Genomic DNA, 144,179 nt, shown 5'->3' with positions numbered 1-144,179 from the left:
CACATTCATTTTTTACATCGCGAATGGCACTGCAAAGCCGGACTTCTTATAAAAGTCATAATAAAAACAAAAGTAATGCAATCGTTATATTGAAAACAGTTGAATAAAATACGAAAAGGCCAAGGTATAGTACGGCAGAATTGGTGTTGAAAACAGTTGAATAAAATACGAAAAGGCCAAGGTATAGTACGGCAGAATTGGTGTTGAAAACAGTTGAATAAAATACGAAAAGGCCAAGGTATAGTACGGCAGAATTGGTGTTGAAAACAGTTGAATAAAATACGAAAAGGCCAAGGTATAGTACGGCAGAATATATGTATGAAATGTATGAAATAGATGGTACTTGATAAACTGACGAATGATAGAAGTATACTATATGTATCGAATTCGGAATAATTATAACGCTGTACGGGCAGTCCACACGCGCACTGATAACCAGAAAAATTCAATTGCAACATGTACATACTTCAGATTTATTCAGTACTACGGTAACATTTAATGAAAAAAAAAGGAACTTGAAAAGGTCATTGATAGTTCTCCAGAAAAAAGGAAATTAGCAAAAACAAGGCTCTAAATACAAGGTGTATTTTCATAAGTTAAATTCTCAAGAACTGAATATATTGTATTTAATACTGTTTGCAAAGCTGTTTTTGTTTTAGATATTGCGACTAACCTTTACACTTTTAAACGAAATGAACAGTGGATAGCTCAATATCAGAAAATGCAAGTTTTATGGTTTAACCATAAAAAGAACAAACGAGAAGTTGACAAGGCTCATTAAAGGGACTATACACCAGACTGACACAAAAAAGTTTTTAAAGTAACGAATCTCAGGACAATTATTTAATAAAATGTTTTACTCTTTGATATCAATATTGTAAAATAATACCAAAATTTAACAAAAATCGAGTCGGAGACCGGGTTCGTACCGGGGTCCCCATAATTGCAGTTGCTATATCCACTGTGCTACGGGTTTAAACCTATATGATTGTATAATCTTAGATAGGTACCTAACTTGGTAATATCACGTGATAACATCAACTAGCCAATTATCCATATGAAGGAATTCTACTAGATATACATGCCTAGTTATCTTATATAATGGAAAAATACGAAAACGCTCCGAAAAATAAACAAGCGAAAAATAAACAAAAAGTTAGTTAGTTTCAATGCATTGTTCATATCGATACCAAAGATGTCAATTTTTGACATTATTTCTTTTTTTCACCTATATTTAATCATACGGTGTATAGCCCTTTTAACATTTATGTACATCGATCATACAAAACCAAAACTTTGCATGATGTGACATACATGCAAAAAAAATCAGTTAGACACATTTACTTTGTTGGTTGATGCGTCAACGACTGACAATATAATTTGATACAGCCACTTCCTGCAAAGTTCTGGTCTTGGGTGAATTCCGTCAGTATACAGTGACGAGGACACAGATGTAGACCTTCGTGCCTTCTTTTTACGAAATATCAGCAAGTCGCAATTGAACTTTGGCGATCTGTAACTCAATGTCGTGTTTATGCTGTCTCTGATGAAATCATTTGCTTCAGTTATTTGATTTTGGATGCGAATGTCTTCATCAGACTTTGCAGTGCCACCGTGATTTTCATTTCAAACACTCATGAAGGTGTGTGGCGTTTCTAGTACCCCAATATCAAAAGGCTGGCCCTGGTGTATAGAAACCAGACTTTGCAGTTGGGGTACTAGATACGCCATATACTCCGCATTTGAACTGTATTTTGGTGTTAATGTTTTTTCCGGCCTTGCCATTTGCGTAACATCACACGTGCCATGCCAAAAGAGGACAATACTTCGGCCATGTGTTGGAAAAATTAATGGATCACGTTTTGAAATTTTATTCTGTAAAAAATCGACACCTGAAGATGTATTCCTACCACTTGAAAACCAAAAAAAAAACATTATGTGTGTCAATCAAATGTGAAATGTTATGAAGTTCATTTTTTAAATAGCGGCCTTTGCTGTCTGATAAAATAATTAAATTTGTGTATCTGTGGATTACTTCAATGGGTTGTTTTGTGAATAAATAACTTGTGATTTTTTCCATTAAAGGTGTTGTGTGTGATACTGAGGAAGATTCGGCCATGGTTAGACTGAAAATAAACAAAACCTTATGTGGTGGATACTTACATATGATAATTTTTCAGAGTTTAAATTTTAATTTGTATAATGATTTGACACACTTTGTTATGGAATATAAAACAAACATTATTTAAAAAGCACCCAACAGATATACAGTAATATATCACTGAATAAATAATCTGCATGTTTGATTAAGTTACAGAACAGATTAAGTGTCACTCTTGAATTAGATATTAAACGATGGTCAGTCAGGGTTAAAATTTTGACATGTAGGCGCACTATCAAAGGGCATAACACTTGTTTTCATTAATTATGTAGACAATTATGCTGTACGGCCAGTCCACACGCGCAATGAATGTCTGCATAATTATGTTATAACTAATATAAAAATGAATAACACATATTCAAAATTCACTGAATTCATAAGCATCGGTCTTGTTTCTGGTTTCTGCATTTTGAAGTGCTAAGCTAGCCTTCAAAAGGCTAGACTGCTTAAGATAATGTCCTTAAGTTACTGCCATTTGTGCTGAACCTGTTTCTCGAAAGAGCTCCTGTACAGCTTTCACAACAGTTCCAAATTTACTAGCACGAATATAATAGGTTAAGGGTTGACCAAATACTTCCTTTCCATTCATTTGTAAAAGCAGTCTTGCTAGACATCCCATCTTTGCTCTTACGTTGTCTTCATCCTTCCTCCTTTGCTCTACTTTGGATCTATTCTATGAAGCTGATGAACTCCAAATTCCCTTATCAGTACATCTTGCTCACATGTTGTTGTTTTTAAATCCTGGATTGTCTTTAGTTTCTTTCATTTTTCCGATTTCTTCAGTAATACTGTTAAACAGAAAGTGATTTTTGTTTGAAAAACATAACATGTTAAGGTTAAAGATCATTGTTTTGTGCTCATTTTGTGGTTTAATCTGTTTTTGAACTTGAAAACTGAATTTGACAAACAAACTTGACTGTTTTATGCATTTTCTTTATTTATTTGGATCACAGTTTTATCCATTTCATTTATAGATATGTTACTTTTACCAGATAACCACACTTGAATGTTTGTTCTCCATATTTTACATCTCTGACAGTTCAGAAGATACCCCATTTAAGTCGGACCTGGAAGAGGTTGATCCAGCTGTATTGCACAACAGCTCGGAGGCAGATCCATCAGCAATTCTTTCGTTTGCCTGTAAGGAACAGCCAAGGTCCTTTTTTCTGATACATGATAAAAGTTGTGATGCATACTAAGTAGTTGTTGTTTATCAAATTACGGCGTTGTCGTCGCCTATGGTCTTGATGTACTTTATCAAATAATTTTCCTGATGTTGTCTATGTGCATTATTCTATGTACTTATATGCTTGTTACTTCCATTTCGCCCGCTAGCAACCCCAATGTAATAACTGTATGAGGTATGCAATGTCTGTTAAGTATCTGAAGTGTTCTTTCTTCCAGTCCGCTTCTAGTTTTGTCATACTCTTTACAGTAGAATATGAAGTGGTCTACAGTTTCCCCCATAAAATGTAGCTATATGAGGTATGCAATGTCTGTTAAGTATCTGAAGTGTTCTTTCTTCCAGTCCGCTTCTAGTTTTGCCATACTCTTTACAGTAGAATATGAAGTGGTCTACAGTTTCCCCCATAAAATGTAGCTATATGAGGTATGCATGTCTGTTAAGTATCTGAAGTGTTCTTTCTTCCAGTCCGCTTCTAGTTTTGTCATACTTTTTACAGTAGAATATGAAGTGGTCTACAGTTTCCCCAGTCCTCACCAAACTTTTGTTGTCTATATTACAAAATAATTGTATAATTGCAAAAGAAAGTAATTGCAAAGCAGGTGTTATTTTAATATATTTTAATAATAATTTATCTAAGTCGAAAATGGAGCATAACAATTGTATACATGTGCATATTGTCTCTGGCAACATGTGTACCAAGTTTCATTTGAATATCTTGAACAGTTTGGGAATTATGACGCAAGGTTCAAGTTTATGAACAAAGCGACAACGCAGACGCAAGATATTACTATCTGGGGCTATAATAAAGCATGACTTGTTTTATAGTAGAGAACTGAAGAATTTTATATAACAGGATCAAAAAGGACTTTGTACTGTAAATATAAAGTTTGGCCAAAAATAATCTATTTAAACCCTTACCATTAACACTAACTGAAGCTTTGTCTCGACCTTTAAAGTTTTGAAGGTGACCTTCTTCCAAGGCATTCAGAAGTCTTGCCACCTTTGTTCGCTCAAGAACTGATGACTGTAATCTGTAGATTTTGGTATGGATTGTCACAGAATGATCCATGTGGTCGGCAACCATTTTCAGTTCATCCCCAGTCATATCCATTACATGTAAATCAATTGTAACAGTATTAAATATCAGTAAAGGTGAGATATACTTGAAAAACCTTACGGAAAATCCGGTTCCTTTATTGTTTAATAATAATCTCAATTGATTTCAGGTCATGTTATTACGCTTATTTGTAAATGTGTTTTTTTGCGAGCCAACCTATACTGAAACTACATTTAAACGTCCCCAACAGTCGGTCTACCGCAAGTGTCGAGCCCTGCTTTATTTAACAAAAACATTTTGTGCTTAAATTAATGGTAACCTTGCCCTCTGATCAAATGACCTTTACATCCTAAGGGGAAACTGATACGCATGACCAATGTTCCTTCAAAGTTTAAAAACCTCTGCCTATAGGTTTAGGTTTTTGGTTATAGAACAGTAACTGGTTTTGAAACTAAATCATGCAAAGGTGAATATTTAGAACCCAACCAAACAATCAATTTAAGCAATAAAATAGCATTTTGAGTTTTATGATTTCATGTCTTTAATGAAATACAAGCAGGGCTATCTCTCAGGTCAAGGGCAATGTGGCCGGGGCCCTTCAAAAGGGGAATTTTGCCATAACGAGGTAATTTCGCATAAATACTAATACTTCTTAGGTCTTAAATAGAATAAATTGTAACTGAAATGCTGCATCATATAGACACTAACAACCACATTACATATGATATAGCAGATGAAAAATGCATATATGTTGGCTATCATTTGTCGATTTTGATCATTATTTGTGTTCATTAACAGGACAACCTAAGTTGACACAATTTGGGGAAAACATTTAGTTTTTAAGGTGATTGGGCCGAAATTACTAGAAAGACAGCCCTGTTAAGTAAAGATTTATTCATCTGAGTAGTTGTTGCGAGGTATTTTCTGAGTTTTCCGGACCTTATGCGTTCTGGAAACTTAAGACCTGAGCAGGCTTCAGTGATAACCCTCAATGATTCACAACCATCTTGAGGTGTTGGTCCTGTTCTTGCAAACAGATATTTGTTTGTAGGCAATATCCCAGCTTGTGCACGTACTGCTAGCAAATGTTGAAGGTTTATCAAATTCCATTATGTAGTTTTCAAGTCGTGCTCCGGAAGAAAAAGTAACCAAGGGCAATAAATATGTAATGAGCTAAAATAGAATTATGGTTCTTGCCCACTGTACTTCCTCTCATTGTGCTTTACCATACATGAAATGGTCTTAAATTGCATGTCACACAAAAGAAATAAATGAGATTTGTGTTGAACTAAATCCTAGTTCACAGGTTTTTACAGAGCATTTTCCCATATACAGCGGTCACCAGTTGTAAGGAGAATGAATCAAATTACACCCATTTGTCTAGTTGGTTTTGCCATGGCGTCACGCTGTGCTGCCCTGTCCATTGCCGGAAATATTTGACAGCTTACTGTACAAAACTTAACCACTTTTCAACATTCATCATAAATAGTTAATAGACTCTGAGATACATGTCAGTCTGTCAAACAGAATAACTACTTTCAGTATCCAAGTCAACAAGTTCGTTTATGTCTTTGTTTGTTTAAACTTTAAAAAACAAACTAAAAGTGTCTAAATCATTACCTCCTTATCATGGCTTTTCATTGGCGGGCAGAGAATCTTATATTTCCGTGTTAGTGTCCAACTCATCCCCTTTGATTCTGTTGTTGAAATCATCAACTCTTGAGTTCGTGGACTTCAGCAATTCGTCGTTTGTTAAATAATACAAGTCAGACTATTAAACAGTGTGTCAAGTAGGTATAATCTCCACAGGAGGGACTCATGTCTAACATCTTTGATTCTATTTCACTAGACAGGAAGTCCTTAAGGGAAACAAATCCTCCGTCATTGGCAATTTACTTCTTTTATTCAATGCCTTTAGCCTTTTACTTCTATTGGCAACACATGCTACCTTGCATTCATTGTGCTAAATACATTTCACTGAATTCATAAGCATCGGTCTTGTTTCTGTATTCTGCATTTTGAAGTGCTAAGCTAGCCTTCAAAAGGCTAGACTGCTTTAGATAATGTCCTAAAGTTACTGCCATTTGTGCTGAACCTGTTTCACGAAAGGGCTCCTGTACAGCTTTCACAACAGTTCCAAATTTACTAGCACGAATATAATAGGTTAAGGGTTGATCATGTTCTTCCTTTTCATTCATTTTTAAAAAGAGTCTTGCTAGACATCGCATCTTTGTTCTTACGTTGTCTTCATCCTTCCTCCTTCGCTCTACTTTTGGTCCTATTCTATGAAGCTGATGAACCCAAATTCCCTTATCAGTACATTTTGCTCACATGTTTTTTTTTAAATCCTGGAGTGTCTTTAGTTTCTTTCATTTTTCCAATTTCTTCAGTAATACTGTTGAACAGAAAGTGATTTTTGTTTGAAAAACATAACATGTTAAGGTTAAAGATCATTGTTTTGTGCTCATTTTGTGTTTTAATTTGTTTTTGAACTTGAAAACTGAATTTGACAAAAAAACTTGACTGTTTTATGCATTATCTTTATTTATTTGGATCACAGTTTTATCCATTTCATTTATAGATATGTTACTTTTACCAAATAACCACACTTGAATGTTTGTTCTCCACATTTTACATCTCTGACAGTTCAGCAGATACCCCATTTAAGTCGGACCTGGAAGAGGTTGATCCAGCTGTATTGCACAACAGCTCGGAGGCAGATCCATCAGCAATTCTTTCGTTTGCCTGTAAGGAACAGCCAAGGTCCTTTTTTCTGATACATGTTACCAAGCTAGAAATGTTACTTTTACCAGATAACCACACTTGAATGTTGTTCTCCACATAATACAGTTTAGCAGATTCACCAGTGAAGCCCGACCTGGAAGAGGTTGATCAATCTGGAATAAACAAGAGCTCTGAGATAGATCCATCAGCAAGTATTTCATGTGCCTGTGAGAACCAGCCAAGGTATAGAGTTATGAAGGTTTTGAAAATTAATGTTAATTTTATATGTTAAAATATATTTTGGAAATAATGCATTTTTGTTTTGTTTTATTATAATAATATTCAATTAGTCTTATTTAGCTATAATTGTACCGGAGATTATGTATTGGTTGGTCATGAAACCATTTGCTGTCGGTGGTTGTATGTAAATGAAATTTAATGTTGATGAATAGACTTTTGCACATCATTTGCTACTTGCTTTTTTTGTTTTGTTTTTTTGCTCTGTGTAATATTGTGTTTATACACACATCGGACATCAGTTTTTGAGCATTAGTTATTTTCGTGTTATTTTTTATTGGTACAATAACTGTTTTGTTCATACATGTATAACAATATTCGAAATCCTAAAAAAAAGCAACCGCTTGCAACGTGTTCGGTGCTTTCACCAAATAATATTTATAAATGATTATTCCTTTCCAAGCTCAGATTGTAAGAAAGTTTGTGAATAAATTGAGGTCAGCACTGGTAAACCCGCTGATAGACAAAGAAATAAAGAATGCATTCAAATAACCGGTTTTTAAAGTGTTTTAGGTTTTCCACCAAATTAACAACTATGGTATCTTATAGTTTATCCTTTAAATATTATGTAGGTTCTGTCTCCTTACCAGTGCGAACTTACCGGGCCTGACTCTCAGTTAATGACTGCTCAAATTGATTCTGAAACCAGTTCCTCTTTTGTTTCAGGTCGATGAATAGCCATGGGTTAAATTCTTTAATCGAAAATTTGGTCGATAAGTGATATTTGTCACACTATTATAACCAGTGATAATTGTGGGGCAAGTTGACAGACCAAATGAAGTCCCTTGTAGGAGCCTGTTCTACAGATTTACAGGTAAAAACTTGACTGTGTATGCTTGAAATATTTCAAAACAAATCAGTTTTTGGAATGATTATATAGCAAAACATTATTTGTGTTATTCGAAGTGTTCTCTAAATAATCTGTTGCTTAAAATGTATTATGTGGATATTATTAAGATGGGTTTTGGCTTCTATATGTCACCCTCGAGTCCGCTCCCGAAAAAAACAAACATTAATACTAGTTACCTTTATGAGCCGCCATGAGATAGTACCCCTGTTGGGATCAAACAAACAACCTCTTTAGTTAGAGGAGTACACTTATAAACTAGACCACTCACATATAAATCTTCTTTTTCAGTATCTCTGATGTATAATGCACTTTTGATATATTCTTCAGATACACGCTTTTGAAGACCACGGTGATGATTTGTTTTTGTGAATTATTTGATTGTTGATATGATCTCTCATTCCTTAAAGTGTCTTTCACTATGTCAGTATAAATAACAAGGAAATAAATCATAAAGCAACTAAATGTTTTAGAATGGTTGTTTTCTATGCAAGTTTTAACACTAGATAGAGAAGTTCTTGTTCCAATAATCAAGATGTTGGTAACATTTAAGACCAGACTTAATTAGCCAGCTTGTTAACGGTAGCGGGCTTATTAACTTTGTCCGTACATACTGCGTTTGCATGAAGCTAGGGTGAAGATTTCTCACAAATCCCGAAAGCATCTTTGTTGCCACTTGAATCATAACACAAAAACTCCCAAGCCATACACGATCGTCAGATATATGGCTCTATTGTGGGTATTGTTTTGCATTAAAGCTATTCTATCTTGGTTCATATATATATATTTTTTTGAAGGTTTATTTATTTGTTTATCTTCGATGATCGATTATGACTTTGGTCCGATTTTCAATCCCTAGACAATAGACTAGACAATATTGCTGTTTTAAACACTGTCCACATGCTTGAAGCTTAAGTCGTTGGGGTAAACTTGTAGCACATATGCTTACCAGATCCAAAGTTTTGCTTTTTATTTGTGTATGTGCAAATCGACCGAATACACTCGTGGAAAGGATAACTGCAAACGGACATATGCACTGCCACTATTGTTGTTTCCATTCGAGTACAACTGAGACCAACGGTATTGATGCAAACGTTAATTGAGTCACGACGAACAATCTAATATAATAATATAAAAAACTAAATCGGAAATTCCTATCAAAAATACTTTTTGAACGATGAATGTCAAATCTTACTTGCCACTTGCAAATTTTGTATTTAAATATTGGTAGATGTTGTGATCCTCAATTTTGGAAGCACCACTCATTATCTCACAAAGCAACAACACATTTTTCTCCGGCCAGTTCTTCGCTCTAGATTTCCTTGTTAGAGAAGTACACATATTTTTTCGGTTTCTAGTCGTCTGCAGACGATGAGTTTGACGGGAAGATTGCCATATAATATCACATTACTTCATATCTTAATTTGAGATTCACCGACCACTTCGTTTCATGAGAAAGATATATTACTGGCATTACACGACCACTAAACACATTATGACTCAAGATTGCGTTTAAAGTGACACTCTTATTCAAAATCGATACATACACATGTATAACAAACCTCAATTTTGACTGATAAATCTTTAACTGCTTACTAATAAATGCATTTATGGAAAATATTAATTACTGATAACAAGATTGTAACCGTGTATTTAATAGCAGAAAGCGCAAAAATATTAAAAGATGGGTGAATTTTTGAAACAAAAAATATTTTTAATATATTATTATTATTATTATTATTATTATTATTATTATTATTTATTTCGGTCAATATAGTGAAAACATGTCGTTTAAAAAAATATCATTTTTAATATATTTTTTTATTATTATTTTTTCTTGTAAATGGGAATCTTACCTTATCAGAACAGTAAACATTATTGGATTATCTCAATTATTTTAGGAACTATGCTGTATTGATTAGGTCCGTTTGGAATTGATTAATTTTTGCACATGTTCACCTTATATTTATTTATATATAATACTATTTTTCTTTCATGAAAATTGTGGAATATTTTTTTAAATGACATATATTCAATATTTTGACCAAAATAAATAATAATTAAAATAAAAAATAAAAAAATAAATATTAAAAAAAAAAAATGTATTACTGTATCCAGGCAATGTGACGATCACCTGTGAGAGCGCATCTTTAAAACTCGACTCGGCAACAAGTTACCAGTTGTCGAGCGTTGGGAGTTCGGTTGAGGGACTATCGGCTGGATTTGTAGTTATCTTTAAGACCGTCAATTGACGCCAAATAGCTGCATTTTTTATGACACTTAGTCTGAAACCTTTTTTAGCATCATGAGTCAAAAAAGACAAAGCACCTACGTGTTTAGAGTTCGTACTTGTGCGAAAACGAATCGAACGGTTTGAGATTTATTTATTTATTTATCCCCTTTCCAGCTCGTACATTTTTTAACAAACGCAATAGCACTTAATGGTTTTAACCTGAAGTACGCTACGCATATTACTTACAGTTATTTTTGTCTTTTTTATCAGTCTGTCCGCGTTATCCAAGCTTACAAATTAATTTGAATATTTCATAACATTTTTTTTGAAACCAATTGGCCGACTAAATAAAACTGAAAAACAATTATGTATATGATCGGAATGAAAATGCAAAAATGAACAGATAGCAAATCAATATAACTACACTAGCAGGCCAAGCGCCTAAAGCCATTTTTTCAAATGAATAAATATCTTTATGAGTTCACTTGTCTTTTATTAAAGCATAGACTTGATTTATTCGACAAACTTATTGCTCCAAATTAAATTTATGCAGGAGAAATTTGGGGTTTTGTTCAAGGTAATGCAGTTGAGTTTATCTATAATTCTGCAAACGTCTAGTTGGTGTCAAAAAGACAACACAAAATGACTTAATTTACGGAGAATTAGGAAGGTTAAGTTTTAAAACAATTATATATATGAATATAATTCAATACTGGGTAAAGCTATTATATTCAGATAATAACAAGTACATAAAAAGGTTTATGTTATCCTTAAAAATGACATTGAACGACGTGCAAACAAGCCGAATTTGTGTTCAATTACTAAAGACCTTCTTTGTAGTTTAGGTTTATTTGATGCATGGTTTTATCAAGAAATAGGTAATGTTGAATTATTTTTGTCATTAGTGAAACAGCGACTGAAAGAAAATTTCATCCAGGATTGGCATGGTAGACTTAATGCATCGAGTAGAGCTATAATTTATATTAATGTATCAAGTTTTAGACTTCAGTCATACCTCAAAATAAAAAGTTACAAAGTTTTGTAAGCCTATGTCTAAATTGCGGCTATCCTCACACAGATTAAGCATTGAAACATGTAAATGGAATAGACCGCAATCAAAACCATCAAACGAACGAATATGTACCTTTTGTAATTTATTAGAAGACTAGTATCATTTTGTTTTAGAGTGCACGTTGTATATTTAACTCAAGAGTTAGATACTTACCTAGGTATTATAAACAACGTCCCAGTATGCATAAATTAATGGAACTTTTTAATATCGATAATGAAGCTATTTTGAAAATTGTCTGTATATTTTAAAGCATTTGAATTAAGAGACACTACGTTTTATACTCCATGTAATGTGTATAGGTTTGTTGTAATTGTCATCTATTTGTTAAGAAGTACACAGTAACTGAATCAAATGCTCTTATGAAGACAAAGATAAATATTAACTATTAGTGCACATCTCTATATCTGCATGATAATGTATTTATTATCATAATTTATTTATATCATTCTTTTTAATAAATTGTGATTATTGTGTTATGACAGCTTTTGTCGCCATTGTATATGTACATGTTTTGCCAGATGGGTCTATGACCTTCTTGGAAATAAATGTTCTGTTATGTTCTATCAAAATCACAGCGTGCTATATCCACTGGAGAAAAAGAGTGAGTAATTATAATCTTAGCTGCACTGAAAACCACGGAAGCCGAAAAAGGTTCATGTATCTGAATTATATTAAGGAAAAAGGTGTATGCTTCTGATTCAACTTTCAGGTACGAATCAAGCTGCTCACGGAAACTTTATACTAGTAAGTTGTTCACTTTGCCTTACCCAAATTACAGACCGGTCTACCTGCTAGAAACAATACAAATAACAATAAGACAAGACTAACTCGCACTAGATAAAAAAGACACTGCAAGAGTGACTTCCCTGATGTTGTTACACGAGCATCTCCCTTTAACTATGTTTGAGATGATCATGATTAAACAGGTCGTGTAGGTTCGTTTCCTTTACTAAAGTGATACATACAATAACAACCCGGAGGAAGTAACTTCATCTAAATATAAATACATTTCGCGCGTAACGTCAATACATCGCGTTACGTAATGTCCCGCCAAAATACCAACAAACTATATATAGATAGATTTATTCGTGCATATATATATGTCATAGTAACAAACCAAATATTTCATAAAGTTATATCGCAGACTGATTAACAAAGTATAAGGGATGATATCTTTACTAAATCACAACATCATTAGAATGCGTTGGATACATGTACGTGCGTTAATAAAGATTTAATTCAATGTGACAAATATATAACACCGGATAACCCATTAAAGTTATTCAACTTATTTCCAATGAGGTCCTTATGACAAATATAATTATTTGCCAAGATCTCAGTTGTAAGCTGTTTAAATTAGGTTTTTTATACAAAATATAACATACATGTACTCTGACTAGTTAAAGAATGATTATTTTTTTTAGATCGTAATTCTTTTACATTTATAAAATGTAATGCAGCCGACTGTAAAAACTATATGACACTTTAGCATAATATGACAAAAATCTTAGAACTGATGTGCAAGCTTAAATGAATAACAATTTAAAAAAATCTTCTAATTCTGCACACTTCATAACAGCAATGAGATGTGATTTCATTTCTTTTTTAAAAGTATTCTTATTGTTCAATTCTTTTAACTTTAGTGGAAGACTGTTCCAGTCCTGGATTGCTTGATAAAAGAAAGTATTTAATATATAACTGTCAGCCTGCGGCACTTTAAAATTTCCAGCACTATGTCAACTGTTGTAAGAATGTGTGGATGAGACTAAAGTAAAATGTTCATGTAAGTATGATGGGCATTTTCTATTAAAGATTTTATGTACATGGTTAAGTCTGAGTTGCTTTATCCTATTTTCTATATCAAGCCACCCAAGATCACTGAAAGCTGAGGCTTTCAGGGAAGTTCTATAATCATAGCCATAAATGAATCTGACAACTTTGTTCTGAGTGACCTGTAATCTATCTTGAATTGTTTAGATACCAAGATGTCGATGCATAGTCAAAATGACATTGTATTAAGGAGTTACATAACATTATTCTTAGATTCATATCTAAAAGTCGACTTCGTCTACATAAAAAAATAACCTAGAATTAACTTAACTGACAATATTGTTAACAATAGATGCAGCACTGATATCATTGTCCACTATACTTCCAAGATATTTAACAGATGTTTTAGGTTTTACTATATGACCATTGCAGTTTACATTGAAAGTATCAAATTTTGTTAGTTTCCTTTTAGACCCAAATAAAATACATTCTGTTTTTCCAAGATGCAAAGACAGTTTGTTGTCAACTAACCACTTACTACAGTTTTCAAGATTCTTGCCGACTACATTACTAATAACAGAAGGATCTTTGTGTGAGAAAAGGATAGCACTATCATCTGCATATAATAGTAATTTACATTTTAAACTTATGCTTATACTCATATTATTGACATAGCATAAAACAGCAACAGTCCAAGTATGCTTCCTTGGGGAACGCCACAAGAGATGTTCATGAATTCAGACGTAGTATTATTTACATTGACAACTTGTTTACGTCCAGATAAATATGATTGAAACCACTCAATTGAATCCACACCAATTTCTTTTAAATTCTGACATAGAACTGTATGATCTACAGTATCAAACGCCTTTTGGAGATCCAACATAATCATCCCTGTATATACCCCTTTGGAATTTTGTGGTTTTATATGGTCAGTCAAATGAATTAGGAGTCAGTTGAATAGTTACATCTAAAACCACTCTGAAGTTCGTATAATAATCCCTGTTTAACAAGAAAAGATTCTAGTTGGTTGTATACAACTCTTTCTAAGATTTTTGAAACTATACATAGTATACTTACAGGTCGATAGTTTGAAACATCAGATCTGTTTTTCTTGGTTTAACTTGAGCATTTTTGAGGTCAGATGGTACAATGTTACTTGTGATAGAGCTGTTTATCAGAAATGTTACTGGTATCTTTAAAAATGGTGCAACATCTTTTAAAAATATTGCAGGAATGTTATCTAACCCTGTGCTGTTTGAACAATTTAGTTTACATAGTTTCTTGTAAATGTATTCTTCACTAACAGTGTGAAGTTTAAATTTAACAGAGTCAGGATTTCTATCTTTATAAATTCGTTTAAAACAGTCAGACTCATAGTTAAACAAATTGGAGGGCAAAGATAGTTTTTTTTTACTAAAGTTGAGGCTACGGTAGTAAAAAAGTATTAAAATGATTTGCAATCTTACATGGTTCAAAACAATTTTCATCATCAATGTTCAAAACAGTATGTGGAGAAGATTTACTTTTACCACTATATCCAAGATTTTTTTAAATCTGACCACGGCTTTTTTGGATCATTTTTATTTTCTTCCAGCTTGTTTGTCACATACTCTGATTTGGTCTTAATGACTTCTTTCTGAACAAGGTTTCTGTATAAACGATATTTATCTAACATCTCCTTCTGTTTGTATTTTTTTGAATTTGAAATAAAAAGCATCTCTTTGACTGATGAGTTCCAGAATGTTAGAATCAAGCCATGGTTCACTTCTTTTTTCAGTCTGACTTCCTTAACAGGAGCAACAATGTTCAAAACTGGCAGAAATGTTTCTTTAAAAGATAGCCATGAATCTTCTATATTTTTTGCGATAAACATGTTTGACCAATCGCAAAGTTTAAGGTTATGAATAAAATTATCTACACTGTAATGTTTCAAAGATCTTATAACAACATTCTTATGCATATTAAACGTCCCTTTCTTTGTTTTACGCGTACAAAATACAGGCAAATGATCACTGAGACCTATCGGAAGAATACCAGACTGAACAATCTTGTCTTGATGGCCACATAAAATGTGATCTAACACAGAAGATGAGGACTCCGAGATTCTGGTAGGGTCATTTATGATATGTTTTAGCTTTAAAATATTTGGAACATGTTCAAACCTTTTAAAAAGAGCTGATTTCTTTGCAAAAAAATACAAATATTAAAATCACCTAGGATGTACCATTCTGTGTCAGATCTAACCATACATTTTCAAAAATATCAACAAAATCTGTTTGTTTATGTGGTCTGTTAAAATAGGTTTGGTTTTTGGTAATAAAATATCAAACTGCTTCAAGATTGTCCGTTTCTAGGTCCCGTCTTTCGGTGAATGCCAGATCTTCATTAACGTATAAGCATGCTCCACCACATTGTCTGTTCCGGTCCTTTCTGATCACATTGTATCCTTGAATTCTAATTTCCGAGTCCATAACTGAATTGTTCAGCCAGGTCTCTGAAAAAGCTATGGCTGCAAATCTGTACTTTGATATTATATGTCTCACTTCTGGCAACTTTGATAATAGTAATCGTATGTTGAAATGAATAAAATGAAGTCCTTTAAGTTCAAAGCAGTTAAAATTACTACACGATTCAGTAAAACTCTCTATTGTCATGTAAATCTGGCAGAATTCTATCATGAATATCGTGTAAGTCATCACAAAGATGAAAAGGTAATATTTAAGTACATATCCGACAAGTGAAATAGTAAGATCCATTGGATTTGCATACGTTTGAGTAGTAAGAATCACCAATATAACCAGAGCATCTTATATGTGTACGGGTTTCACAAAAAATCACAGTTCACAGCTTGACTACGGGCAGTTACACCTTTTCCACAAACTGAACAAGGAACTCTAGGTTGTCTCCCTTTCTTCATATATGGTGAGGATTTTGAGCTATCAGCATACTTGTCCTGTTCAATAGGTCCAGGGTGCGGGTGCACGTCACCACTTAGTAGAAGGAACACGAGAAAAATATATCTTGGAGTAACCTTGGCATAATACTTCTGAAGGTTTTTGATAAGTATTTCAATACTTGCATAGACTGTGCAGATAGATAAATGTACATCATATAATTATATTGAACAAATAAAATAATACCTCTAGATGCCTCGATTGAGAAACAATTTCTAAATGACCGACTTTCTGTTTTGATTTAAAAATACTTCTCTGAATATTTTTCAGTCAAATTTATTGAAACTCTGCATGAAGCTTCTTTGAATGACCATTAAGAGAACACTAATAGTATAACAATAATAGTATAAATGGCCGTTTAAATACATTAAACGCATTGCCTATCGCATATGTTTTTGGCAAATATTGATAGCATTCGTCAGAGATTTGTTAATGCACCAGTCAATTGTAACCACGCCCCCCCCCCCAGGTCTGGGGAAATGGGCCGTGTTTTGGCCTTACCTGGGGTGCGTGGGCATTTGGCGGGATTTTACCAGCAGTTCGTCCCCGCAAGGCGGGGATTTTATCCGGGCTTGGCTGGACCGAAAGTCGAAGTCTCCGCTATTCCCCTGACCTGGGAGGGGGAGTCGTGGTTACAATTTACTGGTGCATAACTGGTCCCTAAGTTATGCAAAATCTTTGACAATATCAAATATAGTAAGCGCCGCTTTTGACTTTCTTATGTCAGGTGGGCGAACTTCAAAACAAATGTTAGTAAGCAGTGTTTTTCTTCACGTATGTCAGGGCCATCTTAGCCCTATTGTTTTAAAAATAACAAATTAAACTGACCACAAGTAATCTTAACTCGGAGGTGCTTTTAAGTCCTCTTTTATAAAAGGAATCATTCTTTCTCGCTCACTAATTCAAAAAGTAGTTTGGCGGAAAGTATTGTTCACGGTAAAGAATTCATTTATTAGTTCTTTTAAAGAACAATCATTTTTTAAACATTCTGAATCCTGTTAAACTAACACATTGGACCACATTCTTGTAGCTGACTTGGGGCACACTCCTGTTTTCGATTTTTTGATAGCAGGCTCATGATCAAAGTCCTTGAATGTTGTCGTCACAATTTTGACCAATATCAGCCTGATGAGAGTTTCCTCAGACATTCTACCCCTTCGTTTTGTCTTGATGAGCTTCATGGCACTGAAGGTTACCTCCTACTTCACACATGTTGGAGGGAGTGCAAGAAGATCAACAAACCCCAGTCCATGGTCAACATCATGCCCCTCCTGGGCAGCCAGTTCTTTTGGAGTATCTCATTTTTATGCCCCCGAAGGTGGGCATATTAAAATCGCACCGTCCGTCCGTGTGTCCGGCTCAATAACTCATGTTCGGGCTGTAACTTTCCCTTGTATGGACAGATTTTAAAATAACTTGCCACATGTGTTCGGCATACCAAGACGACGTGTCGGGTGCAAGACCCGTGTCCCTACCTCTTAGGTCAAGGTCACACTTAGGAGTTTATTCACAATGGAATGCTGCATATAAGGACATAGCATATAGGTTGTCGTGTCCGGGCTGTAACTTTCCCTTGTATATACAGATTTTAAAATAACTTGCCATATGTGTTCGGCATACCGAGACGACGTGTCGCGTGCAAGAACCGTGTCCCTACCTCTAAGGTCAAGGTCACACTTAGGTGTTTATTCACAATGGAATGCTGCATTTAATGATATAGAGAATAGGTTGTCGTGTCCGGGCTGTAACTTTCCCTTGTATGGACAGATTTTTAAATAACTTGCCACATGTGTTCGACATACCAAGACGACGTGTCACGTGCAAGACCCATGTCCCAACCTCTAAGGTCAAGGTCACACTTAGGTGTTTATTCACAATGAATGCTGCATATAAGGACATAGAATATAGGTTGTCGTGTCCGGGCTGTAACTTTCCCTTTATGGACAGATTTTAAAATATCTTGCCACATGTGTACGACATACCAAGACGACTTGTCGCGTGCAAGAACCGTGTCCCTACCTCTTAGGTCAAGGTCACACTTAGGTGTTTATTCACAATGGAATGCTGCATATAATGACATAGAGTATAGATTGTGGTGTCCGGGCTGTAACTTTCCCTTGTATGGACAGATTTTTAAATAACTTGCCACATGTGTTCGGAATATCAAGACGACGTGTCGGGTGCAAGAACGGTGTCCCTACCTCTAAGGTCAAGGTCACACTTAGGTGTTCATTCACAATGGAATGCTGCATGTAAGGACATAGAGTATAGGTTGTGGTGTCCGGGCTGTAACTTTCCCTTGTATGGACAGAATTTAAAATAACATTATCCATTAAATAAGGGCTTTAAAAATAACATTCATTTATTCAACTTGAAAGATATTCACACCCCATGAGTGATTAATTTCTGCTGATTTGTGGTTTTCCTCGGCATCGTCATCTTTTGACCTAAACCTTTTAGGGGCAATTGGACCGAGATATGCAGCTCGTTAAATCAGTGACTGTCAGAGTGACTGTTGCTGCAGGTGATGTCGCTGTTGATGTGACGTTGTTGCATTTGACATAGTGTCAATCATAGACTGCCCAATATCAACTTGTCATCAAAATCTAAAAGACCCAATTATAGTGTGTCGTCCAGTGTAAACAATTTTAAAGTTTGCCATCCTGCAGCAGACCACACTTATAAAAAAGTTCTTTTAGATAATTTCATGAATATACATTGCATTATTCACCCATTCTCAATATTTTAATGTTTCTCTTCTAAAACTGTTTGAATGAAGTAATGCTATGTCTTTGTTACACACTATTTTGTTATAAGAGCGAGGGCTCTTCCGGAGGAATAACCGTGCCAACGAGGGCGTCAACCGGAGGGCAAATGACTACTATGACGACAAGTCAGGAACCTCAGCAGCAACGACAGGAGTCAAGCCAGAATATAAATGATAAGTACTCATTTCACTGTTTATTAGATAAAGACTTCTTTGAGTACGCGGAGCACAGTTTTACACCAGATTGTTCTAGAGACACTAAAGATGTTAAGGGTACACTAAGATCTCACATAGACTTTTTGGCGCAAATAGACGCAAATGGTGATATTGTCGATGTCCTTAATAACGGTTACAAACTACCATTTGTTGATGTTCCAGAACCTTCATTTTCGAAAAATAATAGGTCCGTTTTGGAAAATATAGATTTTGTTGATACGGCCGTAAATGAGTTGCTACAAAAACATTGTATTGTTGAGACCCCTTTTGTTCCCAATACATTAAATCCATTGAGCGTCGCTATTAATAAGCAATGCAAAAAACGATTGATTTTGGATCTAAGAAAGATAAACAAGTGTTTGTGGAAAGAACGTTTTACCTTTGGAGATTGGATAAACCGGGTTGGAATATTTTGCGAAATATTCATACTGTATTAAATTTGATCTTAGTCAAGGTTATCACCACATTGAAGTTTTGCTGCGCATCAAACTTTCTCAAGATTCTTTGTAAAGGGGAAATACTATTGTTTTACTGTGTTAGCTTTCTGCTGCAATACAGCCCCCTTCATATTTAGTAAAGTTCTAAGAAAAATGCTATATACTGGAGAATAAATGGAATTAAGATTGTTATGTTCCTAGACGACGGGTGGGGCACAAACACATCCTTAGCAAGTACGTTGACAGATTTCTTTTTGTTCAATTAAGGCTGGGTTTGTCATTAATATTGAAAAGTCAGTTATGATTCCAGTGCAACACATTGAATGGATAGGCATTCTTTGGAATAGTACACTATTTTGTATTAGCATTCCGGATAGAAGAGTGTTATATTGCTTAGGCAACATTGATCATGTCTTGTAAAATTATGGAACAGTAAGAGCGAGGTGTTTAGCAAATTGTGTGGGTAAATACATTTTATGAAACCTATTTTGGGAAACATTGTAAGGTTAATGACTAGATTTTCGTACATTTTGATAGAGTCGCAGTTCTTGGGACGTTTGCTTTAAGACTACCGAAGGACATCCGTCTATTTAAGAATTGGAATTTTGGCTCGTGAATTTATAAAAATCTAATGTTAGATTGGTATCACCCTATTCCCCAGTCGAAGTTTGAGTCTATTCCGACGCATCCAATATGGGAGCCGGGGCCTTTGTAGCTAATTGCAAAAACAGCGTTTTTTCGTTCTATGTGTCCGAAGAGGAAGCAGTTAAAAGTTCTACTTATAGAGAATTAAGGGCGGTGAAACTTGCTTTACAAGTTTATGGAGATTTGTTAAATGGTAAAACTGTAAAATGGTTTACATATTGTTCAGAGTGGTAGTACAAAGTAGAGTAACAGCAAAAATCGTTGATTATATTTGACCTTTGCCTGAGGTTTAGGATTGATTTGCGTATTCAGTGGATTCTAGGGAATTAAATGAAGTTGCAGACGACATAAGTTTTCAAATACTGACGAGTGGGAAGTAACAGATGTTTTTTTTTATTACGTAGCATTGAGGTCAGCATTATGTAGATCGCTTTGCAACGTATAAAAATAGAAAAACTAAGCTATACAATTCATTGTTTATGTACTACGATTCGGAAGCAGCTGACTGTTTTACTCAGAATTGGGGAAATAGTAACAATTGGCGTGTCCCGCCAATATGTCTGGTTTCTAAGACAATTTTGCACGTTCTGCATTGCAATGCAACTGCAACACTTATTGTTTCTCGGTGGCCCTGCTTGGCGTTTTGGCCAATGTTGTTCAATGCCAATTACGCTGAGAAAGATTACGTTTATGACATTTTTGAATTTAGAAAAGGGCAGAACATATTTACTAATAATGGTAACAAGAAGTGTATTTTCAGTCCAGACGGTTTTCTAATAAAGTTATAGCGGTGAGATTTGTAGCTAATGGTTGAGTTCTGAACTTTTTTATTTTATTTTTTGTGATATGCTTTTCCTTTTATTAGAGAGATGTGTAATTAGAGTTAAGTTTTGTATCATTTCGGGTTGTTAATTAGAGGTGTCTCGGATTTAAACGGTTTTGCTTAGAAAGAGCGGTGTCTCGGATTGTAAGGGTTTTCGCTCTGAATGAGGGGTGTCTCGGATTAAGATGGTTTTGCTCAGTATGAGCGGTGTCTCGGATTGAGACGGTTTTGCTCAAAATGAGCGGTGTCTCGGATTGAGACGGTTTTGCTAAGAATGAGCGGTGTCTCGGATTGAGACGGTTTTGCTCTGAATGAGCGGTGTCTCGGATTGAGACGGTTTTGCGCTTAATGAGAGGTGTCTCTGTTTCAGACTGTTTTGTTCGAATTGAGCGGCGTTTCTGTTCGAGACGGTCTTGCCTGGAATGATTGTTGGTGTCTCGGATTGAGACGGTTTTGAACGGTGGCAAAAATCGAGATGGTTTTATTTTGGAAGAGTGGTAACTTAAATGTTTTAATTATACTTGTGTTTGTTATTTAATATTTAAAATGCATTGTGATGTAGGAATATATTGGATATATATTACGAAAATTATTTAAAAATTGTCTGTTTTGGCGGAATTAAATTATATATTTCGTGAAATGATTTATTTCAAAAAGTATGTTTTTATGTTTCCTTATTTTATTCATTTTATCAGACGTTTTCATAATTGGCATTTGGAAGAACATTGAGTCGTTCACAGTTCGTCCGGATTTAAAATCTTCACACGAAAATATTAGGAAGTTGGGTAAAAAATCTAAATCTGCAAATACTATCAAAATTTATGAAACTTATTTTAAGCTGTTTTGTAAATGGTGTAAAAAATATGACGTTAAAGCTGTTCAAAGCACAGTTTACACCGTTGCTTTGTATTCTTCATATATGGAAAACAATATTTGTTCGGAATCAAAATTAAATGCTGTTGTGTGTAGCATTTCTTACGCTCATAAAATGAGCTGATTTGCAGACCCATGTTTTTCTTCTTTAGTAAAGAATGTAAAAGAAGGGATTTTGGGATCGGTTGGTAAAAAACACATTTCAAAAGAACCAATCAGAAAAAAACGGCATTGTTAATATTGTTAAAGTTTTCGGAAACGACTTATGTTTGTTAATCAAACGTTTTCTAACCACATCTGTTTTTAATTTTTCAGGGTTTCGTAGATTTAGCGAGGTAGTTTCTTTAAGATGTTCTGATGTAGTGTTTAAAGAGGACTGTATAGAAGTTTTGTTAAGACAATCGAAAACCGATCAATATAAAAAGGGAGATGTTGTTGTAATTGCAAAAACAAATAATGATGTTTGTCCAGTAAAATGTTTACGAATGTATATGAATTTGTCTGAACATTCTGAAAATTCAGACGATGTTTGTTTAGAAATGTATATCATTCTAAGAAAGCGGGAGCACATTAAGAAAAAGAAAAGGAAAGCACATGTCATACACCAGAGCAAGAGAAATTTTTGTTAAAAATCTTAAAAGTTAAGAATTAAATAGTTCTAAATATGGTCCCCATTCGTTCAGGTCGGTAGGTGCGACCACAGCATCAGAAATGGGTGTACCAGATAGAATAATTAAAAAACATGGTCGGTGTAGATCTGCTGTTTCAAAAGACATTTATATTCGTGAAAGTGATCGATGCATGAAGTCAGTATCTTTGAATGTGTGTAATTAAAATAAATCCACAGGGAATTCCCGTTCTTTTTCACTCGATAAATATACTTGCCCGGTATAGACTACAGTCGTTGTTTTATGTTATATAAGGTTAACACATACATAATTTATGTTTGGCTGAATATAATGAAAGAAAACATTTTTTTATCGTCATGCAGCTAACTACTTTTTTTTTGTTTTTGTTTTATAAACTCACCATTTATCAGGATGAATTGTTCTTTGTCATTGATTGTTCTACAAAATGTGTATGAAAGCTAAGTAAAAACTAAATCACCTCCGACGTTCGGCACACGTTTCCATCGTTGCTCCATTACAAAGTTTACAAATTAAAAAAAAATAAACTTACTCTTACAATATATTGGTGAACAAAGAACTAAAATAAATAAGTAGCAATTTAAATGCTTCCTTATATACATTTGATAAAATTCGCAGGTATGAACATTTGCCCTTTTGACCCTGTTCAAATATATTATTTTGCTCTCATTACAAAAATCAACTTACCATGCAAACTCCCATTTACGCTGACTGAAAATTGTTTATGTGACAATATTTGGAACATAGTGTTCTTCACCTTTTCATTTCTTTGCGGTCCGCTTCTTAGGCTAGTGGGAGGGAAAATGAACTTATTACAACGGACCTTTCATGATACTTATGAAATATATAAACTACTGAAAAATAAACATGTATTTTAATGACACTGGCGAAGGCACAGTATCCTTTTTGTTTAAGTTAGCCAGAAAAACCTCTGCGGACAAAGGAAAAAATCAGGTAAAAAACACAGGACGGGACTAATTTGGTCTAACTGGTCTAGCCCTTGAGTCTTTTGAATTGATTTAGCAAACTATACAGCGTTCTGTCACTTTAAATGATATCAACTGTTGAGGGAGCACCGAAATCGAATTCAAACGCTCGTTCGTCTACGTTCAAGGTAAATTGCTTAAAAAATTAAGTTTCATGCTAGCACCATCAACGGCATTTTAGTTTTAGCAAAATTTATAAGCTTTTAATTGACAGCGACTTAAAAGTCAACACGTCTTTTTTATCCCCAAAAAAACGGAGAAATAAAATAGAGCAACGACTGCGGATCATCGTATTTCAAGTGCATGACAAGAACTTAAGGCATGTAATGCTTCATCATCGATATTTGTTGAGAAAAACACCTTCAAGTGCCCACTGATTTAAACAAAAAATCCAGTTGCGCGACATAATATTGCCTCCGGCACACTTCTCAGACACAAATGTCTAAAACTAGACGCATGAGGAATCAGATAGAGTGACACCGACGCCTGATCCATTTATTAAAGGAGGATGTGTCATGGGAACTATAATTGTCAATTGACACAATTTGCAACAGACTTGTTATCAAGCTATTTACAGACGTTTCAGAAACCTATAATAAGTCCAACGCTTCTCCTTTCAAACGGAAGAGTGAATTTTTTCTTCTGCTAATGTTTGCATTTGCTGTGGATTTTAATAAATTACTTTACTTTGAACGTGGATAACGTTTGGTTCAACTGATTTTGCAATGCATTTCAAATGTCGTGAAATAGTTTATTTTACTTTATTCGGGATTGTATGGATAAAAGTGAGGTTGTGCATACAAATATGTTAAAAACCCAGTAAATTAACATTTTACTGACCTCTCCAGACCGGTACCAAACAATCCTTGACAAACACCCCTAGTTTTTTTATATAGGATATATGTACTGTGTTGTTTGTTGAGTGTTTTGCTGTTGTTTTATGTGTCTCGTTTTTGATTGTTTTTTGTGTGTGTTCTATATCTTTTGCGTTGACCCTGTGTCATTAAACGAGGTTTGTGTTTAAACTTCGACTACTTCACTTGTTTCTGTAGGTTTTCATATAAATACTATTAGGCCACAACAAATCAAACATAAATCTGTTCGACAGATACTAGCTTAGAAAAATTGGGGCGAGCGGAAAAAAATGAAAAATTAAAAGTTTCCCAAATCTTGAGCGGGTGAAGGCGAAACACAATTTTCTTTAGAGCTATTTACGATCATAATCATGAACACTTTATTCCTCCATATAAGGGTAAGTTTAAGAAATACCAAACGAGGTAGTCATTTTTTTCCGAAAGTAGTTAGAGACATATCAAAGCCAGTTTTTGCTTAATTTGATGTAATGTTTTTTTGGGAATATTTGTTTCGTCACTTTCCACAGTATATATGAGTCAAATCCGGTGAACAAATAATAAAATTGGTGTGGCTAAAATAGATGTTATATTTAGTAAATCAATTTAGTTATCAGTACAGACCTTTACTGTTCCATAAGTTTTCACATATATTTTATATAGACAGTAAGTTCTTTAAGCGACACATTTATGAAATTACCATATAATCATAGCACAATTATGTTTCATTACCTCCCTGTAATATGTCATATGATAATGGTAGCGTCCTTATGATGTTTTTCCAAAAAAAAATAAAAAAAATAATAATGGTAAATTAATACAAAATAAACATAGAAACATTTTCGATATTAATAACTAAAATGCACAAACACATCTTTGTATCAAAATGATGGATGGTGTAAAGTGTAAAAGTGTAAAAAGCCAAGTCTACACCGTAGTTAATTATTGACTGGTCCTTCTGGGTCATTAAATCTGTCTATCTGGTCTTGAATAAATAGATAGCGGCTTTAATAAGACGATGCTGTGTGGCTGTTGACAGAACTTGCACAAATGGTTACTGTCAATTAACAGTTTCAATCAAAACTAGATTCCTGTTTCGTGGTGTTAAGAGATTTGATGTCTAGTAGTGCAACCTTCAAATGACTTAAGGTTGGTTAGTGGTTACCAGGCCGGACAAGTTGGTTTTCTCCGGGTACTCCGGTTTGCCCCAAACAATAAGACCATACTCTCGCGCAATATCGTGCCAACGAGAGTGACTTTGTATATGTTATCATAACTCTTCACAATCGTTGTAAAATGTATAGTGTTTAAACTAAATGACTAAACGCCTTCGGATGCTGTTCGTGGTGCCTTAGACGTCAATTCCGCTCGTGTTAAATGCTTTATACCTGTACATTGCTATCTTGCGGTTAATAAACGTACCACAATTAAATTCAATATTCATTGCAATACGCTGTTTCAACGAAGAACTTAATGCGTAGTTTCATTGTGTTCATTTATGTGTGTTTCAGTTCTGTATAATTGACTCACCATTTCTATTAAGCGTTCGGTTCCTATGGTTTCACAATGTCTATTTAATGTCGTGAGACTATTTCAGCCTAAAAAGTTGAGCTTCTTTGCTTGTTCTTGTAATTTCCAATATTGTACCATATATACGACGATTCTTCTTTGTGTGTATGTATGTATATGTAATGAACATATATTAATATCTCTGGTATTGTTGCAAAAAGAAACAAAAAAAACATCTTAGACTTGTAACGTAATTATTTCATTTTTGTACAAAACGTACAATCTAACACAACGCGGACAGTTCCATGAACAGGTAAATCGAAGCAATGACCACGAATATTGAATTACACCCCTAATACGCTGAGGATGGTCACCCGACCCCCAATGTTTTATTCCGGATTATATTGCTCAGGCAGCCAGATTTGCACTCTAAAGCAACGCAGACAGTGCCGTGAAAAGATTACGCACAGCAATGACCCCGACTACTGAATTACACCCCTAATACGCCGAGGATGGTCACCCGACCCCATTTTTTTTATTACGGATCACTTTGCTCATGCATCAAGACTTGCAAGACTAAAGCAACTAACATGTTTGTCTTACATGGTATTATCAATGATATGTTAAACCAAGGTAAACGTTTATATTGTGCTTTTATAACTTGCACAAAAGCTTTTTATTTTATTGTTAGAGAGAATGTTTGCGACGTGTTTGACTGTATGGTAGGTGTACGACAGGGTGAATTTGTCGCCCTTCCTTTTTTCCATGTTTTTAAATGATTAAGAAGATGTTTTATAAACAAAGGCTTTGATGGCATAGAAGTTGATATGTTTAAAATATTTCTTATTTTATATGCTAATGATTTAGTAATATTGGCAAATTCTGAAAATGAACTACAATTAAGCTTAGATGATTTGTTTGAATATTGTAATAGGTCGTAGTAAATACTAACAAAACTAAACATTGTTATTTAATAAATGTTGACGATTTTGGAGGGATATGAAGTTTTATTACAACAATGTTGAAATATAAATTACAAACAAGTTTCCGTACACTGGCATCGTTTTCTGATGCTCAAACAACATTAGCTAGTCAAACACTTAAAGCTATATTTCAAATGAATAAATATCTTGATAAATTTACTAGCGTATCAGTTAAACATAGACTTGATTTACTTGACAAACTTGTTGCGCCTATTTTAAATTATGCTGGGGAAGTCTGTGGATTTCCGTTCATTGTACTCTTGAAATTTGGTTATTGTAAGTGTTGGTATATTATATGTTGTTTGTAGTGCACGGAAGTGCATATATATGTATGAATATTTACACATGTTTTGTACTATTCGCCATTTTTTGTATGATATTCGGCCATATGGGTCTATGATCTTCTAGTAAATAAATATATTCTATTCTGTTCTATTACTAAAAAAAGATTAAGGGGAAGGAAGGAATAAATAACAAAAAATGTCAACGCACTCTCTGGTCTTGAATTATTTTCAATATTTAAACAATAATGCAACCCAAACATTGACACGAAGGTAGCCAGTTTATATATGCCTTTCTGTGACAAGAATTCTATGAGCAAGTCTGTATGGAATGTCCATTCATTAAGCCATGCCAGGAATTTGGTTGTAACGGAACGGGAAGAGAGCCACTAGAACTCCAAGGTAGTATTTTACAGTCATTATTTGCAAAGCTGTGTCGTAAATGATATAAATGTATGGCATAACATAAATGCTGCTTGTCTATATAATCAGTCTGGTTTGGTTTGGTTTTATATTCTGGTGTTAATTAGTTTTCAATGGATTTTTCAAAACAATGACGACACGTCCATTACTATGAGTATATTCCTTCTAATCTTAACAGCAAATACAAAAACATAAATACATTCTACTCAGAAACAATTTGAATGTTAAAATTAAAAATGTATCATAAGACATTAATGGAATTTTCTTATGCTTGCAATTACTGTATAATGATATATATTTTTTGTTAGCAAATATCTAAGCACCAAACATGGAGTGTCCAGATTTTTTCAGTATGATTTTCGACAAAAAAGACACACTTATTAATATAGATAAGTACTATTAGGCTATAATAATTATAAAACAATTAATCATAATGTTCAAGCTATAAAAAGGTTGCTTAAAATGATTTCTGATAAAAACTTATACAGAACTGCATGGAGATACAAAAACTTACACTTGGAGAAGATTAAACCCTTTTCAGCAGGGAAGACTTGACCTGTTTTTTATTTCAAATAATTTGATAAATCTTTTAAGGAAATGTGAAACAGATATTTGTTATAAATCGGACCATTCCATTATTACCTTAGAATTAGGTTTTAAATGACTATAAAATATACCCAATTAGGTTTCCTTATTACTCAGAAAGTAGAACTACAATAAATAGCAAATGTTTACGTATAAATGCTACTTTGCTTGATATGTATATACTTTGTACTTACTGTTTGAATAAATGAAATGTCCATGGAAAAAAGACATAATTACATGTACACGCACTCTTTGTCAATATCTCCTTCCTTCCTTTGAGTTTGTAATGGTCTGCCCGCACCTTATTATTGTTACATTATTGATTGACCCCGTCACATCCTCGGTGTGTCTAAAAGACATTTTGAAGCCGAAAGAGGAAATTTATCTATCATTTATCAGACTATAAATGAAAGTTGTCATCCTAGGGTGTCCCGTGCCCTTTTCGCGACGTGCACGCGCCAGCGGATCAAAGAGGATTTCAATATCTGTTAAGAATAGAGCTCTTATATGAACGTGTAATGACGTTTTATCATTTCCGTTATGAGCAATTTATGACATTTCTCAAAAAAGATGTGTTTGGTGAATAATATCCTACAAAACATGAATGAATCCCTGTAAACGGGTAATTTATCCAGTAATAATAATAATAATAATATAAGTAGGTAACAATTTAACAAATGGTATAGGGAATTGATTAATTTTGTTTATGTTAAAATCAACACATATTGAGTATATTGAAATCATCTTGACTCAACATCATAATGGACTATAAAAACAAAAAGCTGACTAGAATTAAAATAATGAATTGGCTTACCTAAAATAGAGCTGATTTTTCAGAAATCGATTCTTAAAAATATATAATAATACTTACTTAATATTTTGTAACGAATAGAAGAAAGCCAGAATGAATATTTTATATTTTATCCGGCGATAAAAAATGTTTGACTTATTTAAACTTCATGTATTTTACAGGCACTTTATACAAAATGATATACAAACTTCCTCTTTTAGGACAACTATTAAATTCAAACTGTCAATGTGTATGTAAAACATCCCACGTCAATTAGTGCTATATAATGACCCCTAGATGCTCAATGGTTGAATGTTATTTAATTGATATTCAACTGACCCATGCAAGCCACGACCTCTTATAAGTCAGCTAGAATAAACTTAAACAATGGTAATATGTCATTATTCTATAGAGTTTACTCGAAATGCTATTGCTATTTATTTCCGAAAACAAAAACATATATATATATTTACTGTTCCTGACAACACGCTATATAACAGTTCAAACTCGGATATAAAGACTAATCTCATTGTATTTTTATATTTTTCTTTTCAAGCACGCCTTCAACCGCTCTGAGACATTCACCAATATGCCTTTTGTCACTGGAGAGCTACACTCCTAATCCCTGTGTACACCATTGTTAAAATTATTCTTATTATCTTTAGAAAGGCCGGAACGAACTGAACACTGTGTCTACAGGCTGAAACTTTGCAATTTTTGATAATATTGTGGCAGTAAGCGTCACTCTGAATGTCCTTATAGGTCGGCCCTGACCTCCACACCATTGCGTCTGTACTGGCGAGATTAAACGAGTTCTTCAGGCAAGCGTTATCTGTAGATAATACAAAACTTATTACCTGTTTGATCAAGAAAACCTCTTGAGTATCTATGACCAGGAATGTGTTCATATTTCTGCCTCTGTGAACAATTAAATTGTGCCTTGGGATTGTTAATATCAAACGATAGGACCAGGATTTTACTACAGCCGAGGGACGCACGCTAGACTCCTGCTGTATTCTAGTCTCGGAGTCTTTTCTAGCACCTATAGAGGCCACAACTCCCTTAAATTTAGGCAATTGGAGCCCGTTGGTCTGAGACACAGAGAAGGATGCGATGCTGGTCGTGCCCTTGTCCCTAGTCGTGGTTTTCACTATATGTAAAAATATTAAAGGGCCAACTATTTGAGGGGAAATTTAAGGTTATTACCATCTTTCTTACAAATTAGAGAATAATAGGTTTAGTTATTCCCCAGTTCTAAATGTTGATGAGGTTTTTTTTTCTGTAAAAGGTGTATGCATCCTATAAGGTTAGGATGCACATATCTGCTTAAAGGCCAATTGAAGCGGCAACCAATATGTTTAGTGTAGTATGACAATGTCAATTTCTTGTATCTGTCAAGCAAAACGTTTAGTCAATTAAATACCTGTTAATAAAGATTACACTGACTTTGGTCATTCTGGTGACCTTGACCTTTGATCTACTACTCTGAAATTCGATAAGACTCTACATGTCATGACCAACATTCAACAGCTGGAGGTCCATATACCCAAGCATACTCTTGGTATAAAACGGACACGGTTTTTGTGTTCAAGGTTACTGCAACCATGACTTTGGCCCTACTTACCTTAAAATCAATAGCAACTATCAATGAATAAAAAGAATGAAAGGAGGTTATTTTAGAGATTTTTCAGTTATGCATTAAAACACTTCCAACTAGAGCTATGACAGAATGAGATTAATACCTCGCACGCCTAAGTGTCGGTAATACTACCCGGGTAGTACAACTAAAGAAATCAAGTGGAACATGTTTCACTAAATGTAAAATATTGGTACTGTAATGTGACACAAACTTTCATAAATAAGGTTTATATGGCAAAACATACTATGTTCATAAGATTGCTGTGACCTTGAACCTCGAAGTTAGAGACACGAGTCTTGTGCGAAACATGTTCTCATGCTATGGTTGTAACTTTTGCCAAATAAAGTAAAATCCGACCATGAATGAGAAAGATACGGATCGGACACGAACTATTATCTGTTATTCAATAAAACTTGTGTATCAAACATACCTAGTTCATAAGCATGCTGTGACCTTGACCTTGAAGGTATGGACATGGGTCTTGTGCTCGACACATCCTCATGCTATGGTGGTCAGTTGGGCCAAATAATTTTAAAATCCAAACATTATATGACGAAGATATGGATCAGACATAACCTATTGTCAGTTAGAATTATATAGCAAAACATACTAGTTCAGAAGGTTGTTGAGACCTTGAGTTTTAAGGTAGGGACTGCGGCTTTGTGCATGACACATCCTCATGCTATGGCAGGCCTTTCTGCCGAATAGTTTTATAATCCGACCATAACTGAGAAAGATATGGACTGGACAAAAACGGGACAAACGGACCAACCAACCGACGGTGGACGTGACGATGTGCGTAATTCCTGTGTAACCCCACTCTACTTTTTGTGTCGCCTGACTAGGCGACATATAGGGGTTACTTTTGTCAGCGGCGGTCGGGTCCCGTTTTCACTTGTCCGGGGCATATCTCGTAAACTATTAGTGGTATCAACTTGAAATTTCATATGTAGATAGATCTCATTGAGGGCATGTGCAATGCACAAATATAGTAACTTTTCCTTTCTTAGTTTGAGAGTAATTGCACTTTTTAACTTTCATGCTTAAAGTTTTGTCCGTGGCAAATCTTGAAGAATATAAGAAGTATCAACTTGAAACTTTATAGCTGCATAGATCTCATGTAGGGCAAGTGCAGTACACAAGAACCGTAACTCTTGCATCTATATGTTTAGAGTTATTGCCCTTTGTTACTTTTCAAGCTTAAATTTTGTCAGGGGCATATATCGTAAACTATAAGAGGTATCAACCTGAAACTTAATAGGTAGATATATCTCATTAAGGGCAAGTGTAGTGCATAAAAACCGTAACTCTTGCTTCCATATTTTTAGAGTGATTGCCCTTTACTAATGTTCGTTGTTATTTTTTGTTAGGCTTAACATTGTTACCTTTAGTTCAAATGCCACCTACACTTAAAAGTTAAATGGCAACATCATTGTCTATAAATGAATAATATGCCAATCTAACAGCTATAATGTCGACAGTAAATAATAAGTCAGGCGACACATCCGACTCGCGGAGTTTTAGTTAAAGCAAGAGTATAATTCTATTTAAGCCATTCTTACATTTCCAGGTGGATGATTATGTTGACCTTTTTTTACAATACGGAATACTCCATATACAGGTACTGATTTTTCTCTTTGCCTGTGCGTAGTTCGATCGGTTCGGATTATCTTGTATTTTAATAAAAAAAGCAGTTGTATGACATCAGCGTCCATTGAAAAAAAATGCCGGTCCAGACCTGATCTCAAATAATTAGTATTAAATGTGTGTTTGTTTTTTAACGAAAGAGCTCAATTTAATTAGTATTAATACATGCACACGTTTGATATCCGCTACAATATAAAAGAATGCCTTGGTTGCTAAACGTGCGATGAATATCGCACTAAACGTGTAAAACTCATTTGATTTATAATTATTTATCTTAATATTTCATTAGAAGGAAGCTATTTTGATGCATCGTTAGCCTGTTTGTGTTGTTTATAGGGTTTGCCAGTGCCATTAAAGCGGGTTTATGTTTAAACTTGCTACTGAGCTTGTTTCTGTAGTTTTTCGCATAAATATTGTGTCTCCCGTTCAATGTCTTTTGTCTTTTTATCTTGTGCCTCTTGTTGCTTAAATGTTTTAACATTTGCTGAGGTTTCATCAAAACAAATTTAACTCTGTCCGTGTCGTCTTCAAAAGACGTGCGTTCGAAGGTCACACTATGGATATTCATGCCATGGTCATGCGGAATAATTGAATACGTCAATTAATGATCTTTTATATAGAATATCTGTCAAATCGGTTGGAGGGGACGTTGACAATGTTGCTTTTAATAAAAGTATAGTTAATGCCAATGAACAATCAAATTGAGACTATCACAAAGAAGTCAGTACACATGCGCATATCTCTTCCCGCAGTATTACGCAAAAGAAGTAATTCGTCTCTCTCTCAAATTTAAGTGTGTGTATGTGTGTGTGTGTGCGTCCGTGCGTGCGTGCCTGCGTGTGTGTGTGTGTTTTAATCTGACGTTAAATTTAATCACAAATATTTTACTGGTATGGGCTATGATAAATACTATAATAGTCGATTGATACGTACGAGTGCATCCATTCTCATTGCATGCGTTAAGGTACTTAGAACGAGAACGAAGCCCGCGTTGTAAATCCTCTAACTGAGACAAAGGTTTCTCATTATACTTTTTAATCAAATGGTATTTAATAGTTCGATATCCTTCCTAAGATTAACGCGAACGATCACAAATATGATAAGTGGAGGACTTGCTTTGGAATCTTAAATGTATGCATTGTATAGGACAGGCAATAGTTTCAGTTGTTGGGTAGTTATTTCTTCACTCGCGAGCTATTTGTATATATCTTAGGAATTGCCACATGGGTGGTTGTCTAGTCGAGTTTTTGAAACAAGGCCTAATACGGTGTTTTAAAGTTTTACCACAGCTGTGTAGAGCCCTCTTTCATTATTTATTATTACACAAATGAGTCCGTCAATCGAATTTACTGAGAGAGGTTTGTACCGAATATTCATGTTTTAAATTGTGCTTTCGTCGGCCCCAGCCCTACGTTATACAAATGGATTGAGTCCTCATGAACGCGCCCCGCCACGATAAAAGTTTCACAAGTATATTGTATCATAACTTACTGAACGTTAGGTCTATATTGAATTACAATGAAATGGCAATACGTATAGAAATGTACTTAACATAACAAACATGAACACAGAGCCATGCTGAAAACAGAATATCTTAGTAGTAAACCTTATTTAGACGCTTTTTAAGAGTTTTCTGGGGCACACGTAAAGCTTTGGGCATACTATATACGATAAATAATCGGACAAAAATTTCATTGAAATGAAATTTACGCCCAAAACGCGATTACGCATGGAGATTTAGGATCTTCAGCCTTATTGTCTTTCTTGAAACGAGGCCCAGGTGAGTTCCGATTGCAACTGTTTCTCAAGGACAAGATGACAGTTCAATGTTTATGAGATCTCAACATGAGAACGACAAAAACAACGAAGCACAGGAACTCTTGTTTGATGCGATGAGACTGTCACAAGCTAGTTTGAGAGTTTTAATAGCAAAATCCGTAATGTATTCCGTAAACTTTGCAAAAACCTTTTAGCTTCGAGTAATAGTTATTTATCTACCTGGAAATATTTTACAACATTCGATTCAACGATACTAGCGTAAATAGACTGTATCAACTAATCGCTTTGGAAAAACATGTGAATATTATCACGTGTGCGCCATAACGATAATATGGATACGAAACGGCTATATATACACACTGAACCTAAATATGCATTATAAAACATGTCAACAAGTTGATTATTCATAAGCCTGTTCCTTAATCGTTCGTTTGGCTAAAATTAACAGTTTCAACCCTAGAAAATAATTTATTTTCAAAATCACTTTCCTTTCCGTATTCCTCCGACTTCTTTTCCTTGTTTTTTTTATTTTATAACTGACACTGGTAACACGTATCTTATAGTTACACAAAACATTTCGTATTTCTCCGACATCCTTGCCCTGTGTGTATTTTAACTGATACTGTTAAAAATTATCTTGTGGTAATATTTATTTTTATTTAAATTGCTCGCGAATTCCCATTCTAAATTTATCTAAATAGCATTAAACAAAAAGTTTGAATTTAGCTTTTGGGCTTCCCATTGTAAACCAAAACACATACAATCAGTTTTCAAAGCCACTCACAAACACCAAAACTTTACATCAGTATTTGATAATAAGGATTGTATGGCATATTACTAAGGCACTTTTGACTAAATTACTCCCTTTACTTGGTTGCTTTATGAATATGGCCCCTGATGTATATGATAGCATGAACAGAGAAAAGCTAAGAAGATAAACATTCTTGTTAAGGCACGAGGTTCACGGCTCAAGATTCTTTAAACCGTTTAAGCTTAAATCTCTTAGTATAGTTCGATAACAGTATTGAACATCATGGGGTCATGGCTGTACTACATGTACAAAAAGGTCATATAATTTAAAAATCATGAAGGAAGTCTACGAACTTCTTGAACAACCCCCATATATATATGTATATGTATAGTAACTAATATATAAGCAATAAAGCAACACTTTTTGTGTGAATTTATTCATCAACAAATGAATCATTAGCAAATGAAAGACATTTAAAGAATAAAAAAAGATTGATAAACTAAAAAAACGACACAATAGCCTTTTTCACTTTCAAAGTATCCCAGCCACGAATATATCAATTTTTAGACGCCCATTTACCCAATATTATATTGGTTTTAATAAAAAGGTTGCGTGCAGAACACGAATTGTAACTAATTTGATAAAAATAATATAACAAATAAATTCTTGTTGGTTTTTGGCATTCAAAGAATTCTCAATGTTTCATTTACGTTCGAACTGAGTTGATGTATAGAGGAAATACACAAACTGTAGTATTATAACTTTATGTATGATGCTCTTTCTTTTGTTTATTTACTTACCAGTTAAAAGTAGGTAAATACGTTTCAAACGTCAACAAAACTGTATTTGGTCATATTCAATTTATAAGGTTCATGGAGCTATCAAAAAACTATCTATTTATGGGTGGTCAGTTTCCTTAACAAAATATAATTGTTTATACATGTTCATCAAAAATAAATTGTCACTGGTCACATTGAACAATCGCACACAGTAAACACAGTAAGCTGTTTAAATTCCAGATGTCTATATAATGTAAACTTTATAATGCCCTATTTATTTGACTAAAACAAATGTTATACAAACACTCGCCCCGTGCATACAAAACATAACACAACCAAGAATAAACGTATACAATATAAAGGTGTTCCGTCATGTTGACGGGATATATATTTTGAATCGAGTTAATTGATAATTAAAACACAACATATACATTTCATCAATACAGCACATTCTTAATTTGTAGCAAAATTGCTTTTTTCTTGATATCATGGGTTGTATTCAATAAGCAACTTAAGCCAATCTTATGTACATACACTATTAACGTCATTTACTGCATACGTCCGCAATATATGTCATCCAATCCGATTAGCTTCATCGTTCTCAGATATAGACAACAATTAAATACCACCCAACGAATCGGCCTTTTATAATAATTTAGAACAAACGTAATGAAGGGTAAGGTGTGAATATGACATGCTAGTAGTACGACGTGGATGTTCATCTGGATATGAGCAACCAAGAGTGTATTGATAGTCCTCATAGAATATTAATTGCAGCCACAGCAAAACACCACTATAATCTTTACGTTATATAATTTATTTCGATAATAATGAACAGATGACCGTGGGCTCTGAGTTAGTATTGTGCCGTAACTGAATTAATTGCGCAAAGGTAATTATCCCTTACCGGTACCCTTAGTCACCTATATATATTGTTCAGTTAACTACATATGTGTCTGAAGTTTGAACAAATATAAACACTTAATTTAAATTTATGTATAACATGTAAATGATAAATTAAGTTTTCATCATGTAAATAGAATACTACATTCGCGGGCACTCAATAAGAACTTATCTAATAAATTAAAGCAGTCGCCAAGGCTAGTTTTGATCAATTTCAGTATGGAATGACCGACCGCTCATGTGATATCTTCCATGTTCCATGGAAACTTAATCCACTACTCCAATAAATGCCCTATGTTCCTTCACAACTATTTATTCACTTCAATCAACCCAATATGATCCATAAGATACGATTCTCATGTCTCACGTCTGTGCTTACACATATCCCATAACTGTATTTGTCTTCCGAATTGTGCCTTTTAAAAAATCCAATTTTCGGCCAATACGGAGCAGAATTGTCGGTCTAGCCATTTAAAACACCTTTAAAACGTTTCAAATCTAAATTGAATCTGTTTACCAATGTTCATCAAGAAGCAAAATGCAATTTTACATTGCTTGTACATTGCATTTTGAGACAAGTTTCAAATACACATACATATCTACTATTTTAAAGATTTCTTGGCTTTCTAGTAAAAACTATTATGCTTTAACACGATACCATCTCCTAAAATGTTGAACATTTAGATCCATAACATAGTGGCATTGAATACTCGTATGAAGACAATCCACATATGTTTTGAAAGCGCCTTCTCAATTTTGTTCCATTTGACAACAACTAACATGAAAGTAATCATATCAATTTTGGCCTTTCCATTTCTTCGAAACGAAATGTTCTATTTGTCTGACAGCGTTATACTATTGTCTTTCACCATTGAGGTTACACTCCGGATTCTTGCCTCGCCATGATGTCTCTTAACAATGGTACACCATGACCATTTAACGAAGAAGCATTAGACGTTGTGCTTTGTGCACGATTCTGAAATATAACATTATTTGATATGAATGCACTATTTCTTACATCACGAGAGTATTTAGAATATTTATTAGTAATATCAATGCTAATGATATGGTAAAATGTGCTATCAAAATAGCATACCAAATCATTGTGGGTCAAAATGTTAACTTTTGCTTTAATATTAATTTAAATTTTAACAATGCCACTGATATGATTTACCAACGAAAGCCTAGGTCTACAAATATGAAAGACACTTATTTTACAACATCAAAAATGCACCACACATGCAAATATAAGCTGTATTCAGAGGTACCTCAGTGAAAATCAAAACATAAAACAATGCACAACTTAAGTTAATATAAAAAAGCAACACCGACAAGTTTAATACTAATCAAAACTGTGGTTAATTGAATTAAAAACAAATTAACAAAACCCAAGTGTTTAAAAGGTTAACAAAACAATATTTGATTGGCTATTCTGCTAACAAAACAGTACCTGATTGGCTGAATGAGGTACCTCGGTAAGGGAGGTAAATACAGAAAATGATCTGCTCAGGCGCCTAAAGCTAGAATTATGCACCATTCGACGCTGCCTAAATCGATCCCAGCGCTTTTTCAGCGTGATTTGAACCTACGAAACACAGACAAATGGAAACAAGTTAAACATGGCATGCCATAGTAGCACACAAACGGATAATCACTGAAGCGAATGAACATACGTTATGTAATTCTGACAGGTTTGTGATCAGTGTACTTCGCAGGGATGATATTGTAATGACGATTCGTGTTCTTATGTGTCCTTTATAACTTTAGATTTTTATTTTTGTGACATAGTTACGAAATAGATCGTATTCGGGAAATGGTCATGTCCAAGTAATTTCGTATTTGAACTAAAAATATATGAATTGAATAGTTTATGTCTTCTGATTGGATAACCAAACGTGAAAGTATACAACCGCGGACGTTTAGGACGTCAGACAATAGAATCCCTCAATGTAAGCAACATAAAGCACACGCAACCACATACCTCACAGAATACCACATACGAACACAAATCTACAGCGGCACATATGACTCAACACTGATCCCTTACAGAGTCTGTCGCCTGTGCTAACAATGCAGTGTTAATTCTCGGCGGGGGATACAAACGGACGGACGTTCGTGAGTTTTCCAAATTTGAGCTGGGTGCCGTCATGCAAAAGTGACGTCTGAATGTTTCTTGAACCTTGTAGTAAGACATAATAAATAAATTGTAGGAGTACAGGCATGAACATCAGTTAAGTTAACTGGCTGCGGCATGCATATTTTACATCAGACCAAGCTTCCAAACAGTTGTTCATGTCCAGAGTAGGTGACTTCAGAAGGCCTATTTAGCAATTAAAAGGATTGCAACTATTTTTATGAAGTACAAGCTTTACACTGTTACAAAAAGGGGATGCTCAAATAAGAGTATTGAGGTAAAGTGGTATAGGTGTGCTTCTCATATAATAGCATGTGTTCGAGTCCCACTAGGGATATAGTGTCTTGACACCAAGACCAATATTTACACATGAACAGATTCGAGCTTGATTCATATCAGCTCTCACCGGTCTTCACTTTCGAGCGTAATGAAGCTCAAACACAATCCAAAACTGAGAATAGCAGTTACATGATTAAAAATGTTCATGTTCCGAGGTCAAGGGTATGTAATCCGAACATTTCAGAATGTCAACCCAAACACAAAGGGACAAGAGTTTTGCCCATTACCAAAATATCATGAAACCACTGTTTTATAATACTTGATTAAGAGTTAATCTCAACAAAAAGGAATAACCTGTTTTATACGTTGTTCAATTTATTTGAACAAAATATGAAAAACAATATAAAATGTTTTTATGCTGTTTACAAAAGAAAATATTCCCATAACGCTATAGAGCGAGAGAGGTGAACTGTTGACCGGAGAATGGTTCAATCGAAGACAAATTGATATCCATGTAAAGGAGCAAAACATATCAGATCTGTATTTATATATCGAATCATGTAATAATTTAAATTGTACCATAGCACAAGATTTCGCCGTATGCTATTTTAATAGTCAATAAAACATATTCAATAATCCCGAAGGACCAAACAATCAATCAAAAAATACACTGCGAAATTTCAAGTGAAAATTTAAGTTAAGGTAGACCTTCTATCTCACCTCGCCGTTCAAGAAGCAGTAAAGAAGTGAGATGATGAACCCTTGGAAAGTAGTGAGGAAATGTGATGTGAATGACCAGATAGCGAACTTCACCGGTTCCTTGTCAGGCTCGATCATTACGAGGAAATTTGTAATACCCAGTAATGGTAGAAGGAACAAGGCGGCTTTGATCGCTTTCCTGAAGAAAAAATGATCCCATGTATTGGTAGATGGAACAATTTGGCTTATATCACTTTCCTGACGAAAAGAGACAATTTGAATGCATTTAAACAGACAGGATTGCAGTGCCTTATTCACAACGCATCATTTTTCAAACTACAACTTAGTATTAATATCCACACTTTCGACAAAGATAATATTCCATTTACTTTTTAATAAAATTTAAATCGATATATCAAATATACAACTATCTTGCTGATTTTCATGTTATAGGTGTATACCTATTGATAATGTTCTTTCAGATCAACGCAAAAAATAGTAATACTCCACTTAAAATACGTTTCTTTATGAATACTAACTGATTCACACCGAAGTAGCCTTGATGAAATTGCATATTTGGTATTTTTGAACTATAACAGTGCATACTTGCATATAAAAAGGTATTAGTTTATAAATGGGCAAGTCAGTAGAATCATCATCGTTGAGAATAAAGAAAGCAGATGCATTACCTGACTTTTATATATTGAGCCTCGTTTGTGTGGCTGTTTTGCAGTTTTAAAACCAGGACTCGTATGATGTTCAATAGAAACAGTAGGTTGATCTGCAAATAGGAAATTACATAATTATTCATACACTGATAGACAAGGCAATTTAATTAAAACTTTAAATGCCAAAGATGATATGATTAGTGTTGCCAAGATTGATTAATCGTGTGTCCATCGATCATCAATTCATAATCTAAAGCTCACATTGATACTGAACATTGGGGTTCCTCGTGATAAAGATAGGTTTCTGATGATATCATCATATCATCGTTGCTCAACACAAATATGATATTTGGTAAATACTGAATATACATAACAGCAATGCATGTTTGATAACTAGAATAAATGTTATAAAATTACACGCTACAAAAATAGATGATGGCATTCTTAATGTATACGCCGACAGGAGGGTGTCAACCTTCCTCTAGGAGAAGAGTTTTTAAGAAATATATTAAGACAGGATAAGGAAGTAAAATTGCTTGGCGCCTTTTACACCCACCGCTATAATTAGTATCCTCGGAACTTCTATAATCCAAATTGTAGGGAGAAAATAATACGCATACCAGCATCTGTAAACAAGAAAGAGAAAAAACATTTATTATATATCTGGCAAAAATATATGTAACGAAAGATTTCTGTCGATTGTAACCGACTACGTAATTCGGACTGTCATGCAAATATATTGTTATCCTCTTACTATAAGTGTTATGACTGACTGAAATTATGTGGTCCAACAGATTGATGTTATTTTGTCTAAATACTAGTAATGACCATGCGTGTTCTGTTTCAACCCACTTAATAATGGCTGGATCAGTTAAATGAAAATACCCTATATTAAGACCACACTGCTTAACACTTTCCTCGTATTAAGCTTAAAGGGTCATTAGTTTTATATGACGTATAAAACATCATTTTATTATTCAATAATCTGATACTTATATTATTTTTTGCATATAAACATGTATATGTACATTTTAGCAACCAAGCATGCCAATAACTGATTCCAAACAGCGTTCCACCTGATACTGCTAATGCAGAAAGTACTACAATCAAAGCTGTCAAAAACCTAAATATTATAATATGAGAACTTCGAATACCTGGTGGCCGCATGATTTGGTAAAAGTCTTACTTGCTGGGAAATATAATGTAAAAATGAAACAAAATAATATAAAAAAGTTTTTCTGACTTTGAATAACTTTAAAACAGGTAAAGACATGTCTTATTTCAGTTGACATCAAGACCAAAAATGCTCTTGACGTATCGAAGGGTTAGGGTTATCTATTTTACATATAAATGATCAGCAGGCATTACTCTTTCCAATGATACCAACATCATGTGGGGTCACCAGGTTTTAGAATTTAACATAGAGTCAGATCATGATCAGAGAAATTGCTTATTTGTGAAAAGGATTCCTAAATGGCTAAAGACAGAAAACACAACATCAAAACAGCAAAAATAGTCGAAAATGAAACAAGTCGTACACTTACTTTCTTTTATAAGTGAACGCCAGCGTTATACACCATGCCACCGTTACTGGGATTGGAAGGCCTGAAAAATATAATCAAAATGTCGTCTAAAATAATTAACATACTTTTGTTTTATTTTTCCTAACAAATTGTTGTTGAGGAATGTGTATATATTTAATTTTACAATAAACAGTGGGTGTTAAAAAAAACGTGTGTTGATATGATGCATGAAGAATGTAAGTTCAGTGTTCTTCGTTTTTTGGAAAAAAATAACCAAAATACGATGCAAATATCCAAATACTTACATGAAATATAATTATCTAATATATTAACAAGTAACATATTATCTCGTGGCATGAAAAATCATTACTAATACGTATATTAGGACCTGCCATCTACGATACTTACAAACCCCTTTACCAGAGCACGCAATGTTGCGTGCGCAATTAGAGGCGTATGGAGTTTGCTGTCTAATTGCATCATTAGATGCTTACATCATTAGATGCAAGTAAATTACATATACTCTCGGGGATCTACGGCGTATATGTCGATTTGTAAAACAAACTGAGCATCTTAGCGAGATATGATATGGAAAAAAATGTCTATTAACTATTAACGTCTGGCTAATAAGCTTCTTATTTTGGATTGGCGGGCAAAATATACGTCGACAGTCCACATATTGTAAAGACGTAATTTGTGGTTTCATAACTATTACAATCAGTCTTTAGGTACTGACAACTGATAATAACAATCAGTTTACATAGCAAGGCAGATATATTGCAATACCACAACAAATTTCTTTCATCAAATATCATTTTTGTAATGAGTTGAACTTTTATAGATCATTTGTAACAACCAGAGCAATGAATATCCCAAAAAGAAACCACTTCTTGAATGGTATATGCATATATAAAAAACTGATTGTTTATAACAACAATGTATTAACATTATTCCTAAATGAAGTTTTGCTTTGAATGTTGAATACTTTTATATATAATGCAATGTAACCTGGCTTTAATACTCTTTTAATACACGTTTTATATGTTTAGTAGTTTATATGTATGATTGTAATAGTTATGAAACCACAAATTACGTCTTTACATTTGCATGAATACTTTTATATATAATGCAATGTAACCTGGCTTTAATACTCTTTTAATACACGTTTTATATGTTTAGTAGTTTATGGAAATGAACAATGTATACCTGCGTACTGAATGTACGAACTTAAGGTACGACAAACGAAGTTAAAGAAACTGCATCACTAAACACAGCAAATTGCATTAAATTCCACTGTATCTTCGAATAACTATATTTATGCTAAAAGCTACAGAAACATGCTCAGTAGCAAAAAGTTTAAACATAAACCCGGTTTAATGGCAATGGGCAAACGCAAAATTTATAGCTATCAACTTAAATTTAAACATATGTTGCTGTATAGCTAATATAGGTCAACAATGAATACATGACAGAAAGAAGTGAAACGAAACGTGACACATACCCCAACCCATTGCATAAAAGACGACGTAGTTTGGTTTCTTGGAGAAGACTGAGACAGCTATCTGGTTGTGGAGATACATGCCTTCAATCAACATCCACATGAAAGAGACAGTCTTCGTGTATTCTACTAGTGAGTATAGGATCTCACAGAGCACCGGCTGAAATAGTGATAAAACTTTACATGCTCTCCATCGACATACACGTAGTGGAGTCGGTATTGTATTCACTCGGGGAGTAGAGTATCAGCTTCAGTATTGCAGTTTCAAAATGGTAACAATGAAGACAGGCACGATGTGGTCTACAAAATATAACAGAATCTTGCCTTATTACCGACTTGATTTGGAACAATACATTTTTCTAACAGCTTCATTAAAGCTTTATATATGTATTTTATAGTCGTACAAAACAGTCGAACACAACCAATGCCCGCCATTTTATATAAAGGTACGAAAAGGCGTCTGCCTTAGTCTTTACCTATCGACAAAGCTACTAGTTACACGTAGAAAAGAGTTTGTGGCGAGTAATAACATCCTGGGTGCGAGATGTTTCGGAATGACCAAATTCTTCCATATAACTGCAGTTCATCGATAGGACTTGTAAAGTCAATGATGTAATGAAAACTACAGAGAAAAGGTCTGAAATCCCATTCAAATAGTAACCCTGATTACCAAACGATACTAAACGAGTGAACATTCCAACAGTCATCAATAAATGCAGTATCAAAATTAAAACCCTTTCAACACCCGACTAAACAATAGAATGTATAATGTATATATTATTTTCCTGAAGGTTTGCACAATAATTAGTTAACGACCATACCGTGTCATAAATCGCTCCACTCGAGCCACTAGATGTGCCGCCAATCTCGCCTCCCTGCATGCGAGCTACGAACTGGTCCACGTACACGATGAGACGTATGAAGACCTGAACAATGATGGACAGAAATAGATTTCGATGTATCCGAGTTCGATGACATCTTAGGCTCCTGAAATAGAGATGTAGGTGTCTCAATAATGTGCGATGATTCTAACGGCAAATGCCTTTTAACTAAAGTTCTGGATCAAAAGTAATAATTTGGAATGGTAACATTCAAATTTTAATATTGAAGAACAGGTGAGCATCGAAAATATTCAAGAACGTGTCTGCTGGTTACTTTTATTAATTGGGTACATGTTTGTACTCAAAACCTTAAGAACTTAATGGTTTATGTGATGTACTTAAATTTAACAATATCTAATAAATCATCAATCATTAACACATACAGTGTATCATTATGATAATCATTCATCAAAAAACCTCATTTTGTAATAGACAATTCTAATAGAAATGATATTCATCATTCGCGATAGAAATCTGAATTATTTCATGTATCGCTATTATATAAATATCAGATCCCATGGAGGTTGATGGAATGTAAGTTTAACCCGAGAAAGATAATGTCAACCGAGGCGTTAACATTATGTACAATGACCCATCATGGCATCTTATATATATTTGTACATCGCACAAATATTGTTATCACTCGTTAAGACTGCGAAACGCTTAGCGTCTACTAACACTTTAAAAAAGTCAATTGCCCTCACGCGCTGAGGAAAGCAAGAAATCTTTTTTTGGACTTCACGCGAGGGTAGACATAACGGGACAACTAATTATCACTATAGGTATTTTATAGAGGTATGGTCACGTGAGGTTAAATGAAATAAATTACTAGTCTGTTATGATGTATGTTTAATACATAGTTGAATGTAGTAGCATCATGAATATAGGTGAAAGTAAAAACTGTCATAACGATCTGCATGTTTGCACACTTACCTAAAGTAGCAAAATATGAATAATGAAATAAGGGATGAAACAAGAGACAGCCATAATCCGACGACTTCCATCGTCCTTGTAGCATTTAAAACGTCTTTCATCATCTGAAAATGAAGAAGAGTCTTTTGTTAAAAAAAACATTCGTTATGGTAATGTTTTATATGTGTGGATTATACCACAGCATAAAAGTCCTTATAGCATGTAGAACATCCTTAATCATCTGAAAAAAGATAAAAGGTCCTATTAAATTTATAGATAACACCACATAGTCCTTGTAGCATCGAGAACGCCCTTCAGCATCTGTATAAGACGGATTGCTAAATATTTGAAATAATAAAATGAAAACCATAGGGACAAGCCGAGAAGTCGAACGTTCAAAAGAAAACCCTGTTTTAAGGCAAAGACAAGGGTTCAATCGACAACGAACCAGATGCATAAACACCACATACACAAATACAAACACCACAGACAGACCAGAATCATTAAGATAAATAAACCGATGAATGATGGGATTAGAATCAAAAGAATGAGCCCATACATTAATGAATTTGTTTTAGACTTATGGATTGCATCACAGGATTAAACTCTACGGCATATTTAAGAGTTGTGTTGCTTTGGCCGCTGATAAAAAACAACGGACCGCAAACGTCAATAATATATGGTGTGTAAGGGACTTATTCAAATCCATATTACACACATTTCCAGGAATTTAATACGAATCTCGGTTAATAAGTCTGCTTTATGATTTACCTTTCAGACACGGTGATAAGAAGAGTCTTAAGTAACGAGAAATTCTAACAAAAAGATGAGTTTATTAAAAGATTTCCTTTCACAGGAAGAGTAATTAAGGCCCTAAATTGTCTTAAATTTCTAATGGAAACAGTTCTCAAGATCCATGTAACATAATTCCTACAGTATCTACTATAGAGGAAGCTTTCGATTGAGTTGAATGAGTATTCAGAATATAATTTAAAATTAAATAATAATCCTCATATACCGTCTCCCTGAAATTTATATAATACTTAGAATAAATGTCTTTAGGTAATGTCTAACCCAGCAAATTACTGGGCATTACTTTAGTCACACAGTTTTTGACGAATGTTCCAATTTGTGGTGCGCATTCAAAGATTACAAAGAGCTTTTGACACAGTGAATAGAGATGCATTCTGGGTTAAATTCATTAAATCAAGTATCAGCTGTAAAATGATCATTATGATTCAGTGTATATATTGCAACATCTTATCCTGTATAAAGAAAGCTAGATATAATATATTTTTTCAAATGTTTGCTGTTAGAGTCGGTCTGAAACAGGAGTTGCCATAATCTTACCTTTTTAATATTATTTTTTAAATATTGATTTCAGCTCACTCTGTAATAAAGACCATGAACTTCTATATATGTGATTGAATTTGCTGATGGTATTGCGCTTTTAAACACTGATGCAGTCTGCAAGCACAGATTAACTCCATGTATCATTATTCTATCCAATGGGGTGTGAAAATATATGTTAACAAGTTTGTATATTTGAAAAGAAAAAGAAACAGACTAGAAACGATGTGTTCCATATCCATATAAATAATGCGATTATCGGAACCTGTAGATATTGTTTCGTACTACGGTATTCATGTACTCAGGCATTATGTGTGGTGCTGTAAAGATGTTCCATGATCAAGCGCCTAGGGTTTATAATAGTCTCCTGTCTTTGTTCAATCGAGTAAAATTATTAAGACCAAATTATCGTTGTTCAATATTATGATTGTGCCTATTCATGTCTACGGGTCAGACGTTTGAGGAGTTTATAATTTTAAAGCAGGTGATAAACTGCAAAATCGATTTTTAAAGCATTTACTTAGTGTCAAAAACAAACCCTAACAATGCTGTAATGGTGAATTCGGAGAAATTCCATTATCCATCATTTGCAAGGAAAAGGCAATCACATGCAGGTTAAAGATTATGAAAAAATGTTTCTTTCCAATGAATAATCTCGATCATTGTAATAATATAAATGGCCCTTGCCGCGCGACTAAGATAAAATCTACAATTAATAATTTAGGATTAAATTTTCTTATTGATAACTTTGATGTTAATGCCGAATACTTTTCGATGTTAAAAGTTTTACTCCAAGACCAGTCTATCTAAGATTGTCGCGGATCAATATGACTAAATTAGATACTTATTGTTCATTAAAAACACATTTTGGTTACGGAGAATACTTTCATCAATTTGAAAATGATAATATGTCGTTTTTTTATACAGCTGGTGCGAAATGCTGTATGCAATATATATGCAAAAAGCTACAGAAACATGCTCAGTAGCAAAAAGTTTAAACATAAACCCGGAATTTTAAAAAAGCTGAAACAATTATTGTTCGTAACCTTTAAAAATTTAACAAACACCAAACTCAACAGATGTTTGTAGTGCACACTAATGTCTCAAATATAGACTCCAAACTTTAGTTAATATCATGAGCCCTCATATTTAGCAGGTAAGATTCAACGGGCACACATACCTGTTTTTGAGCGGGTGATTTGTTGAGAAAAAACTTTTTGTAGAGGTCGAGTGTTTCAGGCGTGTAACAGTTTGTGTAGTTCGTGTATCCCCGGGGCAAGCTGTAGTCACCCGGGAACTTGCCCTCCCATCGTCCCTCCGACCCGCATGTCCGATAACCAAACTCTGGAAAAGTGGTACTATCATTATCATTTCAAAGGATCCTTTCGAATCAGTTACATCTACGTTCACCTGTATTAGTGTTCAAAATTAGTTTTTGCCAATGGAATGGCATTTTTTTTCCAAAATCGCCGTTTATTTAATTCGTTAAATCAGAATGAAATGTTTATTATGATTTAAATTAGTATAACTGTTTCATCATTTGGAAGTATTGCGCATGCCAAGAGACGTGGATAGATGTAGTTGCCATAATTCTGTGGGGCTACATAAGCTGTTGCAACTTTGTGTGAAATTTGGTTTGTAGCAAGACACATGTATAACGATTTATATTCAATCATTGAACGAAAATAATACCTCCAATACACTTTGGGCACCGCCACACTGTTTTGTTTTCAGCTGAAAAGGCTGGTGTTACCATATATGTTCTTTTAATATTTTACAGCAGTACGTTGAAGATTTTTTTTAAGATGATGATAACTTTATACTTGCCAAATCTATATACTTTGACGTACACGATTGGACTTCGTATTTAAAGTTTAATAGTAAAATAGATGTATAGGTGATGCCAACGTATTAATGGATAGTTATAACAGATATTCTTTTTAATTCAAAGATTTATTGCCCTGTGTCTGTAAGCACATTCGAACAAATTGTAAATCACATCTAACACAGAACGCGACTTACTATCCGGATCGAGGCCCGGGAGTGGTGGACATGGAAGGCGAATTGTGACTCCCGCCCGGGCCGCAGGCCAACACAATATCGTGTCCCATGTCGCATTGCAGTAGAGGCCATCTGAAAAGATATAGATAATATAATAGAGACGTATGTGAACGACGGTGCCAAAAAGCCAATCATGCTGATAGTAACCCGCTGCAGGGCTGTATAGACCAAATCAATATCGAATAAGATGTCGCAGTTCCATCTTGTTTTTTTAACTTTACATGTAAAAATCGTTTTAGGCTTTGCACCCTTCGACATAGTATTGTTGCAATGGAATAAGACTCTAGTAAACATTAGAACAAGGATTGCATCCAAAAGTTTCATCTTCTTGCGTGGACAAACATTCAGTGCAATAATATACCTCATACCGCAATTAACACATGTCAACAGTAACATGTGACAGGTGTTATACGTATCGACAGTTACACGTGTCAACTGTGTCTTTCTAAGTGTATTCGGGTTTTTTAACACCGTCTTTGAACATAAGTATCATGATGTATTCGATGTACTTGACATATAAATGTATCATTTATGTGATCGTCTGGCTGCAAACGAAACAATATATTCCAATAGAAACTCCTGTTTTAAAGGGAAACAAATTATCGTCCATTAGGATGGGTTTTCCTTTATCAGCTATTATGTCGTATCACTTAAAAGCATAACCTTTAACTTCACCGAATTTTAAAGCACACGTTTCCACCGACACTCAGATACAAAATGTAAAAGTTTAAAAACAAAAGCATTGACAATATATTGGCTACTTTTTTGATGAAATTATTCTTAAAGTGTCCCTTACAGGACGGGTTTAGTATTGTTTGATAACCCAAATTATAATTAACAACCTCTTTTTCCTATTTGTTTTCGTTCAATGTATCTATATCCATACAAATTCATTCAAACAAATACGAATGGTTATGTCTTATCTCGATATTAAAAAATGTCAAAAAATATTCGTGATTTAATTTACCAAGAAGAAAAAATGTGGTAATTGTGAACCATCGCAGATAAACGAACTGCTATAAATTTGATTAAACGTAATTATGCTGCTATATTTAGTAACATTTCGCAACATAATTTTTCACTAAAAAGATGAGGACAGAAACAATTATTTGCGTTTAACACAGTGTTTTTTAATCCGTATCATACAGTAGCCTAGTACGGATGCGAATATCTCTTTCCGCTTTCCTGCGTCCTGATACACAACACAAGACCGAAGCCATATTGGAAATGATCTAACATCATCTAATAGAGAAAAATGGTCTATCATTTTTCATCTCAATCAAATGTCACAATTCGAGTGAACCTGTTCGATAACATCCTTAGATAAATATCAACTATCACAAATAAGTACTTCAGATCTGTTCTTGACTGTTTGCATTATATAGGATTGGAAATAGCCAGTATTTGAGCATGGACTACAGTCGGGTAGAGCTCTATTCCATTATTCATTGATAAATGAATAAACTCGTCAATTGAATTTACTGACAATTGTTTGTACCGAATATGTTATGTTTGTAATTATGCTTTCGACGATAAAATTAAATATAAAAAAATACTTTCAGCAATGAACAAGCATGAACCATTTACTTCGTTTATCTTACTCAGAGAAGTCCTGGGTGACTACCAATCATAACTTGTTCTACATAGATGAAGTATATGTGAAGTTCTATAATGAATTTAAAAGACGCCATCTCAACGAGTGAACGACTAAATAACTAAGTATTTGCGTAAACTGACCAAAAAGCTATTTAATAGCTTTAAAATAGATTTTCACAACTGAGAAATATTAACTACGTCATTAAAACTGTTGATATGATGATTCTTTTATCCACAAATAGCTTGTGAAAATGTGTCAAGGTTTTCGCGGGTGCGCCATGACAATAATATGGATATGAATCGGCTTCATCTACACGCTGAACAAAAACAAATACATTTAAAAATCTCAACAAAAAGATCATTCAAATATATATTTATCAGTTTAGTAGATATGACCGAATCGTTTTCTAGTAACAGTTGCTAAGGAAAGTTATTTTGTGAGCAAAATCAGTGTCACAATATATATGTTTTTAGCTTATTGTTAATATTAACCACTAAAAACAGAAAACTATTATAAATGAATCGTATCAAAATATATTCTCACTAAGCTTAATAATAACTTAACAAACCTGTTCCTGAATCGTTCGTTTGGCTAATTTTAACAGTCTCAACCATAGAAAATAACTTATTTTCACAATCACTTTCCTTTTCGTATTCCCCCGACATCTTTTCCCTGCGTTTATTTCAACTGATATTGGTAACGCATATCTTTTGGAAACAGTAACCTTTATGCATGTTGCTCGCGAAGTCCCATTCTAAATCCAACTAAATCGCATTGTTAAGACATTAAACAAGATCACATTATTTTTAATTTGGCTTTTATGCTTAATTTCCATTTAGTTTTCTTTGCATTATTGTTACTCATGCAATAACATTTTAAAGCTCAAACGTCTACGTAACGAGACCGAACATACTTCTGCCAGGAGGAGGTATGTCAAGACACTGAACACTGTTGGAACAGAATTTCGTGAGTGAAAGCGAGAAGCTTTCCTTTTTGTTCTTTATTTAGTGTTATTTACACCTCTTTTGACTTCATCCGTCGAATTCAAGGCAGAAAATGTCTTATTGCGGAATTGGATAGTTAATGGAGTCCTTTGTTGACAAACAAAAATTGTAAATCGGCACATCGATTTTCTTTTGACTACGGAGGAAGGGAGTATATGCTAGATCATTGTTCACGAACTATTTCTCTTACCGTAGTAATTCGATTTTAGAGCTTCTTTTAGTGAAATGTCACAGTAGTGTCTGAAGGCAAAATACTAATGGAATATGCATGAAAGCAATGTATAGCCCAGTATTTTGTAGTGGTGTTGCTAAGACAAAGGCCTAACCATCAGTATAATTTTGTATTTCTGCACACCGCGTAGGCATTTTTATTGAAATGCATTGCCAATGACAGCTTTTTAAGTTATTAACAAGCAATGCCCATTTCCGTGAACAGGCTTTTCCATCGACAGATATTTCCATTGACAGGTACTTCCATTATTTGACAAGCATTTCCATAGACAAGCAATCCAAAACTTTATTGACAGCTTCATTCCGTCAATAGAATCGGCAGAAAAAAAATCCTTTGAACACATGTCGGCACACACCATAATTATTTCTCACAGCACAAAGCTTCATAAGTTCTTTACAACAACAATTATAACTTTACATACAGGAAAACAGATTGAGCTACAGACGTGGTATATCTGATGGCGTGGTCTTCTATGAACAGTTCAGCCACTTTGCGAAATAACTATCCAATAAATACTAATAACGATGTGAAATTGCCTTACAGCTAACTAGGTTAGACAATGATTTTATTTCCTTACGTTTACTAAGTTACTTAAGGCAATCTCAGAAATAAATACTCGTTTAAGGCTCCCTTGGTGTCTATGTCACATGATAATTGTTCTGACGTAACATTACTATGTAACAGGGGCAAATTAGCCTCCAGAGAAATCGTTATGACTAGATTGTTTACCGGGGGCGAAAAGAACGGTATAACATTCAGCGGGTTTGATAAACAAAAGCGCTTCTTTGAAATATCATAAGAAATGAGTATACGCAACATATTAAAAACATAGTTTGTACAATAAATGACTGGTTATAGATGTTATCTCATGAATCGCCAGTAGCTTCAAGGCCGAAGTTCAGATCGGGCACGAATCATAGTATTTTGACAAGACAGATTTGACGCATGATCATTTTGGTAAAATTTGTATAATTTAAAAGTGATTTTAAAAAAATCATTCGTATCATTTGCGATATCAAACAGCAGACACAAAAAATTGTAAGACAAGTTTGAAGCTTCAAAGACATTTGCTCAGGTATGCTCAGAACAAAACATAAGAACGAAGGTTAACTACATTAGGAATACCAAAGGTAAACTTTTAAAACTTGAACTTAAAAAAAAACAACAAAAAAGTTGTTCCTTGCTAAAGTTTATTTGTTATAGAACTGATTTCTACATATACAGTTTCGAAATTTAAATGTTATTACATTTTGGTAAACAGAGTATTTCCAATAAATGAATCAGTTGTTGATACTGCCTAGAATATTATATTCTAATGTTATATGTCTCCAATAAAAAAACGGGCATATAATACGTTTCAAATCCTGAATATAGTTAAAAACTATAAAGTTAAATACTGTCTTAACTTAAGCATTTATAGTTTGCCTTGTGTGGTTTTAAGTTGGGATATGTTCAATTATCCTGAAATAAATCGACAGTTTTAGAAACATCAATGAACTTCCTTGTTTAACCTTATTAGGACTAGACTTCTACTTTGCTGAATTCTGAAAATTAGTTTACCATTTCTTTTCATTCTGATTTTTATATTTCTAAATGGCATTACAACTACTTTCCTTAAATGTAGCATCTTTAAGGTAGTTATCCGTTGAAGATTTTTCTCACTCTGAATGCGTTTCCTAAGCTTTAATGCTGTTTTTTTTATACGAAATCATTTGGCTTACGGCATGTCGGCGTAGGCGATCGTAGACAGACCGAGTGGTTTAGTGAAGCTATACTTATTTTTCAAACCCTTTTAGTGTTCTTGGTGCAAGTGTCGTTTTAGATCACAGTTATAAAAGGATTCACTCAAAAATATCAATGACCAGACAACTCAGCATTTGTAAATGACATAAGAAATGTTAAGTTACCATTTTCGTCTACTGAAATAAGCAATGTCTCTGAATTCTTATTTTTGAAGTATTTATGTATGTCTCGACGTAAAGTTCCCATATTTCAGTCCTTCTAGAGAGAGGATTACTTTAACATCGTTCTCGTACTTGTCTGCTATAATAGAGGCGAGACTTTCTGATTTCGACCCATATTTCACTGACCGTTCTTATGCGGTAATCCCTTTATTTATCGGTAAAGCTATTTCTATGCGTGTGCTGTCTTTTTGTGGTGTTTATATTTGTGTGTGTATGTCTTGTTTATATGTTTTTGTCTCTAGTTCATTCTCGTTTTGGCCCTTGCATTGTGCTTCTAAACATGGTTTAGTTTTGCATTTTCGACTACTAAATGTGTGTTATGCATCACCCTTTTTCGTGCCCCTTTAAGTATCAATAAAAAGAAACTCAAGAAGGTATTTAAACTTACCATCTCATTCTTACCGTCCGCGGTCATTAAATGTATCAATATATCAGAATGTGATTATATATGCAAATGATGAAGTGGAAACTACTTTACAAAATGTATACACAAATATCTTGCCAACTATTAGTAGTGTCCATTTGGTTTTCATTGAAAGTGGGCCGTTCTAAAAATTATCATTTCAAAAAGTCACCTATCAGGGATCATTGAAAAGATTGTGTTGATTTAATCGTATCATATTCTAGTTTTAGTTGCTTAGGAATCTGATTTTATAAGAAACCCATAAATGTTACCTTAACAGCATAATCCTTGTCGTAAAAAGTCTTTTTGTAAACATTTACAAACAACAACAAATGTAGGCCTTACGGTAAGGAATGGTATCATATATATATTCATTTAAATACTAAGAAAGCTATTCTTAAACCGTTCGATTGGTTGAATACATCAGTCTTAACTGTATAAGATAATTAAATTTAATTTTGAAATAAATTTTATTCATTTTCCCCTGACGTCAATTACCTAGTATGTTATTTCAACTGGCACTAGTTGCACTAATCTTTATGCGAATTGCCTGTTCCCTTCGTATTCAAAGTATGTAATAGCGTCGCATAGTTTATATTTGACCATAAAATCTTAAATTGCATACATCTTCTTAACATATACCAGATATTTCAATTACATGCATAATGTTGGTTCATAAAAACGTGAATGCAAGCGAGACATTCTATCTGTTTCTATATTTAGTGTCACTTACACAGATTTTTGTTCACTAAAGCAAGCATTTTTCCATCTGCTTCGTATTTAAGTGTCACGTACACAGAAATTTTTCAGTGCCAGGCGAAAGTGTTATTTATATATATATTTCAATATTTAGTATAATTTAAACGGAAACTCGTCAGTACAAGCAAAAGGTTATATCTATTTCTATATAAAGGGTCACTTTCACAGACATTCGCTAGTGCAAGCGAAACTTTTGTCGGCATTGACTCAATGAAAAAAATAATGTATAAAACATGTATACCAAAATTATTTAAATCAGTTCATGAGTTATTTTCCGGACTCTATATTTGCGGGGCGCTTACTCCGTAACAAATGTGTAGTTTGTAAATAAAGTCGAACTTGAACTGTATATTATGGTTTTAAAGATATGCACCAAAATAATTTATATTCGTCAACCCGTGCACGTGTTATTGTCCCGGTACCATTTTTTGGCAATTCTAAGTTGAAAAGGGGCCATAACTGCATCAACATTGATAATCAGCAACAAATTTGAACGTTTATGCTATCAAACATGTGAACCAAACACTATTTATATCCGTCGACTTTTTCATGAGTTATCGTCTAAAAAAACGACCAACCAAGCGACGAGCTCACTCACCTCTATATACCCTCCAAAACATGTTTTTGTTGGAGATATGAATGCAAAGCGTCAAGTTTCTTTTTACTAAAAACGCAGTAAGAATATCACTGACCATTATCATTAACTGCATCTCTTACTTTAGTAATGAACTGTGCGGGAAACTATAGAAACTGTTATTTATAATGCTAATGGAATGTAAATGCAAATGATATATAGCTCAGCCCTACAGTGGTTTTGCTGAAACAAACAAAGCATACACACGATGTCATTACGTGCATTTGGTATGTATACACCGTTTTAAAATCAACGAAATCAAACTCGGCAAGTTTCCATAAAAAACAACCTCAGATGTATGCTGGTACATTAGTAAAAGTTGTGCGTTTAATAAAGATAATAACAACACTATAAATTGATTGTAGTGTTTTAATGTGTAATTTGTAATACTTGGCAAAATGACGATTTTTTTTTAATTCCTGTTGTTGAAATATCCGTTGGAAGATATATTGATGTTAACTAGCATATATTGCTCTTTGTGAAGCATTATTATAGCCTATAAAATTGTAGCACTCCATTACTTAAACAACTCCATTAATGATGACGATTTTAAAATGCTAATGTATTTTTTGTCTCGTGAAAGTGAAGATTACCGGAATCGAAACCATGAAGCAAAAACATCTGCCTGTGTTTATGATGCAAAAAGAAGGAAAATACAAACACTGATATGCATCACCATTGAGTTTCAACGAGCAGTAGGGCTAAATCTTCCCCTCCCAATCATAATAATGACTCATATCATTAGGATAATGACCTATTTGACACAAGGTTAATCGATTTACATAATTATTATTATCAGCTTACAATAAGCATAATGTTATATCAGTTGCAAACAATATTGTAAAGTATTTTGCCTTATACTACATGCATAAATTTGTCACTGTTATTATATATAACTGTTTGATATTTGTATTTTGGGCCGGAGGCCTTGTACTACAATAAATATTATGAAATGTTATGTATGAAATGTTATGCAATAACATTTCAATTATTCCATATTTTGTTAATACAAAAACCATCACAAAAGTTCTGATTCTAAATTCGATCGCATTTAACTTATGGATAAAACGAGCATACAATACTTATTCCGCTGGCGTTGATCATAGAAAAGAGATTTAGCTATTATCTTGGTTTATCTGATGGCATGGTCTTCTGAGAGCAGTTACGCCACTTTGCAAACGAAATGAATCTCATAAACTCCAATAATGACGAGGACTCGTACATAAAGCTTACAATGTTTCACAATTTATTACCTTTCCTAACATGTATTCAATTACTTAAGATAACTTACCAATAAATGCAAGTATAAGGCTCCCTTGGTTTTAATTTCACATCATTATCTCTGTAACAGACTCATAGTAGTCCCCAGAGTTAAGTGTGTTACCAGAAGACGTATGTCGAGGAGGAGAGTTTGTCAGGGACGCTTTTTGTATGCATCATACAACAGGTTAAATAATCAAATAATTTCGTGAATTATTATAATGTTTTCAACTTTGGCACACACTTATAAATAATCCTCGCCCAAGTGTCTCTTTTTTTATCATGTTTTATGATCGTATAAAGGGAGTTATGGCTCACAATTTACTTCAAATACTAAGAGATGAAATAATATAATGAAAGAACCAGACAGTATTTCATTACTATTAACATAATACACTGAATTAAAGTGTAAATAGGTTTACACTTGATGCAAAACATGTTTTTTTATATTTTAACAGAAAAAAAAATATAGTAGCGATATATTGACTTTTTATGGAACGGGGGAATTTTTGTGGTCATGTAGCTATTAACTGAAAACCTCATTTATTATCGGTAATATTTTAAAACTGTACACAAATGATAAAACTTAGTTTGTTTTGGTTATTAAAGTCAAATGAGTAAATAATTAAACATTTAAACGTTTAAAAATGCATCAAACAAGTGTTACTGTGATTGTAACCCTTTAAACAGTGTACTCAGTTGTGTAGGAAATTGAGAATCTTCCTGAAACTGGGGCCTTGATATCATTAATAAATTATATTTTCTTGCATGCAATAAAAATTTCATCACGAATTATATTTACTTGCAAGCATAGAAATCGCTTGTTTTATTTTAAAGTAAGATTTGAGAAACAATTTAGGGCAAAAAGGGTATTCTAAAATAAATTCAGCTTCCGTTCAACCGTAATTAGTAGGAACTAGATGTTCACTTCTATGAATTCTGAAAATTGATATATCACGTTTTTTTAATTCGATTAAATGTGTTTTTCCGAAGCACAAAAAATACATCCTAAAATAGCCCCTGTATTAAGATTTAATTCATTTACGATTTCTCGTTCTGTTAAATTTTCTTTGAAATACTTTGTAAAATTTAGTGTTTACTCTACAAAATTATTTATCTTACACAACATAAATCAGTCAGCGTAGGTGAACGAAGATTAAAATACCTGTTATATAAGTATATACAGTCGAAAACCGTTGGCTCGATATCGCTTGGCTCGATTTCCGCGTTGGTTCGATCTTGGTTCGATGTTGAGGACTGATTCTTTTTACTTCTTTTATGTAAGAATTCCCGCTTGGCTCGATATTCACAAAGACTGGAAGTACTTTGGCCGGTCCCTGAGGTATCGAGCCAACGGGTTCCGACTGTATGATATATCAGGGGCGTAGCTAGCCCTCTATACATGTGGATTCACAACAGTGCTAGGGGGGTTCGGGGCATGCCCCCTCGGATTTTTTTGAAAACCATGGTGCTTTCTGTGCATTCTGAGATGCTTTATTTAGTCCTGGAAAATGGACAGTTTTAGTATCATGTAGTCAAGTACGCATACTGCAACTTTGATTGATTTCTTTTGTCAGAGTCATGTGGATTCAGCCGCGTACTCGCCTCTAGACAGCTACGCGCAAATATATATAAGTATTCATTCAAATCCAAGCCGTCTAAGTGCTAATGTAAGAAAAATGCATTTTCAGATCAAAGTTATAAAACAAATAACATTAAAATGAATCTGATATATAACAAAATAATTTATAAAGCCCATCATTAATTTATGTCAATATCAATTAGAATGTGTTAAGTTACAAGCTTTGTGCAGTGAAATGAGCATATCTCTTCGAATGTTCATTACCATTTTCTGTATTCGATGTATATTTTCCACAACCCAATCAAACTCTGAAGATACATATGATAACGTTCTCGTTACCTTAATAAAGAATTTGTGATGGGGAGTTGTCCTGACTTTTTATTATGTACAATGTTTTTGGGAACCCAGTAGTCCTATACTCTACAGAAGATACTATATGGGGAAAAAAGGGTAGCGAGACTTCATTATGGATGCATATTCCTATTCAACCGTTTCTTCTAGCCATTATCGTATTGACTGAGGTGTGTGTCAGGGGTCCAACCTTTCGCTTGGATTTTATAATCATTTTAAATCATTTATGAGTACTAGGCTTTGCAGGTCAATTTGTCCATTAATGGAGTAGACTTGGTACCGAGGATGCAATGAAGCAAAATGAACTTGATTTTTAAGTAGCACTAAAAATAAAACCAAGACGGTATTTAATTTGCCCTTTCCTTTTTTTGCCGCGCTGACTAACATATCAATAAATCGGATTGTGTCGTTTTTATATGGTAATAGAGACTTTGATGTGTTCAAACATATCTGTATCAAACAAAAATATTATAGGGTACTTTATAATGATTCTCCCATATACATAATGCCCCTTTCTGGGAATGAAGTGGCTCGAAGCTTATGTACATCACCATATCAGCTGTTCAAAAATTTATAATGTTTTTCTTTGGTTTACATCGACCTGAAGAGAACCACGGTTTCTATATTACACTAATTACTAGTAATTACATAGTCATTTTCCATTTTATAGACTTGATTAGTTAGGGGTATTTTTCGCCAATTATAATTTTTAGAACACCCTGTAAAACCCTTATTTAACAGTTTCATTTTGATCGTTTTTTTATATGAAGCTTCAACATAGGAAAATTGAGCAATTTATTAGCAATATTGAAATTGCACCAGGATGCGCCACATTACTTCCAGAGGGGGATTATCGATTTTTACCACTCGACAAGATGCAAAATATTTCTCGTAAAATACTCATTTGTACAGAGCAATATGCTTTGATCAGTTTAATAGAAAATAGAAAAAAATATATTATGTTGTCAATCTTGAGCATTTTTTTAGATTTTTTGAATAATAACAATTCTCTAAATGGGCGTATCATTGGCACAGCACCTGACCAGTAACCCAGATTTACCCAAGTTAAAGTCATTTTTCAATATGTTTGCGTTTATATGCATGAGTACGAGAGCGTATGTATACATTAGATTAACAGTTCTTCACTATCTTAAATTAATTTGAACCTCAGAGATAATCTCAATTATTGAAATAGTATTTTGGAGGATTTACTAAAAAACAAACAAGGTTACTTTCCAAGATGTTCCGGTTTGGTGTGATAAAAGAGTTTAATAAGTATTTTTCATCTACAAAATATGGAGCAAGGAATATTTGTAAAACTATATGATTACATATAAGAAAACTTAAGCAAAGCTTGGAAGGTGACCTTTCAAATGTAAAGTAGTTACAAAAACATGATTAACCAAGATTTGTGAGAAATTTAAAACGAATATGATTCAAATTTCCTTACTAAATATTTTCTAATAATATTATTCATTCAACCAACACGTTTAAATTAGTAGACATCTCGTTGATTGTCTGTTACACCGCGCCCATTTTACCTCCATACAAGCTCATAGATTGTATAAGTTTGATTGATAGGCTGTTCCGTTACTATCCGTTTTAAAGCATTATTCTATACAGTCAAACATCCCTCATTCGAACTCTGTTTACTCAATGTTTCGGTGATGTCAATTTTGTTTCGAATATTTTGGATTTAGTCAGATATGTTTTGTATTTCATTATATCAGATGTTCGTTATCTATAAGTATTTCCAGAGGTACCATCCATTTGGACTCAGCGAGTTTGGACTGTATATGAAACTAACAAATCAATACCAAAAACAGACATACCTGCATAACTATCATTGAATAAAGAATAATTCACAACCTCGACCGAAGAAAATACCATCGTCTTACAGTCGCTTTCCTTATCGTATTCCTCCGTCATTGTTCCTATTGTACGTCCAACCTTAGTTTTGCTACACAACTTTTAAGCTCTAAACTGTAAGTCGTTTTAACCATTTAACGCCATATTTCACATCATTGTCAGAGGAACGACACTTATCAAAATTGCTTCAATCTCAACTCAGAAAACTATCACCGTCAGAAAGTGAATTAAAGATCGGTCGAAATAGCTTTCATGAGAATGTAAAAATCAGCGAGGATGTGTGTCATCCCAGACGCAGGGCAATACTGAAAAAAGACGAAACATTTGGTTGACAAAACAAAGCAACCGGCTCTGTCACATCGTATCACCCCAAGGAATAATTGGATTCAAGAACAGTTAGTGTTAGTTATTGACGTCCTTGAGAAGGGCTAATGGAACGAATGTGTCTAATCCAGGAAAACATCGACATTTCTCATTCATTAACCGCCTACATTAAAATTAATGTACTTTGAAATTTGAGAATTTTATAAGATTTTATTTTAATTTTAGCTCAAGTAATTTGGTTTAGTTAATACGTTTGCTTCGTTAACCATTTTTTACCAACTGCAACAGTTAAACTCTGTGTTTTTAACATTGCATTGCTCTTAACTTTGCTAATGAGGAAATAAAGGGACTCGCTCACCGATTTTATGTTGGAAACAGATTAACAAAAAAAATTGAAATTGAATTATTGAATCTGCTTTTATGAACAAAGACCAAAATGTATCTGGCAGCTGCTCATTTAAATAGAATTGAGAGGATCCAAAGCTTAAAATTATTCCATTTTAAATCGCGTCTAAATACCGCTATAAGGCAAACTAGAGCATCTAGTTTTAGATTTTTCAATAATTATTAACCAAAGCGCTCGTTTGAACATTTGTGGATGTTTTGTCATTGTGACATCCATTTTGTTCCCAATTTAAACGAAAGCATTATTTTCGAAATTTGACTCAATAAATCATTTACAAGTCATTTCAACATATTTTTGTTGTTTACACTAACCCAACCGACCCTATTTACTTCTCCGACCCTACAAATAATTTTCCCGTAGTGTGGAAAGTTTCCGTAACTTCCGCAAAGTAAAGTGCCTTTTTTTAGTCGACATTTGACCACTTATATTTTAAAATGTTCTACAATAGTGGTATAATATGGCTAATAGTACTGCGTTTTGATCCGGGAGGTTGTATACGACTCGAGTGTATTCAGTTTGATTTTATGAGGCGCTAGCCGAGGGAAATTAACATCTGAAAACATCCAGGAGAGTTGAATATGATATTCGGATCAAAACGCAGTATTAATTACATTTGTATTGTATACATTACTGGTTTATATCACTAAAATGAATACAAACTATCGTTTTTGCGATTTGTATTGCATTTCGATAAATGACAGCAAATTATAAACCCTGATAAAGGTCGGTTTGGTACAGAATCGGATTCTTATTGATTTTGATCAAACAATAAACCATTTTCAAAAAAAAAAAAAAAAAAAACTATTATGCAAAACATAAACGCATTAGTTTTGAAAAGATTAATGTCTAAACGTTTGGACGTTTCACTTTTATAAGTAAATAAAAACAATTGAATGGTCACTTTTTATGTTTAAATATGACATACACACATTTTAAGCATTTTAAATACAATATAGCTTTGTCAGTTATAGTAGTAAAGCATACAAGTGAACATTATGCATTTAACCTAAACATATAGACAGAATTGCGAAGAAAGCTGTTAAGCTATTATTTATATGTCTCGATCCTGTCATCTTTGAAGCGGCTTATTCTAGTGTGAAGCATGGGTGTGTAAGCTTATTTATACTCCCGCTCGGGCCTTGCCCATTCGGCGAGTGCTCCGTTAAGATTGTTAGTCATTTTAGGTTTTTGGAGCATAGTGCACAGACAGAATGTAACCCTGGTTAGAGCTACCCTGTTCTTTAACGTGCCCCAGTGCATAGCACTGTCACCCGGGACCTCCATTTAACGTCCCTCCCGGAAGACGATTAGTCTTTTTAGTGATGCGACGGGGAATCGAACCTGCGACCCCTGGATTGATAGTCAAGTGTGTTACCACTAGACCACGGATCCGCCACAGGTGTGAAGAATTGTTGACTTGACCGTCTATATAAATATACAATTAATTGTATTGAACATTTATAATTTACAGCATCCATTTCAAGAAAACATTGAACCCCCTTATGTTAAGATCTAAGTCTTAAGAATTCGTGCAATATCTAATTTCGATGCAATTACCGCCTACCTGTTGTGTTATACGTATATTCCAAAGGACAATATTCGTTGTGTTCCTGTTCCTTTTCCATTATTTATAATTTACAGCATCCATTTCAAGAAAACATTGAACACTTTTATGTTAAGATCGAAGTCTTAAAGATTCCCATATTTTAACAGCCTTCATTTTGCGAAAAACGTTTTACTCTCAGATATTTATAACCAAGTTATAATGGCTCTTGAAAATTATGCAATTTTATCTTCAAAAGAAATAGCACTGAATTCGTTCCTGTCTTCCATTGACACGAAGTTAATTTATATACAGTAATTTTACACCAAATCTGATTGAATACAGATAATGAATGCGTTGTGAAATGAAATATTCCTACTGTGCGGTTTGACACACAAATGTTTTCAAAATTGCCTAAGCTGTGACAGATGATACGATGATTTTAAATTAATCATTTAAAACTAGTTTCTCATAGGCGAACGTCAGCGATCATTTTAAACTGTCACATATTTAACGTTTTGACAACTTTTTTTTATTTTTTTGTCTTGGAACGAGCCAATTTTTGCGAAATTCCATGGTAACCAGTTAAATATGACTGCTGACAAAAAAATGATCGCAGATTTTTATATTTAAGTAGAAAAATGATGTTTTATGCATTTTTCTTAAACCGTTAGTAACGGTTTAAGCCATATTTTTTTTTTCGAACGAAAATATGAAAATCTACGATCCGATGTTTTTGTCAGCAATCTTATATCATTGGTTTACAGATATTAACGCAAAAATTTGCTCTTTCCAAGAAAAAAATGTAAACAATGGTTAATCTGTGAGAGTGCAGCTTTAAAGTCGCATAATCAATGATAATGTGACAAATATTTATATCCAATATGATTACATTATAATCCCCATTTGTGGGGTACGTTTATAATACAACAAGGTGTTTGTCTAAATATTACTATAATGCAATTTTTAAACGTTATGTCAGCATTGATGTATATATGAAACAGTTCCCTTGATAATACGTATTATGATTTGTATAATGTACTTGTCAACAGTTGTTGTGTTTGAATTTGTCACCTTTACAATTTGTGTACACCTCATTCTTTATGGGGTTTTTTCACGGCAAAAAGAAATATTCACCAATAACTGATTTACCAATTAAGTGTACCGCAGATTTAAAAAAAAAAAAACTGCTATCCCATTGGAAAAAATGCAACAATGACCTCAAAGCAACTTTTTGTCGTATAAAGTTATTTCCGACTGCGCGTATGTATCAAAGTTGATAATAGGCGAGTTAACAAACACACGCGCATAACACAGCACATGTAGAAATATTATTCGCCGCCATTTTCGAATATCTTTTAACGTTCAAAGGTTATGCACCAGTCAATTGTAACCACGCCCCCGCCCCCAGGTCCGGGGGGATAGCCGGGGAAAAGGGCCGTGTTTTTACTTTCCAGGTGCCCCCGCAGGGCCGGGTGACCGCGGTGGTTTTGTCATAACGCCAAATTTAGCGGAGATTGGGCTTTATATAGAGTCTCTGGGGTGCGGGGGCATTTGGCCGGGGTTTAAACATCAGTTCGTCGCCGCAGGGTGGGGATTTTACCCGGGGTTGGCTTGACCGAAAGTCAAAGTCCCGGCTATTCCCCGTACCTGGGGGGGAGGGGCGTTACAATTGACTGGTGCATAAGTTGATGTTTAAGTGAAAATGACACTAAGAGTAAAAAAAAATGCAAGGGGAACAACCATTGGTGAAAGTATGAATTGTAAACATGTTGAGTTAGCAAAGCACCATAATTTTCGAAGGATATTATTTCTGTATTACTTACCAATATCAACATTTTATTTACCGCAGCACACAAATGAAGTAAACTTCTGATTGCGTAAGTGTACAGCAAACTTGGCAGGTTTTAAACATCATGAAAATTGCAAATATAATGAGCAAGCATGGATGATTTTACTCTCGATCATAAGTAAGACACGTCACATTTGGTTTCGAATCGTTTTCTAGCCTTTAGTTAAGTGCCAAATATAACTTAATCATCGAATGATGTACTATCTAATGGTCCAAATTTATTTTGTTTGCCACCAAACATGAATACATGGAAACTTTGTCATTTTGGACACCGTCGGGAGATGATGACAAAATGGCGAGCAGCAACCCATCATGTAGCCCTAAATAATTAACTACAGGAAGAAGACCTGTATTCTTACATACTCTTAAAGTCTGATTCTTTTTTTTGTAATGGTCTAACAAAAAATGGTTTAATGTCAAACAGTCGCATAACCATTTATTTTGTGTAAGTACATACTAATATAATAAAACCTTTTTAAATTTTAAAAATTATTTAAAAAAACGAACAACACTTATTGGGCCAGCCAGTGTTTACATATACCGATTCACCAGATTAAAAACAAGAACGGCTGATGCTGATTTCTCAAATAAAAGTATTGAATTTCTGCCTTCTCATTTGACAAACAATAATGTTGCCCACTAAAACCCATACACTAGCAGTCTTGGTTTATCAAAAGCAGTAATCAGTGCATCACTATCAACGGCCATTTAGCGGGTTTCTTTGTTCAATATTGTAGAGTTATTCTGAATGTCATACAGAATAGATGTTCAAGCTGCACTCTCACAGATTGACCGCTTTTACTTTTTTTGTCTTTGAATGAGACAATTGTGCAAATGTCTGGAAATTGTTTGCATACAAAGCTCGTGTGGTGTTATCTGTAATTCAGAATAAAGGCCCCGTCACACCATAACGTTCTGGTCAGCGTTTTATGAACGTTCTAGAATGTTTACTCGTTCAACTTCGAGCGTTCTATGGTGAGGAGGACACATCTGGCGTGTGACTAACTTGTTACTAACGAATAAGGAGTGTGTACCAGCGAGCAAGTAAGACACACCTGAAAGCTATTAGCGTGTGCTGACGTGTCACTGGCGCGTGCAACGATTTATCAACGTTAGATGAGCGTGTTGAGCATGTGACTAACACCATTTGACGTTATTTACCCGCTGCGTTCGGTGGTCGTTTGCACGTCGCTAGTGATTCGTTCACTACGAAGCAAAGATTATTAACAAAACAACAACCGAGATACACTAGGGTAACGACTGACTAACGTCCGCCGAACAATGAAACGTTTTGCAAACTTTAGTACAACGTTCTCCATTGGTCTCCAACGTTTAAATTGTAACGTTGAGGAACGCTGGTGTCCATGCGAACGTTTGTGCATGTTCAAAACTTTATTTCCGGACAATGCTTTTCGCCGATTACCAGAAGATGATTTAAAATCTTCATCGATATAATATTTTAAGTATCTATGGTCACGTGATTTGCATGTTGGCAGTGGTCACTGTACTGTAAGGGAAGTAACACTGCGTGGATTTTGATCCATTGTTTCTGACTATGAATCTATAAATAGAACGATGATAACTACCGGATATGTATATTTGTACATAATGTATCTATGTTTGGTCGCGGAAGTGTTTATCATTCCTCAAGCCTTTCTTCTATTTCAAAAGTGTAAGGCGACAAATCCACAAAGCATACGAGGGCCATGCTCTATTTTCCTTAATGTAAAGCTTATGAGGTTTCTGATATAGCAATGTATCATTAATTTAATGTAGCGAAGGCATGAATATAGAGTGTATGGCTTCGCAAAATGGAGCAATTTTTCAGCTTAAATATAACGATCGATTTGTTTCTTTAAATAAGAATTTCTTTCTGTCAGGATCATGTTCATTGGCCAACAGGTTAAAGTGCTGAGACTTAAAATATATTGATTGAACAGTAAAAAGGACTGACCAATAGACTGAATGCCATCTAAGAGTCATGTTTTCGGATAACGATAAAACATTATGTTAAATATAGACAGCTCTGTAGATGTCATTCATCGCAGGTCTTGCGGCAGTTTGGGTAAACAATTACTCCTTTGGAAACTATTCCCTCAACAGTTGGAGTTAAATTTCCCCTTTAGCTGAACAATTTAGGTATTTGACGCGGTTAAAACGTGACCATTAAAGGGCGCGGCCAGACCTTCATAAACTCAGAAATAACAAAAACATATTGAATATAGCCCCTGCTCTGATAACAGAGGACATGCTTCTTGATAAGGAAAACATGCCAAGAGACATTCCAGTTAGATACAACTTCTGTTCGTTGAATCTTACCAATTGACACGGGAACCTAGATAAACAAGAGACGGATAAGACATGGTGTGCTTTGAAATACGTACAATCAAAAATCGCTATGTCTAACTCGTTGGGACCTCTGGAAATACTTCGAGATGACAAAGTCGATACAATCGAAATACAAAACATGTATTTAAATTATTTAACCCAAAATATTCGAAAGAAAAGTTCGAAATTACCGGAGACTCGAGATAACAGAGTACGACATAGCGAATTTCAACTATAATAAAATAAAATAGAAAGTACAAGGCCAAGGGATAAACGAGTATTTCTGCTGAAATTTAAGACTCATGTATTCGTGTTTCGTTCACTAATGATCTTCAACATTAAACCCAATGAAACGAACAATTACGTTCAATATCCCTACAGAATAATAAAACAGGTTGAATTTGAATTGTCATTTAGGCAACAGTACAATCAACATGAAAACGACAGCCCTATTTATGCTGAATCTAAATATACCTTCGTTACGGGATTGCAATACTTAGCGAGGGCTTGATCTTCCCTTGCGTTCTAATTATAGCAATCACCACAGTTCTCCAGCACTTTTTATGTTATTAACGGCAGGGTTGTTGTCCGCGGCGCTGAACTACTTACCAATAATGAACCTGCTCTAAAACAACAAGGACTGTCCATTGTGAGCAATTTAAATCTCGAATATTGGCAAGGGATTGTGATAACCTTCTTTTTTGTGATACGTATGGCAGATAAGGCAAAAACTAATTAATTAGATAAAATAAATTTTGTCACCTTGTCTAGTGGCAATTGAACCCTAATCGTATGAACATGTATGTATGTATTATTTTCTATAAAACTAAAATAAAATCACCCGATTGTTAACATAAGTGTATGTATGGTTAATCGTTAAAGAATTACGAATATTTCAATTTTAAAACTTGTATCTATTTAAAATATTTGTATCTAAGTTCTATATCGACAGAACACAAGCCGTAGTCCCAACGAGTCATGACAAACCAAATCTCAAGTAATGGTGTAATTATAATGTTAACCAAACCTGTATTATTAATCCTGAATGTGTATGCACATTTATCTTCTTCGTCCATATTTCTAATTCTCGAAACAATCTCATTGCTGTTTTAATTATCTGTTTCCATTAGTGAATCAATTTTGAACATCGTAAAAGACAAAATGCCTGACAATTTAATAACGCAATATCATATTCACGAAATGCTAGAAGCAAACGGCTTCTCAGTTCCAAGTTAATTGGACATTTCTTTATCAAATTTTATCTTCATGTTTCGCATCTTAATAATTTTAAAATTAATACGTTTCACAATGGTTTCAATATATACTAACGGACATAAATTGCTACTTTTCAATTAAACACTTCAGAAATTAAATATTTGTTTAATATTATTCGTGGTATGACAACTGGAGGCTGACTGCGAAACAGTCTTTAATACTACAATTTCTATATAGAATTACGTCCGTTTTGCACTAACCACTGATCACATCGCTTACGACACATCCATCTTTTGCAGTTTTTGCGCATTTTTCCAATTCGAAGTTGACTTAAATTATCTATCACGAACTCTCAGTAAGTTTAAAAATAGCTTCGGTATATTTATCTGTACTCATAAACAAATATATTTTTAAATGGGAAACCATTATGCGTTATTTTAAACGGGGAAACACAGATTAGAGAGCAACACGTTTGTTGAGTGTATTCTATTAATCATATAAAATTATGTATTTTCGGCCATCTACAAGCTTGCATTGACAATTATAGGCCTGTTTTGACGAGGCATAGTATTTGCTGTTTATCGGGCAATCTCGTGTCTAGTCTCTTTAAAGGAAGTCTATTGCAAATGCTTCTTTAAACCTATAAATAACGTATATTTCATAATATAAATCAGTGATCAACTTGAAAGAACAATGCAACTTCGTCTGCTCCCCAGAAACAATCTTAATACATTACATGTGAATCCATCTGAGCTTCTTGTCATAACCGGTCTCCCTTTACACAAAGAAATGTTCCAAATAAGACCAAGCATATGGGGAAAATGTGACAGCTTAACAACCAAACGCCCACACGCGTTTGTAATTAACATGACAACTTATGCATAACATGATACCTGGTATTTTCAAAAGTTATGGCGGCCATCTTGGTGGCCATCTTGAATTATAGAGCTTCCCAGTCGGGAACTTTGTTTTTATGGAAACTACAGACATTGAACTTTCAGAAAACATAACTTTAATTTCTGTATCAATTTTGTCCGGGTTCAGCCTGTTTTGAGGCTCAGTAGCCTTGACTATAACTGCATTTGTACACGATCAGCTGTCAACGACATACGCATAAGTGGACAATAACATATCAATCAAATATGCCGTACAATAATTAATAAGTGTTGAGTATGAAACCATGTACGACAAATATACATTTAATTAAAGCTAATTATTTCATAAAAATAACCTTTATGTTCTCATAACGTTACAATTGATGAACAGACATTTGGGAAAAAGCTCGATTGTCATTGACAAACCCCAAATCTTCAATGAATTTATTTACATTTGCTGACTGATTGAATGGCATTTAATATTTTGTCGAAGTCGTTGGAACCTCGGGACCGAATGCAAAACTCGTCACACTGAGCCCAACACATTTGAAAAATTCTACGAAGTAACAGAGTTCAACATAGCGAGTTTTGACTGTAGAATGTTTGAAAATATAAATAAAAATCTTACAGCAACAATTGCCTCGTTTTTATGTGTAAGGTTCACTACGTTTTTATGTGTAAGGTTCACTACGTACTTTAAGGCTATACATTTCATTCGATAATACTTTAAACAATACACAAACCTTTCAAGTACAACACAAGTTTGTGACTGTGATATTTGTAATTTTCTTACCCACCTCATATCAATGGTAACACCTCGGCCAAATTCCATCGAAAACTACCTGGGATGTATGCCAGTGAATTAGTTAAAGTAGTTTGTAAAACTGTAATAACAGTATATATTGATTAAAGTGATTTAATGTGTAACTTTATTACTAGGTTTATACTGATTCCAATTGAATAACTAATTAACATTCCTATTAATTTCAATCATTAAGATTACAGGAACTTACGTCAATAGAGATTAAGGATTTTTACAGATATATTCCCTTTGGAGTGGCAACAGTAGCAGGAGGTTACATATAGTAAACATACGTTGGTTCAAGCATGATAAATGAAGAAAAAAAGAAAAAAAAAGGTAAGTTACTATTTTTTCACTCCAAATTTTGAACATTGTGTTCCTACGGTTTTCAAAGACAGGACAATCATTACAAACTACAGAAATAAACTTATTGACCATCTTTACGTAAAATATACAACGAAAAGTACAGGGAATAACCCAATAGTCGAATATTCATAAACAAACCCTGCTAAAAAATACAAAGTTTTGGTTTGATTAAAGTTAGCCAAAACGTTTATGGATTGGTCGATTTCTATTTAATTTAACCATTATATATTTTACAACGATTGTGAAGGAAGCTATGATAGCTTATACTAAGTCACTCTCGTTGGCACGATGTTGTGTGAGAGTGTGGTCTTGTGTTGTGGGGGAAACAGGAGTACCCGGAGAAAACCCACTTGTCCGGCATGGTGACCACTAACCAAACTCACATGCGCCAGGCCGGGAATCGAACCCTTGTCGCCTTGGTGAGAAGCGAGTGCGCTAACCACTGCGCTAACCGGACAACCGATTTCTATTTCAATATTACTACTAACCAATCAAATTATCTTAATTTGCTAACTAGCCTAGCAATAACCAGGGCAATTTGCTTAAAACTGGAGTAGTTTTTTGTTTGGTCAAAGTTATCCAAAATGTTCATTGACTGGTCAATATTCATCCAGGGATTACTTTTAATAAATAAAATAATTGCAATATAAAAACTAGCCAAAAGATAGCACGTGGACCCACAAATCCAAGTTTTATACAGTTGTCTGCTGCTCTCGTTTCCAGACGTCGGTATAATTCGTAAATGAGGCCCTTAAGATCCGGAAATAATTGGTTCATTTCTTTACAAACATTTCGTGCAACTCAGGGGAAATATAACCTGTGTTTTACTGCTTTCAACGAAGGAGAATGACCTTTGAGCGATATTTTTGATACCCAAATCGCCACTAGAAACATTTGGTCTAAATAATTCATGGTATTAATTTATATCAGACATTTACTGAAATAAAAAAGCCAGGACTTATTTAGTTCCTCAAACGTCCACGTTCAAAAGGGGATAGCATCCACATATTTATATTGTTTAGCATACAGGGTGAGGAATCACTTGACTTTGAAGGGGTTCACATGAGTCGGCACGAGTAAAAACCAATGAAAACAAACAAGTTAGTGGCGTTAATTTCTAAATATTTTTTTCCTCACGCGTGAAATGTTTAAGATCTGCTTGTACTTTAAAGGGGCTGTACTCCGTATGATAAAATAGCGGAAAAAAAAGAAAATTGTCGAAAACTGACATAACTTTGGCATCGATGTGTACAATGCATTGAAACTTACTAACTGAAGTACCACATAGTTTACATTTTTTTTTTAATTTAGCAGTTATTTCGTATTTTTCTACTAAAAAAATATTACTGGGTATGTCTGCCAGGTAGGATTTATTCCTTTTGCGTGATTGGCTAGTCGGTGTTATCACGTGATATTACCGAGGTAGGTGTATAGCTTAATTAAGTCACTTTTTCAGAGTAATCCGTCATAGCTCAGTGGATACGACGCTGGACTGCAAATTTGGCGACACGTGTTCGAACCCGGTCTCCGACACATTTTACTTTTTTACATTTTGGTACTTTTTTTACAATACTGATATCAAAGCGTAACACATTCTATTAGATAATTGTCCTGAGATTTGTTAAAGAAAAACACTTTTTTTGGTGCCAATCTGGTGTACAGTCCCTTTAATGATCCAATCATTGGCCTTAATTCAACTTGACGGAACTTTGACAAACGATGCAGTGCTGATTTTTTTGCCAATAATGGCATTATTAAAATCACGTGAGTCCTAACTATGCATAATCAAGTGAAATGACAAAAAAATAATAAAATGAACTGTCACATTAAGTACACTGCCTACACTTGTTTCTTAAAAATATCAATGTCAACTTCAAAAACGCTCGATTCACTATTTAATGCAAAATTAAATCCCCATAAAAACCGGATTCCTCTCGGTATATCACACACGAGTGGTTTCATTGCAAATTAATGAACTTGGGTCTGTCTTGGCGACGGCTGCGTGAAATAGTTCATGGCGTTTTTGTGTTTTTTTCCGATGACTTTTAAACTAGTGCCCTCATTTTTGAGTGTATATAAGGCTCAGCTTTTAAGGAAGGCTAAGAGGTAAAGAATCTTTATGGTTAAAACCATTTTCCCTTATAAAATAAAGAGAAGAAAACAAATGATATGATGATTTTTTGAATGTGAAATGACATTATGCACATTGCAAATGCCTCGGAAATGGTTAAAATAGGCTTCATGTCACCAACATCTCAGAAATGCGACTAAAATCTAATGGTATTTTTGTTAAATAAATTTAAAAATGGATCGCCGAATTTCGCGCAATGGTGAATAATTTTCCATTTGTTCCTCCAGTTAAGACGTTCATTTCATAGGGATTTACCAACTCTGCTTTTAGTAGGTCAGTAAGATGTTAACAAATTATGTTTGTGTCCAGTAACCCATTCGATCCTATTTTTTCCTTGCATTTTTTGAGTGAAAATGTTAAGCATTTTCCTTCTTATATTTTAAACTTTCGGCTTAGAAACGGCTTATTATAAACGAAAATTGTTTGTCTTGTTTTACCTTTAGATAATGAAATATGTACAAAATCTAAAATAATGATCGATTCTGTTAATGTAATACAAAAGATGACGGTATTCGCTAAATAGTCAAGGGACGTTAGAGCACTGTCTTTCGGTTGCTAAATATAAAAATATTAACATATGCACTTGATTTGTTTTCGATAAATTTTGCATTATTTTGCGTGAATCAGTCATCCTTTCGTGACCTATGAAGGAAGAACTGGGTCATGCATATGTACACGAATGGGATCAATCTCTACATTCTTATTGATAAACCCGAAAATGATAGCAATATTTTTATGAAAAACTACAGACACAAGTACAGTAGTCGAACGTTTATAACCGCAAAAAAAAGAAATATTCCTGGGTTTGTCCTTGTAATTTCCGTTGTATTATTCATAAGATATGAACTTAAAGAACGATGCGCGACAGAGCTTTCGATAAAAAATCATGATTAGTGCTCGAAACAATAGTTAGTCCCTTGGGATGGCAGGTCTTTTTAAATGAGCCTTACACTTATTTTGATCAATCAGCGGAAAACCGTTATTGGTTTTATTTATAATACTGGGTATATCGATTGAGACTGGGTATTTTGATAAAGTAAAATTTCGAACACTTAGCCTATTTATGTTTAATAATATTTATCACATTATTAAATAAAAGCGGTAATCCTGCTGGGCCGGACCAAATTACGTTTTAATATAATTTATCGATATCAAATCAAACATGAAACTTTACTTGATTCACAATTATTCTGAAGCATTTGTCTTTGTTATTAAAAAAGAAAGAAACACATGTTGAAAAACTGGTGAATTTGATAACTTTCCTTATTAAAAGCTGCAATTTGCATTAAAAGTTATTAATCAGTTAAGTACACCTTACTTAATTTCGCTTTAACGACGATCATGTTTGCATTGGACGGAGCCTTTCAATCACCGCCTTCACCAAGCAGCCTTTTTCTGTTTCGCGTACAGTACACATCTCTCATGCCACTTAATCTATATGGTGAAAAGGTCACCCTGATATCCTGTAAGCGTGCCTTATACTGTCAGACAGAGGCAATATTCCCCTCAAACTTGACAGTTTTCTTGAACGCAAAAATATAAAAGGAGAAAACAAGATAATACAGCCCATGATTAAACCTCAAAGTGCACATGTACTTGAAGTTGTTGTAAAAATAGGAAGTGGCAGACCAGAAAACAAGAGATATCTTTAATAAGAAACAAACGGCGAACACTTTCATACAGGGTGATGAAAAGTCTGTAAGAATGCAGTATGAACTTAACTGTGTAGATTGTGTCATTTAAATATCACAATTGTATTGCTGAGATCCAAAAAGGTTTAATGTTTACACATTGTTTTACTGAATAATATTTATGACATTGTTATATGTTTTGTTAAACATGTAAACAAGACTTCCGTTAGAAGCAAACTTCATATAACTGCAGATGACGAGAGGCTCACAAGGGAGTTATAAGTCTCTATTGACGATAATTAACTAAAAACATATCATGTTTGTTTTCTCAGACAGTTATTTATAACGAAAGCAATAAAGTCAGTATCCAGAAAACAATCCTTTCAAAACTTCATTTAATAAGTGCTTCCAGTAGGCTCATCGACTTCACTTGAAACCAATCAAAACCTCAATCTTATTCATTTGTCTTAACATATAGGTCAAAAGTGAAGTTAAAAAGCTATCGACCGAACAATCAAAGGACTGAGAGTCCTAAAATCGTCCAAAGTATTTAGACGGGGTTGTTATTCAATATTGGTCTTAATTGGTTCTACGATTGAGATGCGTGATTTAAATAACTGACAGTGAAGGGACTCAATTGTGTATGACAATAAGATTGACTAAAGTTGCATATTGATAACTACACCAGGAATGAGTATGGTATAAGCCAAAATGGAAGATTTAGGATTAAACCCCGCTTCAGAATGGTATACCTCAGAATCACTCAAGTCCCTGTCCTCCATTTTGTTGGTTTAAGAATTGGAGTAACAGTAATACTTGTAGATTATATTGGTGTTGTCGATGAAGGTATTAAGAAGCACTGGTAGTACGTGTTTGTTTTTCCTTAACATTCAAACAGGTTGATGCTATAATCATGTTAATCAAATGTTAAGTTTTCCAAAACAAATCTACTTGTATTTGTTTAAAACCGCAGGATATGGAGGAAAAATGCAACAGATTGGATCTATTTAACACTCTTAAGACTTGATATTCAAATTCATTATTTAGAAGGAATTAAATAACTTACATACTCTATACGTTTAAGATATATATTTCATGATTCTATAAAAAGACCTGTTGACAGGTTCTCTTCAGGCAAAGATATTTTTGAAATTTGATTGAAATAAAGTTATTTTCTTCATTTTAATGAACATACACAAAATCAACTGACAGATACCCAATTAAACACAATTTGTAAACTGAAGCCTAAACTAAATCATTTTTAATTGCGTTACTAACGCTTCTCGGCAAAATAGAGCATACTATGTCACATAGCAATAATTACAACTTTCATGATGTTTCATTATTGAGACAAGCATATCCTTCACATATAAGACGAAATATTTTTTCGATAGCTGAACCAATAAAACGTGAACGAAATGACAGCTCAGCTTATTTCTTTTCTGAAAAACCACATATTTCCCGGTGATCAATCGACAAACAAAAATAATTTTGATTCTACGCACAATTTCAATGAAGTGTTTGATATTGTTCTTAAACAAATGATGTTTCCAGACGATCGTTGTAAATATAATCTTAAAAAATGCAATTACTTAATATCAGGCCTAACCTGATTTGTATCCATCAAATGTCTTATTTTGCTACTTCAACTGAATTACAATAAGAATTTTAACGTATATAAAGATATCATAGCTACAATCTTACATGAGATGTATCCTTTATTACGGCGTTATACCTTATGACAAGAATCTTTGGTTTACGGTTTTTGGATTTCGAAATATACCAAATCATCCCAGACTTGCTGTTGTCAAGATATGCCTTTTAAACTTACTTCAATCAAAAATGGATCCAAAATACTTTTTGTATTTGTTTAACTTAAAAGTTGTGTTTTTTTGGAATTTTAACAAGAAATACTTTACATACCGTTTATTCTCCATGAAATATATTCATATGCATTTATCATTTGGACTATTTCGTTGCTTTTTTTAATTTTTGTTAACATTGAAAACATTGTTAATGTTCTTTAAATTCAACTTTTAAAAAAAGAACAACATTTTTTAACTAAGATGAACATTTTCCCAAAGAAACTTTATGAAAACCCGCCTGCTCAACAATTAGTTAGAAAGAGACATCTTCTTATTCGGTCTGATAGAAACCATTGTTTTACATTGGTTGTGTGCATCTCTACCGAGTCGGTAAAATATATATTTAAACGATAACCACTGTCTACGTCGCCATCAGCAGAAAGGAAATCAACAGGGAAATTTAAGCAATAAGATTGATGTATGGGGTAAGTTTGAAAACATAATAAGGACAAATTTGCTACCCTTGCAATTTCTCCAGCGGGGAATTAATAACATGTTTCAACTTGGCAACTCCCTAGACATTGCATCAGTTTTTACCGTAGGGAAGGTTATACTAGCATGTTTGCGTCAACATGTTGATTATAATCTCTCATTGGCAGTAAATTTGAACATTTCAGACATTGCGATCTTTTTAACAGTATACTATTTGGAATTTATCAGTCTCCGAAGACTACTTTCATGTGTTATTTCCCATGTAACTTATTGCTAAAATGGGATTAATATATATTTGAAATTGTGTTAGGAACATTAGGTGATAAATCATCGGATTATAAATATTTCACACAACAAAGAACAAAACTAGTTAGATTCCTTTCATAAGGTAATAGCAGATACGCAATGCCGAATTTGGTATATCTTATGCGTCATCTGGCTCAGGTTGGCTTTTGGCCATCCAAACCAAAAGACAACAGTTTTCAAAAATCACTATAAAACTAAGAACAATGCAATTATAAACTTAATATATCATGAAAACCAATATGACGCATTTCATTCCACGTTAGAATTTTTTCAAACCGTAGACAACACTTTTTAAAAGAAATATTGAAAGAACCTGTTTGGTTTTTCCTCAACTTTCAAGTACATTGATACTATAATAGTGTTGTTTAAATGTTGAGTTTCCCCTTTTCACTTCGACTAGAAAGAATGCAAGTGAAGTCAAACGTGTCGTTCGCGAACTTTCCCCTTTCATTGCTCATTTAATCTAATCCCACTGACAAACATAGAATTTCTTATATTAAATAATAGAATATAAATAAATAGGTCATAGAAAGAATGAAAGTAAAGTCAAACATGTCGTTTGCGAATCTTCCACTTTCAATGTTCAGATTATTGAAGCCCACTAGTAAACTAAGATTTCGTTATTAAATTATATATAAAAAATCATTTTTAAGACTTAGTTATTAAATCCATAATTTAGAATAAAGTGTACAGCATAAGGATTTTTAAAATTGACGACATATATTCTTTTTCAAGGAATTTATTCAAAGATTATATTGAGACAACGAATTCTTGGTTGAAACTGAGTTATTTTAGTTCCTGTTATGAACATACATCAAACAGCAATTAACCTATTTAACAGAATTTTTTTATCGAAGTTAACTCATTCATTTTTTATAGTGTTTCTACAGCTTTATCGGTGAAATTGAGCTTAATTTGTCACATTTTTAAGAACAATTGATAATATCTTGAACTTTTCATAGTAATTTATGATTAAAAGGAGCATTTCCTCAACATAGTACACGAACTGTTTTTCGATATCTGACGCTTTGAAATGTGAACAATTAGTCCATAAAATGTACATAAAGCTATACGACAGCTTTACTTATATCTTTTATGACCCCCTCCCCCGCCCATACATTCCTGTGTGAGCATTTTCCACGGTGATCAATCCGCCAACAAAAGTAATTTCGATTCTTCGAACGAGTTCAATGAAATATTTGAAATTGTTCTTGAACAAATGAAATTTCCAGACGGCCATGTAAACATCAAATTAAGGAAGGCGGGGCGTATCGTTTGCGTTGGCGTTATACCTTATAACTATGGAAGAGATAATCCGCCAGTTTATTCATCATGATTTATCACATTATAACATGCAATTCATTTCGTATGATTTATTTCAGAATTGCATGTTTTCTGTATGCCAGCTGTGTTATTGATTAATATACTGTTATTAAATTGTTGTACTTGGTGACATATTTCGAGCTCTTTTCTGAAATGGGTATGCTAAAATTATACTTCAGTTCTAAGGCTTCATGAATACATAATCATGCAACATATTATAAGATGTTGCATTCGCTAGATATTACTTATTTTCTAAAAATGAATTTGATTTTTATAATATTTCAATATTTTATTTTCAAAAAGAAACAGCAATAAGTATATACTTAAACTAGAATACGCTCAAATACCAAATTTAACCAAAGTATTAACAAATATTACCGGAGCAGCCAATAAGAAAGCAATATTGCATTAAGACTGTTCAATGGTTTATTGTGTGTTAAACATAATTAAACGAAAAAGGTCTTCTTGCCAATTTCTGGGTTAATAATACGAAAAGGGGGTATTGTGATGCCCGAAGACCGGGTACTGGCACGTACAGGACATCTAGAGCTTAAATTTGGTACCAGCCAAAAAGCCAAGCGTCGGGTCAGGTTGTGCAAGTATTACTACAAGGGTCAAGAACCACATATTTTGCTATTTTAAGCCAGTGTGTGGACTTAGGGTGGGATTTACTACTAGAATCAGATGATGTGACGCCCAAAGACCCGGTACTGGTACGTACGGAACATCTAGGGCTCCAACCGGGTACAAGTAATAAGGGCCAGCTTTGGGTCAGGTTGAAAGAAAATAACTATAAGGGCCAAGGACCACAGATCAGGTTAACACCTGGTACCAGCGGAAAAAAAACTTTCCAGGTTTTTTCGCCTGAAGTTTTAATTAAGCATTTATCAGTCAGAAAATAAAGGTTTTGTGTATACGTGAAAATCTCGAAATGCTTCTAAAACTTTTTTGAAGATGGTCCGGTTACAGGTGGAAAAATAGATAAAAAGATTAGTATATCATGACCCCCAGAACGCCTTAGGTGTTTTTGACGTCCGTACCAGAAAGTATAGGTCAGTATCACATAGCGACCTCTATTTTATAAATGCGCTCAGCTTAATTTGGTTCAACGTTTATTTTTTAAAAAGGTCAACATTGATATCAAGACGACTATGATATCAAAATACGACAATGATATCGAGACGACATTGATATCGAGACGACATTGATATCAAGACGACATTGATATCGAGACGACATTGATATCAAGACGACATTGATATCAAGACGACATTGGTATCAAGACGACATTGGTATCAAGACGACATTGAAATCGAGACGACATTGACATCAGGACGACATTGACATCGAGACGACATTGATATCGAGACGACATTGATATCGAGACGACATTGATATCAAGACAATATTGATATCGAGACGACATTGATATCGAGACGACATTGATATCGAGACAACATTGATATCAAGACAACATTGATATCAAGACGACATTGATATCGAGACGTCATTGATATCGAGACGACAATCATATCGAGACGACATCGATATCGTGACGGCAATGATATCGAGACGATATTGATATCAAGACGACGATGATATCAAGACGACATTGGTATCAAGACGACATTGATATCGAGACGACATTGATATCGAGGCAACATTGATATCGGGACGGCAATGATATCAATACGACATTGATATCAAGACAACTTGATATCGAGACGACATTGGTATCAAGACGACATTGGTATCAAGACGACATAGATATCAGGACGACATTGGTATCAAGACGACATTGATATCGAGACGACATTGATATCAAGACGACAATTCTGTTTTCATTTTTTGTATTAAGTGTTTAACATTTAATTACAAATGAACTAACACATAGTTTGTAGAATTCATGCATTGAATGCATAATGTTAATTTGAATGTTTATGTTAAATTGAAATGTAAAAGACCAATTAAGTTTGCATCGTTTTTAAACTGATTCATTGAAATGGGATGATCTTTTATTTTCTACTTGCACATGCAAGATTGTATTGAATATGAACTAAAACACCATCATACTTAAGATATAGTGTTTTTCTCTTGGTATATTTTGGTCCAATCAATCGTTTATATATCAGAGAGAAATGAGAATGAATAACATTTTTCAACTTATCAATTTTTGAGAAATCGCATCAGGTTTCACCGGAGAGTAGTTAGTAACATTGTTTTCGTGTCAACGTTTTAATAATAATTCCTTATTGCCAGTAAATTAAAAAAATCCAGACACCGTGATTCTTTTTACAATATATGATTTGGAATTTATTGGTCTCCACAAACCACTTTTGTATGTTATTTCCCACGTTATTAATAACTTACATGGGTTAAATAAAAAATTGATATTGTTTAAGAATTTATTGAGAAAACTGCTGGGTTTAGATTATTATTCAATACAAAATAAAAAAAATTAAACTGCTGACTCCCTTAACATAACCGTATCGTTTTGTGATAGCAGAAAATCAATTCCAAATTGAGAACCGGTTTAGCGTTATCTATTTCATGTAAGCGTTTTGGCCTTCCAAAACCGTAGACAACAGTTTTTAAAAATAAACATAATGCTAAGAAAAATGCAATTATAAATGGAATATTATCATAAAACAAATTAAGAAGTATTTTATTCAACATAAAATCGAATTAGAGCTAAACACACATAATGATAATGTTTGCAGTCCTGCAGATAGTCATTTTTGAGCCATTAACGTATTTATACGTTTGTGTCTCTAGTTCATTGTCGTTTCGGCAATTGCCTTGTGCCCTAAACAGGATATGTTTTTGAATATCCGACTACTGGCTTGATCCTGTAGTTTCCACTGTATTTTTGTCCTTTTTTTGACAATATTTGCCCATCGTTATTCAATTTCCAAACTGCACAATACAATTGCTATGATTTAAATACATTATGTTAATTGTTGTAAGTGTGCCCTCTCAAAGTATAGTTAGCCATGGCAAAACACATTTGCAATGTTCAAACTTAAAAACTAACGCCGACGAGCTGTGGCAATTAAACGGTTGTTAATATCTGCAATTTATTATGATAACAAAGACATATTTTTAATTTCGTTTTTTTTTTCAGCTTAACTTCATTTCAGGATTGTTTTGCACCTTTCTGAGGCTTCCATGTTCATTAAAAGCTTATATCGGAATATAACTGTGTGATATAAATAGAAAAAATCTTTTCTGAGAGTATAGCCAATACTCAACAAACGCTACCTACTAGTTAGTAGATAAACTCAAATTAGTAAAATGTCAAACATCAGAACAAAAATTAATTCTGAGAGCTTAATAACTACGACATAAAACCCACGTACACATCATGGAAAAGAACGATGTATTTCATTGTGATTAGTTTGTGTACTGTTTAAAACGAAAAAAGATTCCTTTGCTCTGCTTTACTCTGCGTTTCTTTATTATTTCGTGACAACTTACAGTCTCTTTCTCTAAATCTACCAACTTCTTCCTTCGCCTTGGTTAGTTTTGGTCACGACTTACTATCTCGTGTCGACGTTTGAGTTATCTATCGTGGTCGTGGTCAGGAAATAATCACACGTATTACCTCTACGACACCGAACACCGATTGCATGTACTTAAAGGCCGGGACGGTTTTTTCATCAACGTGTAAATATATTTCATTCTAGGACACACTAGGGTTATCGGGAAAGCGAAGGAAAATGCGACAACTATTTCCTTTGACATCTTCCAAAAATAATAATTTGATCATATGAACGTGTTTGCACTGTTAGTTGAGAGGTCAATATTTCATTTTTACTGGAACGAGTGATGTACTTATGTCTCATATCTAATATTGTCTATGGATTCGGATCGCCTTCAAGCATGTTATTGGCGGAAGTGCTGTGCAAAAAAACTCTTTAATATCCTGGCATCTGTAGTTATATAGAATACTGCACGGATCAAACGTCATTTCAAGAATGCTAGCAGATACATGTAGTGTAAAGTATAAATGCAAACGCTGGAAAGGCCATACTCTCATTATTTAAAGCTTTGCCTTAAATCATAATGTGTTTAATTTGCTACATTTCAATTTTTAATCTAGTAAACTTAACATGTTTTGAATGAATCGAAGTACCAAAACACATTTAAGGCAGCGGTTCAAGAAGAAAGTGCATCAATATAAGACGAAAGGGCAGATTTACCTACATCTTGAAATTATTGGTCTTTTCTCTACTAATATTGCCTGATTCACAGGGAAGAACAAGATGAGTTGCTCTTGTAATATCTGGAAAATGACCTGTTGCCAAACCATGTGATGCATCGCCTCCCGCTGACAAGACTAGAACTAAATAATTCTTGACACAATTTTGCGATCAAATCAAATTGGGTACTAAAAATGAAAACATCAACGTTGAAATGACAGTTTTGTGTGATGACAAACGATGTCTCAGAACAAATTTTCTTTCTCGGTAAAAGGACAAAGAATATTTTGACTGTCTAAAAAGACCGGGTAGGCCAATGGACTTTTAATAGGAAAACAAATCATAATATAACAGTTAACAGAGTGTGGAAGGGTAGAAATCCTGTCACGGATAGCCGATCGTCAATTACCCTTTGGTACCCGGATTTAATATATTTCACATTGCAAAATAAACAGACCATAAAATATACGACTTTTTAAAACAAACTCGAAATAACCAATAAAAATAATATCATGATTTTTTTTCCGATAGGTTATCAGATGAAAATATATGTCTACCCAGTAACAAAAGTTTGGAAGGGGGCAGCGTCGTCATCCAAGAACAAGTGGCAAAACAGTCCCTTTCATTCAGGTCTAAAAAGCAAAATTTTACTACAATTCAGTCAAAACTCGCTAAGTCGAGGTTGCGTGGAATTTGGGAAATACTTTGCGATAACGAACATTTAATACAACCGAAATACAAAGAACGTTCGACATAACCTGAAATAACAGTGTTTGATTTAGCGAGTTTCGATCGTAGTTCATTCATACACACAAAAAGTGTTAAAAGTACCTAGACATAACATGGTATTCCGTTTTCTCAGAATAGCTGACGCTGCATACAGATATTCGTTTGGTAGAAATTTTAGTTTGACAATGACCAACAGTAATTCCACTTAAGCAGATCTTACAGTTTCCACGATCTTTCGTGTGTCCTATGTATTCGCATACACATGTATATAACATTTTAAATATGTTGTGTCATTAAATGAAAGTCAGTTGAAACAACGTTAAGCCCATGGGGAAAGAAAGACAATCGGAAAAATATTAGTTCACTTTTACAAACGTGCGAAAGCTCGATCGCAGAAGTTGCTTGCTTGCCAAGCATGATGTGAGTTCGAAAATCTGCAAGTAAAAGAATGTGCGTGATCCAGTTGCATCAAACGACATGGCATAAGGCACAATGCGCTCCGCTAATTAAAAAAAAACCAATTTAAAACGAATGAATTTATAGTTCAGTTCACGAACGACAGACGCTTAGTGGCAATACCCAATCGTAAATTGTATTCCTCTGTGAAACATAAACAATGATGTCATGCTTTCATAGAAGATTTAATAAATTCGATAAAATGCAAGGAACATTTAAAGCTAGACTTATTTCTAAAGAGTCTTTTCTTCATAAAAGAAACACTAACATTACTGAAATGACATTATGTTATAGTAATTTTCCTTAAACAAAAATGCCTTTCATTGTGGTATTGCGACTGTTCGCAATTATTTTGATATTAAAATGAAAGCAATAGTAGTACTTGTAGTTGATATTGGTGTTGTCGATGCAAGAATTAAGAAACAGTGGTAGATCATGTTTGGTGTTCCTCAACTTTCAAGTAGGTTCATTCTATAATAGTATAGTTTTTTTTTTAATTTTGAGTTTTCCGTTGTCACTTCAGGAAAGGACATGAAAAAAGGATTGTGTTAAAGCTTCGATGAACAATAGTCTGTTTAACAGGGTAGTTGCTAGTAGTAAATGTTCATTACACGAATTAAAAAGACTAAATTTCAACCAAGAAATCGTTGCCTCATTGGAATATGTGAATTCTTCTAAAATCCGTGAACAATCTATCGTCAATGATAAAAGAACGTATGATGTTAAATTCATTCCAAAATTGTGAATTTAATTACGATGTCTTAAGAATGTTTATTTTAGATATTATCTAATAAAAAATAGCAGTGGACTTAAATAATATGAACAATAAAAGGGGAATATTCGCAAATGACACGTTTAACTTCAATTGCATTCTTTTTAGAAATCTGAAAAAAAAAAACATTCCTATTTGCGCTGATAGAAACCCCAGTTCACGATGAATTATCAATACTGATAAGAATTATTGAGTGCATTTCTTCCGTATCTGTTATTTTTAAACAACAACCACTGTCTACTTCGCCAACAACAGAAAGAAAATCAACAGGGAATTTAAGCAATAAGATTGATGTATGGGATTAGTTTGAAAACAAAATAAGGATAAATTTGCAACCCTTGCAATTTCTCCAGCGGGGAATGAATAACATGTTTCATCTTAACAATTCTCTAGGCATTGCATCAGGTTTTACCGTAGGGAAGTTAATAACAGTGTGGTCGCATCACAGTTTTAATAATAATGACTAATTGGCAGTAAATGTGAACATTTTCAGACATCATTATATTTTTTACATTCTTGTTTTAGAACTTATAAGTCTCCACAGACTACTTATAAGTCTTATTTCCCACTATTAATTGCTAAAATGAGATATATGAATACTTGATACTCTTTTAGAATTTAATGTAGACAAATGCTGGGTAAAGATATCTAATCAAATGACAAAGAAAAACAATAATTCTGAAATACTTCCTTGAAATAACCGTATCATTATGAACTAACAGAAAAACAATTCTAAACTTCAGTATATGGTAAGCGTTATTTGGTTGAGGTAGGCGTTTGGCCTTCCAAACCGTAGACAAACATTTTAAAAATCAACATAAATCTTAGAAACATGCAAATATAATTGTTATATTCTTATGAAAAGTAATAACACTATTTTATTCCACATAGAAATAGCTTGCTTCAGACATGTATGAGCCTGCAAGTAAAGAGCCTCTTCGAAAGAGTGGCATCGTCGGAGTATTTCCCAAGTTCATATTCAAGAAAAGGGACCTGTTTTATTGTTGACGTGTTTGATTTTCCTGCCTGGTAAATTGGTTCTGAAATTCGGACGTACCGCTAAACAGCTAGAAGCCATGAATGAAAAATCTAAACAGTCCTGCAGGTAGTCACTTTTGATTCATCAGCGTTTTCTGGTTATTGTTCATTCACGTTTGCGCTAAAGCCTTGTGCCTCTGAAAAGAGTTTGAAATGTAGACTACTGGGCTCGTATTTGAAGTTGTCATCATATTATAATTGCATACAATAATATCCTTTTGTTATACCCACACGCATAAAACAATAATTTCCAAAATACATAATACAATAAATACAACTGAAATCAAATGGTTTTTTTAATTGTTAGTGAACCGTCTGAATGCCATGGCAAATCACATTTGCAAAGTTCTAATACGTGTTCAATATCTCATTATTCTTGGAACGAGTGATGTACACATGTCTCATATCTTATATTGTCTTTTGTTTCAGATTGTTTGCAAGTATGTTTTTGGCGGAAGTGATGTGCAAAAAACTATTTAATATCCTGTCATCTGTAGCGCTATTGTATGCAGCACGAATCAAATAGCATTTCAAGCAATTTAACCGATAGATGAAATCTAGAGTAAGAATTCATACGTTTGAGTGGGCATTCATGAAAAGTAGTTGGTTTGACAATTTTGACAAAATACGATAAAGAAAAGGAATACATCTTTCAGTCTGTAACCGTGACACCATGTGGCCACAGTAATGTTAGTTATCGTGTTTGAAAAATTAAAAACATGAGCATGATTCTTAAATCAGTGCTCAAGTTTTCTCTGAAGTTCCATGAGTGTGTGTTTACAGTACGTACTACACACATTTTTTCAAACTGTTTTAATAAGTCAAGGGTCATAACTCAAGAGTGAAATGACAAAAAATCTCAGGACACACTTCAAGTGCAGACAAACATTCCTGTAAAGTTTAATGATTATTAGTGCAAATATGTTGGAGCCACAAGCGTCAAAACGTAATCCTGGTGGTATGATTGCATGTTGAATAAAGCCTTGAAATTAAAATGTAGTTAAATGACATGAAGTCAAATCTTAATGATTAAAAATGGGCGGAATGAGAGCAGCAAACAAGTTTTTTTATTCATTGAAACTTGAATACTGTTCATCTAACTAACTTAGAATAAAACCTCATGTTGACACATTATCAACGAAAAATCTGATACAGGGAGAGTTAGTTGCCCTTCTGAATGATTGTCGATCTGAAATTTCATTTGCTGAAATTGTAAGTTGTTTTCAATTAGCGAATAGTTTGTTTTACAATCCAATATTTGAAATTTTCAAAATCTGTGTTGCAATATTGACCAAATCGACTGTAACAATAAAACAATGAAAGTAAAAAATTGTAGGTATAAGCCCAGTAGTCAAACATTCAAAAATAATCTCTATTAAGGGGAGTATATACTTAGGAAGTATATTCATTCAAAGACAAGTATACTCTCGACACAAAAATTGCATTACATATGCCACTACTACACATCTTTCAAGTTTATTTATTTTACTTATGTCACAATTCATGACAATTTTTTTCGATATAATACACCTTCACAATTATATCGATAAACGCGTCTAGTCTGACGCAATGACAATTTAATTCAGTATATAATTACATAATTACACTTGTTTATCAATTTACTTAACATTAGTTTAACTTGTGGCATAACATAATGGAAGAAATATTTATAATAACAATTGTACATGTACATCAATTAATTTTAAGCATTATTTCTTTTATCAATTTACATAACTTTTCTTACTATTTCAGTATAACCTGAATTTATCCTTTGCATTACTTGGTTAAAATTAACAATGTTTGGGTATCTTATGTATCTACTATCGATAAAGCGTTTTCGTATATCAACAAATTCCTGAAATGTTTGTAAAACTCTATGCTTGAACACAACTTTGTCGGGAGCTAGATTGCATGCAAGTGTTTAAAGACAAAATGAATTGTCACACTAAACTTAGTTCCAACTAATGTGAACCCTGTAAGGGAATCAAATGTAGAATACAATAATCAGTAAGGTAGCGGCTCGCTAAGAATTTACATGGTTTATAAGACCATAGGGCTTAAAATAATTGGTCCTTTCTCTGATAATACTGCTTGGATCTCAGGAACAACTAACTGTGTTGCTCTTGTCAGGAAAAGACCTCTGGACAAAACATTCCATGTTAAGCCTCCCGCTGACAAAACTAGGGATGAATAATTCATGACACAATTTTAGGATTAAAGCCAAGGAGATTCTTAATAAAAGAAACATCAACGTTGTAATGACATTTTTTGGTCAACAGAAAGCTTGTCTTTGTATGAATATACTTCCTAAGTAATATGGGAAAGTATGTTATCAATGTCGACAATGTTTTAAGAGCGGACAGGCTAATGGACTTTTAATGGAATAAAACCGGTAGTCTTGAGGAAAACAGTAAACCAATGATTATAAAACTCGTACAACAGTTTTCTCAGTATGTTGAACAATGCATGGACGGGTTAAAATGTTGAATCCTGGTACGAACAATGCATGGACGGGTTAAAATGTTGAATCCTGGTACCTGATCGTCAATTATCCGTAACTATAAATTTTACGCTGCAAAAACGGACCATATATTAAAAGTATATAGAACGCTCGCAAAATTACCATGATGGCTATTTACAGTTATGATTGTTTCCGATCGTTTGTCAAATGAAAATGAAAGTCTGCTCTATGCAAAATGTCGTTGGGGGAAGGTTGTCTTTAATAAAACACATGGGAAAAGCCTTTCATTTCATTTAGCGCAAAAAGCAAACGGCAACAGAGTGGCGTAAAACACATAAAACACCGTTTATATTAGACGGAATTGCTGTAATAGTCTGGAACCGCATGCTACAAGTATACAAAGGTAACCCTCATGTCTTACTCGGCCCGTGTGTACCCGGATACCCGTCTTTATGCTAGTGGTAAAATATACCTCGCGTTTGTAATCTGCTAAGCAACCCTAATTAAGATAAAACTTGAAACTTTATGATATCAGGAACATCTGCTTATGATCACCTAAATGCCCATTCTGGTTAAATATTCGAAGCTCTGACTAGAACAACTTTTGTACCAACTTGAACATTAATGAAACTGTAAAATATTTTTTAAGAAGCCTTTAAAAAATCGAATATAGTTTTAAAGCTTTGCAGACAATGACGAAGTGTTAGATGAACACGACCTTTCGTTTTCTTAGAATAGCTTACGCTCCATCCAGGCAACATCCAGGCTACATATCCGAGCAGTGTTTGTATGTTTGTGTGGATCAATGGCAATCGTTGATTTTTGAAATTATCTGTTTATCATTTTTACGCTAGTTCAAACATTTATATTTTACAACGATTGTAGAACAAGTTATTACAACATTAAATTATCCATTCTCGTGGCACGATGTTACGCGTGTGGTGTGGTTTTGTGTTGGAAAACGGAGAACCCGGAGATTACCCACTTGGCCGGCTTGGTGACCACAAAACAAACTCAAATGCGCCCAGACCTGGAATCTACCCCGGTTGTCTGGTTAGCGCAGTTGTTGTAAGCACATTTGCTACTCGGGGATAGGGGACTCGGGTTCGATAATTTTTTACGTTGATGTTAACAAAAGCACCAACAAACACAAAATGAGTCAAACATTTAAAGATCTACAGAAAAAAGAGCGGGCTACCTCGGACAAAATTGGACAGTTCTGAAGCAGGAGTTTTAGTTTGACAATGACGTACATGTCATTCCACTTTACCACAATTCCAGAACTTACAGTTTCTAAGGTTTTACTTGTGTCCTTCGAAATCGCAAACACCTGTATATAAAATTTTAGATATGCTACTGGCATAAAACGAAAGGAGATAAACGTTAAGACCTTTCGTAAAGGAAATCAACCGTTTTTATATATATATTTTTCGTCCACGTTCACGAGCGTGCATGCTATACTAACTCACGAATTTCCTGCTTACAAAGTTCCTGAACGCAAGATTGTTAGTGTAAAAATCTGCAATTTGAAGAATGTGCGTGATCTAGATGCATCAAACGACATGGCATATGGAACAACGCTCGACGTTAAAGGGCAAAAACGCCTTTGAAACAAGTGAGCTGCAATTAGAGGGCACGGACTACAGAAGCTTAGTTGCAAAGATCAATGATAAATCGTATTCCTCTGTGGAACATAGCAATTGATGTCATGCTTTGATTGTGTTGAATTCGATCAATTGCTATAGGGAATCAAACGTTAGGACTTTTATCAAAAGGCTTTAGTTTATAAACGTCGCACTCAGCTAATCGAAACTACATCATTTTAGTATAGATATTCCTTAAACAAAATGAGTTTTTATTGAACTTTTGCGGCTAGACCAGCGAAATCCGTAAAACAAACTTGCAGTAACTTGCAGTACTTGCAGTAGTAGCAGCAGTAGCAGTAGCAGTAGCAGCAGCAGCAGCAGCAGCAGTAGCAGTAGCAGTAGTAGTAATAGTAGTAGTAGTAGTAGTAGTAGTAGTAGTAGTAGTAGTAGTAGTAGTAGTAGTAGTAGTAGTAGTAGTAGTAGTAGTAGTAGTAGTAGTAGTAGTAGTAGTTATAACAACAGCAGCAGCAGTAGTAGTAGTAGTAGTAGTAGTAGTAGTATACTATTATTATAAATTATTTAGGACAATACATGTTTATGTGTCCATTAGGTTACGCACAGGCATTGCAAATAGTACTACCGAGTCAAAATTTGATAAACCTTACTAGTTTTTAATAAACTATTTTGATTGTTGTAATCAACGTGACAAAAACAAAATCTCTTCTACTGTTTCTCAGCAGCAAATGTTTAATTGAATATTTCAAAAAAATTCCTTTGACTTTAAGTTTCATTTAAAGTAAACAAAACAATCATGAGATAATATATTATTTCCATTAAGAAATGTATTTTTCGACTTTTAAAAACATGAACTAGGCGGAATAATTTCATTGGTTATTACAAACGTGTTATGGTAGTCAGCTGACCAGTGGTGGTCAGTCAATATATACTGATTTTTTTGGTTATTCAGTATTAGACTCTCGTTATAAACAATGAAAAAACGTTCACTATACAAACCTTTTTAGAGCTTAATGCCAGAAAAGCAGAACCATTATTTAGAAAAAAAACAACAGATACCGTTATTGGAAGTTCTTAAATACCGCAATGTTGCCCGATTCGCAAGGTCTGACTTTAACCAATTCCAGGAAAGTAAAACGGACCGGATTCGCATTTTCTTTTATTTTAAGAAACAATGGGTTATCGGAAAAGCGAAGCAAACATCAACATATTGCGGCCTTATCATGTTTGTAGGAAGAAGCTGTAAAAAAATTGCAATCATATGAAAGTGTTTGCACTTTTAGTCGAGGACTCAATGTCTCCATTTTTACAAAGACAGGGAGATGTTATTTTGTTGCATACATTGACACAGGGACATTCTGAAACATCTAAGAAGATTTCTTTTGCATGATAGTGTGATTGATTTCAATTGATTGAAGTTTGTTGATTCAGGATAAAACACATTTATTTAACACTTTTCAGTACACAAAACAGAAGATTAAATGTTAACATTAAAATATAGCTGCGCATGTACTTGAAAAAGTATTAAAAAACTAGATGCTTTATTTATAAATACAGGATGGGTACTAAATTACTTTAAAATGCAGGTTTTTATTACAAAATAAATTGTGGCAAATCATAAGGAGTGTCCAAACTAGAATACTGACAGCTGGGACCCTTCAATGTTGATATTTGCTCAAAGATCCTATTTGAAGACCACAATTTACAATGGCGTTACTAACGGCAATTCTCTTGTTGCGTGATTGGATGATAAGACATTATCACGTGATGTTATCAATGTAATGCTGTAAAATCAAAATATCCATCACTATTGTATAATTTATTGTGGCCTAGTGGTTCAACCACCGGTTATCTATTTTTACTTGACTTTACCCAGGGAACTTTGCACCTCTTTAGAATCAAAATATGTTTTATACTTTAATTGATTCTTTTTTCTGCAATTTCGTTATCAAAGAATAACTTGTGATATTTTATTTCTGTTGCCTTTCAAATAAACCCACCAGGTATCATTATAAGATTTTTTTTACTGATTCGGTTTGTTTTGGGTGTACAAGTCCAGAGATCGCTATGTTAATTCCTGCTGCCGACAGAAAACTTCCTTACTACGTGTTTTCTTTAACATTTTTAAACTAATTATCAATGCATTTTTCAAAAACACTTAACAATATTTTGATCTATTCAACTTATTTTACTTAAATATTTCAAATTGACCAATATACAACATTTCGAAAGTTCGTTGAATGTCCAATGTGAATGTTTAAGCCAGAAATATATACAAAAAAAAACAAGAACAAAAAAGACAGCTGCAATCTGGAAAGTTCGTGATTCTCCAAATGCCAAGACCTTTGAAAAATACGGTAGGTTGTTCCTGTCAACGCAGGACCTCTGGGCAATACATTTGATAGCTTGCATCAGGCGAGAAACTCACTCAATAATTCATGACATAATTTGGCAATCAGAATTGTTTCAAATAAGGAAACTTAGTAGACATTTTGGAGTATGGATATGCATTGTAGTTCAAATCATTAGATCAAGGGACATGGCATATGAATATATATTTATTTTACGCTTTCAGGTTGTTTATAGAGATTTATTAGTGAAACAAAGTTGATATTTCTATGTTTCAAACAGTGAAAATTTCAAATGGATTTTTTTACTGTATTGAAATTTAAGCCTGTTCGCAGTTTCAAATCAAAACATAAAACGCCAAATCAAAGCGCTCAGGGCTAGACACAATTTACCGACGTCATTTCCGAAATGAAGTAACGTGCGTATAGAAATTTCTAAAAAATATAATTATATGGCTTTTGACTCCATTTTAGGCATATTATAAAATGACAAAATGTCTGTTTAAGTTTTAGATAGCAATATATTTACCGGGTGAGTTGTCATACCCTTTGTGTGGTTTAAGATATCGATAATACAATAGAAACTTTAGGGACACGACCAGAAGCCAACCATTTATAACGAAAACCCTGTTTCAAGGCATACTGCTAAGACCTAAAAACACTTAAAGTTGGTCTCTCTCAGATTGACAGTTTTGACATTTTATTAGTCTCAGAATAAGCTGATTTTGGCAACAATGCCTTCAATTTAATCATATAAGATGACTCACAATAGAACAGATTTCAATTGTTCGAAAAACGGTCGAAAATACAATTTTGTTAAATCGTTTGTAACGCTCTAAGCCAAAAGCGATCATTTTTCGACGATGACTATGAAATCTGTCATCTAATTTTAGTCAGTATTTTTATACCACTGATTTCCAGACATTTACACAAAATTGGCTCATTCCAAGACAAAAAAACCTTTTCAAAACAGTAAGTCTGTGTGAGTGCAGCTTAAATGTGAGGCACACAGACATAGACACGATATTATTCAAACATTTGAACATGAGGTCATAACGAACAAATCGATTAAGACCACATGTGGCAGTATCGGTCAGGGATTTTGATGTATTAAAATATGTATTCTTTAAAGCTGAATACTCAAAGATTGACCCTTTTGACATTTTTTAATAAAAAAGTCTCATAAATAGCTCATTTTGGCATATATGCTTTCAATTCCGTTATATAAGATAAATCACAATGGAAAAAAATGTTTATTTAATAAGAAAACATCATTAGCCAAATATCTTATTTGCTAAACGCGTCAGTAACACTTCCCTTAAATGGTTCTCCTGAAACGGGTGAATGATCATCTTGATTTATTCCTGGGAAAGCTTATGTGGAAGGAAAAATAGTTTGATCTATTTTGGTAAGACACGGGGGACACCAGTGGCCTCGACATCTTCAAAGCAAAAGCTGCAGGCACATTTCAATACTGCAGACAGTACATCTAGGTGATGACCCCATCTTTAAAACTGGGGGATTTATTAATGTTTGATGTTTTGTTATGCTTTATGATAACATGTCTTCTATAGAACATTCAACTAAAGCATTTGATTATATTGAAAGGGTAAACATTTGGTTAAAATTAATCAACATTGGTGTTAGAGGAATATGATTATTTATGGTTATGTCAATGTATAAACATATTAAAAGGTTTGATATAAAAATGACTAAAAAGATTGCAGAACAGAACAGAACATTTATTTCAAAGATGGTCATAGACCCATTTTGCAAAACATGTGCACATACAATGGCGAACGGAAAGCAGCAATAGTACAATAATCACAATTAAGGAAAATTACAGAGAGGTGCGCTCCTAGTTTATATTTATTTATGGCTTCAAAACAGTGCTTGATTCATTTTTAGTTATTGCGTATAATTTGACATACAAATCAATGACAAATAAATCTTACCGTTTCAGAATACATGGAGTTTAGCGTAGTGTTTCTTAATTCAAATGTTTAAAAAAGCTCAATTTTCGATGTTAAAGAGTTCCACTTGTTTTTGCAAACTGAAGCATTGTATATACCTAATACCTAAATATCTAGCTCTAAGGTGATTATACAATGTCGATCGAAAACAGAATGATCGTCAGCTAATTAATTATAAATGTTACATATTCGTCCGTTTAAGGGTATTGATTGCGGTCTATTTCTTCTATTTGATTAAATGCTTAATATTTGTGATGATAACTGCAATTTAGACATAGAAATATACTTCCGAAATTGTGTAACATTCGATTTTTTTTAGGTATAGCTAAAGTCTAAAACTTTGATATCAAATCTAGCTCTACTCAAGACTACAAAGTCTACTATGCCAATATTGGATGAAAGGATCTTTCAGCCGCTGTTTTACCTATGACAAAATAGTTCAAAATTACCAACTTCATTTATACCTGGTGTTAAAAGGGTGATTCTCTGTCACCTGTCGTTTTTGCATGTATTTCAATAATAAAGCAGAACATTTTATAGTAATCTTGAAGTTTCTCTGAATATATGCTGATGATGTTGCATTTTATTTAGAATATGATTTATGTAATTTCTTAAGGTAATTCGTGTTAATAAAACCCGTAGAAAATAAACATTCAACTGTTGAAAACTTGGAAACTAGTTCCAATGTTTACAAATTCCGCTGTAAACATGCGGTTTTGTAAATAAACCCATCAGTAAAATAACTCTAGGGCCATGAGGATACGTACTTGATACGCAAAACTAATCGTTCCAAGTTGGGATCTTTCTGCTAAAAGACACTGATTTTGTTGTCATAACAATGTTTTCTTTACCATTTTCTTTCAGATTGACATAAATTGTTCACAGTTTGACAGCTGTCCTCAACAAAATGGCTTCAGTCGGCTTAATGTACATCCGGAAGAAATTGGTCCATTTCGCCTCTAATAGTACATGGACCTTTGGAAAATACAATGTGTGTGTTGCTCAGCCTCAGGGGAATGACACAACCCTTGGTTCAAGCCATAGATCAACGACCAGAAGCAAATAGGATACTAAATCCTACTGAAGCAGCCAACTTATAATGACATGTTGGTATCAAGAGAAATGCATTTGTTTGAAATAATTCTTCGATTATTATAGAAGGCTTACCCCTAGCTAAGTACTTTGAATGGAATTACACTGGTAGTCAAGCAGACAAGTCAGCCAATATTATACACAAATCATATTGTGAATGATTAGAAGTGTGATGATTATATTCTTCCTTTTCTTTCCTTCCTATATTTAGAACTTATATAAGATGGATTTAATTGCACAATCATCGACATAATATTGCCTTAGTTATCTAGCAAAATGTCCTGTCAAGATCTGACTGAAAACCCCAGTAACACATGCAAACATATTATGTATAAGTAGTCTTTTCACAGAATATTGCATTTTTAAATACTTTGATACAAATAAGATTTTTTATAAAAGTTATGTTGGCTTACATTCAATTTGGTCGGCTCTGAAGTCATACAACTGAAGCATATTTTTTTGAAAACATGCTTTTTTTTGTTGTAAACATTTTACCATTTTATATCTTGACGTCAGCTTATAATATTTAACCGGATAAAAATATCCAGATTATTTTCTCAAACGTGTAAAAAGCATGAGGTGGATTGCATGCTAATATAATTCGAAATAGCAAATCGGATTGCAATCCAGATGTGAAGGTTTATCTGCAACATGAAGGGCTTGTGTGGTTTTTCTACATTTAGCGACATTGCATATATCATAATCGACTACATTAAGTGGCTAAATTGCCCTTCAAAAGATAGTATATTTCGTTTTGCAGGCAAGATATTCACTTAGCGAAATTTGATTAAGGAAGTTAACTTGAGCAGGGATTACACTGTCAATTATTTTCACGTGTCCATCGCATTTCAATACACAAACATAAAATGTTAGGGATATTTCAGTAGCAACAAATTATTTTTTATGCTCTGTAATAACAGCCAAACCGGATTGAATTATTCCGTCCATGTTCTTTAACGAGCGATAGCATGATAGACTCAAAGATTGCGTGCTAATAAAACTTCCTGAAAGCAAATCTGATTTCAACCCGGATGTAAGGGATTTAGTTTTATTTTAAGAAGGTGAATGGTCTTGTTGCATTAAGCGGCATGAAATAGAGCTCTACACCATTCACAACTTGAAACGACATGGCATTCATATACCATATACATTTATTGCTACAAGTGACATGGCATATATCTATAACAATGCATTTCCTTAACCGACATGACATATAAGTATATAACGATTCATTTAATCAAGCGACATGTCACATATATGAATATATACACATCACCATTTATTGCATTTGGTAGCATGTCGTAAGCCAGCATGCAATACGTTTGCTTCAAAATCGTGCCAAAATAGTGGCATTCATATTTAAGTATTCAGATGTCATAGCTCTGAGGGAAACCAATTGTATATATAGCATATAATTATGTACTTGTGAGCCATTGATCATGATCTCATATTCACCAGCAGAAAGTCGTATTGACCACGACTGCACCTCGCTCTCGATCGCTTTCCAAAAGTTAATATCAAATTATATTCAATGGCTCACTAGTAAATGGCAGAACGTCATTCTGATCTCGGCTGCAACTCGGTCAATAGGACTCCATTTCAGTAAATATTAGATCATTTTCAATTGAACACTAAATCAACAAGTGTTCAATTTGTCCTTAAAACATTTTGTTTGGGTTACCGACCCTACCTAAAAAATAGTCGCCGACCCCACCGTTTAAATAGTAAGTTGGCCAAAAATAAAACAAATAGTTATTTTTATTTCTTTCTTTTTTCTTTTTAAAGTGTGTGGTTTACTATAAAGTTTAAAACATTTAAAACTTTATACAGAATATTAAACACCATTTTTAGATGATGAAAATTATGTTCTGTCAAAAATCCTAATAAGAAATAAAAATACTACCTACCACACCTACATTTGGGCCTTATTACAATTAACTTTCAACTTGTCAATAGTTATAGCTATATCCTTTCAAATGCTCTTTCTTCTCCAGTAAATGTCTATCCCTAATTGCCTATTTTACATCAGCTTTATAATGAACTACAAAGATGAACTTGGTACATTAGTACAATATAACTTGGTCGGAAGATGAAAAACACCATCTAACACCATCTGATTGGTTTTAAAATAACACGTTATGTTTAAACTGCCTGTAATCTTGAAAACAGTAAATGGAAGCATTAAAAGAGATTAAGCCAACATTGATGACAAATCTGGCGTTACCAGTCACGTAACTTTAGGATAAATATAGTAGTAGTAGTAGTAGTAGTAGTAGTAGTAGTAGTAGTAGTAGTGGTAGTGGTAGTGGTGGTGGTGGTGGTGGAGTTGGTAGTGGTATTTCTTTGTAAACCCCATAACACATTGTGTCAATAATATGCGTACTTTGTAACCTATATAACACTTCTTTCAATTTTTTACTTGTAACCCCAATAACACTTCCTGTCTATGATATTAGACTCAATTCTACACATGTTAATGAAGGATTTGTTATAGTATTAAAAGGAGATTTTTGAAATAAGTTTCGGTTCAAGTCTGTTATAAGTTATATTATTTTTTTACGAGTTCGTTTTTAAGGTTAACATCAGATTTAATGAAAAAAGCTGAATACTTGTTTCGAAATGAAAAGCTTCAGCTTCAGCTATTGTTCTTTTCTTTTTTTAAAACGACGTCTGTTCTTCTCGCAAGAAACTGATGAACAATATCAAAGCATTCATTTTCCAAGACTTTTTTAATGAAACATTAACAATACCCTTATATAAATTTGTTATTTCCAGACATGTAGAGTAATATTATTCTCATAAAACTCAGACCTTCACTAATTAGTTTTATTTTTTAACTAATATATATTGTTGCTATTCAAAGGTATACAAGGTGTATATTATCATTTTCATCGCGTAAAACAATATATTTAGCATTTTTTCTACGAACATCTGTTTTTATGATACATATGTGATATCACTACTGGCGAAGAATGTCTTACATTAACGTACCGTTTCCTCCTCAGAGGTCAGCATGGCCTTTTGCCTTTATAAGACTACCAAATGGTCAAACAATACGCTTTAAGAAGAGCAACTATTAGCCTTTGGTAAGTCAGAAACCTTTTCCATCACACTCGTCTTCAAGTGCATTGGCGGAAACATTTTTTTAATATAGCGAACAAATTGGCAAAATTTGAGAAATTACAGATATAGTGGCATTTTAAAATGTGTAACCTTGTCTTGGATTTTGTCAGGATTAACAGCTAATTTTATAGTAATGTTTGTCTCAGAATTGATTGCTACAAATGTGAATTAATAGATTTGCTTTAGTCTACGAATAGCAGTTTCGAACTTTCAGGGTTCAAGCTCCTTAAATTTGCGGATAATGATAAAATAGTCACGCTGATAACCTTTTAGTATTCTTATCTCGCAACAAACAACTGTCAGAAAAAAGACAATGTTCTGATTCTTACTGGCAGATATCTTTAAAACGGCATATGAAAACATAAAAAGTGATTTTTCCAACATCGATGGCACATTTGTCGTTACCAGTCATGCAACTAAAACAAACTGAAAACTGATAAATGCACTAACAGTAGTTGTGGTGGTGGTGGTAGTAGTTTTAAAAGACAAACGTCCCGGATGTTCCCTTCAAAGACATAAAAAAATACGAGGACCCAACCCCATTATCACGAAACTTTTTAAGAAAAAATATCAATTTTAAAAATCTCAATTCAGTTTGAAAGGGCAACCCTCCATGTATGTAGGACATTCTAGCAAGTAGTGTTGTCTGGATGCTAAAAAGCGCGCATTCTATCATACAATATCTTGATTAAGCCTTTTGTCAATATTGCGAAGGAAAATTATAATGTTTTCATTTGAATAATTGGGGGTTACAAAGATAATACATTTTAACGAGTAAATCTTAATAAGTCTGGGGCAATATGTTTATTAAAACAATGTTTTTCAAACATACCGCACATCAAGCAGTAATAAAGGATAACAATTATATCAATCTTACGATATGATATTGATCAAGTTGTTCCTCATATGTTTAAGTTCAAAAAGTACTTTTTAACACTTTCTGTCTATAACATTAGTACTTTGTAACCCCATAACCCTTCTTGTTATTTATCTTGGTACTTTGTAGCCTCCATAACACTTCTTGTTATTCATCTAGGTACTTTGTAACCTCCATAACACTTCTTGTCATTTATCTTGGTAATTGGTACTTTGTAACCTCCATAACACTTCGTGTTAAATATCTTGGTACTTTGTTACCTCCATATCACTTCTTGTTATTTGTCTTAGTACTTTGTAACCTCAACGACACTTCTTGTTATTCATCTAGGTACTTTTTAACCTCCATAACACTTCTTGTCATTTATCTTGGTAATTGGTACTTTGTAACCTCCATATCACTTCTTGTCATTTATCTTGGTACTTGATAACCTCCATCTCACTTCTTGTCATTTTCTTGGTACTTTGTAACCTCCAAAATCACTTCTTGTCATTTATCTTGGTACTTTGTAACATCCGTTACAATTCTTAACAGCAACCCTGGTTCAAGTAGTACTTTGTAGCCTAAATAATATTTCCTGTAAAACAATCTTGGTTCAAGCAGTACTTTGAAATTCCTTAACACTTCTTGTCAATAATCTCGGACGAAAACTTGCACATTTTGATTGATACTTTGTAACATATAGGGGCATGTTGGAATTAATTTCGTTTTAAGTCTAAAACAAGTTTTTAATTTCACGAGTCTTTATAAAAGCCATACATCAGATTCACTTAAAGAAAAAGCTAAACACTTGTTTGGAAATAGAAAGCTTTCGCTAATGTATTTTTTAATAAAAATCCGAGCAAGCTTTAATTCTTGCAGGGATCTCACGGATGAACAAAACCCATACATATTAATGTTCTATGACTGTTTTAATGAAACATTTAAAATACCCTTATGAAAAGACGTTACCTGATCTTTTATGTTTTAACTAAAATATATTGTTGCTATTTTAAGGCGTACGAGTAGTACAATATCAATTTGAACTCGTTAAACTTGTAAAACGATTTAAGCCTTTTTGCGATTATGAACGTCGGTTTTTTATGATTCGCGCTTTAAAGCATTCAGACATCAACACTTGCGAAGAATGTCCTACATACATGGAGGGTTTAAGAACATTTACTTAAGCAACTGCTGCAGTGCCCTTTTCTTTATTGGTAGCACCAGTTTGCTCAAATAGATGGTACAAGATTGTGAAATATGTGTGTTGTCCTACCCCAAAAAAGCTAGTGGTATTAGGAAATAGGCTGCAGCGGTGCAACTTATCGTTCGCGACAAGTCAGTTACCTTGTTGAACTAACTTTTTTTCTGTAAGTTGGATAGCGGAAACCTTTTCAAATATAAAAGAGAAATTGACAATTAAAAAGGATCTTCTGTAATCGTGGCATTTTAAAAACTAAAAAATTGGGTAGACACTTCACAGGTTTCACAGCTTCTTATAAGTCATTAATGTCACAGAATTGTAACGATAGATAACAAAACTGATAGAGTTGCTATTCTTACCAATATTATATCATGTCAAGTTATTTTACAGATGTATCAGCTTCAAGTGGATTTAAAGAGAAATAACGCTTTATCTTTTTAAATAAGCTGTTGACGGAAAGGTTATCAATAACTCGACAATGTTCTGTTCTATAATTGTTGAAGTCGCCGTCTGTCGATATGCAAACACTAAACCGAGGGCGCGATGCATATAGAGTAAACTTGTGTGACAATTGATATCGCCCACCGTAGGATTTAATTGTCGGACAATTAAATATTTCAGGACACAAATTTAAGCACACGTTTAAGCAGGACTTCTTAATAAGTAATGTTCTGTCAAAAGTCGCTATGTCGAAGTTTGGACCCGAGAAATACTTCGAGATAACGAACATCCGATATTACGGAAATAAAAGAAGCACATAAATTAACCCTCAGAATCGAAAAAGAATAACCAAAACATCGAGATTACAAAGTTCGAAATAGCAAGTTACGACTTTGTTTTTTATAAAAAATATATTATAAATATGAGTTTGGTAAAAACTTAAATACTATTATGATATAAGCTCACAATGTTTGGTATTAAATACTTTTCGTTGCATAAAGTTATATTCACCAAAAACAAAGTTGTCGCTTAGGACAAATTCACGTATTATAATTTCAAAAATGAAAGGGCAATTATTGTGATTGTAATGATCGAATTCAAACAAACAATGCTCATATACCACTGCACTTAAATTGTAAACACATCATATAAGTGTAACTATGTTTTGTCAATTAGGGATATATAAATGACTACCATCCGTCAATTAAGAGTTGTCTTACTAAACCAAACACATTCGAAAATTGTTCGTCAAAACCAGAACATCGACATAGCGAGTTTCGAATGTAATTTTATTTTAATGGCTGCGGTGAAATCAATTTAGCTTTATTTTCTTTAATTAAAGGGCAACAACTTTTGGTTACTGACTGAGAAACCACACGATATAATGGCAATAACTATTAAAGAAAATAGCACTTGTACCTGCGCATTATGGCTATACACTGTTGACAAACCTAAGTTACATATGACGGAGGGACGGACAAGGTCAAAGTTATATCCCACCTCTAAAAACAAATCAAATTCAGAAACCGTTTTGAAGATGTTAATTGTCAATGAGAGCATCCTGGCGCGAACCCTAACGCTTGTTTTTTCTTGTTTGATTTTAGCGAAAACAATTTATTAAAGAAAGGTAATTATCAAACAATACGAGTTTTGTATCTGGCATTATTTAGCCAAGTTGCATTTGAACATATGGAAAGGTTTTTGATATATCAAGTCAAGAATTGCCGTCAAGGTAGCATTTTTTTGCCCATGGACGCCATCAACGACGCCGACCGCCCGATGAAGACGATAATACTAAAGCTGTTACAATACATCGACTTTTCTTTCTAACAAACAATAGGAGTAGATATAAATCTTTATTTTTTTTCAAATTCCGTTTAGATCGTATCACCAAAATTGCCTCTTAAATGCAGCACTTCCAATATAGCACTTTAAAGGGACACAACATAGTTTGATGCGATGTTTTTAAAGCATTGTTATATTCAATTTATTTGACTTTAATGATCAAATTAGAAATAAAAAGATTTGTGTTCAGATAAAAAAAACATATAAGCGATATTTTCGCAATATGTTTTAGCATTGAATCTGTGGCCGCGGAGCTATCTATAGGAACAAAAAACATTTATAAAGGTTTGTATAAGAATCTTATTTAACTGTTAATCGTTTTTCCTTTTTTGATCGTTCTAGTCAAATGAGTTTAAAATAAAAATGCATGTAAATTAAAAAAAATGCACCAACCTTTAAACATATAAAACATGTTGAATCAAGCTTGTATGTTGTGCCATTTTAAACTAGAGGTCAGGTGATCTTTAAACATTATTTGCGTCCTCTTAGATATTTATTTACTTTGCATTCAAAATGTTTTCTTATCATTCTGCATGAAATTAACCTAAAATATAAAACCTCTTAGATATCTTAAAATATACGTCAAAATGAACCATCGGTGAATGAAAACTTAAAAACAAACCGCTCCGTTAAACCGACGTTCATTAAATAAATCCTGGGGGGGACACTGTAAATGAAGAATGCGTTCACTTTTAGTTAAAGACTCAATATGTCATTTTTATGTAATCAGTATTTTTTTTTTATTTTTTTATACGGGGGAGAGAAAAAGGGTCAGGGTGATATAATTTCTTCTCATAAATTAGGGTCTTGGATTCAGGACAATCCCCAGAAGTCAACACGTTCTCTTTGTGAAACATTCAAACAGTAGTGTAATTTCAAAGTCCAAGTTTTTCTAGAAGGAAAGTTACAAGGAAATGTAGACAAGCACTTTGAGTCTTGCGTCTGAACTCCAGACTTTTGACTGTTCGTAATTACTGCCGCTGATACTCAAACATATAAACCTGGTTTACTCGCTACATTCCAAGGCATATAGAGTACTTCCATTCATCATAATGTCAGTGACATGCTAACGATCACACTGTATACAATACAAAATTTAAACAACATGGAAACTGACCTTCTATGACAGAAGCACTACCAAGGCTGTTAATGCACTCAGCTTGGTTCTTTATACTCCAAGGCGTTTTCATTATCTCTTCAAGTATAGTTCCATTGTTCACCTGAAAACAGAAAACAACATGATACGTCATTTCATGTTGAGGGCGCTTTTGTAATGTCATTCATGGGGTGTTCCTACGTTTACCATTGTCTCGGTGATTTGCGTTCAATAGAATACAACAAGAGTACAACATGTGTGTGCTTAGGTTCATTTCTTCCCAGTCGATTTAAAATCGTAAACCGAAAAATATTAAAGCTACAGTCTATGGCTTTGCCACACAGGTATTCATTGTCTTTTTGAACATATGTACAGATTCATGTGAATATCCAGTGCGCGGTTTTTCAGCGCCTTTTTACGACTATATTTAAAGTTTTTACATAAAGAATAACATGGCCTATACAATATCTCAACCATTTTTATCGCACAACTGACGAACTAAAATTATATTTCCGACTCCACTTACATAAGTCCACATCAAACTAGAACGCTAGAACAGGAAGTATTTATTAGTTATGGCACGCCATATTTTATATTATAGCACAAAATGTAGAAAACATCACCTTTGTTTTTCTGATAGCTGGTAATATACCGGATAATCTTATTTACTTTGAGACACTCAAGGCAAACATGGAAACACTGAGTAAACAGACAGATCATAAAAGAAAATGTGTATTCCATTCATCATTCTATTACTTGGGTTTTTAAGGACAATGCTCTTCTTCCTTGTCCAAGAATTTGGTCACTGATCGGAAGGTATCGCGTATTCTATTATAAATGACAATTCAATCTAGGGATACAATCAGCAGTTATATTGTGAGCTTCGTAAATACGACAATTTGTAATACTAATTTGACAAATATTTTGTCATTTGTAGCAAAACGGGTTAGGATTGGCTTACGATTCAGTTTCAGTACAAATTACGAACCCTACTTATGCTAGAAATTTTAGTAAAATGTTTATTTTCTCAACTTGGAAGCAATAATATTTCGTCATATCGTTTGAGAAACTATTTAAAAAATATAAAATGTGACAACTTACAAATTGGCTCGTAAGGTATAAGATACCATTACATGTTTTTCTAACATTTCGAATAACGCTTACGACATCAACACATTTCAAATAGCATTTCATCACACATTTAGCCTAAATGGAATAATATGAATTCCCTAGAAAGCTGTAATTCCAGCAAAAAACATGATAAGATCTTACGACTACAACGTGGAACATGCGGTGTGATTTATAGAAGCAATCAGTTAGGCATAGTTAGACGACTTTGTCAATTAATTTAGTGTAGACATGTAAAATGAATTCCAAACAAGTTATAAGTAAATGTTGCGTCACCAGGTACCCCAAAAAGGATTTGTACATGTACCGGTGGCAGATTCAGGAATTGACGTTAGAGGAGGCGCTATTCATGGGCATATTCTTTTAACATGTGCTCCTCCCTTCGAAATGTTACAATGATGGAAAGTTTGTTAAGGTACTCCCCAATAAAAATTCTAACAATACTAACTCCGAAATGCTGCATTCGGAGCGTATTTAAATACTGTTTACTTCGAATTTACATAAAATGTAAACGATTCGCACCCCACCTAAATATGCTAGTGTACACGTTTTATATCTTAGTTTATTTGACACAAAATATTTATGGACTGATTCCAGAACAAACTGCGCTTTGCTCATAAATTCATTGGTGTTAAACTAATACAATTGAACATAAGATTAAAGCACAATATACTATTATAATATACGTCAACCTATTCTAGAACTCCTTATACATACTCTATAGACGAAACATATTTCTTGTGTACAAATTTAAAGGCGCACAATAAAGGTTGACGCAAACAATTGTTTGGTTATTTTGATGCATTATCGTATTGAACTCATTTGAATGTAATGAAAGTTTTTAGCATAAGATTAATGTACAAATAAAAGATGATCAGCAGTATTTTGGCGATTTTTGCGGGAAATTCTATAGCTACTGAAGTTTATTTATAACAGAAACATTTGCAAAGGCTTACTTTTTATCTGTACCTAAATCATATGCTTTTTGTTTTTGTCATTCAAGTTAAATGAGTTAAAGACGGTAATGCATTAACATACAAATAAATATAAAACAACAACAACAACCTTTTATGAGTCTTAATATCAAATGGTCTCGGCATCACCCTACCCTGACTGAAATAGTGAATGCGAAATGATGATGAACGACATAAAAGCTGCAGTCAATTCGGGGCTCTTCTTTTCATGATTTCTTGGTTATACAAAATGATCCCGAAGGACTAGAAAATAAATAGCAACAATACCTAATTCATGTTCGTCAAGACCATTATATATATTGAATAAATATACATGACGTTCTATGATGAAATGATCCTTCTCTGCCAAACAGGCTCAATTATTTACTTAAATGAGTATACAGTAAAAGCTCGGGAACTACTTCGTGATAAAGAACATTCGATATAACCGAAATACAAAAAATATATAACAATACAATACACATACGGTATCGAATACGGTATGATTTATTATATCACTGACTAAAAGGCATTTGTTCCAAAATCAGATTATTTCTGAGACAAAATTTAAAGCAAAAATGTAAAAACTATTAATTTTCGAGAGCGCAGCCTTATTTTGAGAAATTATATAACATATTTCTTTCTTTGATTTTGTTTCTTGAAAATATTGACCAAAATTTAATCTCAATGTTTCGTTTTGGATATTTTTCTTCACACACACTAGATGTTCTTTGGTAAAGCTTGAGACAGATTGTATTTCAGTGTTGGAATGTTGCAATCATATCAAGCGAGATATCTCAAGCTGAACTTATTTGTGAGTGAACAACTACATGACGTGTCATGAAATATACATGAAATAAAATCAGACGTTTTTGTCTTGATAGTTACCTTTCTCGTTCTCTACATTAAAATGAAACTTCAAGACGCTTTTTAAGATAGTCTATATACATGTACCATTCTGCTTGAACAAAGTCTTCAGCTATTTAAGTAGGACAGTTTTCGTAATTGTATGGGATTATTTCGGCATTGTCGTCAACTTGAAAATCGGATGACAACTACACTCATAGTCTGACGAACCTCTTAAGTAGGTCAATAACTGCAGACATTTTACTTTTTCTAAAAAACTGTATGGCCTTTTTCGTTTTACTTCATATGTGAAAAGAATGCATTGAAATGCAACCCTGATTTGTTTGTTACTGAACTCACCAACTTTCTTCAATTATCTAAATGCAACAGTTTTCATCCGCGATTTAAAGAAGGAATGTCATAAAAATTTAACAGTTTTGACCTTTTTAATTTTATTGTCTCAGAAGCAGCTCATTTGGCATCAGTGCCTTAAATTAAGTCACATAAGATAGCTCACACTATAACAGCTCTCAAATGATTGGTTAACTGCCGAGAAGAAATTCATATATTTTTTTAAGCGTAAGCAACGCGTTTAGCCATAAATCATAAATTTTCAAACATATGCCAGCAGTCTTATATTATTAGTTTCCCGACATTTTCGCAAATATTTGGCACATTTCAAGACCAAAAAAGTTGTCAAAACAATCGATCGGTAAGAGTGCAGCTTTAATAACAGTGAAATTTCTTTTTACATGTAAAATATCACACCATACTTTGGAAAAATGTATGCTACATGGACATATTTACAATCAAATACTTATACTGTAATTTTAACGGTAAAATAAGTATAACTTGCCTTTGCAATGCATAAATAAACTGTATACGAAAACCGTAACATGTTCCTTGAGACAAAATCGAATCAAAACTTTGTTGATATGTAATGATCGTAAACGAATGTTAAATGAGTATAAGGGTTTATTATAAATTATCGAACACTATCATTAAAGCAGCACATATAAGCTTAAAAAAGGTTGTAAGATTTAAAATAAAATAAATGGCTATTGCCTACAACATATAACTTACATGATTTAACAGTGTATGAATTTTCCTCCTTTTACAACACGCACATTTTCTTATTTCCACCTAACTTTATTCCATCAGGATACTTGTATCAGTTTCAATTCGTAATTCAATTAGCGCATTGAGAGTGGCGACATATTGTCAAGATGTTTATAAATACACATGTCTTTGGTAACCGACTGTGTATGGAAGCTTAAAGAAGTTGTCTTAAAAAGACCTAATACGATTACACTTCCGTGATGCGTAACAACTTTCTCATATGATCCAAGAAAACCATTTGTCTGCCATATCTGCCAGATACTAAAGTCTGTTGTCAAGCTATTAGTTTCAGTCTTATTAGTGCGACCCTTCCTCGCATTATCCGATGGACAAAATGTTCCATTTATTTCTCATACCAGTGACAACATTGAACTTCAATTACCGCGCTGTAAAACAAGCTTTTGATAAAGAGAGACCAAAGCATATATGAACCCATTTTGTAATATATCTCTCGCTCTATCTCCCCAGCTAAAACATGATTTAAAACAACTGTTCTAGTTAAAGCGGCAAATTAAGGTTAATTCTAAAAAAAAAAAAACACAATAATTATGTTTAACTTATTTGACTTGTTTTGCATTTTTGTGTGGCGGGACAAAGATAATAAGAGGATTTTTGAAATTTTCTGTTTTATAAATTTAACGTAGACCGATTCGGACAAATGAACCAACAAGCAGCAAATTTAACAAGTCCGATTTTACCCCTCCACGGAAAAAAGCGGCCAATATATTTTCTATAGATCACAAAAATTGAATATACCATTAGATGAACGAAAATTATTTCAAAGCATTCATTTTCCGATGAACGCAGTTTCTACGGAATATCCCTGATCTTAACAATCAAACTTAGTTTAGGATTTTGATTTTGTTACGTTAAAATGAATGTGACGTCGATGAAACAGGTGACATAAATGACGATGCCGCTGTTGATTTATCTCCGAAAGCGTTATTCTCAAGAGTTTGAAATTGATTATCCCAAATCAATTTTGCCTAAAATCACAGAAGTTCGTGCACTGGACGAATGTTTTTACACCGATGAGCCGCAATACTTAAATATGCGATGCTATATTTTACCAGTGTAAGCATATTGACCGAGGGATAAGCCGCGGTCCATATGGCTTCAACTTGTAAACATCATCATCATATGAAGTTACGAGCATGTTCATGAATGTTTTATCTTAACTTTCATTTGTATTACGAAGTACAAAAAGATAGTCAACCTGATAAACTACAGAACATGATACATCATATCACATTGGGGGTGTTTTTATAATGGCATTCATTGGGTTTGGCTACTTTGACCATCTCCCGATGGTACAACGTGCGTGTGAAAACTCCCTGATGTTGATTTAATCGCTATAATAGGAAGTATTTATGTATTATGGCACGCCATATTTTATATCGTAGCACAAATTGTACAGAACATCACCTTTGTTTTTCAGATAGCTGGTAATATACCGGATAATCTTATTTACTTTGAGACACCCAATGCCAGCATGGGAACGCTGAGTAAACAGACAGATCATAAAAGGAAATGTGAATTCCATTAACCATTCTATTACGTGGGTTTATATAGGCAATGCTCTATTTACTTGTTTCAGAAATTGGTCACTGACTGGGAGGTATTGCGCATTCTATTATAAATGACAAACCAATTGAGGAATACAATCAGCAGTTGTAACGTAAGCGTCAAAGACACGACAATCTGTATTACTAATTTGACAAATACTTTGTCAATTGTGGCACGAACACTTTAGGATTGGCTTACATTTCATTTTCAATACAAATTACAAACCTTTTATGGGTTAAAAAATTAATCAAAACTTGTTTTTGTCAACCTGGAAGAGACAATATTACAAGATATCGTAACAGGCTGTGTATGGAAGCTTAAGAAAGTTGTCTTAAAAAGACCTAATACAATTACACTTCCACGAAGCGTAACAACCTTCTTATATGATCCAAGAAAGGAGTAAATTTGCAAGATACTAAATTCCGTTTCCAATCTATTAGTTCTAGTCGTATTAGTGCTACTCTTCCTCTTATTATCCGATATATAAACTGTTCAATATCCTCATACCAGTAACAACATTGAGCTTCAATTACTGCGCTGTGAAACAAGCTTTTGATATAATGAGACCGAAGCTTATATGAACCAATCTTGTAATAAATCTCTCGCTGTATGTTTCCTACCATAACGTAATTTCAAATGATTCTTCTTGTAAATGGAGCACAATATAGGTGGATTTAAACTGTTTTTTTTTTAAATTCATTATTATGCTAAATTTACTTGACTTTAATTATAAAAACAAAACAAAAGGAGCATATGATTTGTGTACAGATAAAAATATATCAGCGATATTTTGGCGACTTTTAACTGGGAAATTTACCACGTTGCGTTTAATAAAAATAGCATCTATAAAGGCTTATATTGTTTTCATCTGTTCATGAATCATATCCTTTTTGAGGTTTGATCATTAAAGTCAAATAAGTTAAACATAATAATGCATTCACTCTAAATAATTAAATAAATAGACAAGAACCTATTTTGTGCCCGTTTAGATATATTTTTATAGGGAGGAATTGAAAAACATGTATGATAGCGCATTATATAAACACTCCAGCTGCGCTTTCCTGGTGTTTGCATTTTTGTGTGCCGGCGCAATGACAATCGAGAATTTTAGAAATTTTCTCTTTCAGAAAGTTTACGTACTAGATCGATTCGGACGAAAGCACCAATAAACCCAAAATCTGCAAGAGTCCGATTTTAACCGTCTGCAGAAAAAATAGCGAGCTACCTCTGCCGCTCTTCTTTCAATAGTTCACAAAAATTGAACTTTAACATACACATATATTAACAAATATTATTTCAAATGCATTCATATTCCGATGTACGCAGTATCTTTGGAGTTCCTCGGAACTTAACAAACAAACATTGATTATGATTGATTTCTTTACGGTTAAATGTATTTGACGCTGATTTTAATATTTTAATCACCGACGAGCCGCCAAATTAAAACATGTGATTCTTTACATTACCAGTGTTAGCATAATGACCGAGAGATTAGCCGAGGTCCATATTGCTTTCATTGTGTGAACATCATGTAGTTACGAACATGTTCATGAATGTTTTATCGTATGTTTCATTTGTATAACAAAGTAAGAAAGACAGTACACCTGAAAAAAGAACACAACATGATACATCATATCACATTGAGGGCGTTTTATAATGGTATTCATTGGGTTTGACCATTTCCCGGAGGTACAACATGCGTATGAAAATGCTCTTTATTAAATGCTACAGTCTATGGTTTTGCTACAAAGGTGACCATTGTCTTTCGGAACATTTGTAAAAATTAATGTGAATATCCTGTGAGCGTTTTTTTTTCATTTCCTTTTTACTTCCAAATTTGAAGTCTTTGAACATAGGACATCATGACTACGACAAAATCTTAACCATTCTTATCGCAAAACTTTCAAGCTAATGATATACTGAATGATATTTTTGACTCCATGTATTTAAGTCCACATCTCACTAGAGCGCTATGACAGGAAGTATTTATGTATTATGGCACGCCATATTTTATATCGTAGCACAAATTGTACAGAACATCACCTTTGTTTTTCAGATAGCTGGTAATATACCGGATAATCTTATTTACTTTGAGACACTCAATGCCAGCATGGGAACGCTGAGTAAACAGACAGGTCATAAAAGGAAATGTGAATTCCATTAACCATTCTTTAACGTGGGTTTATATAGGCAATGCTCTATTTACTTGTTCCAGAAATTGGTCACTGACTGGGAGGTATTGCGCATTCTATTATAAATGACAATCCAATTGAGGAATACAGTTAGCAGTTATAATGTGAGCTTCAAACAAACGACAATCTGTATTACTAATTTGACAAATACTTTGTCAATTGTGGCACGAACGCTTAAGGATTGGTTTACATTTAATTTTCAATACAAATTACAAACCTTTTATGTGTTAGAAAATTAAGCAAAACGTGTTTTTGTCAACCTGGAAGCGACAATATTACAAGATATCGTTTAAAAGACTATTCAAGATAAATACAAAATGTTACAACTTCCATAAATATGCTTGTAATAAACGACCGTTGCATGTTTTTCCCCAATTTCAAATTACGCTTACGGCATTAACCCATTTCAAGTGGCATTTCATCACACATTAAGCTTAAATGGAATAATCTGTATTCCCTAAAAAGCTGTAATTCCAGGAAAAAAACACGGCTGCAATGTTGAACATGCGGTGTGAATTTAAGAAGCAATCACTCAATGCATAAGTCAGACGACTCTGTCAATGCATTTAATGCAAGGCAACCATCATTTATACAAAACGAACAGAAATTTAAATGGTTTAAATGTTGCCAGGTTTTTTTAAGTCCGAAACGTTGCATTTTGAGCTTATTTAGATTTTTTTCTCCGATATTGACATAAAATGTAACCTTGGAGGATTTTTAACGCTAGCGTGCACGTTTTATACCGAAGTCGACATAACACAGACCAAACGAATGCTGATTCAAGATCAAAATTTGCTTTGCTCGTTTAATCCCTCGTGTACACTAAATCTATTGAAATCAAAAAGGAAATAAAATGCTCTTATTTAATAAATCAACCTATTCTAGAATTACTTATAGATCTACTAAAGACGAGAAATTCTTTCGTTGCACAACTTTAAAGGCGCACACTATCGACTGACGTCAACAAATGTTTATTTTAATGCATTATCGTGTTTTTAATCATTTCGCTTTACTGATAGAAAAAAGGATATGATTTAGGTACAGATTTATATAAAGATAAAAAATATATGTTTATTTATTTATTGTTTGTTGTTGTTGTTTTTTTTGTTTTTTTTTGGGGGGGGGGGGATTCTGTGGCCACTGTAGTTAATTAAAATCACATAAATAAAGGCTGCTTGTATTATCTGAACCTAAGTAATAAAATTTAAGTTTATATCATTAAAATTAAATGAGCTAAACACAGTATTGCATTAAAGATAAAAAAAACAACAACAGTTTTGCATCAACCTTTATTGTGCGCGTCTTAAATACCAAAAGGGTGATAACAACAGTCTCGACATCACCCTTCCCTGACAGAAATAGTAAATGCAAAATGATTGTGAACACCATAAAGGCTGCAGTCAATTCGGGACTCTACTTTCCATAATTACTTGGTTATATGAAATGATCCCGAAGGACTAGAAAATAAATTACTATACTACCTAATACAAGTTCGTCAAGAACTTAATATATATTGAATAAATATATATGACACTAGTTTATGAACCGACTCTTCTTTGCCAAACAGTCTCAAGTATTTACTCCAATGAGCATATAGTAAAAACTCGCTATGTCGAAGTAATTGGGACCTAAGAAAGAAACTTAGAGATAATGAACTTTCGATATAACCGAAAAAAAACAACTGTTTAACAAAACCTAACTCAGTCGAAAAAAAGATTGACACAACCAGAACATCGAGATAACGTTATTCGACATAGCATGTTTCGACTGTACTTTTTTATTCTGGATATTATGTGAAAAGAATAGTTATAATTACTGGTTACTTTATATTTTGATTAATATTCTATTGTTAAAAATATTTCAACCAAGATATTGTGTGTTATTTAATAACGTCAATATATTACAAGCAATACAACAGTCGAATACATCTTAAAGCTGCACTCTCACAGATTGAGTGTATTAACAGTGCTTTTTGTTTTGCAATCAGGCTTTTTTGTAAATGTCTAATAACCTGTGACATAATACGGCAGTTAAAAAAAAGATCGCAATTTGTCATATTTATGGTCTAAAATTGATGTTTTATGGCTAAAAGAATTACTAACATTTTTAAAAATAATATAATTTTCGGACGTTATTTAAACGACTGAGATCTGCTCGATGTAAGATATCATATATATACAAACATTAAGGCATAGATCAGGTGATTCTCTGCTCGATGTAAGATATCATATATATACAAACATTAAGGCATAGATCAGGTGATTCTGAGACAAAATTTAATAGAAATGACAAAAATGTCAGTCTGAGTGCCGCTTGAGTTTGAAAAATCATGTTAACATATTTCTCTGAAACTCTTTTTCTTCAAAATATTGACCAAAATTTAAGATCAACATTTTACTTGTGAGATTTCACATCGAACAAATTGCCTAATATTTAAGTTGGAATTTCACAATGATATGATTTTATATCATGAACCGATTTGCGAGTGTTCAACTACATGACGTTTCGTAAAATATACATGAAATGAAATATGACGTTTTTGTCGTGATAGAACTCTTTCTCTCTGTGTTTTTGCTATGAAGATTTAAGACTCGCCTTAAAAAAAGTCAATATTTATGAATCCTTCCGAAAAGGAAATACAGTCCGCTACTGTCATTGTTGTGTTTTAGTTGGACAGTTTTCGTAGATATGTAGGATTATTGCGTCATTGTCTTCAACTTTGAAATCGGCTATCAACTACACGCATATTCAGGCGAACCTTTTAAGTAAGCCAATACCAGGACATATTTTACTTCTTCCAAACAATTTAATTGCCTTTTATTAACTTCATCTGTAATAAGAATGTATTTAAATGCAACCCTGATTTGTGTGTTACTGACCTAACCAGCTTTTCCCAATAATTCATATGCAACATGTTGCATCTGTTGTTTAAAGCTGCACTCTTACAAATTGACAGTTTCGACAGAATCAGCTCATTTCGTCATCAGTGCATTCAATTCACTTATATAAGATCATTAACAATGGAACATATCTCAATTCTTTGGTAAACTGCCGACATTTTCAATTTTCTTTAAGCGTTAGCAAACGTAAATATATGAAAACTGTGTTTTGACAACAGTCTAATATCACTGGTTTCCAGACATGTACGCAAAAATGGCCCATTCCAAGACAAAAGTAAACAAGTTGTCAAAACAATCAATCTGTGAAAGTCAAGCTTTAATAAAGTGACATTTCTTTTACATGTAAAATATCACATCCAGCGTTGGAAAAATGTATGCTTCAAGGACATATTAACAATCACATGTTTTTTTCTGTAACGAGATCTAAAACGCGTTTCTTGAACAAAACTCACAACCAAACTTTGTTGAAGTTTGAAGAATCGTAAATTAAAGTGAAATGAGTATAAGGTTTTATTATAAATTGTCAAACACTATTATCATTTAAGCAGCACATATAACATTAAAATAGTTTTAAGATTTTAAATTAATAAAATGTCTATTGCCTACAACATATAACTTACATGATATAATAGTGTATGAATATTCCTCCTTATAAAACACACATCTTCTTATTATTATCCAACTTCATTCCATCAGGATACTTGTATCAGTTTTCCATAATTCAATTAGCGTATTAAGAGTGGCGACATACTGTCTAGATGTTTATAAATGCACATGTCTTTGGTAACAGACTGTGTGTGTAAGCCTGTAGAAGTTATCTTAAAAAAACCCTTATACGATTACACTCCCGTGAAGCGTAACAACATTCCTATATCAAATCAAAGCGTAAATATGCCAGATGGATACTAAATTCCGTTGTCTAGCTATTAGTGTTAGTCTTATTAGTGCGACTCTTCCTCGCATTATCCGATGGAAAAAATGTTCCATTGATTTCTCATACCAGTGACAATATTGAACTTCAATTACCGCGCTGTAAAACAAGCTTTTGATAAAGAGAGACCAAAGCATATATGAACCCATTTTGTAATATATCTCTTGCTGTAATTTCCCTGCCAAAACATAATTGTAACTAATTCTTGGTAAAGAGTCACATAATAGGTTGATTCCAAAAAAAATAAAAATATTTTATGCATTATTATGTTTAACTGATGTGACTTTAATGATCAAAACAAAACAAAAAAGCATGTGATTTGTATACAAAGAAAATTATGTGAGCGAAGTTTTGGCGATTTATAACTTGAAAAGTTGTAGCCACGTAGCTTTGAATTGAACAACAAGGCTAATTATGTTTATAATTCATGGATCTATATTTATTATTCTATTTAATGGGCATATTTGACTTTATGACATTTTCGTACAACAAACGTTTCTTATAGTTAGGAATTGTGAGAGGTTTTGAATCGCTCGAATGAAGACTCATTTACGCTGTATATTTTATCGAATGCATTGGTTATCTTTACCTATGGTTACCTGTTTGTGATTTATTTTGGATTTTTTTTCAACGCCTGTGCCTTCCAAATTTGGAAAACAATGCCTTTGGAAAAAATAAAAAAAATCATGCCTAAATAGCTAATATAAATGCAGATATACATAATTTACTTTTTTTGCGAACTCTATGCTGTAAAAGAGCTTGTCTTGTCAACACTTTGTTTATTTTATAAGATTTTTTTTTTTAAATCATTAAAGGAGTCTGTATTTATCAAATTGAGAAACTGTTATGGATTTTGGGAGAAAATGGACCCCTTTTTCGCAATGGGAAACAGCCATTTAGAACATATAATGTCTATGCATTTGTAAGACCTTTACGTTGATAGCACCTCTTCCTTTCTTTAAATGTGACTATGAAAATTTAAGGAAATCGACTAACGTTAAGAAAAGACTAAAGATATTTTATGAATACCGGCCATGCTTTTGTAACTCTACTCTATTTGACCGAATAAGTTATATGGCAAGAGTAACAGAAGTCCTTTAATGCGTTGCATAAGATATTAAACAAGTATTGATGAACTCTCGACTCTAAACCACAGTGTAGCGGTTCTTTCTCGTCTGGTTCTATAATGTTTGATGTTTAAACCTCTTAAAGAGATTCGCTACTTTTTTTAATTATTCTTTACTCGTTAAATGCAAAATTGCATAAAAATACAATTGAAGTATTTTTTATTTATATTTTAGTTGTAGTGATGAGCGAAACCTCGCTGGTTAAGAAAAACAAACAATAAACACTGACGTCTTCATCACTCGGTCACAAGGACTGATACAATGGCTGATGTATATTTAACCTTTGGAATACATTGGAAACATCACTTGATAATATTTATCAACCAATTACGCTTCAATAATTTGCTGAAATGACTCTCTTAGGGTACTCAAAATTGTGGTTTTGAAAGACAATATTTTAACGACTTTTATAATTTATTAAAGGGTTCCAGCAGTTAGTATCTTATAGTTGACACTCTTAACGATTTGCCACACTTTGTTTCGTAGTATGAATTTTGTAAAAAGTCCATTTTACAAACCACGAGCGAGTCCCTTTAAGAATTATGTCAGGAGAGTACGCGGGGTGACACTATTGAACGGCCTATTATGCCAGTTGGTTCGCTATTATGCAATCAACTGAATCAGAGTACATCGATACATATCGAGTGCGTCTATAAAATGTCTAATGATCTCAAATAATCTCTTCACATCAACCCTTTTATGCATGTGATTATGCGTAAAACGTTATCAAGTTATCTTGCTGAATGAAGTGTTTTGTTCATTTCTAAAGAATGGGGATGGCGATAGCCGGAAAAATAGCGATGTTTTAGCAAAGAGAGGAACCTACAAACATGATTCATATAAATGTTCATATTATTTTCAACTAATTTAACTCAACAAATATATCGAAATTTTTCTAAATGACACTAAATTGCATTTTTATCAACTGTCCTTAACCTTGTTTTAACCTAAACCTAGCCCGGTCAATGTACTTGCTGTTTGTATAATGGTTAATCTCGGCCATACAGGGACAGCGTTAAGTTGTCTTTCGTTTGATTCCAGCCATGTCTAAAGCCTTTTTGCGTGAAGGTTTGAAACACAATGACGTTAAATAGGGGTGCACTAGTGCACGTTAAAGAACCATAGTGGCTCAAACCAAGATAACATTCCGTTTGTGCACTAATAAGTCTATGCTCCAAAAACCTAATATGACTAACAATCTTATCGGAACACATGACGAATGGGCCTTGTCCGTGTGCGAGCAAAAATACGGTTACACCCAAGCCGCACTCGAGGAAAAAAAATCCAACTAGCATAAGCTCTTGCAAGCCGGATTGTTTAAACCAATATTTATCTGAGATAACAATCCATATATCACGAGCATTGAAACTGATAAATTACGAAAAGAAAATGTACCGGGCCGGAGTGACGGGATAACAATAGAAAAACAATATTTTAAGGCAAATTCGTAAGATTTATTGAATTAATAAACGTTGCATTTCCCAAAAGGCTTAAAGCAATAATTCATTAAATTGGCAGTCGGTCGTACTGGGGAGTAAACATGCAATACTCAGTATTTCCTAGAAAGTTACAATTCCAGGAGAACTTCATTTGATCTTACGACTGCGACCTTGAACATGCAGCGTGTATTTAAAAGTTATAGCAGAATGGCGGATGTGATAACTATTCCTATCGTATTTATGGCGTTTCCACGTCGAACTGTTTCATTGGTTTGGTTTTACGTCATCACATAGCTTTGTAGTCGTAAAGAATATTATGGTCTGCCATAAAGCCCGGTACAAGACTTAATTCATAGCAAGGCAATCTGTACACATTAAACGTGATAACAATCTCGCTTCAACTAAACTCTTATGATAGCAGTCTATGTATGGCTGCCCCTCAACTATGAATATCATTAAACAATCTCGATAAGACTACCCCACAACTAAAATCGGTATGACTGCTTATGCCCCTCAACTTTGAAAATAGCAGACTTGCTATGACTGTTCCTTAACAGGGCGGCAAGGCCCCAAAAGCACCAGTCAAAGCGGTATTCTATTTAAGGAATGAATTGCGGGGTTGATGTCATTATCGGGGTATGAACGCAATTGGGCTGGTCAATGTGTGTGGAGTCCGAAGGACTCCACGCGTATTTTGACCAACTCAATTGCGTTCATATCCCCGATAATGACATCAACCCCGCAATTCATTCCTTATATTTACACCAATAGATCATTATTTCATTAAAGAATTGTTAAAAAAATACTTCATTTCATTTAAGAAAACCTTTCAGTAATCCGTTCTTACCCATTCTGTAAATAGAACGACCCGACTGTAACCGGAAACATTTTTTCAACTGACGTCACAATAACGCGGGAAAAGATCAACCACTTGAAATCACTTTAAAACGTAAAATTGAAACACTTATAGCAACAGTACTCGTACATTTGAAATATAATAAATTAACACTTTTAAAAATGTTGATTTATGTTTTACGGGACCTGCTGACACAATACAAACAATATCAAGATCAATAGTTTTCATGTATATTGTTATGCGATGAATTGCGATATTGCGATCCGAACATATCCGAAGATGTTGCGATTGATGAACGCAATTGCCGAAAGGCAGTTGATTTAAGGAATGGAAATCGAGGTGTAAATATTTGAATATGGCTATTATTGATACACGTTTGGAAAGTTGTAAGGTTGGTTTTCCTTAAACTAGTTCCCCCTTACCCCATCCGAAGTAAACTCGTATGTTCGCTGACCAATCCAATGCGATAACCAAACCATTTATGAACACATATATTATGATGTCCAGCGCTTAAGTAAGGTTGTGTGTCAATCATTTAGTGCATGTAAGACCATAAGCCCTTAACATGACTATAAACAGGACATTCGTATGCACTCTTACTCCCAAATAAGATTTACCACAATTAATGCAATTGTATTAATATACTAACAAGGATGAATAAATGTCGAAAACATTAGTTTTAAGAAGGGTACCCAGTTTAATTTGAAAGAAAGGTGAAGATAACACGGTATGTCTACCGTATGAGACGATGGTAGATCACATAAGTAAATCTTTTAGCCCTAATCAATCATTTGATACTATTGCGTTTTCTGATATTTAATACACGGTTACAATATTGTTATCGGCAATTTACATGTTCCTTGAAGGCATTATCTAAATGTTTATCACTCAAAATTGATGTTAATAATACATGTGTATGTATGGGTTTTTAATAAGAGTGTTACTTTGACTACTGGGTTTTCCTTTAAGTTTCCATTGCGCAATAATAAGGTTCTAGTTTCTTTAAACATTTTTTTTGTCATTTTTGTAGGTTTCTGATTGCGGTATGTTCTTGACAGAAGCAGTGACACATAAAACAAAACAACTGATTAATTAAGTCCAATAATTAGTCCACAAAAAAATCCCGCGATTTAAATTGCCTATGGCCAAGTCCAAGGACAAAGATAAAACAAGTACCCGTATGGAACTCCTTTCTTTATTGACATCACACAATTACCTCCCTTGTTGAAGACCGTCGTCTGTTGCATCATGGAAACCTTGTCTTGTGGCAATATTTAAAATCCTAATTTATTATTTGTTGCTTCAAATGGCACCATATTTTTTTTTTCACGCTCCGTTCAAGAAATAATGCTGCACTCTCTTAAGAACTGTTTAAAGAACGATTTGGCTATAAACCTTATCTGAATCACTGCGCGCATACCCATGACAATCACGAATTATCACATATCTATACGCATTTATTTTCACTACGTACAAATGAGTTCCAGCAAGGAAATACATTTTTATTCTATTTTGTTTAACTGAGGTTGGAGAAAAAGCATCTACCATAGCCGCTCGTGTAAGGTAGGTTCATCCCAACCCTCGCGCAGAGTGTTTGGCGGAAACTCGTTAAACCTCGTGTCCGCAAAACACTCTACGCTCGGATTTGGATGAACCTATCATACACTCTCGGCCATGGATGATACTTATAATCTTACATGATATTGAATATACTTAGACCAGTCTCTTGAAAACGCCGCAAAACTAACTCAACAGTATGCTTTACATCTTTAATATCAGGTTCTCAAAGATGCTTTTACATTTATATTGAAATGTTTTTTTCCAACCTTTAAAAATTATAAATACAGGACAGAAAGAAATGATAGTATTCGATCATTCTTTAATGGTTGAAAGAATACATATTAATATATATAAAAAAAACACATATTTGAGATTTTGACACTGTAGAAGTGAATAATACTGTTCACCATCATGGTTTTTCTACAGTCAAACCCTGTTGGCTCGAATTTTTTCGTTGGATGGAACTGGATTTAAAAGACAGATTTCTTTATACTGAATGTAAACATTTAAGTTTGGCACGAATTTTCTGAGGCTCGTGGATTTTTTCCGTTTCCTAGGAGTTCGAAACAACGGGCACCATCTGTTTTTCCATGTAGTTATATAAAATTTGGGCATAATTTAAGGTATTTGGTTGTAATAAGTGGACAAGTGACATATTCATACAACAAAATGACAAGGACAAAGTTGGGAGGAAAATCAGTCACAGTTACGACAACTATATAAGAAATATGATTTATTTTTTTATTCTGATGTCCTTTCATCGTTACGGGTATTTTCAAAGACTTGCTCAAATGATATCAAATGATAGAAATGTTCGTTTAACAACGTAAAAATGTTTAATGTTTTTACAAAAAGGTTAAGTTTCTAGTAGGGTTAAGAGTTTTGACAAACCCAGTCACAAATCTCAACACGATGGACAAATACTTTTCGAGAATAAAACTTCAAAGTTACAAATACTCCTTATGTTAAACAAGGACATCCCGCCACGACCAGTCTTTCGAGAAGTGATATGCGATAAAATATATATGCCGCGATAGATGAATCCAACCATACATTGTAACTCTTTCATTCTCTCTTTTGAAACCGGTAGGTTTAATCTTATAATAAGCTTTTACTTAGTTTAAAAGCATATTTTTCAGTACTGTTCATGTATAGATCCAATTTTCAGCAACACCCGCCCCAAACCGATTTACTACCGCCAATATAAAGACGACATTGTAAAAGGAACACATTGTAATAAGACAGGTTAACATTGGTTGCTCCTGAAAATGCGTAAGTTATTTCAAGTTTAGTTTGTTATCGCGCTTGCATGACAACTTCATTTAGATAATATTCCTTAGCAAAAATGAGTACAAAACATGACGAAAAAAAATGCCAAGATTAGTTTATAAAATGACCCCAAATAGATCAGCCAAGAAGAGTTCAAACTATGGTCAAAAATAGATAAGCTAAGACGAGTTCAAAACATGGCCGCAAATAGATCAGCCAAGATGAGATCAAACTTGACCGAAAATACATTAGCCAAGAAGATTTTGAAACATGACCTAAAATAGAACAGCCGAGATTAGTTTAAAATATAACCTTAAAAACATTAAAGGTCCATCTTTGAGAAGTTATATATTAATTAAGCCTCTCTCAAATCTTACTGCTTGGTGGCACAAAATACTGGAGCTATACATTACACGATGTTAGTTAACAATTAAAACAGTCCATATTAAGAATTTAAGAGCGGGTGTATGATAGTGGAAACACAATCAGAAGAAAGGCAGAGTGATTAAATGTTTGAAATAAATGCATGTCACTCGAATAAACTTACGAAGACAGGCATCGCAGAGTAATTGTTGCATAAGTTATACGATCAGATATGGTCGATATCGTTAAATTTTATAACAGTATACCCCCGATTGAACCTCAATGAGTTCATTTTGTCTTACAATGTTTTGATTACTGAATAAAAATGGTCGGTGGCAGCACTGAGGTCAACCGGTTTTAAAATGCAAAACCTCCAATAACAGTTATATAAGGATAATAATAATAATAACAAAACGGATTTACTTACCAAGAATATTTGAAAATACTTATTTCCATTGCATTCGCTTTATCCATCACACAATCGTTTTCATATTCAGCTTGAATAATGCCTAAGTAATCTACAATCGTTAGGCAACATATGTTGTTAAATACCTTATATAAATTGCAAACACTGAATTAATAAAGTTATGTGAGTACAATCCTCCATTGTACAATCATAATTCTCAAAACAACCGCAACTCATTTGACCATTCTCTTTGCAATGTTCGTATTCAGACTTTTATATATCATAATTATTCCATCTTCAGAGAATTCCATGTCAACGCATCGTATTGCTTAACTCGTATGACAACATTGTCTGTCATTTATTGCGGGTCTGAGATACGCGAATGAAATAAATCAGAGAGAACCGATATATATTCAGGCCTTACGGAAAACTTTTTCTAATCGTGGCAAACCATCAAAAACCAATTATATTTACATAAACTGTACAAAAAAGCATTCATGTCTTCTACTGATTTTTAATATACCTTTTAAATGACGGATACAGTCAACCCACAACTGATTAACTTTATTGAAAATCAGTTAAATGGGGATCTATTTAAAGCAAGTTTACTGAACGGATTGTCTCGGAATGCAATAACACTTTAGACATAAACCTTGCAGTCGGAATTTTACACTGATCTTGTTTAAGAGCACCACGATCAGAGCACACCATTCTAAAACGAGCTTCGATTTCCTAAAATGGTATCACAATGCTTTTTTTCGACAATTCAGTCTCTCGTTCATCCTGTGCAGCCTAACATTTTTCTCTCATGCCTTCAACGTATATCATTTTGGAAGGGCAATGCCACTAATGCCACAGGATAAAATAAGACCCAAATTAGATCAAGTTTTAACATGTTTGGTACTGGGCCTTTTCCATCTTGTCTCAATGTTATGATTGTATAAGCTCATGTTTGATCTATTTCAATATATGATGCAATTACTCACATGAAAAGCCATTTGAAATATATGGGTTCTAAACTGTTTTTCAAGAAAGTTTGCATCATCGCTGATGTTCTTAGCAAATGGCTTAAAACTAAGATTTCCTCACTTGCATTTAGTCTGATGAAGGTACAGAAAGAATAATTATCATATTTAAATAAGTGCTTCATACTAATACTTAATAATATTACAAGCAATATATTATGTACAAATCGAAATTCGCAGACGCAAGCGAGTATTAACATTTGATTTGTAAAACTGACAATTCTTTAATAGCAAATCGAAAAAAAAAAATGTTGACAAATCTGACTTTATCTGATTAAGTTGTGAACTGTCGTTTCTACCAATTAAAGATATAATCTTATTCAGAATTAAAGTCCAAACGATAAATTTGTTCATGTTTCTTGAAAAATTGGACTTCATTACCAACCCGTTAAAAAGAGTCGGAGTTATGTTTGGTTAATAAAACAAATTGTATTTTACTAACACAGTATGTTTACTTTTTAATTTCATTTCAAACAAGCACCAGTGTTGTGTGTTCGACTTCACAAGGGGTTCGTTCGCAATAGCTCTTCAAGCAGATAATGAACTGGCGTGTATAAATAGAAGTATCCCCGAGTTCATTCCATAAAACAACGCGTGCATTTTTCATTTCAGCTTGTAGAGCAGTTTACGCAGTCAAGCGTAAAACATAAGCTTTGACCATGAGGTTATATATTGTATCTAATTATTAACAGAGATACGTACTATAGCCATATCATCATCATCTGTTAAGGTTAGTAATTAATTTATCATTCTCTTTCGTGTGTAATTCGCTGGCGCTAAGGGATTTGATTAAAAAACGGCTTAAATAAATGATAGTATCTGAACATTTGAGTGGGAAGCCATGGAAAGAGAATGAGTATAGCTTGGAAGGCGTTATCTAAACATTCCAGAAATAAGACACGTAACAATATCATCGCTTATCGCTTCGACCGTTCGACTTCATCTTTGTGACCAATAAAATATGTATTGTTATGGAAATATATATATATTGACGTAACACTAATACTATGAAAACTACAGGGACAAGGCCAGTTGTCGAAAATTCAAAAAATAAACGCTGTTTTCATGTACAAGGCAATGGCCCAAACGACAATGAACCTGAGACACAAACGTATGAATACCATATGCACCAGACAAACACCACGAAAAGACCACACAATCATTAAAATAGCCTTACCGAAAACTTGGGATTACAGCTTAGCAATGGTCACGTGTCTACTTGGGGCTTAAACTATTTTATACGGCCATTATCTTACACTTGTACAAACATTTATTAATAAGTACAAAATTTAAAAAAACACATCATCATTCCATTGAAACTCTAGTGAAGAGCACTGCAGACAAATTTCCGACTATGAGGTAGCTTAGAGATATAAGGAGCAGAACCAAACACTGATAGAGACACATAGTGAACCCATACTTTCGGTTTGATTTTGTAGTATTCATTGTGTTTCTGTATGACATGAACTAATTTATTGCATTTAAAAAGAGTTTTAAATGCAAACATGACCTTCATTGCCAAGCTATATGAGGTTGGTTAAACAGACAAGGGACATAGTCAAACACTGATGGAGACACAGGTCGAATCCATACGATTCGCTTGTCACTGTAGTTGTCATTGGAGTTTTATTTCACTTGAACAAGTTAAACACAGTTCAATTCTTATTGCATTAAATGTAAGCTGAACGATATTGCCAAGCTATATTAGGTGTCTTAAAACAAATAAGGAATAAACCATAACAAAAAATAATACGCACCACGCATCCTTGCGTTGGCTTGTGTAGTGTAGTTTTTTGTATGACTCTCACAGGTTTATCTCATTTCAATTAAGTATGTTTTCGTGTAAGACTGGACTCCGTTGCCAGGCTTTACATCTCTGTTTTAAAAAGACAAGATCGCGTTATAAAAGCGTAATTTCCAAACCGTAATTTACTTCATTTATCATTGTGACGCTATCTTAATGTAGTAAAAATGCATCTATCTGGTGTCGATTAATTTGCTAATAACTAGATCAGTTTTCATGTTAAAGATGTTTAACTAGATTAAAGACAGAATCATGTGTTATGCAGTAATACTTTATTGATGAAATGTCAAAGAAATTAATCCAGACAGGCAGGCTGCTGTATTACATAGGCAATTCCATGCAAGGTTAATCAGTGAAAGTGTAATTGTTTAATATTTTCAAAATATCATTTATCTGACAGTTAAATGAGTGATAAAGGATGGAGCACGGTCCGACTATAACAGATTGTCCGTGCTTAAGACACGGTTAAGACAATATGTATATGTTTCGAATAATAATTTTTGGTATATACCAAAAATAAACACATCTAGACCAAGAATACATTGACATTTCCCTTCTGTTCCATTGTTGCAGTTGCACTCACTTTTATATTTCAGTATTTGCAATTTTGTTTAAAAAACTTTGATGACAATGGCTCAAGGCATAAAAAAGACACGTTTAATTTATAAGATACACAAAGTTTGAGCATAAGCAAGGGACTGACTGTAGCTAGAATAAATAAAAAGAAGACTAGTGATATAGGCACAAAACAAGTCTACCACGGCAGAAAATTAAAGAATGCTGTTTGAATTGTTGATATTTAGTTGTACTCATATGGTGCATACGTTGAAAGGCGTAAGACACGTGTATTGTTCTGTAATTCATCATTTACGTTAGTAAAAGAATATATCTAAGAAAACAGAAAGAGAATAAAGAGGGAGGGACATGGACAGGTCAGGGCAGTGGTAAAATTAGTATTTTATAATTGATACAAAAACAATCAGAAACGTTTGATTTGGCGATTGTAACGATGAACCAGGTTCAACATGGCCACGTAGGTCTGCCACGTGGCTTCTTGTTATCCACACAGTTGGTTTTGAATTAAAAATTGCCGTATAGCAGATAAATGATCGAAAAAACCTTGAGCATAATGTAGTGGACAACTGAAGGGGGAGCGGAAGAATTTCTTGATCCCGTGTGATCCACATTGGTGGTTTGGACAATTGACAATATATCTCAAACAAACGTGCATTGCGATAACTTTTGTGTCTACACAGTCTTGCATCAGTGCCACTGAATTTCAGATCATCACCATAGAAAAAATGATCTTTTAAATGAATCTGATGCTTACCGATTACTAAGCACTGCATCACGTATGCAAATCCAACATGCAGCATACTATTGTTTTGAGTCACCAACCTAAACTATCCATGATTCAACCAGGAGTCCAGAGCCAATCGTAATGTGAGAGGTGCCATTCCACTTATGTATTTATCAAGTTGTTTTTGCTGTTTGCGTGTCAACATTTCTATATAAACCTTCGAATACAATTATTTGTGACACTGAAATTGCGATTATCATTATGAATGATATGAGAAACTGTAAAGGTTATACATGAAGGAGGGCAATATAAATGTGTTGAGCTGATAATCCACACCAGTCTACACCAGTCTACTGTCGAAATTATCAAAATTGTAATCGTCTTGACATAATATATACTTGAATGTATGCATATGTTTGCATCTGGTTCTAGACTTTAACATGATGTTATCGACAAATGCGGTCAATTGATCTACGTACTCACGAGTGTAACATATGGTGCCTGTGTCTGCTTCAATGAGATGAACGTGCTGGTCTATAATCCGATAAGATAAAAAAAATATCCCATAAATAAGTATATGTAAATCTGGGTCTAGAAGCGTTGTGACACGAAAATCAAACCACCAACATAAAGGTCTGAATCTAATTTTCTGAGTTGAGGTCTTATACAGTCTGGTTAACAGTAGGCGATCATTTGGAAAAAAACAACTCGGCGCATTTTCGCACGCCATTTTGTTTCCCCTGTGTCGGGTTTCCGAAAATGAAAAAAATGCGAAACCACAAAATAGAACAGACCAGCCACCACACTCGTCAATTTACTCAGCGATAAGAGGTAACTAGCTTTTGACGGCAAACCAAGCTGATCCCTTAAAGAGTGTTTTCCAGTTTTTAAATACTTAAACATAATATTTTGATATTGCAACAAACTAATTAGGTGAGATATTGTGGACGTGAGAGCGGGCTAACATTTCAAAACAATTAAATATCATTCCTATTTCACTGATAAATCTCTATAATCCAAATGATATAATAAGATAATTATTAAATTAATTTTGTAACAAGTGATCAATAATTAAAAAGCCAGGACTGTATTAGATCTCACATTCTAAATATTTGGTAATACCGAGATATACCAGTTCCGAATAAATTTCTGTTTAACCATATTTATTTCATGAAAATATCCAAATGACAACATATATTATAAATATCTGTGAATTTAATCGGAAGCTAAAAGCCCATAAAGGTCCGTTCTGCAATCATAAATGTTTCAAAATATGTCATTCATGTTTATCTCGTAAAGGAGCTTAACACATATATTGAATTATTATGGAAAACATATATTAAAATCCATAAAATGTATAATGTTTATATTATATTATCAGTGAAAATATGTCTGCGTCTTACAGTAAACAGATGAATTATGAGTCAAATGTCAGCAAGTAAAATTGAACTCTGTATACCTTTCGTATAATCGAAATAAGAGTATACGGAAAAAAGTATTTCAAAATTAATTAAATCAGAAAAGCGCACATTTTCATTCAAGAGTAAACCTTATATGTTTAATGACTGCCTTTGGACAGTTTTGGTATGTGTCCAGTCCACTGTAAAGAGCAAACAAAATTATCCAACCAAATTAGACTTACCAAAAAGACGTTCAGAATGCACTATTACTCCCAAATCATATTTACAACAATTAGTACAATTGTTTAAATATACCAGAAAGGATGAATAAACGTCGAAAACAATGATTCTTATGAAGGACACCGAGTATATTTTGAAAGAAATGAGCATAAAACACGGTAATTCTGCCTAATTAGACAATAGTAGATCGCTGTAAATCTTTTAGCAATCATTTAATAATTTTGGGTTTTCAGCATTTAAATTAACGATTACAATCTTGTATCAGTAATTAGTACTTTCCATTGATGCATTATTTAGTATGTAGTTAAAGATTTATCACTCAAAATTTATGTTTGTTATAAATATGTATGTACTGATTTTAAATTAGAGTGTTACTAAAGATTTTTTTCTTGTTAATATTTTTCTCGATAGTACGTCCGATCGCATTAAACTATTAACGTTTACGAGAGATTTAAACATTGCAAACATGTCACATTATCCGACATATTAATACGATTTGCTCGACCACTGTTATCCATCTAAGTATGAACGTGCCCCAATATAAGATCGTAAGTTGCATGAAATTCGACATGAGAGTGTTCCCTTATTCAATTTTGTTTCCCCTCTGTCCTTATTAGCTTTATAAAGACTTTCCGAAGTATTATTTCTCTTTTATTTGACGAACATTTTTAGTAAATGCAAAATTTGAAAATCAACGAATCAGCGAGTTTTGTGAAAAATCTAATTAAGCAAATCAGTGATGCGGGCACTTCAGTCACTCTTTGAGGTCGTTGGCCTGGATCTTATCATTCCTTAAGATAACGTTGTACTTTGACATTATAGACACGCGATTGAAAGCGTATTTTAAAGAACAAAGCACACATGTATATGCTAACCTGATGTTTTGAAGAACTAATAATCTGACTGCATCAGGTTTCATAATATTACATTTTTGGATCATCTGAATTAATCGCTTCCAACTGAGTATTTTCACAAGAGCTGACGGGAACCCGTCAATGATTGGCTGGCAGACTCCTTCAGGTGAGGTAAAACAAACAACATACGCCACAATTTGTTATCCATCTTTTCATGATCAGTGAAATGGTGGAAGAAATCACATCTCTTAACATCTATAGTCAGCATTTGAATCATGAAATGCATGAATAGGTTAAAGATGCACTCTTACTACCAAATAGGATTTACCACAATTTATAGTATTGTTTAAATATTCCAAAAAGGATGAATAAAAGTCACGATAATGGTTCTTATGAAGGATAGCGAGTTTAATTTGAAAGAAATGAGCATAAAACACGGTATTTCTACCTTATGAGACTATTGTAGACCTCAGTAAATCTTTAAGCATTTACCAATCATTTAATGTTTTTGCACTTTCTGCTATTAAATACACGGTTACAATCTTGTTATCAGTAATAAATATTTTCCATAAATGCATTATTTAGTGTGTAGTTAATGGTTTAATAGTCAAAACTGATGTTTGTTTCAATGTTGGCTGATGACAACAGGGAATCGCGATCGAGGTTGTGAGTAGTCAATACGAATTCACTTCCTCGCAGGCTCATGAAAGCGTTCATGCTTATGCCAGTACAACTCAACTTGTATTACAATGGCATACGTTACATGAGATAAAAGCGACACCAATTTCTAGACAAATAAAGATTTTAGAATACTTGAAAAAAACAACAGAAAAAGGTCACAAGGAGGTCCAGGTGCGATACTCTTAAACTTTTTTTTTTGCGATTTGACCTCTTGGTTAAACACCAAGTACTGAGTACAATGATTTCCCAGTAGTACCTCGTAATGCCAAGCGCCAGGCAATACGGTTACCATGTCGTAACGTTTTTCAGTATGACGCGGCCGGGATTCTAACCCGTTGTCGTCCATACCCGAGGTGAACGGTCAACCACTAGACAACCAGGCGGCCTTTCCAGAAAGATTCAAGGCGTAAATGATGGAAATTCGTGTTCTCGATACTCTGTTTATTTTTGATATTTTTGATTGAAATAATGAAAAAGCTAGACTAACTTCGAGCAGATTTAAAAATTGTTATAACTCTGAAATGATTACTTATTTTGGCCAGTTTAAAGCTGCACATATTAACCGTTTTGACAACGTTTACCGTTTTGTTTTTGTATGGAATGGGCATTGTTTGTGTAAATGGCTCGAAACCAGTGATATGAGACTGCTTGCAAAAGATAAGATCGCAGGTTTCATATTTATGTTCGAAAAATGATATCGTCGGCAAAATACATACAATTTAAAGGCAAATATAAAAACTGCGATTTGATCATTTCAAGGTGAAATAAAAATAAAAGAGGCTGTCAAAACAAGAATACAAGTTTAAATATTACAAAGGACAAGAAATGACCATTTAACTTTTTATCATTTTCTTCGAATGACAGAGAACATGTTTTTGCAGTGTTGTAACCTTGAACCAATTTCCATAACCGCCTAGCATTTATCTGAAATTTTTCAATATTTTTATAAGACTGGAAAATTAACTAGCCAATGGATTTAAAGGAATCACTGATGCATCTCTAAGACTTGGTATTGGAACTATATGAATACGGCCAAATATCCACTTTGAGTGAGGACTTTGGCAGATTTAATGTAGTGGTGAAGTCTGAATGTTATTCAGCTGAAAACTTGTAGACTAGAAAACCTTAGCTGAAATAGGACATGAAACGCTAAAGGGTATAGAGGAAATTGCATTGTAAGCGCACAGTGTTTTACACCCAATAAAGGACAATATCTAGTGCAGTAGGCCTGGAGGCTAATGCAATCACGGCCAAGGAAATGCAGTATCGGTTGATAACTCCGATTGATTACTATTGCTTATTCAGTGGAATAATCCATCAGTATAATCGGTCACCACTACATCTTAATTTAAATTCGATGAAGATGTGTACGTCTGGCCACGTTTCTGTTAAATATTTCTTTCATTATTCATGCTCCAATTTTCTTTCTAAAGCCAATTATTTCTAACTTATATTGTCTCCGCATACATATTCAAATGAAAAGGTTTTCATCTTCGCACATTCATACGGAACCCGTTACGTATTATTGTTGACATCGACTCTTCGACATTATGTTATTTAAAAAGCAGAGTAGTTTAAAAGAAAGTAAATACGAACATTATTAAACTTATTAACCTTATCGAAGCCAGCATCCGGACCCTTGAAATCTACATCAGTCCCACTTTTGCTTCCATATTATGTTTAACTATAACACGCATACCATACTATTAATGCATTGAGCATTATATTTCATTCATTCTTGGTCATTTCAAGGACAAATGATAACATGAACAGTCATATCTCCCTTTCCAATGAGATTTGGGTGTCAGAACATAATAAACTTCCCAAACGTAAAGAATTAATGTATTTACAAATCAGACGAAAACCAACATTTGCAAAAGCCTCCCTTGACACACATCAATGTAATTTATACCGCAAGCTTTTAAAGGGAATCAGACAAATATATTTTAAACTCGGATCTTGTCGGAATGTAACATGTCATTCTGCACCACATTTCCTACAATAGTTAAGTGACGTTTTTTGTATTAAGGTATGGCCCTAAAAAGTAGGTATATGCATCAAACACTTCCTTAGGTTTGCTTTACGGCAAGAACATGTTTTATTAATGTTTACGACTTCAATAAACACTTCGTCTGTCCGCTTACCTGTCTGCCTGCCTGCCTGTTTCGAGCTCTGTTTCTTTGTCTGTTTGTCTATCTCTCTGCCGGCCTGATTCTATGTCGGCCGGCCTGTCTGTACACTAGTTGGTCTGTCTGTCAGACTGTGTGTCTATATGTCAGTTTGTGCCTGTCCGTTTGTCTTTCTTTGAAATGGAGGATTAAAAGTAAATATGAAATATTAAGTAACGAAATAAAAAATTGAAATGTTTACTCTCAGTATCAACTATTTACAACTTGACAATAAATGGCTTAAATATTTGATTCCAACTAATTCGGAAAAAACAGAGATTGAGTACGAATATAACAAGTACAGATCACCTTTGAACCACAACCAAAGTATCTAAAATGTACGCGTGATTATGTATTGGATTGGGAAAATTAACAATTCATCCCATTGGGAAGACACTTTGCTAATTATTAATTGAACCTATGAGAGACATATGGAATATCTATCATTGGCGATTGGTTTGTATAGATATGCCTACACGTGTTTTGGTAGGTGCATTGTTTAAGGTTGTGGAAAATGTTTTTATCATCAAGAAACATAATTGGCAAATGTTAAAAATTCCAACGCATGGTATTTCTGATAAAAAGCTTGTCAGTATTCAGATTGCCGTAAAACGGTTTGAGGATCAAATCAATGTCAAATTTTCACATTGACCTCAATCCAAGAACCAGATATCGATGAAGCAATTTCGCAGTTTACAAGCGCCATTAGTGTGAAAAATAGCCTAGATCGGAAGATCTATTGGTGTTCAAATATATGGCGTTCTTATAAAGGTGACACGCTACAATTACAAATTCCCATATATCTCTTTGTTTAATTAAACGTCTTGGACCAAAATGTAAGTCATTTGCGAGTAATCACATACTATGACAACTCTATATACATCAGCTTACCTAGTTCGGGAATACTTCTTATGAGAATAGTAATATCAACTGTGTTTAATATAGTGATATTTCCCTATAACGGAAGTAGCATGTTAACGTCATTCCTTGAAAGGTCGAGGACTGGAAATGTGCAAAGTATGGTAGAGCTCCTGAAAAATTGTATTAATAATATCTTTTTATCATGTGGTTGGCGTAACATCATTTTAGACCTGATTTCGGTCCTGTTTGCTATATTCACATATGGGGGCGTACTTTATTAAGTTTGCAATCTAAGTACTTGTAGTTTCCACATGAAAGAATGTCGTAAGGTACAATACAATTAAGTTCGATTTATTTCAAATAAACCGGAAAGTAAAACAAAACAAAATCAAATTCATTTACCACTAATAGGTTTCATTCAATGCACCAACTTAAGTGCACACATAAATCCAAGCTAACACATTCTTGCTCCTTCGCAACCGAAAGAATGGTAATTTGTTCAAACATATACAGCAAACAGAATTCAATACAACGTGTTATCGAGCACATCAATACATTCTTAATAACCATTGAAGTGGTAAGGCTTTACCTTGTTCAAAGTTAAAAGCCATTTACTGCAATGAAACGAACAGTTAAAAGATCATTAGTTCGACATGAAGGACTGAATAGTCGTTTTACTTATAAGAAAAGATAATCGATTTAACACAGCTTCAACGTGTTCCGTGGCGTCTATTACTTCCGTTGCCAGAGAAAACAAGTTTTCATTACTTTTGAATTGTAATTTTATACAAAATATAATAGTTGCCTAAAAAGCTCAATTATCGATTATATAACAACAAAGTCTATTTTGTAAGTGTAATGGACACTTAAACAAACAAGATAGTTCTGATTCCTAACCGTTAAGGATGGGTTAACTTAACTCAGATATATATTAAGACTAATTTTAAGGAGACACTTACATGGAAATATACATAGAAAAAAATCACCCTGCAATTTTAGTCGATTGTTTTCACTGCTACTTTTCTTTACAAAACCGATCTATTCTCTTAACATGCACAATGTGTTGTTAGAATATTTGACCAGACTAGAAATTACACCTATGTTACATAAGCAAACTCGCATTAATTTTTTCTTTATTATAGACAGTATTTTATTTGATGCAGTAAAAAAAACCATATTTCTGAAACCACACAGAAACGATGTCCACAATAAATCATCAACTCTTGTATTAATTCCAAAGCAAGGCATGCCCATGCTATCATAGAATTAATAACGCCAATTTCGATCAAATTGAGATTGGGGGAATAGAAAACCGTAAAACGGAACTGACATGCTAGGCATTCAGTGCAAATGTTTATTTTTAAATTAAAACTCACGATTTAAAAAGTAAAGGGAAGCTGTAGGGGTGTTCCAAAACTATGCAGAATTACAATTGATGGCTGTATATTCGTGATTTTTTTTAATTAATGGTGACGTGGACACAATTCCTACTTAAGAAGGCGCGACAAAATAGTGCTTATATTTTTTTTTCTGTACGTCAATCATACGCATTCTTTTGACTTGATCAATAAAATCAAATGAGTTTAAAATGATAAATGATTTAAATTTGAAAAAAAATGCATTAATCTATAAAAATACCACGTGAAACATATACCGAATATACACTCATAGCAGACCTTGTAATATCATTACCAAGCTTATTGGCATCGATAAGCTGAAAATGTCTTTAACACCTTTGTTGACAGCAATAAGACATAACTGAAATGCAGTGGAAAAAATAATAACATTTAGATAGCCACTGCAACCTTGTCTGAGAGAGACTTTCGCTTCGGATAATGGCTTGCTGAACCCATATTATTAACATATCACTTGAAAGTGTTAAATGTGTAGAGAAACGATGTGTACAAGATAAACCATAAATTGTGATAGAAGCAACCTTCTTTCGTCTTTAGAGGGACTCGTTTATGTTTTTGGACTTAGGAATCAGTTTTCCCGGTTATGCATCTGAAGACACTCATTTCATCATTATTTTACGCTGTTGTATCGAAATTGCAAAATATATAGTATAAAAAAGATTTTGTTTAAGGTTGAGTGCGAATCCACGCCTGGAAAGTAAAAAAAGATAACCAACGTCTCAGCAACAAGGCCACGAGGACTTATGCAAAAGGGCAGGATATTTTGACCTTTAAACAAAACATTGGCAACAGAATTCGATAATGTCAATCAACCGATCACGCAACAACGAATCGTTCAAACCCATTTTAAACGCTTATGAAAGTTATGGTCTTCAAAGACGATATTTGAGCAAACATTTGCTGCCGAGCTCCAGCATCTGAAATCTTAGTTTTAACAATCCTAATGATTTGTCACACTTTATTTCGTCATCCTTAAAGTGCATTTTACATTAGCATGAGCAAGTCCCTTTTAAGACTGCCATATAGTTCATTTCTCGATAAAAAAAAATAATCAAGAAATTACATATACACTGCAATATCTCTTTCTGTTGATGATTTGGTCATTTACTTCGGCATAGTAGTAAACAGAAAGAAACAGATTTTGAAATGATAGCACAAATAGTCCAATATATATGGGGTAACAAGGCCAATCTCATTTAAAAATACGGTTAATGCCTCCTCGATAAGGTTAATTATATATCGGATGCTGTTGAACGCATTTGGGCTGGTGAAAGTACGCGTGGATTCCTTCGGACTATACAGACATTTTAACCAGCCCAACTGCGTTCATACCACGATTATGAAATCGACTGAGCAATTAACTCCTTGAATACGTTCATTAACAATTTGTGCCAGTTACATAGCCGCATAATCTTAAACGTTCGCATACTTTGTTATAAACATCAGTTAATTATGTGTTAATAACAACAATATCGTAAAACAGAGACATGTTCGTCTTCCATAGTAACAAAAACACAGTCGTTAATATATCACGTTATATGGACACTTTTTCATCCACGCCTGCCCTAAAATCATTTTTGGCTAACAATTTCAGATGTTTGCGAATAACGTTTACTATTTGGTTACACGCTTGAAGTAATGCGCTGCGATGCAACCGGGATAGAAACAGTACAGATTGCTTATGTGAGCGAATGCAAATCTTAGGCGACGAAAATATAAAATGTAATGCTTACTCTTAGCTTGTTTTTTTTTTTTAAATCATATCGTGCAAACATTCGAGTATAACAACAACGACGAAACAATGTAATAAGGACGTACCAAGAATGTCAAACATGGATGATAAAAAAGGACAAGTCGTAGCTTTTGGAATACCACTTATAGCTGACGAAGGCATCGGCGTCTTTACAAATACAGATATTGGCTATGCAGCTAATCTCAACACATTGTACTTTCTCAAAACATTCAAATGCCATTAGACAAGATATGATTTCTGAAAAGTAAACATTAGGGTAAGCACAAAAAATAATTAACCGTCTAGTCAGAGGAGGGCTCCTATATCGGCTGTGCTATCAATCTTGTATGACAGAAAGGGAGTCCCAAAAGCCCAAAACTAATTTAATAATGTATTTCTTAATCAGCCGTTAACCAACATCTTTAAGGGTCTCCCTTGAGGACTTTGAACACATCTATGAGGTTTGAACAAGCAACAGACATAACATTACCAAATTTGTAAAATGCCAGAATGTGACATGCCATTTTGAAATGACGTTTGCATATCATTTTACTTACCTTTCGTTTTGGATTATGGCATAACATGAACGAACTCCCCTTTTGGTTCTCGGTAATAAAGGGTATCTGGATGACCCTTTTGGTACTTTGGTACATCGTGAATCGCCATTCAAGATTTGGTACATCGTCGGCAACCATGTTACTTCCGTTACACTTATATATACATGCCGTGGGACAATTAATTGATAAAATCTCGTTTAAAATATACATGAGGCAGGGGAGACATCTTCCAATGAATTCCCATGCTACATACCCTTGAGTGTCAGTAGCCTATATGACTGAGTAGTCTTAACTACCAAAAGTATTGTTCTGAAAAGGTAGACCCGGTCCTATTCAGGCTTGCGCCGAAATATTCTTTTCAACGAGAAAGCATCTTGTATTTTGCGGAACCAATGAAACTGCCTCCTTAATAAGTCATGACTAGGAAATTTTCTAAGCAAAATTGCGACGCTACACAACGAGGCAAAGATCGGTTGTGTGATGTGGGTATACGACGATGGATTGGGTATTATTTTCCACTTATCATAGGACTTTAAATAGGTTTTGGGGTTTGTATACTGTATTCAAATGATTGTACTAATTACAAATGTACTAATATTACATATTTGCTGCAATAATTATTGAAAATACTATCAGACAGAAAGCAATACATTGTTGATGAATATATGTGTAGGCCCCAAGAGCAGAAGGCGTTTTCAAGAATATATAACTCGGTTTGAAAAGACAGTATTCCTTTTTATATTTTGAATATATCCGATTTAAATGAGTCAGAAAATGACATTGTTCCCTAGATCTATACGCGCTTAAGTTTGATCAGGCTTAAATGTCAAGACAGTGAAAAATATCAAACTGAAACAGTGCATTATCAATTTTATTTCTCTGATAAATCGCTTTAATCCACCGGAAAGCATATAATAAATATGACTTATCAACTGTAAGAAAATATAATCGGTATGGACTTAGTTTGTTTTATACAATATTGTTGGGGTTTTCACTTACTGCGAAATCAATACTAAGGGTTAAAAATCTAAAATTCATAGTTTATTTTATTATATAAACTTACCCATTCCATTTCAGCAAAAAATGACGAATTTTAATTCCAATCATTTTGAAAGCTTCTGTTCTTAACTTTTTTCAACGTTTTCATATATATTATAGTGGTTATCTGTTTTTGATGTTCATGTTAACACTTTCATGATACATACATTGCTTGAAATCTTAATGCGCATACAACTGTTTATAACATCTGCATACGCACGGAGTGTTAAGTTTAAACATTCCTTTGCCCTCGAAACCGTTTGGAAACAGATTAAAGTTCCTATCGTCAATTGCAAATTGATTATGCTTAATTAAAGCAAGCCAAAAACAGACTTGAGGAATTTATTTCTTAATGTTAACAATCAACGTCATTTCGTGATGAAAGGTCAGAACATTTTTGTACCTTAATGAAATAAATGTTTTTTGCTTGATTCTTCTTTAAACTACAACAAAAATAATTTTCAACGGTAAAAAATAAATCCTCCGAAACAAAATGCTAAATGTAAACTTATTTCAACAAACAAATGATTGCGTTTCAATCGATATGCTTTTTTCCTTTAGTTGACCTTCTTCAACTTCCCATTATACAAAAGCGGGTTAAAAATTGTGTAAATTACGATCGTCATCATAGTTGTAATGAGGAACTGAATTCGATTCCTGTAAAGGTTATACTTGAATGAGGGCAGATATGCATGTGTTAAGTGAATAATATGTGTTAAGTGAATAATTGACAAGTCTACTGAATACATTATAAAAATTATATTTGTCTTGAAATATTGTACACTTGAAAGTCTGATAATTTGCATCTGGTTTCATACTTTAACATGTTGAAGATTTTGTTTGAAATTGTAGCCATAAAAATAACAACAAATACGGTCAATTGCTTAAAATTCTTACGAGTTTAACATATGGTGCCTGTACTTAGGCTGAGTCTGCTTCAATTAGATTAACGTGCTTGTCTATAATCCAATAAGATATGCGTTATTTCTTCATAAATAATTTTATGTGAATATGGGATTCATGCTTCTGAACTTAAAATTAGAAGCCTTGTTTATGTGGTAAAAAGTATATATTTCGTTACAGAGTTAATAATCCGATATGCAATAGATATTTAACCATTAGCATTTAAGTCTGAATCAGAATTCTAAGTTGAGGTCTTATACAATCTGGATAACATTACTTTACATGTGGTATACAGTACATATTTCGTTACAGAGTTAATAATCCGGTATGCAATAGATAGTCCGGTATGCAGTAAACAGCGCGATATATAGTGTCTATGATTGGAAGATTTTCACAGACTCCAGGATATATTGTTAGTATCGACTCTACCACAAAGCAGAAAAGTTTTTAAAAAAACCAATAATAACACCTCAACCACAGTATCTATTTATTGCTGACAAAAGTACAGTATTATAATTCATTTTAACTTCACTCTCTCGTGCTTCACTCTCAATGATAAATGTATGTAATTAAATCATTGTTTTGCATAATAACTTTTGAATTACATAATACTGCATACCGTATGACAGTTAGCAAAATATGATGCAAACTGCTATTTTCAGCCACCAATTTAACTATCCATCTTAGAACTAGTAGGCCATAGACAAAGATAATGTTGGTCTTGGACGAAATGAAGTTCCATTTCACTTACATATATTAACTTTTTTTTGCTTTTCGTTATATAAACCTTCAAATATAACTGTTTATACTCATATCTGCTAACTGAAATGATACATTGGCCGCAATTTTTCCTTAACATATAAGAATTAATTTTGAATATCTTTTTAGAAACTTGGAGATGTTCAAAGTTATGTTGTCAAATCATGTTTAATGATATGATCCAACAATTAATTCAAGGAAAAATACAGTAAATTTAGAATTATGTAATGCAATATTGAAGAAGGAAACTATTTCAAGCACTTTGATTGTCAAGACATGTCAAATAAAACAAAACAGAGTCAATATCAACAGCAAACAAAAATATTTATGGCACAGGAAGTACTCTTTCCTAAACGAGCAATATCATGCTTGTTTCCGATGATGCCGCCTCTTTTTGAGTGGATTTTCATGTATGCGTTCAGTAACAGTTTGCTAGCCAACAAGCTTTCCTTTGATAGTGTAGTGTCAATGATTAGGGTAATACTCGCTCTAATCGCGTTCTATACTCATGCTTTATCTATTTTAGGCAAGGGTTGCATTAAAGGACCCCTTTAAGAGGTAAAGAATTGCATGTTTGTTTAATGCAAGACTCTTTAACGGTGGCTGATATCTGCCATTGCGTGTGTTCGGACAAAAATGACAGGTCGAAAATGCTCTAACGCGCCGAATTATTTTGCATTTTCACCTCGTCACTTTGCGCGTTTATCTCCGACACTGTGGCAGGTTTTCACGGTCACACTGAAAACAAGAAATGGAAGAACCCAGCACCCATACTCGTCATTTTACTCAGCGCATATCAATAGTATCTAGTGTTTGCCTGCAACTAAGCTGATCCCTAAAAGAATGTTTACCAGTTTTAAATGAGTTCAACATTATATTTACTAATTATGTAAGATGTTGTATCGTTACCTGGACATTGGAACTGAAAATTTTTCAAAGCAGTGAAATATCAATTTTATTTCACTGATAAATCTCTATAATCCACCTGTTATCATTAGATAAACAGTAAATTAATTTTGTAACGAGTGATTAAGAATGAAAAAGCCACGAGTGTACTAGATCTCACTTTCTAAATATTTGGTAATGCCGAGATATACTAGTTTTGAATACGTTTTGGTTTATTTATGTAGAATAGGCCAATTTCAACTATAACTCCATCCCAACTGTCCTGTTTGTTATTGTCACTTGTTTTTTCATGAAAATATCCAAATGATAACATATATTCTAAATATCTGAGAATTTTATCACAAGCTTTAAGCCTATAAAGATCAGTTCTTTTGTAGAAAGCATATTTGGTTGCCTTTTTAAGGATAACTTGCATTCATAAATGTTTCAAAATACGTTATACAAGTCTATATCGTCATGGAGCTAAACAAATATATTTATAATATTATGAATATATATATTTAAATCAATTAAATTTATAATGTTTATGTTATATAGTCAGTGAAAATATGTCTTTGTCTTACAATAAACAGATGAATTTTGAGTCATATGTAGATCAGCGAATAAAATTGAACTCAGTATACCTTTTTGTAAAATCAAAACGATAAACGTAAATTGCAAAACATGTTACATCATCCGACATATTAACACGATTTGCTCGTGAAAATCTGAAACAGACCACTGTTATCCATCTCAGTATGAACATGTCCCAATATAAGATCGTAAGATGCATGAAAATCGACATGAGAGTGTTCCTTTATTCAATTTTGTTTCCCCGCTGCCCTTATTAGCTTAATAAAGACTTTCCGAGGTCTTATTCCTTCATAATTTGACGAACATCTTTAGTAAATGCCAGATTTGAAAATCAACGAATCAGCGAGTTTTATGAAAAATCTAATTAAGCAAATCAGTGATACGGGTACTTCAGTCATTCTTTGAGGTGGTTGACCTCGACCTTGCCATTCCTAAAGATAACGTAGAACTTTAACACTATCGACAAGCGATTGGACGCTTAATTAAACGTTCAAAACATACACGTATATGCGAACCTGATTTGTTAAGAACTGATAAACAGGCTGCATCTGGTTTTATAATATTACCTGTTGGGATCAGCTGAAGTAGTCGCTTCCCTCTGAGTATTTTCACAAGAGCTGACGCGAACCCGTCAAGGATTGGCTAGCAGACTACTTCAGGTGAGGTAAAACAAACACCAAGAAGATAATCCCTACGCCGCAATCGGGTATCCATCTTTGCATGATCAGTGGAAAGGTGGAAGAACTCACATTGGATTTAAATCTGTTTACATCTCTAGTCATTTTAAACTTGCATTTTAAACATGACATGCATGAATCGTTTAAGAAAGAAATACCTTTAAGTTTGAGCTTAATATTAAACAGTAATGACAAAAAAAAAATAAGTATGCGTACTATTCCCTTACTATACGCAACTGAAATGCCGAGGTCACACCATCGCATTCAATAATTTTCACATTCAGGCAGCTATCAGATACCATCAACTCTTTAGAAATTCCAAGGAATTACATGCTCATGTATTCGTTGGATTATTTACGCCAATTGCAATCAGATTGTGAACAGGGAAATCAATCAGAATGAAACTGACATGCTAAATATGCTTCACTATTTCTTGTCATAGACGCTTACAGCTGATTTAACGTGCGGAAGGCAATGATAGGGACGTGTCAAACTATTCAAATTTAGTGTGCAGAACAATATGATAACCATTGAATTTGGAAAAGTATATTCAGGTCTATCTAAAATTGTGTCATTTGACAGTTTGAATCATATTGATAAGTCTGTGCCTGGTAATAACAAAAAATTACGATCGGGGTTGTAAGTGGTTAATACAAATACACTTCCTCGCAGGCTCATGAAAGCCTTCATGCTGACGCCACCGCGACTCAATATGTGCTTAAAAGGAAAACGTTACATGAGATAAAAGCGATACAAATTCCTAGACAAATTAAGATTTTAGAATATTTGAATAAACAGAAAAAGGTTAAAAGGAGGTCAAGCAGCGATACTCTCAATATTATTTTTTAAACCTTTGTAGAATGATTAAAGGCCAAATTGATAGGAATTCGTGTTCACCATACACGGTTTATTTACGATTTATTTGATTGAAACAATTGAAAGGCTGGACTAACTGTGAGACGTTGAATAAAGCGTTGTAATACTTTGGAATAATGACTTATTTCGGCCAGTTAATCCTGCACTATCACATATTAACCATTTTCACAACTTTTACCATATTTTGTCTTGGAATGGGCGATTTTGTATATCAACGTCTCGAAACCAGTGATATAAGGTGGCTGACAAAAGATCAGACCTTAGGTTTCATATTTACGTTAGAAAATTAGTGCTTTATGGTTAAAACTGTTACTAACGCGTTAAGAAAAATGAGAGTGTTGGCAAAATACATACATTTTTGAAGGTAAATATAATAACTACAATTTGATTATTTCAAAGCAAAATTTAAAAAAGGCTGTCCAAACAATTAATCTGTGAGAAAACACCTTAAATATTACAAAGGACAAGTAATGACCATTTAACTTTGTTATTATTTTTTGGCCAATTGGAGAGAACATGCTTTGGGTGTTGTATCTTTTGGCCACTTTCAATAGCCGCCTTACATTTAGCTTTAAGTTTTGAATATTTTCGTTGGACTGGAAAATTAATTGGCCAACGGATTTAAAGGAATGACTGATGCATGTCTAAGACTAGGAATTGGAACTATATAATTACGGCCCAATATTCTCTTTGAGTAAAGGCTTTGTTTCTTGTTTGTGAGTTCTTTTTGTTTTGTTCTATGTCTTTGGCGTTTACACTGTGTAATTAAATAGGGTTTATGTTTAATCTTTTGGCTACTGAGCTTCTTTCTGTAGTTTACTACATAGGTTTTGGTAGATTTAATGTAGTGGTGAAGTCTGGATATTATTCAGCTGCAAACTTGTAAACTAGAATTCCGTAGTCGAAATAGGACTTAAAATGCTAAAGGGTGTAGAGGAAATTGCATTGTGAGCGGATAGTCTTTTACATACAATAAAGGGCAATTTCTAGTGCAGTAGGCCTGTGGGCTAATGTAGTCGTGGCTGAGGAAATGCAGTTTCGGTTGATAAATCTGATGGATTACCGTTGCTAATTCAGTGGAACAATCTATATGTACAATCTGCCACCACTACAACAAAACGTAAATTCCATGAAGAAACATTAGTCTGGCAACGTTCCTGTTAAATATTGTTTCCACTATGTATGCGCTCTGACCAATATGGTTAGAGTAGGGGATTTCCTCCTTGTTTCCTTGTTAATGACAAACAAAATAATTTCAACATTATCTGGTCTCCACATTAACATTTGAATAAAGCTTTGTAATCTTCGCACAGTCATCATGTATTGATAAATGTTTCGCACATTTGACAAGAATACAGTGATACAAATCTGAAATGTTTATTTGAAAGGTAAATTATTTGGATTAGCATTGTAACACTGTCTGGTCAGCGGCTTTGGTTTAATTATCAACACTGTCTAGTCCCGGAACAATTCGATATGTTCCCATTGTTACACACATAAACCAACTTCCGGAACAATAGGCTTTTGCGATTTGCAGCCCTAAGATATTATATAAGAACGAATAGTATTTTAAAAAGAAGTATGATATGTTGCTTTCATAGGAGATGCGTTTACGAAAACACATACTAGTTTAAAAAATGTTTATCAAGCCGAATGTCAATAAAACAATCTACAAATAAGTGATATGGGTGCACCAACACGAAACAGTACTATATTAGAACTTTGTGAACTACAGTCAAAAACCCACTATGTCGACGTTGTTGGGGATTACTTCGAGGCAATTAAAATTCCATATAACCGAAATTAACCTGTATTACAAGTAGGGTTTCCCGGGTTCAAAAGCGTCATCGTTAATTTTTGGGATACTACTTTAACATGGTTTTTGATAAATAAGTAAGATTTTACTGGAGGTTTGCAAGCGCTCAATCTGACACTTGTTTTAACAATTGGTAATATGAGCAATATTTAACAAATTTACCTCTTCGAAGCCAGCATAAAATCTACACCAGTCTCACGTTTGCTACCATAGTATGCTTAATGCATTGAGCATAACAGCGAGTCTTTAAGTACAATATTGAAGGACTCGCTCATATTCTTGTTAAATGAACTTTGTTGTGTGACGAACTAAAGTGTGACAAATCCTTTGGAGTGTGAAAGCTAAAATACCTAAAGCTGAAAACCTTCAGCAAATGCTGAAATTTGCTCAGATATCGTCTAGAGGGACCAAAATTTTCGTTTACACGAACAACGCTTATAATTACTTAATAACAGTGTGATGACCGATTGAAATTATCAAGTGATGTTATCAATGTATTTTTAAGAGGTCAAAATATCGAAAACTTTTGTAAAGGTCCCGGTGGCCTTGCGGTTAAGGGGTTCAGAACATTAGGGTTACCAAAGCTCAAATGCCTAGCCAAAGAAAAGATCATGTGATCTCAATCCCAACCGTATGACATCTAGCATGTCCCAAACGTGGATAATTAATGTATTTCAAAATTAGACGAAAACCAACATCTGCAAAGGTCTCCCTTGACACACATCAATGTAATTAATGCAGTAAGCTTTTAAAAAGACCCAGACAATATTTTCTAAATTCGGATCTTGTCGGAATGAAATATGTCATTCTGAAACACATATCTCAAAATAGTTAAGTGACATTTTCGATCTGTAGCTATGACCATATAAAGTAGGTATGTGGGTAAAACAATTCCGTAGGTTTGCTTAACGGCAGGAAACTGTCATTTATGTTTAATACTACAATAAAAACGTTTGTCTTCCTGCCTTCCTGCCCGTCTGTCTGCCTGTTTAAATCTCTGTCTCTCCGTCAGTGTGTCTATCCCTCTGCCGGCCTGGCTGTCTGTCGGCCAGCCTGTCTGTATGATAGTCGGTCTATCTGTCAAACGGTCTGTATATCTGTTTGTGTCTGCCCGTTTGCTTTCACATGATTCGGTAAATACATTGTTTAATTAAATTTCAACATGTGGTATCTCTGATAAAAAGCGTGTCCATATTCAGATCGTCTGTAAAACGGAATAAGGATCCAACAGATCAATATGTAATTTTGACCTCGATACGAAAACCAGATATCGATATAGCAATTTCGCAATTAATAAGCGCCTTCATTAGTGGGAAAGATAGCCTAGATTGGAAGATTTATTGATGACCACGCGTTCTTATAAAGGTGAGACGCAATAATTACAAATTCCTATATATATCTTTGTTAAAATAAACCTCTTAAACCAAAATGTAAGTCAATTGTGTGCAACACTTGCTATGACAGCCCTATATATTCTTAAAAGGGACTAGACATCAGATGATACAAATGCAAGAAAAGCAGAAAAT

At 33.7% G+C, this 144,179-nt stretch overlaps 1 protein-coding gene and 1 pseudogene across 2 annotated transcripts; both read right to left on the bottom strand.

The window, feature by feature from the left end:
- Positions 1 to 6,031: 6,031 nt before the first annotated feature.
- On the bottom strand, positions 6,032 to 17,452 carry LOC128226002 (uncharacterized; annotated as a pseudogene).
- Positions 17,453 to 37,242: 19,790 nt separating this feature from the next.
- Positions 37,243 to 121,225, bottom strand: LOC128238007 (PDF receptor-like). 2 transcript variants are annotated; one of them, XM_052953580.1, is made up of 13 exons: positions 121,090 to 121,225; positions 102,435 to 102,537; positions 48,585 to 48,695; positions 47,743 to 47,906; positions 45,234 to 45,337; positions 44,241 to 44,406; positions 43,423 to 43,579; positions 41,943 to 42,003; positions 40,955 to 41,024; positions 40,420 to 40,511; positions 39,752 to 39,929; positions 38,069 to 38,203; positions 37,243 to 37,594 (listed from the first exon to the last, which is right to left on the bottom strand). In XM_052953580.1, the coding sequence occupies exons 2-13, from the start codon at positions 102,505 to 102,507 to the stop codon at positions 37,496 to 37,498; spliced, it is 1,410 nt and encodes a 469-aa protein (XP_052809540.1). In that variant the 5' UTR covers positions 102,508 to 102,537; positions 121,090 to 121,225; the 3' UTR covers positions 37,243 to 37,495. The 2 variants fall into 2 exon arrangements, with proteins under 2 accessions (XP_052809540.1, XP_052809546.1); XM_052953586.1 differs by lacking the exons at positions 102,435 to 102,537; positions 121,090 to 121,225 and adding an exon at positions 62,573 to 62,730.
- Positions 121,226 to 144,179: the final 22,954 nt, after the last annotated feature.

The sequence above is a fragment of the Mya arenaria genome, chromosome 1, assembly GCF_026914265.1.
Source record: "Mya arenaria isolate MELC-2E11 chromosome 1, ASM2691426v1".
Taxonomy (NCBI): Eukaryota; Metazoa; Mollusca; class Bivalvia; order Myida; family Myidae; genus Mya; species Mya arenaria.
Note: the sequence above shows the minus strand (reverse complement) of the source record. Positions and strands in the feature narration are given on the sequence as shown.

What these genes read in the sequence shown, in the direction of transcription:
- LOC128238007 (XM_052953580.1), bottom strand. Translation starts at nt 102,507, where the DNA reads ATGAAAACGCCTTGGAGTATAAAGAACCAAGCTGAGTGCATTAACAGC. An exon ending in GCGTTCACTTATAAAAGAAA is followed by an intron (nt 41,025 to 41,942) that starts GTAAGTGTACGA and finishes TCTTGTTTACAG; the next exon opens with ATGCTGGTATGCGTATTATT. An exon ending in CGAGGATACTAATTATAGCG is followed by an intron (nt 40,512 to 40,954) that starts GTGGGTGTAAAA and finishes TCCTATTTGCAG; the next exon opens with ATCAACCTACTGTTTCTATT.